The sequence below is a fragment of the Tiliqua scincoides genome, unplaced genomic scaffold (genome assembly GCF_035046505.1).
Source record: "Tiliqua scincoides isolate rTilSci1 unplaced genomic scaffold, rTilSci1.hap2 HAP2_SCAFFOLD_79, whole genome shotgun sequence".
NCBI lineage: Eukaryota > Metazoa > Chordata > Lepidosauria > Squamata > Scincidae > Tiliqua > Tiliqua scincoides.
In genome coordinates, this window is record NW_027101659.1 from 1 (window position 1) to 140,293 (window position 140,293).

Consider the following 140,293-nt stretch of genomic DNA (forward strand, 5'->3'; position numbering starts at 1 on the left):
ATGACCTCTGTTCCTCCTCTTTCCCTGCTTGCTGGATTGGGAAGGACAGAGGGAAAGAGACGGAATGTTTGGAGGAAGCACCATCCTCCTCTCCTCCATGGGGGCAGAGGAGGAGCAGTGAGAAAGGATGGCCCCTTGCCAATCTGCCGCTCAAGCTGGCCACCTCAGTCTCCCTCGTGGACAGGTCAGCCCTGGCCCCCTTTCACTCGGCCACCACGTTCATTTTATGGGCTGTGTGTGTGTTAATTTTGAGATGCAACTGAAACGGGTTTGCAGAGATCCCACCACTTAGCCTACAGTATATTCTGATCAAGCAGCTTCCCATAATCCTCATGTCTGTAATTTGAACATGTCTGTGTTGTTCACTAGTGACCCCTCTAAGAGGGTCTGTCTGTGCTCTCTACTCCATCGCCATGGGGAAGACGCTCTGGGACAATGTCCTTCTCCTTCCCCGTGCCTTCTCTGAACGGTTTGCAGCTCCTGCCTGACCGCAGCATCTCCTCTTTCTCCTGTCACAGCATGCCCCGATGCCCTCTTCAATGAACTGGTGAAATCCCGTGCGGCAAAAGTCATCAAGACCCTCACAGAGATCAACATCGCTTTTCTGCCCTACGAGTCGCAGGTGAGTCTCCAGGTGGGGGAGAAGGCCAAATTAGAGCTGGCAATTGGGGGGGGGGGTATGTTGCTGTAAATCTGTTTACATGAAGTGCTTGCTGCATTGGGGTCTGGAATCGAAGCCAAAGTCTGTCTCTCTCATATGCCCATTCATGGATTGGAGGGTGGATCCATGGATCTGGGGGGAACCCCCCCAGCGTACCTTACTTTTTATTTAGCAGTGTTGAAAATGCTGGTGTTCCTTCCAGCAACAAAGCAACATTCTTGCTGAACCAAAGAGTGACGTGTTAATGTTCAGTTGCAGCCCAATCCTATGGATGTCTACGCAGAAGTAAGTCCCATTAGAGTCAATGGTAGCTACTCCCATGAAAGTGTGGCTAGGGTTGGGCTGATAGTCCTGTAGTGTCCACACCACTGTTCAGTTCAGCAAGAACGTCCCTTTGTTTAAGGAAGACTTTCAACACTGCTAAACTAAAGCTAAGATAATGGGGTGTGTGTATGTAGGGGATTCTGTGTGAATAGGGTTCCCCTGTATCTACAGTTTCTGTATCTGTCTCTGTCTACTGTGTGTGTGAAAACTACAAATGTAACTCTGTTCTCAGTCCTGGCATGAGCTGTGAGTTGGTTTGCACCTGCCCTTTTTCCATATGCACTAATGCTTCATATACAGGTGGGCAGTGCCAACCTTGAGTGTGTGCTTGCGTGGGAGACGGTTGTGTGTGAGAGAAGGTCTAATAAGCATGGACAAGGAGCATTCGGAGAACTGGATTGTATCCAGCCTCGCACCTGACTTTGTCTATCTCTGCCTTAAGTGGCGTGGGTGGGTTAAACACAATAGGACAGCCAAGTTTCCCAGTAGAGAGAGAGAGAGCACTAAAGAGAACTCCTTCCTCCGTTTTCCTCTTTCAGGCATGAAATGAGGTGAAGGAAAGCTTCTGCTTTTGAGCTTCAGCTGAACCCCAGTTCTGGGTTTCGTGCAAGCTTGGGGTACTGTGGTTTGGCTGGGTAGTTTGTGGTTTAGCTCAAACCACAGTTAGGGAAAAGAAACCCTGGGTAGATCTTGGTTTATACGACTCAAACCATAGTTTTCAAGTTGAGATGTCAAATGGAACTGTAAAACCACCCTCTCCCCATCTCCCTTAGCCCATTGGAATAAACACCATTGACTTTCTCATCTCAGTAATGGTGAATGCGCCCCCCCCCATATTGCCCAGAAAGGGTGCGACCAAGTCAGGAATGCATTTTGGAAGGACTGGGGGAGCGCAGCTGCGCCTGCTCTGCACATACCATTTTCAAGCTCCCTGTGGCTGAAAGGAAGTGCTTCAGGGGGTCGTGCAGGCACTTGTGAGAAAATAGGAGATTTCATGACCTTCTCCTTTGGCGGGGAAGTTGCTTTTCTTCCTGACCTCTTGCTGACCGTCTTCTTTGATTACTTCTCAGTGCTTATCCTCTGGAGTGGACTTAACTCCCCCCTTAGTCCCACGCACAAGCTGCTCCCGCCCTCTTCTTCTTGCCGTTGGCTGTGCCTGTGGTCCGTCCCCAGAGGCGACCAGTGGGGGAGGACAGAAGCCTTGTCGCCATCTGCCGCACCTCCCGCTTTGGGGGCGAGGGGTGGGCTGGGGAAGCAGATGGCAGGCAGTGTTCCAGAGCCACAAATACCACAGCAACAGGTTGCTTTATGCCTCTGGCAAAATGAGCCTCCCTCCTTCTGAATACAGAGCATTGTTGCTCATTGTGAGCCAGTCTTTCTCTTGAAGCTGCTGAAATGAGTGGTGGCTTCTTTGCACACCCATTTTGGCCTGTGTCTGCCCGTGTGTTTACCGTCTTGTTCTTACGCCATTATTGTGTCCACAATTTCGGTAGCCTGTGCGGAGCTTTACAGAGAAAGTAATGCATTAATATGAGGGTAGGTCTCTGCCCCAAGGCACTTCCAGCCTTGCAGTAACTCAAGGGAGCAGTACATATTTAGCATGTATAAAGTCCACCAATTCCTTGGTGGCTGGCCATCGTGAGGATCTGGCTTCGGGTGCCAAAACAAAGCTGGAACCCGAATGGAGAAGGCTAAAACTGGTACAAGCCATTAGGGATGTAGTTGGATTTCAGGGTAGATGGCGAGGTGATGAACCAGAGTCAGCTGCTGTGACTTAGACCAGGGGTGCCCAAACCCTGGCCCTGGGGCCACATTCGGCCCTCAAGGCCTCTCAATGCAGCCCTCAGGGAGCCCCCAGTCTCTAATGAGTCTCTGGCCCTCCACAGATTTGTTGAAGCCCGCACTGGCCCAACACAACTGCTCTCAGTGTGTAGGCAACTGTTTGACCTCTTTTGTGAGCTGTGGGATGAGGGCTTCCTCCACTGCTTGCTGTTTCACGTCTGTGATGCAGTAGCGGCAGCAAAGGAAAGGCCAGCCTTGCTTTGTGCAAGGCCTTGAGCTATTGCAAGACCTTCACTCATTCATATAAGTTCATCTTTAATATATTCATTTATGTAAACTTATGCAAATTTTAAATGTAAATAAATTCTTTCTTTCTTTCCCCGGCCCCCGAAGCAGTGTCAGAGAGATGATGTGGCCCTCCTGCCAAAAACTTTGGACACCCCTGACTTAGACGGATGGGTCAACACAAGAGCCCGGGGATTAGTAGTGTCTGACGAGCTGTGATTAGATGGGCCAAGGCCACCTGATAGTAGCCAGAGCCAGGATGGTGCCTTTGCACAACACGTACAGAACAAACCTATTTCTTTCTAGTGCCGGTGCTGCAGATGCTCTTTCAGCCCAGGGTGTCACAAACGTACTATCCAAAGCACATCTTCCTATCCCTGGGAGTGCCACCATCACACTGGTACCAGACCCAAAGCAGTGCCCCACAGGGCAGTTGGGAGCTGTCCTGAGCAGCACAGGGGTGGGGTGGGGGCTGAATAAGGGCAAATCAGGGAGGGAGGTGCTGGCTTGCACTGCATGCTATTCCTTGAGCCTCTTCCTTGACACAGGGATTCTCGGACTTGTGCCAATGGATTTGCTGCGGAGATCCGAGTAGCTCCGCTGGTCAGTCCCGGGATCTGCACAGGGTAAGGGAACAAATACTCTCTTGGGGTGAGAGAGCATTTGTTCCCATAAGCCGTATAGAGCCTGCCCCTAACCAATGTTGGGCTGTGCGGGCCGTGCAGCTGTGCTGTACTGACGCTGGATAGGACTGGGCTGTTAGCCAGTCTTGCGAGGGGACAGTGCCAGCAAAGGAGTAGGCAGGATGCTGGTTGCCTGGCACCCTGATTTGAGGACGGCCCCCCCCCTTTCTGACACAAGCCCGTCTTGGCTAACTTTCTTCTCTGGTTCTCCCTGCCCTTCTGCCGTAGGTGTACTCCCTGGATTCTGGAGACTCCTTCCAGAGCTTCTACAGCCCTCACAAGGCCCAGCTGAAGAACCCAATCCTGGAGCGCCTTGCAGAGCAAATTGCCACTCTCTGTGCCACTCTGAAGGAATACCCGGCTGTCCGGTACCGAGGGTAAGTCAGGGACCAAGAAGCCACCTTGGGGAAGGGCCCTTGAGCCAGATTTGGTGCGTACCTATGGAATGTCTTCTTGGGATGAGGGTGTAACTGGGAACCAACCTGGGTTAACCATTGTGTTATGTGCAGAAGCCCTTTTGGGATTTGGAACTGGGTTTTCTTCTTCCAGTTATTCTGCTTTTTCTGTTCTTCTGTTGAATTGAAGCATATAAAGATTCAGTGGCATCTCCAGGGGATGTGGGGCTGCATCGGGGAGGGGGGGGTGACAGCACTACTTGCCAAAATTTTTAAAAACCTTGGCACTCTCAAACAATACCATTACGTTATGTATAAATTGATGCCTAATTTCATGCGGAATGCAATGAAATTGAACTGCTGTATCTCTGTTCTGTCAAAAGTTATAGCCCCCAAACCAGCAGGGCAGGGCGATGGTGTGTTTCCACACCCACTACCTGGGTCATTGCATCACCCACTGCATAGGTGGTGGTCCATCTTGGGGGTGACCCGCTGGCCTCCCGCACTAAGTGCGGCAAACCCTGGTGATGCCACAGTAAAGATTCCTAATAATAATAAATATATTGTACTGTGTATAAATTATATATAATGGACACCTTACAATAAATATGTAAAATACATTAAAATGTATTCTATATGAACATAATGAAATAGATCAAAATATGTTTTGTATAAAAATATAATTTTTTAACAAAATGAGTGGCTAGACTAGGCTTCAACGAATTCTCTAATGGGGAGCTCCTTAATTTGCCTTGATGTGCACTGAGTGCTTTATAGTAAATACATTTTTCTTGCCCCCCCCCAAATTTAAAAAGCTCTTATTGCCCACATCTTTGTGTGTGGCACACTTGGAAGTCTCCACAATTGTTTTCAGAATTGCAAAGTGTGTTTATGGCTTTTATGAGTAGCTTTGTCATTATTTTCATTGCATTTCATGTTGACATTGTGAGATCGCAGTGTGTTTTTTTTTCACAATTGTCTGGACACCGCCGTCCTTGGCATCAGTTGGTCTTAGACAGATGGCATCGCATGGCTGAAAGGACAATTGGCACCCCAGCTGATCTGCTGTCTCGGAGCGCCTTAGGCTCGCTCATGAATGAGTCAGCCTTGGGTGGGCCTGATTCCTTGTGGGGTTTATCACTGCGGTGTGATGAAAGACCTTTGTTGGGTGAAGAAGCCTCCCCTTCCCTTAAACCAACTTTCTGCCTCCTGCAGGGATTACAAAGATAACGCCATGCTGGCCCAGCTAATCCAGGACAAGCTTGATGCTTACAAGGCCGATGACCCAACCATGGGGGAGGTGAGTGGGGCTTCGGCATATACCAGATCCTCTGCACCGTGGCGCTGCAGGAGAGCGGAAAATGTGTGCACAATTGAGCATTGCATGTTCAAGTGAGCATTGAGCATTGAGAGTACTTACAGACAAATTTTCAACCAGAGTAGTTATTAGTATTATATATATGTGTATGTAATATATTATATTATTATATAAATAATAATAATAATAATAATAATAATAATAATAATAATAATAAAATAACTGGAAGGGATTGTCACTCCCGAATCGGCCTTTTCAGCCACACTAGATGCTGTGCCAGAACCACTATCCAGAGCGCAATACCATAGTGTTCCGAGACTGAAGGTTGCCAACAACAATTAAATAACTTTATTTTTACCCCGCCTTTCTCCCCGAAGGGACTCAAGGCGGCTTACAACAGGTTAAAAACAGATTAAACAACATAATTTAAAAACAGATAAAAGCATAATAACACATATCATAAAAACAGTAGTCAGATAACAAGTAGTAAAAAGCTAAAAAGAGCATAGAGCAGCAAGTCATAAAAGAATCAGGCCTGTAAAAAATTAAAAGATGTTGAAAAGATGTTAAAAAGGCCGAGAACTCAGAAGGCTTGTTTAAACAAAAGGGTCTTCAGGCCTCGCCGAAAAGTCTCAAGAGGGAGCCGTTCTTAAGTCAAGGGGAAGGGAATTCCATAGCGTTGGTGCCACTACTGAGAAGGCCCTATTTCTTGCCGCTGCCCCACGTACCTCCCTAGGCGGCGGCACTTGCAAAAAGGTCTTCTCTGATGACCTAAGAGGACGAGCCGGATTGTGCAGAGGTAGGCGATCTCTAAGATACCCTGGCCCAGAGCAGTATAGGGCTTTAAAGGGCTTTGGCAGTATAGGGCTTTAATATATTATAATTATAGTAATAAAAGCTGTTACAAAGCAACTCACAAAATAAAATGAATCCATCAGTGGTTTCCTGTCCCCAAAGGGCTCATAGTATTTAAAAAAAAATTCAGAAGAGACACCAGCAGAAGCTACTGGAAAAGGCACCCGGCTGGGGGGAGGGGAAGCACTGCTCTCCCCCTGCTAAATTTAAGAGGAGTTTTCAAATAGAGGGACTTGCAGGAGTGTGTGGCTGCTTCCACACAATACTCTTGGTGACCCCACTGGGACGCTGCTTGTCTGCGCATGTCTGGAAGCCCCACAATTAAATGGGTGCTTCCACTTTTCACTGTGGTGCAACGCTATATGATTCACTCATGCTATTTTCCCATGGTCAAGACCTCCCTGTAATGTGCGTTTGCAAGTAAGTCCCATGTGGGAAGGTCCCTGGTGACTTGAGAGATGTCTACTGCTTGTATTTGGGGAAGAGGGCTGAAAAATGTCGATCTTTGGGACTCCTTGCCACAGGATGCGGTGATGGCACCCAGCCCAGATGCCTTGAAAAGGGGACTAGACAGATTGCAGGGGGAAAAGTCCATCACAGGTTACAAGCCATGATATGGCTATCTTGTTGTCTTGAGTGCCCCCTGAGGCATCTGGGGGCCACCGTGTGATGCAGGAAGTTGGACTGGATGGGCTTTAGGCCTGACCCAGAGGGGCTCTTCTGATGTTCTCCAGAGTTCTGAAGGATATGGGCTTGAAGAAGGAATTTGGAGGAAGTTGGGAAGGAGCATCACATTAGTTTCAAGGGTGAAAGGGTGCAGTTGAGGAAGCTGGAGCCCTTCAGATGGTTGCTTCAGGAGTGTGGCAGTTAGAGAGAGACAAGACCGTGGAAGGGAAGAGCTTGGTTGGATTTAGGACTGGGCAGAAAATCAGAGCAAGGGTTTGGACTGACAGCAATGAGAGAGTTTCAATGGCATTGGCCTTGACTGTGTAGTATAGCCATTGCCTCTGAGAAGAGACACCCAATCTTTCAACCAGTGGGAAAACAAGTGTCACTAGTCCTCATTGAGGCAAAGAGGGACAGTCCGTTGAAGCTTCTCCTCCCCATTTCAGGGTCCAGACAAAGCTCGCTCTCAGCTCATCATCCTGGATCGCGGCTTCGATCCCAGCTCCCCCGTGTTGCACGAACTGACGTTCCAAGCCATGAGTTACGACCTGCTGCCCGTTGAAAATGATGTGTACAAGTAAGGGACTTTTGGCACAGCTTGTTCCAGCTGCAGTGTGTCTTCTTTATTTAAAATAATTTTTAATTCAATTTGATTTTGTTGTATGGGGAGGTTTTAAAAATTTTCCTGCTTTATCATGTTGCTTGTAGCCTTGACGTCATTTCTGGTGGGTGCCAACAGGTTGTCATCCTAAAAAGTGGGCTGCGGTGCTAAAATGTTTGAGAGTCACTGTGCTGCACCATCCTGGGGGTGAGGCCAGTGTGTGGAGGACTTATCGATGGTTGTTACTCACAGTAATGATGTGTAACTATCCATTGTGTCTCTGAGTACCAGATGCCAGGAGTAGACAGCAAGGGTGGGCTATTGCATTCTGGGCTTCCTGGAAGGATCTGGCCATTCACCAGGCTAGTTAACCCTTTGATACAGGATGATCCCTTGGGACTTGGTAAGGTTTTGATGTGTGAGGAGCTCCCCAGGCCAACTTGCTGGCATCTGTCTGCCCAGATGCGTGCAGGTTCTTGAAGACCCAGATGGAGAAGAGTGTTGTGTTTGCCTCCCTGAGCAAGACCACTGACTTCTTCTCTCTTTGTCCCCCTTCCCAGGTATGAGACCAGTGGCATTGGAGAGGCTCGTGTCAAAGAGGTTCTGCTGGATGAGGACGATGATCTCTGGGTGGCCTTGCGCCACAAGCACATCGCCGAGGTGTCCCAGTAAGAGCTCCTCTCCTCTCGTGTACCCTCCCTCCAGGGCACAGTGGCCACAGGATAGAACAAAGGGGAAGGGTCTTCTCCCGAGTCCCTTTAGCTCCAGATTGTCAGCAGCTCTGCAGAACTTCAAATGGGGGTCTTTCACAGGCCTGCATTAAACTGGAGGGCTTCTGCAAGTGAAGCTAGCGCTGTGCCACTGAGTTACAGCCCCTTTCCAAGCTGGAGATGACTCTGTGTGGGAGAAGGCCTAAAGCTCAGTGGAAGAGCACCTGCTGTGCACGACAAGTTCTGACCTTGGCACCATGTCCAGAATCCTCCACAGCATCTCCAGCTGGGCTGGGTGGGGAAAACCCCACCTGGAACTCTGCAAAACCACTGCTTGCCTCAGTGCCTGGGGCCCTGGAGAGCTTCTGCTGGTCATGCTCAACAGTGGATGAAGTTGGATCAGGCCTGACTTGGTACCAGCAGAGGCTTCCACTGTGTGCTTTGTCCCTGTTGGGCAAGATGGTGAAAGGCGCCTTGGGTTCGTTTCTAGGGGCTCTTCAGCTTCCTGTTAGTGAGAAACGGGGCAGGGGAGCCAAGGAAAAGAGGCCTTGTGAGTTGACACAGTGCCACAAACACAGCCCCACACGGGTGCCCTGCCTTGCCTTGCAAAGTCCCCCACTGCCCTTATGTTGCGGGGAAAGGTGCCGTCTAGGGGACAGCTCTACCCTTTAGGAAATGAGCATGAATTATATCAGCTGGGGAGGGAAAAATATCTAGGGGGAAGGGTTGTGGCTGTTTAGGCAGCCCTTAGGGTTAGGGTTAACCCATGTTGCTGAGTTAGGGTTAGGGTTGCTGGGTTAGGGTTAACCCATGTCTCCATGTTGCTGTACCTTTTGGCTCCCTTAGAATGGCGTCAGGTGCATTGGGGTGTGTCTGGAAAGGCTGTATTTTACATAAGCTACTGGGCACTTCCTTGTCTGAGGGGAAGGGGGGGGCAACAACAAAGTCCCAAATCAGGAACGACTGGCTGGACCCTTTGTCCATTCCAGGGAGGTCACTCGCTCTCTGAAGGACTTCTCCTCCAGCAAGAGGATGAACACTGGCGAGAAGGTAAGGCTTCTTGTGAAGTTTCTCACTAGAGCTGGTCAAAATCAGGGGGAGTGTGACGGCAGGAGAGAGCAGGCAGAGGGCTGGGATGTGGGGAAACCCCACTGAAGTTGGGGGAGGGAACTGACCAAAGGACTGCCTTGGCTGCTGTTTGAACAGCGCAGGCTGGAGTCGAAACCAAATGGGGGCAGCAGCAGCATAAACTCCTGAGTCAGTTTTTAAATCCATTCTCCAGGCTAGTAGACTATCCTCTGAGCTGGTCGACAGACTTCTGGGCACCTCAAAGATCCCGTCCCTATTTGGTGCCCTCCTATCCTTTCCTGTCACCGTGAATGGTGAGCTGGGTGCTTTCTGAAGCAAGCAGGAGAGCGAGGATCAGCCCCTGTCATTTGTCCCTTTCAGACGACCATGAGGGACCTCTCCCAGATGCTGAAGAAGATGCCCCAATATCAGAAGGAACTCAGCAAGGTGAGTTCTGGCGATAGGCTGTGACCCCACTTTGGGACCAGAATTTGACCAGAACCTGCGGGTGTTTATTTACCATCACGTAATTAATGCGTGGAACTCTTTGCTGTAGGATGCTGAAGGCTTAGATGCCTTGAAAAGGGGATTGGACAGAAAGTCCATCACAGGTGATAGTCCCGTGCCTTGTAACTACGGGTTTCAGAGGTTGCCTCTCTCCGAATGTGAGATACCAGGGAGTGGCACGAAGATACAGGGAACCTGTGGTCTTGTGTGCTCCCAGAGGCATGTGTTGGGCCACTGTGAGGTGCAGGGAGCGGCATTAGGTGGGCCCTGGGCCTGATCTGACAGGGCTGTTCAGCATGAATGCTTCATGGGGGGAGAGGTTTTAGGATTGCAAGACTGGATCTTCAAAAAGGTGCTTATCTGTTGGGGATTCTGGGTGGTGAGAAGGCATCAACAGTCCATGACAAAAGGTGGTCCTGCAGTCTCCCACCCAGCTACTGGCAGCCTTGCCCCTTCAGGAAAGTGATGGTAGCAGGAGGCCAAAGGCTGTGCCCCAGGGCTGTGTGTTGTCTGGACATTCTTTCCCCAGGGATGCCCCTCACAATCGGGGACCCTTGAGAGGTTTGTTTTGCCGTGCCGTCCACATGAATAGCTGTCAACCAGACTGGGCCTGAGAGCACTGTATTGAACTGGCACTGAAGGCAGCTGCGTGGAAGGGACCCACATTATCACCTAGTCCAGGGGTCTCCAAACCCTGGCCCGGGGGCCAGATTTAGCCCGTGGCAAGCCTCTATCCGGCCCATGGCCAGCCTCTTGTCCCCTGAAAGCCTCTGGTCCGCTTGGCCGAACATGACTGGAACTATGCTCCAGTTGCATAGTTGCATGGTTGCATCTGGAGAGTGTTCTAAGGGCCAGAGGGATTGAATGAATGAGCCCATTCGTTCATTTAGTCACTCATCTAAGTTCCGTCTCTAATTTATTTATATAAATTTTATATTTTAATTTTTTTTCTGTCAACCTTCAGTCTCGAAAGACTCTGGTATTGTGCTCTGAATGGTGGTTCTGGCACAGTGTCTAGTGTGGCTGAAAAGGCCGATTCAGGAGTGACAATCCCTTCCACACCGGGAGCAAGTGCAGTCTGTCCCTGGTCTGTCTCCCTGGCTATGGGCCTTCCTTCTTTGCCTCTTTGCCTCAGACTGTTGGCCAAGTGTCTCTTCAAACTGGGAGAGGCCATGCTGCACAGCCTGCCTCCAAGCGGGCCGCTCAGAGGCCAGGGTTTCCCACCTGTTGAGGTCCACTCCTAAGGCCTTCAGATCCCTCAACACCGTGCCAGATATTTGATGCAGCCCTCTGGCTGAAAAATTTGCAGACCCCTGATCTAGTCCAGCCCCGCCTGAAGCAGGGAATCCTTCTAGAGCATCTCCAGCAGCTACTTGACGATCACCAGTGTGGGAGAGTCCTCCACCCCCCTCTGCAATCTGTCCCACTGCCGAACCACCATCCAGAATTTTTCCCATGTCCTACAGGAATTTCCTCTCTTGCTGTTTGTACCCCTTGGATCTAGTTCTTGACTTTTTCATTTAGTTAATGCATGACCTGGATTCTTTTCTGCCCCCTACAGTATTCCACTCACCTTCACCTGGCTGAGGACTGCATGAAACACTACCAAGGCACCGTCGACAAGCTTTGCCGAGTCGAGCAGGTAAAGAGCACCCAGAAACCACATTTTTTTTCCTTTCAGATTGTAAATCATCTTAGAATTTGGCAGAGTCTATGAACAGCAGCTGGCCCCATTGCTGAGGCCTCTGTTTCTCCATCTCCCTGTAGCCACGCCGGGTCACCTTTCCTCCCCATATATATACATACATATTGGCAACCTTCAGTCTCAAAAGACTCTGGTATCGCGCTCTGGATGGCGGTTCTGGAACAGCGTCTAGTGTGGCTGAAAAGGCCGATTCGGGAGTGACAATCCCTTCCACACTGGGAGCAAGTGCAGTCTGTCCCTGGTCTGTCTTCCTGGCTATGGGCCTTCCTTCTTTGCCTCTTTGCCTATATTTCAGAGGGATTACAGTTTTCTCATCAGCCCCCAATGGGGACAGATACGTGCCAAAAGTTTCCATGTTATGGCAGAGGACAGTTGCCTGCTATCTCAGGACATCAGGACTTACCCTCATTGCTCTTAGAGTTTTCTTCCCCACTCCTTCCCCTAAAGTCAGAATGCCATGTGCAAAGGAGGGCAACAGGATGCAGGTCTCTTGTTATCTGGTGTGCTCCCTGGAGCATTTGGTGGGCCGCTGTGAGATACAGGAAGCTGGACTAGATGGGCCTGTGGCCTGATCCAGTGGGGCTCTTCTTATGTCCTTATGTTCAGCTGACAAGTTTGGGCACCAGGATACAGGTCTCTTGTTGTCTTGTGGGCTCCCTGGGGCATTTGGTGGGCCACTGTGAGATACAGGAAGCTGAACTAGATGGGCCTTTGGCCTGATCCAGTGGGGCTGTTCTTATGCTCTTAAAGTCTTCTCATGCTCCAGACATGGAGAGTGGTGCTCTTTTGTTTTGGAAACTTGAAACATTTGGAGCCCATTTTGTATGCATGCATGCGCGATATCCCCTCCCTAGAAAACAGGGTCTTCTCTCTGGTAGTTCCCCCTTGTAGAATTCTCTGCTGTCTTAAGGCTCCACCAGATCCATTACTTTTGTTCTTTAATGAGATTGATACAGACCTGCACCCCTTAGGCAAACGTTTAGCCTGTTCTTAAACTTGGGAGGTGCATTTGCTTGCTGACACCTTCTGTTTTTCTGTTGAAAATCTGCCTTTGTCCCTGCTGCTAGTTTGTTTTTTCCCCCTTTAATTTGTGTGAGCATGTGTGTGTTTTCAAAATTGTGGTCTTCTAGGGCTATACAGAGTTTGACAGCAAAATATTTTTGAGAAGAAGTGGGGTTGCTTTTTCATACTTGTTCTTTGTAGCTTCTTATCCAAATTTGATGTTGTGAAGGCATTTAAAACATGCACACCAGAACGCATTCTGTCCAGGGGCTTTTTCTTGATCTCAAGGAATCTGTGATCACATAGACCGGTGTTTCCCCAACTTTTTCAACTGGTAGCTCCCTTAACCTGTTGGGCCTTGACTGTGAGTCCCTGTCGTGGAGAAGGAAGAATTAGGGTTATTTCACTTTAAATATCAGATATTTTTTTCTCTCTTGATGATTGAGCCTATAATTAGGAACTTAAAAACATCTGTGAGGCTAAAGGGGATGGAAGACTTACTTATAAAGCCTCCCCTAGTTAGTAAGGAAGGATTGAGATTTCTTGGGTTCTGCTGAGCTCTTGTTAATTCCTACTTGGAGTGTTTATGCTGTAATGTTTGTATGGCTTGTTATTACTTTGTGGCTTTTTGATACCATGCACTTTGTTATATGGAAATAAATTACCCTTTTGCTATTAATGCGGGAGGACTTTTGGGTTCATTCAGATCTAGACTGGTTAGTATTTTAGTTAGTTAGTTAGCTGAAGACCCTTATAACCACATGGTTGCCTGTGTAGCAGAAGGGGGCAGGTGGCGTGTGTGATGCCCCCCCCATTAGGGCTACAATCCTATACATTGTATGGGGTGTGAGGTTTTTCTCAAGGGCAGCTCCCCTAGCTGGTTTCCACAGCTCTCTTGGGGAACCGCGGCTCACAGTTTGGGAACCACTGATCTAGACCAGGGGTGCTCACTTTTTTGGCTCGAGAGCTACTTTGAAACCCAGCAAGGCCTGGAGATCTACCGGGGGGAAGGAAGCGTCTGACAGACACCCCCTTTAATGTATGGGGCCCCTGCTGGAGTCTAGTCAGTTTCGTCAGTTTTGTTGCTGCCTGCCTGAAGAGCAGCTAAAGTGTCAGTTTCAGTGTCAGTTTAGTGTCAGCTAAATATGTCAGTTTTGTCTAGTCACTAGATGAAACTGACATATTAACAGTTTGGAGAGACAGGGCTCCGGGATCTACTCATTTTGCCTCGCGATCTACCGGTAGATCATGATCCACCTATTGAGCACCCCTGATCTAGACCATGTGAAGATGTTGTGTTCCCATGCAGTCAATTAGATTTGACTTCAAGACAGGATGACTAGATGTCATAACCCCAAAAAGATGACCAGGCAGCCCAAAATGTAGGACATTCAAGAAAAACGTAGGGCATGACAAAAGCTAAACACACTCGCATATTGATTTCATGTGGTTAAACACTATGGCTGCAATCCCAACCACACTTTCCTAAGAGTAAGCCCCACTGAACAAAATAGAACTTACTGCTGAGTAGACCTGGTTAGGCTTGTGCCCTGTATTACTTATTATTAAATTTGGCTGCTGTTTTTGTTTCGGAGAATGAAAACAAATGGAAAAGTGAACCATATAAAGAATATTTATTTGCTGCTTTTCAACAGAGTAGTTCACAAAGCGGTTTATTTAGAAACAAATCAATAAATGGTTCCCTGTCCTTAAAGGGCCCACACTCTTATAATAATAATAAAAAAAACAGATACAGAAGAGACACCAGCCACAGCCCCTGAAAAGATGCCACATTGGGGTGAAGAGGGACAGTTGCGCTCCCTCTGCCAAATATAACAGGAGCATCCCTTCAAAAGCTGTCTCTTTGCCCAGCTAACAAGGCAGAAATAAAATGAAGAAAAATATGGGATTTGGAAGCATGTGGTTGGCAACCTTCAGTCTTGAAAGACTATGGTCTAAGCCTACAGCGCCTGGTATTCCCAGGCAGTCTCCCATCCAAGTACTAACCAGGCCTGACCCTGCTTAGCTTGCGAGATCATGGTATAAGCTTACAGCACCCGGTATTCCCAGGCGGTCTCCCATCCAAGTACTAACCAGGCCTGACTCTGCTTAGCTTCCGAGATCAGACAAGTTCCGGCATGTGCAGGGTAATAGCTCCAAGCACAACTTGGCCCTAAAATTGGAGCAGTCTCCATTTTCAGTTCCTGAATATCCTTCTCTGAGCGTCCCTCTGTGGTGCAGGCTGGTGACATGTTGGTGGACGTTCTGATCCCTGTAGGACCTGGCCATGGGGACTGATGCAGAGGGGGAGAAGATAAAGGACCCCATGCGGGCCATTGTCCCAATCCTGCTCGATGCAAATGTCACCACCTATGACAAGATCCGGATCATCCTGCTGTATATCTTTCTCAAGAACGGTAGGAGCGGCAGCCTTCCGGGAAGGGGCGGGTGTGATGGCGAAGAGAAGATGCGTGGAATGAATGCGGGCAGAGCTCGCAGGATCAGGACTACGTAGACCCTGGTGTGTTTGTGTAAAAGAGCTGGCTAACTCCTTCCAGCGCACGTCACAGGCCAAATCCTCAGAATGCTTCTGAGCATTGATAAAGCAGTTTTGAAAGCCGCCTTGACATGACTGTAAGCAAAAGGGCCGTGTGGTGTCCGTCAGAGACACACACGTGCTCCCGCACTTTAAGACACCACACAGAGTAGTAGTTGGCAACCTTCAGTCTCGAAAGACTCTGGTATCGCGCTCTGAATGGTGGTTCTGGAACAGCGTCTAGTGTGGCTGAAAAGGCCAATCCGGGAGTGACAATCCCTTCCACACCGGGAGCAAGTGCAGTCTGTCCCTGGTCTGTCTCCCTGGCTATGGGCCTTCCTTCTTTGCCTCTTTGCCTCAGTCTGTTGGCCGAGTGTCTCTTCAAACTGGGAAAGGCCATGCTGCACAGCCTGCCTCCAAGCGGGCCGCTCAGAGGCCAGGGTTTCCCACTTGTTGAGGTCCACTCCTAAGGCCTTCAGATCCCTCTTGCAGATGTCTTTGTAAAGAATCTCAGAAGGACCCAAACCAAAGTTGCGTTTTTGGGTGATTTTTTAAATCAGCGCATATGAGTAATCTAGATGAGGGGAAAGGACACAGCTGAAAGGGGATTGGCAGTGGCGCATGTGCAGTGCATCCTGCAGTTGGGTAGCACTTTGGAGGCTTCTTCAAAGCAAGGGAATGTTTGTTCCCTTACGTTGGAGCTGCACTGCCCTTCTGTCAGTGCTGGAAAGTGGGTTAGGATTGTGCCCTAAGTTTTTCAGGAAGCCTCACTGTGGCGTGTAGCGGGCCCCTCGCCCTCCTCCCCTGTGGAGTCATTCCAGGCAGGGGAACAAAACTGAGGCGAATTCGTTTGTTTTGCTTCCTCAGGAATGGGGCCACTCGCATGCCGTGGCGAGGCTCCCTGCAAAACTTAGTGCTTTGCACCCCCTCTAGCCACACCGCTGACCAGAGGCAGTAACAAGGCGGCCTTTGTGACACTATACAAAACAGGAAATTTTAAGGAGGGACGTTGCAAACTCCAAACACATCCATTCATCTCAGGAACAGGATCGTGCACTTTGGGATTCTGAAATCCAGGGAGAAAATCAGATGGAGGCAGGTTTTGGGAGGGTTTGATTTGGGTCTGGAAAACACGGAATCTCTGGTGTTTGCAGGCATCACTGAGGAGAACCTGAACAAGCTGATTCAACATGCCCAGATTCCGCCCGAGGACAGCGAGATCATCACCAACATGGCGCACCTTGGAGTCCCCATCATCACAGACGTAAGTCCTGGCTGCGGGTTCACCACCTGGCCAAGCAAACCTTAGGGTGCCGAAGCGTGTTGGTGTGTGAGGCTCTCGGGTGTGGTGGAAAACCCACACTGAGTATTGTCTCCCCACAAATGCGTCTTGTGCCTCTGTGCGCAGTCCACCTTGCGCCGCAGGAGCAAGCCCGAGAGGAAGGAACGCATCAGCGAGCAGACCTACCAGCTGTCCCGATGGACCCCAGTGGTGAAGGACATCATGGAGGTGAGGCTGAAAACAAACTGGCTCAATGTTTTGCCCGTCACCCTTTTATTTTATTTAGTCGTTCACGTTTTATGGAACACCCTTCCTCCAAGGAGCTTGGGGTGATATATGTGGAGCCTTGCCTTCCTGGTTCATAGCAGCCTCATTCAATGGGCAGACCCAGGTCAAAGGGGTGGCAAGAGGATGCAGGGGTCTCATGTGCTTTTAAAGGCATCTCGTGGGCCGCTGTGAGATACGGCGAGCTGGACTGGACGGGCCCTTGGCCTGATCCCGCAGGGCTCTGTTATGCTTCTGTCCCAGGAGGAGGCAGAGGTACTGGGATTAGGCAGGCCACCAGGAGGATAGAACCCTGCAGGAAAGGGCTCTTGGCTGAAGGGCATTCTCTTCCTCTGTTTACTCTTCCACTCCCTTGCGGTCCAATCCCTCTGTTGGGAAATGAAACCCCCTGTGGCTACCTGCCTGGAATGGAAGCAGAGCAGGTCCCCATCGTGGGCAGCTGGGCTCAACAGGAAGTGGTGGTGGCCAAGAGCAGCCCGTGGGGAAGAGCATGTGGGGAAGAGTCAAGGTTCACTGCTCTGCTACCCTTGCCTGTTGGTGGACGGGTGACGGAAGCCTTTGTGTGTCTCTCCACGTCTCGGTGGCGTATAGGAAAACGTCCAGCAAGGAGACTGCAGTAGGCATCCCTTCTCAGCTTGAATTGTTCTCTTTCCAGGATGCCATTGAGGATAAACTGGACACCAAGCACTACCCTTACATCTCCACCCGATCCTCAGCCTCCTTCAGCACTACAGCGGTCAGGTAGGAAGAAGGTGGCTCCTCTCGACTCCAGGGCGGCGTGAACCTTAAGGCAGATTTTGGGCTTCTTCTGCTTGTTCCCCGTTTTAGTGCCCCCTTGTCCTGGGTTCCCTCTGCCAGGCTCAGAGGGTGAAAATTGCACGGAGGTGTTTGTCATTGGCCTGCAACCCAAATGTGTGGAGAGAAAGCAAAGCGAGCAGAATAGAATCCCTTATGAAACTATAGAGAGAAGAAGAGAGATGCCAGGCAGGAAGAAAAGTAATAGTAGTACAGTCAGACGTCTTGTGAACTTTGCACATGTTCAGAGGATGTACACTGAGCACAAAACAAGAGGAGGAGGAGATGGAGACAGCCTGAAACTATTGAGATGCCCGGACACAATCCATCAGGGTCCTCTCCGTTGTGTGCTCACCCATCTTTCTGGACTGGCACACAATTAGAACTGAGTTCAGGATCTTGTTGGCTGCCTGGGAGCCTGTCAGGCTTGTTAAAGTGAGGGTTCTCCTGCGAATGAATAATTAATAATAATAATAATAATAATACAGGTATTTATATACCACCTTTCTTGGTCTTTATTCAAGGCGGTTTACATAGGCAGGCAATGTTTAAATCCCCGTAGGGATTTTTACAATTGAAAGAAGGTTCTATCTCTCAAGAACCACAACATTCAGATGTTTCTTTCTGATCTGGTCGCACATTCTGGCCTCCATCCTCCCACGCTCTTAACTCGACTCAGCTTGTCAGCTGCTTCAAGGTCGCACGGTGCCGGTGGCCTCGAACCGGCAACCTGCGGATGTTATCTTCAGGCAAAAGGAGGCTCTACCGTCTAGACCAGACCTCCTGCCCATGTTCTTGGTATTGACTGTACCGTTTTTATTCATGGCTGCCCTTCTGTGCTGGTCTTGCTCAGACTGTTTGCAGGAACAGCTTTGACTGGACTGGCTGTATGGCAACCCTGAGAGTGTAGACTTGGAGATCAAGATGGGGGGGGGGGCTGGAAAGGATTTCCTGTTTTCTTCTTCATGCTCCCAGCTACCCCCGCCCCCACTGCTTTTGAAGCAGTTCTGCACTTAATCCCACAAAATGGTTTATAAAAAAAGAAGTTGAAGAAGGGTCATAAGAAATATATATGTGGTGCTTTAATTTCCAAAAAAAGAAGGCATGCAGCTTGTCTGAAGGATGGGGTGGCACAAGACAAATTGGGTGGGCCACTGTGAGATACAGGAAGCTGGACTAGATGGGCCTATGGCCTGATCCAGTGGGGCTGTTCTTATGTTCAGCTGACAAGGGGGGGGCACCAGGATGAGGTCTCTTGTTATCTGGTGTGCTCCCTGGGGCATTTGGTGGGCCACTGTGAGATACAGGAAGCTGGACTAGATGGGCCTATGGCCTGATCCAGTGGGGCTGTTCTTATGTTCAGCTGACAAGGGGGGGGCACCAGGATGAGGTCTCTTGTTATCTGGTGTGCTCCCTGGGGCATTTGGTGGGCCACTGTGAGATACAGGAAGCTGGACTAGATGGGCTATGGCCTGATCCAGTGGGGCTCTTCTTATGTTCAGCTGACAAGGGAGGGCACCAGGATGCAGGTCCTTTGCTGTCTTGTGTGCTCCCTTGGGCCTTTGGTGGGCCCGCTGTGAGATCCAGGAAGCTGGACTAGATGGGCCTATGGCCTGATCCAGCAGGGCTCTTCTTATGTTCTTAAGGCGAATGGCAGACTGAGCAGCAAACAGCTCAGGCATTCAGACTGCCAAACCAGGCACTGCTCAGCCTCTTTTTCTCCCAAATCTGCAGTTGGGGGCCGATCATGCCGGCCTACCTGCCCTGCCGGGGCTGTTGTAAGAACTGCCTCCAGAATTATGCTGAAGCGTCATACCACGGCGAGTGCGGAGCACGACTGGTGCTCTGTGCGTTGGGTGCTCTCATCGCAACTGGGTGTGCCTCAAAGTAAGTTGACCTCCTTCTCCTTCCTCTGTGTTTCCCCCGTCTTCAGCGCTCGCTACGGGCACTGGCACAAGAATAAGGCTCCTGGGGAGTACCGGAGTGGCCCCCGCCTCATCATTTTCATCCTGGGGGGTGTGGGCCTGAACGAGATGCGCTGTGCCTACGAGGTGACACAAGCCAGCGGGAAGTGGGAGGTGCTAATAGGTGAGTCCCTCGCGGCTGCTGTGGGCACAGTCTTGCTTTTGCCCCGCCTTGCTTTCACTGGTGCCGCCCCCACCTCTCTGACCTTGTGTCTCACCCAAGTCTGCTCCTAACCTGTGGGGAAAATCCAGTCTCCAGATGACTCTTCCAGAGCGTTCCCCATAAAACACCCTAACTCCGTGGTTCTCAAACTCTTAGCGTCGGGACCCACTTTTTAGAATGAGAATATGTCGGGGACCCGCCACAAGTGACATCATCAAGCAGGAAGGGTTTTAACAGTCCTAGGTTGCAATCCTTACCCAGGAGTAGGTCCCATTTACTGTTGTTAAAAGCATATACATAGTGGCCTGTTTAAAGTATTTCCCCAAATGCAGTCGCATACCATGATAGCATTGCGTCTAATCTATTAAAAATAAGATCTTTCAAAGAACGGGGACCAACCTGAAATTGGCTGAAGCTGGACTAGATGGGCCTGTGGCCTGATCCAGCGGGGCTGTTCTTATGTTCTTAACTACAATTCCCAGGAAGCCTTGCAGGTCTCTTGCTATCTTGTGTGCTCCCTGGGGCATTTGGTGGGCCGCTGTGAGATACAGGAAGCTGGACTAGATGGGCCTGTGGCCTGATCCAGTGGGGCTCTTCTTATGTTCAGCTGACAAGGGAGGGCACCAGGATTCTGCCCTAACTCTTCCTGCTGGCCAGTTCCCAGAAGCCCTTGTTGAGCATCCTTTTGTGAGATGGTCTACAGCAGTGCTTTTCAACCTTTTTCCTCTCTTGGCACTCCGAGAAGGCACTAAAATTATCAGCACACCATCCATTTTTGGACAATTGGCAAGGCCCACCGCACTGTTGGCAGAGGGGTCATGTCCCCCAGTGGTCCCTTCCCCAAACTCCTGTGCCATGCAGTGCCCGGCACAAAGTGCTTGGAAATTGCTGGTCTCCAGAGTGGCCGCAAAGTCCCTCTGAAGTCCTAAATGGCTTCAACCCCAAATCCACACCACCTCACGCTTAGGGAATTTGTGGCCACCCTGTAGTCCTCGTGTGTTCTTCATACTCTTCCTCATATTGTTCTTGCCCAGTGAGTGAAGTGGTGGTTGCCTTTTTCTTTTTTTCTTTTTTTGTGTGACAGCTGCTTTTAGAATCCACCCCAAGCTCCTTTTGGCTGTTCCGGGGATGAGCAAATATAGGCCTGTCAGTTCTGAGGTTATACCTACTTAAATTCTGCTAAAACATTTTAAGGAAGTGCCCGAGGCAGCAGGCAGTTAAAATAATCAGAGTCAAACCTGGCAACAAAATTGGGAAATCCCATCTTGGTGCATTGGGAGAATGAGAAGACGAGGCCATATTGGCCAGCGCAGTTCCGTGTCTAAGCCAAAGCACACAGACTAAGCTGCCATGCGTTGGGCAACTGGACTGCACCACTGCAGGGAGATTTACACGTGCGAATGCAACCTTAATCTTAGCAGGAAGACTTCCTGTGCATACAGCACTAGTATACTTGTGGGAGAAGGGCTTTAACTGAGCTCTCTCCTCCGGAATATATGTTTGTCGCCTGCTGTATGAAGTGGTACAGTCCAGACACGTTTCCCACCTCAGTGAGAACGAGGCACATCTTTCTTGTTTGGACTGCAACAAGAGGAGGTGGGCGCAACTTTGTGCCGAGTCCCGGTTCTGACTCACTCACGCAACTCCCCTTAATGCCTCAGTGGCCACCCTAGTACCTAACTAGCCCCCCATCTGCTCACTGGATTTTCTCCTGCTCTGAAATGACACCCCCTTTTAACTTCCTTTTCCATGTTGCGCCTCGTGTGTCCTGTCTGTCATTTCATACCACTATTCCGTGTGTGTCTTGAGAGTTGATTTGTGTGTCTCAGGTATGTTTTAAAACGTCGCTGCAAATGTTTTAACGATGTACTTCTTTGCTGTCTGACTGCGATAATTGCACATGGTGGTTTTCTCATTCATCATTGCCCCGTTTTCATGTTGGTTCACCTCTGGGTCTCCTCTTTGACTTACCTGCAGGCTGCCAGTGAGGGTGCCGTGACAAGCCCCTGGGTCTTAGAAGACTGTTCTCCAGCAGATCTCTGGGTGGAGCTCTCATCTCCCTGGGGGGAGGAGGGGGGTTGCTGCAAAAAGCTGGATAGACTCAATTTTCATACCTCTGAGTACAATCAAGTGGTGAAGCTCTTCTTGAGCCTGTACCACTTGGGGCTGCAGCAGTGCTGAATGCCTTCAAATGGAGGGGAAAAATCTCCCCACGCCAAGGAAAATAGAATGCCAGGCTAGAGCAGGGGTGCCCAAACCCCGGCCCTGGGGCCACTTGCGGCCCTTGAGGACTCTCAATGCGGCCCTCGGGGAGCCCCCAGTCTCCAATGAGCCTCTGGCCCTCCGGAGATTTGTTGGAGCCCCCACTGGCCCGACGCAGCTGCTCTTAGCGTGAGGGCAACTATTTGACCTCTCACATCAGCTGTGGGATGAGGGCTCCTGCCATTGCTTGCAGTTTCACGTCTGTGATGCAGTAGCGGCAGCAAAGGAAAGGCCAGCCTTGCTTTGTGCCAGGCCTTTTATAGGCCTTGAGCTATTGCAAGACCTTCATTCATTCATATAAGTTCATCTTTAATATATTCATTTATGTAAACTTATGTAAATTTATTCAAATTTGAAATGTAAATTAATTCTTGTTTTCCCCGGCCCCCGACACAGTGTCAGAGATAAGATGTGGCCCTCCTGCCAAAAACTTTGGACACCCCTGGGCTAGAGGTTTCCTCTGACATACTAGATTTCTGTATGTGGGGAGATCTTTTTAAAACATGGGCAGGCATTTAAATGTGGGGTTCCTTGCTTGTACTCCAGAGGGCTGCAGGAAAAAGCCATTGACTCTGTTTAATGCACTTATTGATTGGTTGGAGTCTGTCTCGGCTTCTCGGGCCACATCTTGAGAGAGGGGACTTCAGGGGCTTTCTATACGGTGTCCAGAGTGCCTCCTTACCTCTGTGCGCCACCCCCCGAACTCCCTTACAGCACAAGCTTATGCATGTCTATTCCAAAGTAAGCCCCACTGTGTTCAGTGGGCTTACTCCAAGGAGGGTGTGTATAGGATTGCACCCCGAGTCTTATTTTTGTCCGAGATTGAAGACTGGACTGTGTGTTGAGCACAGTGAGCAGACCTAACTTTGGAGGAAAAGTGTCAGGAGACTGATCCGCTTGGGCTGAGAAGTAACAAGGAGGGACAGGAGTGTTACAGCAGCCCAATGAGTGAAAGTACACATAAGTATAAATGTGTGTAGGACGGGATCTCCAAACTATGGCCTGTGTCCCCCAGCGTGGTGGTGGGGAAGCCTTCACATTCCAGCCTGCAGCGCCAGGTAACCGCAGAGCCTTGCCTGGGGGAGACCGCCCCAGAAGGCTATGAACCTGCAGGGATTCCCTTAAAGGTAGTCTTTGAGAGGTAGGCAGGTGAGGGAGGAAGAAGATGAAGGGATGGGAGGGACGGACAGAGCTTATATGGCCAAAAAATGATCCAACTGAGGGTAGATGACCTGACATGGTTAACTTTTTTTGTTAAGTGGAAAATAAAACAAAGTTCATTGGGTACCAAAATATCAGCAACCTGCTGGCGCATCTGCCCGGGAAGGGGGTGATATTTATGGGGTGGAAGAGCTGGTTTAAAGCTGGTGAGGTGGAAGAGCTGAGTGAAGTTGTATCCTACTTTGAATACATACAAGATTCAAGAATCGTTTATTTAAATTTTATTTATTTTATATAAAACTGATTTTTTTTTTTCTGGCCCCGATAAAACATGCGATGTGGTCCTCGTATGGAAAAGTCTGGAGACCCCTGCTCTTGGGTTTCCTGCTGCAAGCAGGGCACTGGACCGGATGACCTGGTGGGTCCCTTCCAACTCTGTGATTCTGTGACACCCATGTGCAAACAGGCACACTGAGTGTATTTGCAGAAGGGCGGAGCCAGCAGGAGGAGGCGGGGCCATAACTCGTTGGTTGTGTACAGAGAGGGATCTGGGGCAAGCGAGATCCCAGTAGAGCTGGGACAGGCTCCTGCCCCCTGTCCAGAGGCTTGTGCAGTGGTGTCAGTGCCGTGCCGTGGGCAGCCTGTGACACCCCAACAAGTGCCTCGCAATGCCCCAGGTAGTTGCGATGCACCAGCTGGGAGATGCTGCCCTCTGTCTTCCCTTGAGTGTCCAAGATCTTACTGCGTGGAAGGCAGCCTTCCCTGGGGTATTCGGTGGGCCTCTGTGAGATGCAGGAAGCTGGACTAGATGGGCCTCTGGCCTGATCCAGCGGGGCTGTTCTTATGTTCTAGCCTTTGTGCGTTCCACACTTCATGTTTTGGGCGGGAGCAACATGGAGAGCGCGAGAGTAGGGGACAGCAAGTAACTGTTGCCCAGGTAGCTAAGGGGTCAAGGAAGGGATTTGGATGCTGGAAAGGCTTGCATCAGAGCCCCACAGTGAAATCAAGCCATGGAGTCCCGAAGGTGAGCGTGTTTGCATTTCCCCGCATACCATGGTGTCCCCTTTCCACTGTCTTCATCCCGGCTACGCTCTGTCTGTGCGTCCATCTGGGTCTCACTGTGCTCATCCTCACCAACCTTTTGATGAGAGATGAACGATGAAAACCTTTGAAAACCTCTTTCTTGGCATGTTCCTTCTTCTTTTTGTAAGACTGACTTTCGTTTTCCGTCTGTGCCAGGAGTCAGCCCACCCTCTGTTCTCTCACAGGTTCAACTCACATTCTTACTCCCACCAAATTTCTCATGGATCTGAGGCACCCCGACTTCAGGGACTCCACTAGGGTATCTTTTGAGGAACAGGCTCCAACAATGGAATGAGAGCCAGAGAAAGCAAAAGTAAAGGCAGCTTATTCTAGAAAAGAAACTCTTTCCCCTTTGGAAGGGGCTTCTTTCATTTTTCCGTCACCCTCTTCTTTTCTCTCTTTCTCTTTGACTTTTTTGCTTGTTCTCTCTCCTCTCTCTCTCCTTCTCTCTCTCTCATATATATTTATATATATATTTCTGTGTTTGGTTCTTGGGTGAGAGAAATGCTTGCGGTTTATTTTTCAACTCCCAGTTTTGAAAATGTGTCCCAACGCCGCTTCCATCAAATCCCATACCATGAATTTCTCTTAGCCAGAAGGGTGTTGAATCTTCCTACTGACAATTTGCCTTCCCCCCCCCCCCCCCAAGGAAAAGGGCAGCTGTGGGTTTTTTGTGCTTTGAAAATCTGTTAGGGATTCAGGAGAAATAGGCGTTTGACCTGCCCAACTGGTGGTTTTTGTGTGTGGTTGCATAGGATGGTAAGTTCCTTGGGGCAGGGACCTGTCCCTGTATTTTGTAGAGTGTTGAGCACATCAGGTTGTCTGTGATCTTTGTGGTTGCTACGGATTTAAGCAGGTGCAAGACCAATTAAAGTGGCAGTGCTTTCCCTTCAAAAAGTCCTAGAGAACTGTAGGTTTGTATGGGTACTGATATGTGGGGGCGGGGTGGGTATTTATTTAGCTTATGTGCTACTTTAGTGTCTGGAATGGCCTCCCAGGACTGACCCTTAATGGGCTGACTTGTTCTAACTCTGCTCAGCTTCCAGGGCAGTGAGTCCAGATGCAGGGGAGGGCACCAGGACACAGGTTGAGGAAAATTTGTCCAAATTACAGGTTACAAGTCACGGTAGGTCTGTGCAAGCTCTTGGTTTTAGAGGCAGGCTGCCTCTGATAGCCAGATGCAGGGGAGGGCACTAGGATGCAGGTTGCATCTGTTGTCTTGTGTGCTCCCTGAAGCATTTGGTGGGCCACTGTGAGATGCAGGAAGCTGGACTGGATGGGCCTCTGGCCTGATCCAGCGGGGCTCTTCTTATGTCTAGATTTTGTTAACCCTGAGTGAGTTGCACAGGAGTTAAGAAAATCTTAGCCCCCCCCCCCCGGAGCAGTTCCTGTTTGGGGAGGGAGCCATATTTACTGCTCTTTTCCCTCTAGCACAACACCAGAACCAGGAGCATCAGGACAGACAAAAGGAAGAATGTCTTTGCCTCACATAATTAATCTGTAGAGCTCCTTGCCACAGGATGCAGTTTTGGCATCTGGCCTGGATGTCTTCAAAGGGGGAGTGGACAGATTGGAGGAAAATTCCCTTTCTGTAGGCTGCCTCTGAAACACAGGCGTTGCGTATCTGTGAATGGCAACTGGGTTCAGGGATCTTTTGCACTCCTGTCTGGTGGGCCATTGTGAGATGCAAGAAGCTTTTGATCCCCTCTTCAAGGCATAGCCACATCTTATGGCCTGGAGTTCCACACGTTAATTATGAACTGGATAAAGAAGTGTCAGGTGTGTGTTTCGCATGCTCAAGGTGCTCAACAAATGTTAAACTTGATTATTGGATGACTGCTCATTAAAGACAGCAGTGAGCGCGCAGTGAGCACATTTCATGCCCTTGAAGTGTCCAAGGTGATTCTTAGTGTGGCACGATAGCCACAGTAGAATTCATCTGTGCCACTTGCGAGGTGCCTTCTCTTGCCCCTGCAATGGGGCCTCTCTGGTTCGACTTTGGCTGTTCCTCTCCCTCGACAGTGTGTCTCCTCTGATCAGCCCACATGCCTGTCTAGCAGCTGTTGTTCCTGTTACTGTGGCAGGGGGAGAGGGGTGGCACCCACTGCCTCTGTTCTCCGATATGTCCTAGGACAGGGGGGCAGCTGAATCTGTGGGTGATCTGCAGTCGGTTGGTGGCAGAGTCTGATTCCCCGTCTAACAAGAGCAATAAAACATTTTGGGGCATGTTTTTTTATCGCTCTAAGCCAGCCATTTTCAACCACTGTGCCATGGCACATTAGTGTGCCACGAGTGGTCCACAGGTGTGCCACAAGAATTTGGGGGAGGGTCATTTATTAGTAGAGCCAGTGGGGGATGTGAGCCTCCCGCTGGCAGCATGGTGTGCCTTGTCAGTTGTCAAAAACCTGATGGTGTGCCTTGAAATTTGAGTGCCTTGTCAGTGTGCTGTGAGATGAAAAAGGTTGGAAATCTGCTCTAAGCTGTGGAAATGAAGGAAGCTGGAGGGGGCACCAGCGGTGGGTTTATGTTTGTTTGTGGTGCTCAGAAAAGATTCCTTGGCAGAGCAGCGTCTCAGAAGCCCCTGGTGCTCCATTTGGAGTGGTCTATCGCGCCAAGATGCTGCTGTTCCGGAGCCATGGGCAACTGAGTGAACCTCCAGGTTCGAGGGGAAAGCAAAGCAGATTCCACTCCTAGCCAAAGCCTGCCGGCTATGTAGGGAGGTCCCAGGATAGAACCCATTCTGTGGTTGCGTGTTCCACTCAGGTGTGTGCCTAAGTCCCCCCCCGTGCATTTGTGGACATTTCCTGGGCACTGCAGCCTCTGAACGATGTGGGTTTTTGGACAGGAGTCTCCAAGCCTGGCTTCTGGCCATTTTCCTCCCTCTCTCCCATCCTTTCTGCGCCTCTCCTCCGCATCTCAAAACGACACACATTTTCAAGTCCAGGCAGCACTTTTTTCTTATTTAATTTGGCTCTTCCCTCCCACCCCAGATGGGAGAGGAAGGGGGCGGTCCTTCCTCCAAAGACCGCCCATGGCCACTGCATGGGTGGGGCCTCATGATCCGCATGGCCACTTCTGCCTCTCTTGCGCAACCCGTGCAGGTGTCTTTTACTCCAGCCAGCCAGCGCACCCCTTGCGCCATTCCTTCACTGCACTTGGTTCTCAAAGAGGCCTCCACATAACTTTTTTTTTGTTTCCTTTTGGTTTTCAGTTTTAGTTTTCTGCACTAGGCCTGCTCTAGTTCCATGAGGCTTACATTTTTGCAAGCATTTCTTCCAATGTTTTAATGCACAGTGTGACCCGCCAAAGGTAAGGCTTTGAACATCTGAGGTGGGCGAGCGCACCACTTCCGCCCGCAGCGATGTCTCTCGCCCGCGTGGAAGGGAGGACAGCTGGGAGTCGCCCGTCGGGGCGGCTTGCAAATGTTCCCATGCCACGGAAGGGGCCGCAGCAGGGTTTGCGTGTGGAGACCCAGACCTTAAATGTTGGAGAGTGCACACGGTTGGTGACCGGTCAGTGCGCCAGCAGCACTGTGCATTCACTTGGCTAAAAGGACGGGGCGGCTCCCTCCCACCTCGCTACGTACCTGAGGTCGCCGAAGTGCACCTCCTTAAAACCCAACCGTCTCCCGCCTGCGTCTGATGCTCTTTTTTACGAGAAGCCTAACTACTGTTTCTCCTCCTCCTCTTCCCCTCTTCCTCCCCGCCTTGCAGGTTCCACTCACATTCTCACCCCACAGAAATTGCTCGACTCGTTGAAGAAGTTGACCAAAACGGACGAAGAAACCAGCAGTTAGGAAGACAAACCCCTTTTTCCTTCAAGAAACTACTAATCAGCGGGATCATCGCCAACGTATCGCCCCTCTCCAGCTCCACTGCCATTCCAGGTTGATTTGTTGCCATGGATCCATCCGCACCCTTCTTTCTGTTGCAGTTTGGCCTCCCTCCTCCCCTCCCCACATCTCCTCTGCTTTTCATCCTGAAGCAAAGGTAAATCGGACTGGAAAAGGGGAAAAAATATGCATTGTGTCTAAGGGGGAAAGAGTATATTCTTGAAAATAGATATTATCTCCATATGTATCCGGTGAAATAAACCGCCAAGCCGACCCATTTCTGAAGAACACATCGATTGTCATCCTTGGTGATTATATGACGACAACGATGATGATTATTTTTCCAATAGTGTATTTTTTATTTATGCCTGGATGGACGAATGCTCGTGACTTATTTATGGCTCTGTGATCTTGTACCTCAAACACAAACTGTGAATGCAATTTTGTCCGTGTGGTGCCATTGCTTGCATCTTGGTTTTCTTTTCCCAAAAGGGACCGGAACTATCCCCCCCCCCCGATTCATGCCCCTCCCCTTCTCTTGCTGGGATTGTGGTCTCAGTTTTGTATTTTCTTCACATCCTCGATCATGTAGATGGTTGGCTTTGGGGGTGTGTGTGTTATTTTCTGGGGCTTCTTTAGTTTGGTATGCTCTCTTTCTCTCCAGTGCTCGAGTTATGGAGGAAAAGGTAGGGGACCCTTAATGGAAGCTAAGGGGGATAGCAGGAAAGGGCCACCTCTCCCTGTCCATAATTTGAGCATTGGATTTTTTTTCCTGTCCATTGATTCTCTGTGACTGCAGTTGGTTTTGAATAAGGCCAAAAACTTAACAAGTTAGGCTGCAATCCTAACCACACTTTCCTGAGAGTAAGCCCCATTGAACAAAATAGGACTTGCTTATGAGTCTACCTGGTTAGGATTGTGCCCTAATCATTCTCAGTTCAGTGCAAAAAAAAGGGGGGGGAGGGCTGAAGGGGGAAGAAAAGTTGCTGGTAAATTCTGATTGATTGGTCAAACTTTTATCTCACCCTTGATCCAAGGCAATCTGGGGTGGGTTTGTGGTCCCCTTCGCTTTGCAAGAACCCTGTGGGTCAGGGGTTAAGCCAAAAGGTGCTTGACCCAAGGTCACCTGGTCCAGTGCGGATTTGAACCCAGGTCAGTCCTAGACCTGCTACGGGCTCCCTGAGTTCTGGGGAGTGGCAAGTGTGGGATTTGAGACCCCAGAATGCTCCTTTTGCTGTCAGTTGTTTTAAGAACTGGCCGTTCATGGCCTGCAATTCTGCAAAGGGAGTGGAAGTTGGGGATTTTTGAACTGTTACTCTCTGGGTTGACATGAAGGTAGAAAAATACTGAATACTTCCAAGCCCTCCCACATGTGAGGAGGAGGCGGCAAGTGGATGCGTAACTCATCTGTTAAAAAAACTTGGGCTTTCGAGAGTTTGCTGTTAACAACAGCAGAGGTGGAAGCTGTACCGTGCAATCCTAGGCATGCCTACTTGGAAGTAAGTGTGTCCAGTGGGGCTTTCTCTCAGGCAAGGGTGTGTAGGATGGCAACCTCAAGCATGTGCTTAACTCTCCTGGTAGGAAATGGATAGTTCTGAGATGGAGAGCACTGTTTGTCGCAGCTCTTGCGGGCAGTGGGATTGAAAGACTTAAGAGGGGCTGAAGTCTGTTCTGCCAGTTGTGAAATGTAAAACTCATGGATTGGGGCCAGACATGCTTGTGAACCTCCCGTCTTCCCCCAGCCACTAATTAATGCCTTGTCTCTGATGAGTTTGGGCATCGTACCCCCCCCAATTTTCTAGTGCAGTTTTGACTTGGACTCCCAGCCCCTTTCTCATAATTTAGACCCCCTTTTGGCTGCCTCCCTCCACGCCCCCCCACCCGGCTTCCCCGTCGCAGCCTGTGCGTGCAATGAATTTTAAATAATTGTGTCTTGTGATGTCATTACAAGCTTGGCGTGAAGTGGTTTCCTTGAGTCCTTTTCTACGTTTGTGTTACACTTTTTTGCGGGTTTGTTTTGAAACTTGCCCTCCCCAAGATGGCTGCGTGGAGGCTTCCTGTGACTTTACTTTTCCCAAAGGTAATATTACTTTTCTCTCACTCTTTGGTTGTCTCCCCTCCCTTTCTGCATCCGTGAACATTTTCTTCTCTTCCTAAAAGCCCCATTGCAGAGAAGAATAAGAAAACCTTATTGCTTGTTCCTGTTCTTCTGGTCAGTGAGCTCCAACCCCTTGTCCATAATCTAATATTTATATCTGTATATTTCTAGGGCCAAGGCTGTGTACATTTGCACTGGTAATGTTTCGTTGTCGATTCTTCCCCCCTGTCTTTTCCTGCACCGCCCCCCCTTCAAAAATTTAGCAATGCAACTGCTTCAGGGGTGTGTCACTTTTGTTTAGATCTGGTTTTCTTTGTTTCTGTTATTTATATAAATGATACCTTTATTGAAAGGGGGGGAAATGAAAAGTTAAAAAAAAACTTGTCATGGAACTTGTTTTACCTTGAAACGTAAATGTTTGGAAATGTCGAAACACCAACATGTGTCATCTCTGTATAGCTGTTTAACCTGTACTTTTCAAGCACTTGGAGTCAATAAAGAATTGCTGTCCTGTCTGCAGCATTGCTGAGGCTTGATTTGAGGTGTTGGTTGGTGGGGGGGAGACCCCTAGAAGCTGCGGGTCCTTCAGAGTGCATTCCAGCCTTTGAAAAGTGGGTCTCTGGACACTGAGATACAGATGCACGGAGGACATGAGGTTCATTAACCCACATGTGCTTTTTAAGCATACATTCTAATAGCTTTCCATTTTACCATAGAGATATAAAGATAGAGAGATGTTGTCATCAAACTATTGTTTCATGTAGGTCTTTACTTTCCTTCCATTGGTATTAGAGTAGTTGGTTTCCTCAGGTGTAAAGGATCCAGGTGAGAAAGGTTGGGCCCATTAGTACAGAGAATAAAACCCTGTGGAGAAGGGAACTAGGTTGCCTCCTTGGCTGGATGGAATCTGGAGAAGGATTAGCTGGGGACTGTGAGTGAAACTATTTCTGACTGGGTTAGGTTTTTAATCTTTTCTTGGCAGCTTTTCTTGGCAAGTTCATAAAAGGGTTTTTCCCTGGGGGGAGGGGGGGTTTAGGAGCCTCCTTTGTTTTGTAGTGCTTTAGTTAACTACATATTGAATTTATATTAAAGTTTTTTTTAAATTAAAGTTTTTAATTTTAGTTTTTAATTAAAGTTAAAGTTTTAGTTAAAGTTTTTTTTTTAATTAATTGGATCCTAATAAACCCTGTGTTCCATGTTCCCTTTTGTTTGGATCTTATTGAGAGCCCTGAGATGATTACTCCCTTCCTTTAGAGGAACCAGCGTGAACCCTGACAGATGTAAAGTCTAGCTCTAAGATTCTACAGCCCTTCGAAGGGACCCTGCACTGACTTCAGCTCCCAAGGTCAGCCCTCTAAAGTATGGCCTTCAGTTTTTCCCCCTATTCTGTTGGGTAGACTTGCATGGATGTCATTTGCTACAGCAAGGTTTGGCTGTGCAGCTTCATGTTGGGGGGAGGGAGAAAAGGAAAGTCCTGCCTCACTCCCCAGGCTGTCAGCTAGGTGTCCAAAGTTTTTGGCAGGAGGGCCACATCATCTCTCTGACACTGTGTCGGGGGCAGGAGGAAAAAAGAATTTACATTTAAAATTTGAATACGTTTACATAAATGAATATATTGGAGATGGAACTTATATGAATGAATGAAGCTTGCAATAGCTCAAAGTCTATAAAAGGCTTTGCACAAAGCATCAGAGGTGAAACAGCAAGAAGTGGAGGAAGCCCTCATCCCACAGCTCACACAAGAGGTCAAACAGTCGCCCTCACGCTGAGAGCAGTTGTGTCAGACCAGTGCGGGCTCCAACAAATCTATGGAGGGCCAGAGGCTCATTGGAGACTGGGGGCTCCCTGAGAGCCGCATTGAGAGGCCTCGAGGGCCGCATGCGGCCCCAGGGCCGGGGTTTGGGCGCCCCTGCTCTAGCTTCTCACCCAGCCTTGCAGAAGGGGTCAAGACTGTGCACGTCTGGTTAGGGATGTGCGTGTGTGTGGCTGGGCACACCTGACCCACACATGGCTTGAGTCCTTTTGGTTTTCCAATCCAGCTGTTACTGCACGACCCAAGACGTATGCAAAAAGTCCTTTTTATTGAGCAAAAACACACAGCCCTTAGGCCACAAATATGGCATCCTATTTAACACAAAGGAAGAAGACGACAAAATTTGGATTCACAGTTTTGGCCATAGAGGGCTTTTCACAAAAAACACCCCCCCTCTTTCCCCCCCTTCTACTCCAGCTAGAGAGGAACAAACAAGAGGCAGGCAACCTCCATTCCTGCCAAGAAGAGATATCTGAGCTATCAAGTACTTGAGCTGTCTTTTTTTGTGGGAGGAGACCAATTAACTGGCACGGCCAAGGAGGAAGGAGGAGGCTAAGAGTGCAGTCAGTAGGGAGAGGCTGGTGGGTTCAGGAGCCCCAAGACCGTTCTTGGCTTTCACTGGATCCTGTCAAAAATTAAATAACCTACTGGCCATTGTGGAGGAAAAACAGGCAAGGGCCGTGTTCATCCTGACAGTGCAATGAGAGAGGCTTCCTTTCTGAAGGGAGTCTTTGGGACCTCCTGCTACTGTGAGCTGACAAGAGGAGCTTAAGACTTAAGGCAGAAGATTGGGGAGAAGAGGAACAACCAGCAGCATTCAGAGAGGAAGGGACAGACCCAACCCTTTGGAGACAATCGGGGCTGGAAGCTGTGGGGCTGCTGGGGGGAGAGGCAAACGCACCAGCACTGTCCATCTTTTTCCCCCCTGCTTCTCCCAGTTCCACAGATATGCAGCGAGGTCACTTCCAGTCTCCTGTAGGACATATTTCCATTTCCGGTGCTTCCAAATGGTTCTTTGCCTCTTGGCTTGGAAAAAAATGTCTTTGGCACAAAGGTCGTGCCCTTCCCTGGGGTGTCTTCACCCCCTTTCCCTAGAGATCAAGGTCAGTCCCACGGTGAGGCACCACCTCTCTCGTTAGAAGAGGCAGGATCCCCGCAAACCCCTTGTTCTGTTCAGCTCCGAGGTCAGAGACCGGCTCATCCGCTTGGTGGTGAGCTTCAAGCCCTCCGCCGCCTCCAGGGCACGGCTCAAGGACCGGTTCAGGTCACACCAGCCATCGCGGTCGAGCTTCAGGGAGTGGCCGAGATGCTCTTGGGGTTGCCACAAAGAGGCCCACGTTCTCAGCTCTGTGGCTTGGTGCCCAGGGGAGATGTAAAGAGGAAGACCAGCTGGGGGAGAGGCTGAGGTAGGAGCTGGTGTGGAACAGAACCTGTGAGGGAAAGAGGAGGACTTGGTCAGCTTTGGCGATAACTCTGCATCCAAATTCCTGGTCCCTGCCTGCAGGACTCTGGAGGGCAGTGCACCCGACCTCTGACTGCCCTCTACGATCCATGCAAGGTGTGGTCCACACAAGGAACTCTGGGATGCTAGAGCGCCCCCCCTAAAGCCCAACGCCAGCTCTTTCAGACACAAAAAGCACAATCCTAACCAGCCCTATTTTGTTCAGTGGGGCTTACTCCCAGGAAAGTGTGGTTAGGATTGCAGCCAAAGTCTCTGAAAGCCTCCCTCTCCCACAATCCTCCTTGCCCAAATGCAGCTGAATCAACCTTACATTATAGGCGACGGGGGATAATGCGTCAAAGGCACTGCAGCGGCGTAGCGGACAGAGGAGGCCGGAGGAGGGGCTGCCAAGTACCAGAGGCCAAGTGGCTGAGGTTGCGGCTGGTGAACAGGCTTCCCTTGTGCTGAGGTGTCCTCCGTGCCGTGGTCTACTCGAATGGAACACAAAAACAGCATTTAGAAAATGCCCTGGACGGAAGTGCAAAGAACAGGTGTATGGAATAGAGACCCTCCCTAAAAAGTGCGGTCAGATGATTTAAAATACGACATCTGTCTTCGTGTCGACCCCATCTCACCAGGCACAACTTTCCTCCCGGGGCTTCTGCTCCTCTTGCTCACAAGGCATGGTGCCTTCCTCTGAGTGCTATGCTGGGAGGGTCCGCGTGACTTCCTTGGGGGCAGTGTGCCTGAAAGAGAAGGGCAGGGAGGTCAATTTGTCACGTCCTGCTTTTAAAACAGATTTCAGGAAATGAAGCTGTGCGGGGGATCGATCCCAAAGGCCAGGATGCTAGGCTGAGCATCCGCTTCCCATTGGAGACCACAAATTGTTGCAGGTGGTTTTAGCCAAGCCACTGGTTCTCACACCCAGTCCTCCAGTCTGAAGGATGGAGAGGTCACTACTGGCCACCACCCAGTACCTTACTGGGCGAGAAAAATGGCCAAAGTCCTGGGTGTGTGTGTGTGTGTGTGTGTGTGTGTGAGGCTCACAATGTTTGCTCTGAATCTGAAACTGCCTGCTTTGTCTCCCCAGTTACCTGTTTGGTGGCAACAGCAAGGCTCCCCTCTCCCCAGTGCCTTCAGTGATGGCAGCATCCCAGGAACCAGGGAGCCTGAGAACCATAGGGCATCCAACATCACTTGGAAAACCATTTCCCAGGCTCCCTAGTACTTGAGGTGCTGCCATAACCTCCTGATTTCTTGACACAAGCTGCAGTCAAGATGAGGGGGCCAGCTCCCCATCCTCCTCCCTCGCTTTTCTTACCATGCAGCCTGTTGAAGGGTTCTTGGAAAATCAAAATCTGGCTGCTCGGGATCTGTGAAGATCCCAGTCACATGCAACTTTTGAATTTTTTCCTTAGGGACCAACATGGCAGCTTTGGGGGTCATTTAAAATCAAATAAGAGGGAAAATCAGTTTAAAATTCTTAGCTTCTAAATAAGAGCCCAGAAATGAATTGGATACCCGCGCCTGGAGTGACAACACTGCAGTTCTGGACTCCAGCAGTTGTCACACTGAATGTTGGTCTCCTTATTCCAAAGCTCGTTTCTGTTCCGTGGGGTGCTCGGGAACAAATCTCAAGCACTGTTTAAAACACTGGTTAATGTTTAACTGAGTTCAAGGCTCCCAGTGGTTTTCCAGCCCTTCTGTTGTGCAATGGTTGCTAAGCACCGGGAGTCAGGGGGAAAGTTCCAGCACAGTTGCCATCAGTGGACCAGTCACATATTGGAGAGAACTGGTCTATGGGGCATCGGCTTTTGGGAGCACACGAATTTCCCGAGCTGGAGTTTGTTTTGCTCACGGAAGACGAGCTGCTTGTGCACGTCATAAATGTACATTGTTGAAAGCTTCTCAGGACAGGAGTCTGTTTGCCCTTTGTGTAATCAGTAGTTTAAAAGTGTTAAACGTGATTAACAAAGCGCAGCAATTGCTTCTTCACTGGTGGTCCAAGGAAGAGATGTCACTCACTCCTTGCCATCCATGGAGGAGTTACCAAGACATTATGAGCATTCCCACAACCAGGAATGGAGGAAAATACCTGCAGCTTTTTTGGCATCCTGTTCCAGCATCGATTCTTTCCCAGGCTGCAGCTCCTCATCTTGGCAAGGGGGGCAGGACCCTTTAGGGGTCTTTTGCTCTTGGGGTTCCAGGCTCAGACAGGAGTACTGTGTCCCTGTGCAAGCAAAGCAAGAGAGAATAGAGCTCTGCGGAAAGGGGCAGATTCCAGGGCAGGAGAAATACTAGAAGCCCCCCCCCCCGCACCTAAATCAGCTGGCCCCAGATTACAAAAGAAGTATGCAATGTGCCAAAGGGGGGCGGACCCACAGCAGTTTTAGCACCAGCTCCTGCCTGAGTTGGATCCCTCAACCAAAGGAGTTGGGCAGTTGGCACTGACTTTCAGCAGTCCTCCAGGTGTTTGGGCATGAATTTAGCTCTGCCCTCCTGGAGATGCCAGGACTGAATCCAGGACTGTCTCCAGGCAAAACAGAACCTGGACCACATACTGATGCCAATTTTCCAGTGCCAGTTTAGCCATGCCAATGGGGCATGTGCTCATCCTTTGGTGGGGAGGCCTCCTCAAGGAAAGGGAATGCTGGTTCCCATACCTCAGGGCTGTACTGCAGCTGCACCAGTGCTCCAAGTTGGAAAGGAATGGGCCCTTAGTTGGCATAGCTTCTTCCAAGGGGTGGTGGGAATTATATTCCAAAGCTGTTTTGCTCGCTAATTCTTTCCAAGAGTTTTGTAGATGCTCTCAGCAGGAGGCTACAGTTCTCTTTAAATTGGTCTCCAGTTAGGCCCACCAAAGAGATGAATGGTGCTTTTGCCTGCCTTTCTGCTCCCTTTCTGGATTGGGACCATCCTGGGGAATGCAGAGCAGACTAGAGGCCCAATCCTATCCAATTTTCCAGGGCTGGTGCAGCTGTGCTAATGCGGTGTGCCCTGAATCATGTGCTGGGGAGGCAGTCACAGAGGCTCAAGAGGAACATTTGGTTCCTTACTTTGGGGCTGCACCAGTGCTGGGAAGTGGAATAGGACTGGGCCCTATGGCTGCTGTTCTCACCTGTGTAAGGCCCTCGCAGGATGGGCTGCTTTGGGGGTTTTGTCTTGGAAGCGGAGACATTCTGATGCTTTGGTGCAGAACTATCCCAGTCTGAAGGGGCTGCCAGGAGAGAAAAGGGAGCACTTAGAGACAAGGTTCATGCACTATCAAAGCTGTTAGGTGACTGAAATGCCATGGAAGTCATTCAACAGGTCTAAGGATCTAATTCCCTGTGCAAAATTAGGCTCAGGAAAAAGAACAAGCACTGTTGCAAGTCATGGGCATAGCACTGATTGGTTAGTATTTATGACATTGCCAAAACTAGAGCCTTCTAGATCAGAGGTGGGAAAACCCTGGACATGGGCCATTTGTGGGCCTTGGATACCACCAATCTAGTCCCATGGGAGCTCCTGTCTTCAACAGGCACTCAGCCTGATGAAGACTTGCAGGAACCCTCACTGGCCCAACATGACTGCTCTTCGGTAAGCAAGGGGAAGGTTGGCCCTGCAGAGCTCAGCATTCTTACTTGAGGCTGCAATCTTAGCCACACTTTCCTGGGAGTAAGCTCCATTGACTATAATGGGACTTACTTCTGAGTAGACATGCATAGGATTGGGCTCTGAGAGTTCTACAAAAGCTCCACCCACCTGGGAAACCATTAAATATGGGGAGGTTGCAGCTGAGGCCAGCTGGATGGAGAGCAGGCTGCATTCTCAGGTACTGTGAGACTTGTTGCCAGGAGGAAGGTGCTGGGGGTTTTTTGGTGAGTACATTAACTCTGTTGGTCCTGAGAAATGTGATTCTGTGCCTATTGGTTAAGGGGCTGGGGGAGGATTTGTTGAGAACATGAATTCTGTTGCTCCTGAGAAACTTGGCTGTGTGCCTTTTGGTTAAGGTGCTGGGGGAGGATTTGGTGAAAACATGAATTCTGTTGGTCCTGAGAAATGTGGTTCTGTGCCTTTTGGTTAAGGGGCTGGGGGAGGATTTGTTGAGAACATGAATTCTGTTGCTCCTGAGAAACTTGGCTGTGTGCTTTTTGGTTAAGGTGCTGGGGGAGGATTTGGTGAAAACATGAATTCTGTTGGTCCTGAGAAATGTGGTTCTGTGCCTTTTGGTTAAGGGGCTGGGGGAGGATTTGTTGAGAACATGAATTCTGTTGCTCCTGAGAAACTTGGCTGTGTGCCTTTTGGTTAAGGTGCTGGGGGAGGATTTGGTGAAAACATGAATTCTGTTGGTCCTGAGAAATGTGGTTCTGTGCCTTTTGGTTAAGGGGCTGGGGGAGGTTTTGGTGAGAACATGAATTCTGTTGGTCCTGAGGAACTTTGCCTTTTGGTTAGAACATGAATTCTGTTGGTCCTGAGAAACTTTGCCTTTTGGTTAAAGTTCTGGGGGAGGTTTTGGTGAGAACATGAATTCTGTTGGTCCTGAGAAATGTGGTTCTGTGCCTTTTGGTTAAGGTGCTGGGGGAGGATTTGTTGAGAACATGAATTCTGTTGGTCCTGAGAAATGTGGTTCTGTGCCTTTTGGTTAAGGGGCTGGGGGAGGATTTGTTGAGAACATGAATTCTGTTGCTCCTGAGAAACTTGGCTGTGTGCTTTTTGGTTAAGGGGCTGGGGGAGGATTTGGTGAAAACATGAATTCTGTTGGTCCTGAGAAATGTGGTTCTGTGCCTTTTGGTTAAGGGGCTGGGGGAGGTTTTGGTGAGAACATGAATTCTGTTGGTCCTGAGGAACTTTGCCTTTTGGTTAGAACATGAATTCTGTTGGTCCTGAGAAACTTTGCCTTTTGGTTAAAGTTCTGGGGGAGGTTTTGGTGAGAACATGAATTCTGTTGGTCCTGAGAAATGTGGTTCTGTGCCTTTTGGTTAAGGGGCTGGGGGAGGATTTGGTGAAAACATGAATTCTGTTGGTCCTGAGAAATGTGGTTCTGTGCCTTTTGGTTAAGGGGCTGGGGGAGGATTTGTTGAGAACATGAATTCTGTTGCTCCTGAGAAACTTGGCTGTGTGCTTTTTGGTTAAGGGGCTGGGGGAGGATTTGGTGAAAACATGAATTCTGTTGGTCCTGAGAAATGTGGTTCTGTGCCTTTTGGTTAAGGGGCTGGGGGAGGTTTTGGTGAGAACATGAATTCTGTTGGTCCTGAGGAACTTTGCCTTTTGGTTAGAACATGAATTCTGTTGGTCCTGAGAAACTTTGCCTTTTGGTTAAAGTTCGGGGGGAGGTTTTGGTGAGAACATGAATTCTGTTGGTCCTGAGAAATGTGGTTCCGTGCCTTTTGGTTAAGGTGCTGGGGGAGGATTTGTTGAGAACATGAATTCTGTTGGTCCTGAGAAATGTGGTTCTGTGCCTTTTGGTTAAGGTGCTGGAGGAGCATTTGGTGAGAACATGAATTCTGTTGGTCTGGAGAAACTTGGCTTTGTGCCTTTTAGGTAAGAGCCTGTGGGAGGATTTGGTGAGTACATGAATTCTGTTGGTCCTGAGAAGCTTTGCCTTTTGGTTAAGGGGCTGGGGGAGCATTTGGTGAGAACATGAATTCTGTTGGTCCTGAGAAGCTTTGCCTTTTGGTTAAAGTGCTGGGGGAGGATTTGGTGAGAACATGAATTCTGTTGGTCCTGAGAAACTTTGCCTTTTCGTTAAAGTTCTGGGGGAGGTTTTGGTGAGTACATGAATTCTGTTGGTCTGGAGAAACTTTGCCTTTTGGTTAAGGTGCTGGGGGGAGGATTTGGTGAGAGCATGAATTCTGTTGGTCCTGAGAAGCTTTGCCTTTTGGTTAAGGGCCTGGGGGAGGTTTTAGTGAGAACATTAATTCTGTTGGTCTGGAGAAACTTGGCTCTGTGCCTTTTAGGTAAGAGGCTGTGGGAGGATTTGGTGAGAGCATGAATTCTGTTGGTCCTGAGAAGCTTTGCCTTTTGGTTAAGGGGCTGTGGGAGGATTTGGTGAGAACATGAATTCTGTTGGTCCTGAGAAGCTTTGCCTTTTGGTTAAGGGGCTGGGGGAGCATTTGGTGAGAACATGAATTCTGTTGGTCCTGAGAAATTTTGCCTTTTGGTTAAAGTGCTGGGGGAGGATTTGGTGAGAACATGAATTCTGTTGTTCCTGAGAAGCTTTGCCTTTTGGTTAAGGGGCTGGGGAAGCATTTGATGAGAACATGAATTCTGTTGTTCCCGAGAAGCTTTGCCTTTTGGTTAAGGGACTGGGGGAGCATTTGGTGAGAACATGAATTCTGTTGTTCCTGAGAAGCTTTGCCTTTTGGTTAAGGGGCTGGGGGAGCATTTGGTGAGAACATGAACTCTGTTGTTCCTGAGAAGCTTTGCCTTTTGGTTAAGGGGCTGGGGGAGCATTTGGTGAGAACATGAATTCTGTTGGTCCTGAGAAACTTGGCTGTGTGCTTTTTGGTTAAGGGGCTGGGGAAGGATTTGGTGAAAACATGAATTCTGTATGTTCCGAGAGAGTTGGTTCTGTGTGTTTTGTAAGGTGCTGTAAGGTGGGGGTGAAATATTTTTCCTCATTTGTGTCTTGCTATGGCAAGGGTGCTGGGGGGGGGGGTTTGAATGCCTGTACTCGGGTTCTGAGAAACTTGGTTCTGCTCATTTTTATAGGGTACTTGGAGGGGGTCTGTTGAATTCAAGGACTCTAGCTCTGAGAAATGTGATTCTGTGCCTTTTGGTATGGGGCTTGGCGGGGTTTGTGAGTATGTGACTACTAAACCGAACTTCTAAACCACTGAACTACTCCTCTACCTGGTTCTGAGAAACATGGCTCTGTATATTTTGGTGAGGTGCTTGGGGGGGTGTTGGCTTTGGTGACATTTCTTCCTCACATGTTTGTGCCTCACTTGCTTTGACATGTGTTTCTGCCTATACATATTTGTATTGTACATATTCTCAGTAAAATTCATTCGTTCATATAAGTTCCATCTCCAATGTATTCATTTATGTAAATTTATTCAACTATGAAATGCAAATTAATCCTCACCCCCCTCTGTCCCCAACCCAGTGTCAAAGAGATTATGTCACCCACCTGATAAAATGTTTGCCCAGCCCTGTTTTAGATCAATCCTGTCCTGGTTTTTCAGTTTTTTAAAAAAAGGGTTTTCTTTTAATTTTTAAAGGAAAGAGATGAAGGAACATTCAAGTGAATAAACCTTTGTGCTATGCTTAGAGTCACAACATGGGCTACACATTTTGTTGTCATAAAAATTAGACCTATTCTTAGATATTTTTGTGGTGCTGAATACAAAAACTGCCCGATTGTCTCTAGATTTTGGGGGTCGTGGCAATATAAGCCAATTCAAATAGGTTCCTCATGAGGAGGCCAAAGCCGTGGCTTCATCACAAGGAAGCCATTTGAATCAGCATATAAGGTGACTGTGCCATACCCCCAAAACTAGAGCCAACAGGGCAAAACTGATGCCTTTTTTGGATTCAGCGCCCCAAAAATATCCTACATTTGTTCAAACACCTTTGGCAACTTTTTTTTTGTAGGCCAGTGTGATTTTTTTTTTTTAAAGGTGGTGACAGGAGGAGAAGCTGACACTGAACATTCAAATTGCTATTTCTGTCTGTAGAATATGATGCGAAGACATGTGCAGGGCAGGAAGGGAGGAGTCAGGCTTGCTTCGCAGAGGAACCGTCCCATGGTAAAGCCTTTAAGGGTAGCTAAGTATGCACTTTGAATACAGGAGAGCTCCTTGCAGATGCCCTTGGCCTGCACTTTGAATACTGTAGCTAGCTGAGTTTTGAAATGGAGAAGTTGATGTTGTCTGAAGGATTCCACACCAAGACTCCAGCTGCTTCTCCTTCTGCTGAAGTGAAAACCCAGTTGACAAAGGGATGGGCGAGTGGGGGCGGGGGTAGAATGTTACATACTGAGATCCAGCCGGGTCCCATCATCCTGTGATAAAGATGGGCTCCTTGTCCCCTCTTCTGGCTTGACCTCTGGAGCCGGGTCCTCGGATTTGGCCACGTTTCCCCCCGGTGTTTTTCTACAGGTAGAAATGGGGAAAGCATCTCAGGTCAACTCACTGGAAATCAAGCCTAGAACTGAGAAAATTGGTTCTTTCCCAGATGAGGCGGGGCACGTTTGTGAGGATCCAGGGCTGGACCAGACACCCAGCCCATTGAGGGCACAGTCCTGACCAACTTTCCAGCACTGACTTAGCTGCAATGCAGCCCCCAAAGTAAGGTAACAAACATGCTCGAGGAGCTCCCTGGACTGCCTTCCCACTGCATACCACACTGGCACAGCTATGCCAGTGCTGGAAAGTTGGTTAGAATTGTGCCCTGAGTCCAGCTGCCTCTGGGAAGCTCCCAAAAAGCGATGAAGGCACAGACTCCCCCTGCCACTGCCCCCTGCAGCTGGCATGTAGGCAGGTTGCCTCTGAATCCAGGATGCAGCACGTCCCCACCAGGATTAGTTTCCCAACGATTCAGGGGAGGAAGTTTAGGGTAATCTGGCATCCATCACAAGACGTGCGCAGGGAGATGAAACCAGCGGAACACACAAAAACAGTCTCATTCTGGGCATCAGCTCACCACCTACCCTTCCGCACTGCTGCTTCTGGAGAAGCGGGCGCTGCCTTGGGAGGGCAGCCTGGCCCTAGAGGTATGCAGGAACAAGGCCCGCTTTGGAGAGCCCTGGGGTTGGTGGAGGGTCCCCTCCAGGCTTTGTCGCAGCTGGGAGACTTCGTTCTGCAAAGCCGCGATGGCCTGGCTGGGGTGGGGACAGAAAAAAATTGCAGAAGGTCAAGGTTGGGTTTTCTGCTACCGGCAGGGGGTTGGACTAGATGGCCTTGTGGATCGCTTCCAATTCTATGGTTTGCACTCTCCCCAAAAAGGTAGCCATTTCTAGGTCCCATGGAAAGGAATGGGACTCATGTTACAAGTCCTAGATAAGTTTAAGTGTCCCTGGGTGGGGAAAAGAGGGGTCGTGGCCACTCACTTGTCCACCCGCTTGCTCACACTAAGGATCAACCCCGTCTTGTGGGTTTGAGGGGAGTCCCATCTTTTGACAAGTTGATGCTCTTGACTGCACTAAACTAGTCCCCTGTCTGGAATGTTACAACCTGTAAAAAAATATCATATTCTTGCTACTCACAGACCTGGTGGAAAGATCTGGGAGGTCTAAGGCCAGGAAAGGCATTTTGGGGAGTTGCACATGTGTCCAGTCTCCCCAGAAACCTCAGCAAACCTTCTGGTTCGTTTCCAACCTCTGCAAAATACCTGTCCTCTTTCCCAAGGCCAGCCCTTGTTTCTAGGGGGTGTCTGAGGCAGCCTGTGCCTTAAGCAACAGAGTCCCTGGCAACACTCACTGCCCTTGGCCAAGGAGAGAAAGTCAGCTGGGCAGGGCAACTCCACCGAGGGCTCAAGAGAAGCAGGAGGGACAATATAGGGTGTGTTCAGGGTATAGAGCAAGACTGGGCAAACTTACTTAATGTAAGAGCCACACACTCCAAAGTTTGAGAGCTGCAGTATTTAGGAAGCATTTAAATTCTTAACTATACTTACTCACTGTGAACATTCAACTTATGTTTTAAGTCAGTGGCCTCTCTGTTTATATCTGGCAAATTATTATAAAGCCTGGAAATCTTAGTTACCTTTTATATCGGTGTTTCTCAAAATGTGGGTCAGGACCCACTAAGTTAGTCCTGAGCCCATTTCAGGTGGGTCCCCATTCATTACAGTATTTTATTTTTAATATATTAGACTTAGATGCTCCCCTGGTCTGTGACTGCATTTGGGGAAATGTGACAGGTCTGCACTTTTAACAGGCTACTATGTATATTCTTTTAACAATGATAGTCAATGGGACTTACTCCTGGATAAGTGTGGGTAGGATTGCAGCCTAGGTTAGTTAAAAAATTTTCCTGCCTGATGATGTCACTTCTGGTCATGACATCACTTCCGGTGGGTCCTGACAGATTCTCATTCTAAAAAGTGGGTCCCAGTGCTAAATGTGTGAGAACCACTGTTTTGTATTGTGATGCAAAAAGGACATCAGCCAACATACTTTCAAGAGCCACACATTCTGTGTCAAAGAGCTGCAATCTTATTCGGACCCAACTATTCGATATAGAGAAACAAGATTTGCAAGATGCAGCCCGTAAGTCTTGTTTGCCTCTATATATTGGTCTTTCATGGCCCTCTGATCTGGGTTCAAGCTATCTATCGTTCATGTGTTCACCTCAGATTTGTAGATCCTTTCCACTTGGTAGGTTTAATATCTTACCTACAAATGTACTAATAGCAATATTTAATAGACCATTGGAGAGTCCCCAGTCATGTTCTTGCGACCTGACCTCAAAAGAGTCCTTGACCCATGTACTTTTGTATTGTACCCACTTTATTGATTTACACCATCGATTTCTATATCCATTCCCGGAAAGCTTTCATGGTTCAGATACAGACTTGGTCTGGTACTTGTTGGATGGGAGAAATGAGTGCCACTCATCAAATGTAGCAAAATATTTATTTAAGGCGCTGTCGAGGCGTAAATTCCTTTGTATTTCTTTGCCTGATCAATGATTGGTGGCTACCTTGAATGCTTTAATTTTGTTTTCTTGTTGGATTGTTTATGCCAATAAAGGTGGAATGAATGAATGAATGAATGAATGAAAGAGCTGCAAGTGGCTATGTCTGGTCACCCCTCATATTGAGTATGGTTTAAGAGCTGTGGGGAGTGACTGGCTTCCGCCATTTTCAACGGAGCAAAGACGAAGGCAAGTCTATGCCTTGGCTCCCACCCCACAAGGCAAATGATGGCAAAGGGCGCCGTAGTCCCTTCCTCTCCGGAGCAAGCTGCAACAGAGGGCAGCAGACCTCAGCCTTATGTCTTGGGCTGGAACTGAACACACAACTTAATGATTTATTGGGAATCTTCCCCTGTTTGGGTCAATAAGTACCACTGGCAAGTGCCGCTGTCCCCCCGGTAAACGGCACACCTTCTGATGGACAAAGGACGCTTCTCCACTTGCCTAACCCAGACAGTTCACATCCCCTGTCTGAAGACCATCCAGAGGGACAGTGAGAGCTTCCCTCTGTCAGCTCAGCTGGAACCAGCTGCCACTGCGTCCTTATGGGGAAGGGGGCACTGACTGACCCATGGTAATGGTAAGACTCGGATGGCAGCATCGCAATCTGGGTATTTGAGACTCTCCACCACCTCTGTGTCTTTATTGACTGCCACCCCCCAAAGAGCACACTTACTCTCTTTCCAAGCGGGAACTGAGGAAGCTGTAGCAAGGGGTCCAGGCCGGGGACAGCGACCCGGAGGAGCTGGGAGAACACCTCACTTCACTGGGAGGGGACTTGCTGGCCTCAGGGCCGCCTCGGTCCTCGGAGTCAGAACGGGCTGGCAAAAGAAAAAGGAACATGTCATAATAGATGTTGGACCTGTGGAGCCAGTGGTCCTGTGACTGCACGAGCTGGTTCGTCCCTCCATGCGCATGGATACCATTATAAGCACAAGCTGGTGCAGGTTTTGGGATCATGTGTCCTGTCCTGTTTGTGCTGCTTGTTTTAACGCTTTTTATAATGTGCTTGATGGTTACAGCTTTTAATGTGTGACTTGTGCTTTAATTGTGATTTTATGCTCTTGTGTTTTTACATTGGAATTTGGAAGCTGCCTTGGACCCCCTTTGGGGAGAAAAGTGGGGTTAAATACATTCTTTGGTAGGGATAGGAAGCATTTGAACTTGATTTCCTCCCCCCCCCCTTTCATTTGCTCAAAGCAACAAGCAGCCTTTACTCACTGCTGTCCGTCTCCGGCTCACTGTTGATGCTGTCGGTCCACCTGGGAGGGGCGCCAAGGGAGAAGGACTTGCCGTTGGCCAGGCCTCGTCTCTGGACAGCACCCTCGCGCGTGGCGTCCGTCACCGGTGGTTCTGTCGCATCAAGTTTTCTCCTCGGATGTGCCCCCGGTTGGAGGGTAGTGGCGGCAGCCTGACTGTCCGGAAGCATGGACGCTGCCACCCTGCCGCGGGACTTGGGTCCGAGGCGGGCGTGTGGCACTGCTGAGCCAGTCTTGTGCCTTCTGCTTGGCTGCAGGTTCTCTTCCAGCCGTCCTCCGCTGGAGCTTAGCCTAGACCACCCAATACAAGAGAGAGAAGGGACGGTGACTGGTGGCAGAGCGCAGGATAAGACCGAAAAACGGCACAGCCAGCACAGACACAGCTGAGAGACGAACCGGCGTCCTGACTGTGGCACATAGAAGGCAGCAGCTCCCCTAAATGGCTGGACTGGTGTTAGGCAAACGGGTCCAAAGCCCACCTGACTTTGGCAAACGGGCAGACCAAGATTAACTGCAGCCACCCGCTTTCAGCAGTGTGTCTGGTACTCAGGGGTAGACCTCCCCTGCACAAGGAGGCTCGGTCTCTGGCTGTCAAAGGCGAAAAGCCACCCTCTTTATTAATACATCTGGTTCTTTAAAAGAATCAAGCCACTTGGGGCTGCCTGCCTAGGCACATTAACCTCCCCCCCCCCCCTGGGCAGAGCAGAAATGGCTTCTGAGGTGTTAAGGGGTACAAACAAAAATTATTTAGGAGACCCCCCAATTGTTTCCTCCAAGGTTAAAACAAATGAAACAGCTTAGTTTGCATTCATGTCTCTCCTTCCCACTTTGGTTCCTCCCCAAGTCCTCCCCCCACATATTAGGGTCTGTCTCTTGGTTTAACTAATTGCCTTTCCCCACAATATTTCCTTGTCTATCAGCAAGTATTAGAAGTGTTATCTGTAAAGTGCTGCATAGTTGTAGATTAAAGCAAACAGGTCTATTGCTGGCTGTCATTCATGATGGCTACTTCCAACTTCAGGATCTGTCTGAATTCCAGCTGCAGGGTAGCCGTGGCAGGAGAAGGAGATGCCTTCTGAAGGGGATGTGTAGTGTGTTGGCAACTGGTGGGAAACAGCAGACTGGTCTAAGGTGGGCCTTTGGCCTGATTCTCTTACTCTTAACACAACCCAGAGAAGACAGGTGTAAGGAAGAAAGAGAGGGGAGGTTCCACACCTAGTATGAGATGAATGGCATTTGGGTGGCTGCACCAGGGGAGACACTCTGCTGGTTTCCGACCCAATGAAACCACTGTCCGTCTCCGGGGACACGATCCGCACTTCCTGCAAGAGAGAGGCAAGAGGTTGATCTGGACTGGTGGAGCACCAGTTGTCACAGTGGTTGGCTAGAGACCCTCGACTGAGATTCATAAGGACATAACTGGATCAGGCCATAGGCCCATCTAGTCCAGCTTCCTGTATCTCACAGCGGCCCACCAAATGCCCCAGGGAGCACACCTGATAACAAGAGACCTCATTCTGGTGCCCTCTCTTGCATTGGCATTCTGACGTAGCCCATTTCTAAAATCAGGAGGTTGCGCATACACATCGTGGCTTGTACCCCATAATGGATTTTTCCTCCAGAAACTTGTCCAATCCCCTTTTAAAGGCGTCCAGGCCAGTCGCCGTCACCACATCCTGTGGCAAGGAGTTCCACAGACCGACCACACTCTGAGTAAAGAAATATTTTCTTTTGTCTGTCCTAACCCGCCCAACACTCAATTTTAGTGGATGTCCCCTGGTTCTGGTGTTACGTGAGAGTGTAAAGAGCATCTCTCTATCCACTCTGTCCACCCCCTGCATAATTTTGTATGTCTCAATCATGTCCCCCCTCAGGCATCTCATTTCTAGGCTGAAGAGGCCCAAACGCCTCTTCCCGCTCTGCCCTGTCATTCTCTCTCTTTCCGAGAGCCATAAGAGGACAACAGGGTTTTTGAAGGAGGACTTGAAGTAAGAAGCCCCCACGAATTCTGGGAGGCAGTTCAGTGCAGAAGGAGCAAGGCATTTGGGGGGATTAGGGGATCTTTAGTGGACAAAGGATGGTGGAGCTCCAGAAGTGTAGGTCGTGTGTGGGGACTGGATAGCAGAGAGTGTGCCAAGCCTATTGCTTGGCCAACCCAAGTGGCTCTAAGATCTTCAGGTTGAGAGGAAGGAGGTCAATGATGCCAGTGGCAGAGGAGCTATGAAGGGAGAGTGGAGGCCTTGCAAACTTGCTGACAGTATCAGTAGCAACAGGACGCGGGGATCATGTTTTGAGTGCTTCCTTTGGTGGGCCACTTCCAGTCTAGGAAGCTGGATTAGATGGGCCAATCCAGGCTGATGTCCTTGTCCCAATAGCCACTGACCTCAGGCAAGGCTGCGCTCGTCTGCCGGAAAGACTTCTGGGCCCCGTGTTCGGAAACGGCGCTCTCGGCGACACTGGCCATGCTGCTCTGTGGGGTGAGCTGCTCCTGCCTTCCCCGAGAGGCAGCCCTGGGAACTGTGGCAGGGGATCCACTGTTCTCAGACGCCCCCTCCGCCTGGCCAGCAGGCATGTGGCTGACCTGGCAGGGGGGCGGCTGGAGCTTTCTGGACAGCAGGGCATGAGGCTTCCTTTCTTGGGACGCCCTGTAAGCAACCCGGAAACAACCCAAACGTCAGCAGCTGCTAGATCACATCTCCTCTCCCTCTCCCAGTCGGGAGGCTTAGTGGCTTCCCACTGAAGTTACACTGAGTCAAGTATTTAAATCAAACATGCTCCTGGAGATTTCACGCTTCCGTTTCTTCCCCATCAAACCCCTTCCTTCGCTCTTCTCCTCCAGTACCGCCCACCTTCTGCCCCCAACCTCGCCAGCTGCACATCTGGCCTGCCAGCTCTCCATAGCAAGCGGGGGGGGAGTACCCAAAAATGCTCAAAGCCCCTTTTGTCTTTCTCTGGGAAAAAGAGCGTGGGCACATCAAGACATCTTTGTTTGCTGGGCTGAGTCAACAGAGCCCGAGAGAAACCCACTTGTCATTTCGGTCACATCCCGGGACACCCGCAGGATTAGTTTTGCCATTGAAGGCCTCCCAGAAGTATCACAAAGACAGTGGCTACAGGACTAGGACTATTCATGTCATGATGCTTAACAGAGAGTGAAAATACAGGTCTCTGCTCCGAGGGGCTTACAATCCTCAGGGATGTCGAATATAAGCCTGTAGCCCCTGCAAGCTCTTTAACTGACCCCTGTTACAATTGGGCTCTCCTAGAACTCCTTTTTTGGCACCACTGCTTCTACAGAGACTCGAGGAGGGAGAGATGGAAGGAGGTCACCAAAGGCAAGGACTGCTGCAGGGTAAAACAGGAGGGGTGAGATAGGGAGGTGCTAGGAGAGCCCAATTATCACGCAGGTTGCCCTTCCAGCCCCACCGTTTCTGCCAAGACCACCTCTCGGCCTCTGAGCTGCAAAGTGATGCTGAGGCCGGAGTCCAGAGGCTCCTTGGAGGAAGGGCTGCATAAAGATGTGGAAAAATAAATAAGTTTAGGGAGCAAGAGGCCTTTGGACGGTTGAGATGAGGAGATTTACATCCCAGTTCAGTCATAAAGCTTATGGGGGAGCATCTCTCCACTTAGACTACCTCACAAGGTTGCTGTGCTTAATTTAAAAAAAAAAGGGGGAAGAGCCATATATGCCACCCTGAGCTCCTTAGGGGGGAGGGACAGAAATGAATACATTATCCGTTACTGTGATATGGTATCTGTAAATTATTAAACAATTATTTAGCGTTTATTGTTAAAATAATCCTGAAGTGTGGACTCAACCATTCTTGGGCTTCACAAACACCTCTGCTGTTCCTGCATAGCAAGTGCAAGGGGGATCCCAAGGCTTCTGTTAAATGCTCCCCAGGACTCCCTATAAGGTGTGTTTAGCAGAAGGACAGGAGTTGGCCTGAGCTCACCCCTTGGTGGCTGGATGGGGAAGTGGAACCTCCGTCCCGCTCCAACAGAAAGTCCTGTGGGCCCTCTGACTGCAGCTAACATGCGCTTCTGCCATGCGACTTACTGCAAAGAGACGCTGCAAGTGGGGCCAGTAACTTCAGCCACCGAGTCATTCTGTGTCCCAGTATCCTTTGCAGTTGCACCATCCACCTCCTCCGGGCCCAAGCTGTGTCCTTCCAGGTCCAGCTGTTCCCAGCTCAGAGTTCCAGGTAAAGATTTGAAGCTGCTGTAGCTGTTAGGAGAAGGCAACAGGTACATGATTCTTGACCACGGCTGTTCCCTGAGTGACGGTCAACCTGTTTGAAGGGGACCCCCAACAGGAGTGTCAAACCAGGCAGGCTGGCAGAGACTGAGAGCCTAATTGATGATGACCAGTGACCACCTCTGGCTTTGAAGTCTTTGCAGAGCCTTGGTGGAGCTCCTGTCAGAACGGCTCCATCATTACCTCTACTCTCCCATCTATCTTACGTGGCAAGTCCTGCCATGAACCTTAAAGGGGGGGGGGTGCCACCCAGGCAGGAGGGTTCCCATGGGTGAGAGATTTCCAAGCCCCCCAAGCCTGAAAACTAATAGGCTACTGTGTATTTTCTTTTAACAATGACAGTAGATGGAACTTACTCCTGGGTAAGTGGGTAGGATTGCAACCCAGGACTGTTAAAAATGTTCATGCTTGATGATGTCACTTCTGGTGGGTCTGACAGATCCTCATTCTAAAAAGTGGGTCCTGGTGCTAAATGTGTGAGAACCGTTGATCTAGCATATTTTCATCAGCATGGACTAGCAACTTACCCGAGTTCAAGGAAGGGGGAAGGCAGGCACTGAACCTGGGACCTTCTGCATGCGAAGCTCTACCCTGAGCGGAGAGATGTAAAGCTTCTGTGCCCAGCCTCTTATAAACCTCAGTTTCATCCAAACTATGGTTTGTACAAACTGCTGGAGCCAAGATGTTGTCGTGGTTTGGGAGCGGGCTTTAGAGTTGGAAGATCCAGGTTCAAATCCCTGCTCAGCCATGAAACTTCCTGAGTGCCTTTGGGCCAGTCACTCTCTCTCCGCCTCACCTACCTCACAGGGTTGTTGCAAGGACAAAAGGGGGGGGGGAGAAACTATGTACACCACTCTGAGCTCCTTAGAGGAAGAGTTGCCCCAAAATAGGAATAAATAAGCACTTAGCTAACCAGCCAGGTTTCCAAATCAGGGCTAACCCTGTGACTTAAAAATATGAGCTTTGTGCAACTCTCTTTTGTATGTACTTGCCATGAGCCTCTAGTTTTTAATCAATAATATTTGAAAAGCAGTGATTTGGAATTGTAGGTTCAGCATGAGCTTGCATGTGCCATGAGACAGACACAATGCTGGATTAAAATTTGCACAACTGTAAAGTGTGTGTGTGTGTGTGTGTGTGTGTGTGTGTGTGTGTGTTGGCATCCTTCAGTCTCGGAAGATTATGGTGTCACGCTCTGAATGGTGGTTCTGGAACAGAGTGTCCTCTGCAGTGCGCGAAGCCTGGGTAAAGTAGGTATGGAGGATAGGCTGTTACCCATGCAGCAAATCCCCCTTCTCCACGTCGCTGAAATGGTCCAATGGAAAGGCAGAGGCCAATACGGTTGGTTCCAACGGCGTCGCAGGAGTTGCCAGAACGTGACTGTGTTCAGCCACGAACTGCCTCAGGGACTCCGGCTCCGGATTTTGCCTCGAGGTTGACTCCTGAAGCCTTTTCCATAACTGGATGTAGCCACAAGGCAGTGGAGGTTTGGGATCAGAGTTTTCCTTCTCTCAGATGAGCTGCCTTCCCAGGCTGATGAGCACACTTCCCAGGCTAGTGTGTGTGGGGACTATGTATGCAATTCACACTGAGCATGCAACAGCCCCCCCCCCCATCGATTTACCAGTCCAGCAGATTATCAAAGTCCTTCTCTGTTTGGAGCCGCTTGCGCCAGAGGGGCTCAGGGAGGCCCTCCTCACCGCCCTCCGTCTCATCACTGACTGAGCTCACTTCCACCTCCACCTGGGCTTGGGAGCGACTGTCCTTGGGGATGGGTGCCTGAGGAGTGGGGGGGGGGGAGAGATATAAGCAAGGACTGTACAGAAAGACAACCCTCCCCCAAAGGTGTTCCACTTTTCGTCCAGCAGCTCAGAACACAGCCCGTCTCAACATGTCTTGCTTTTCACTGCATTATGCTCATTTATGGCTCTGCTGCCATACAAGCTGCCCATTTCCTGCCCCCAAGGGGCACCCAGTGGACAGGGGCTCTCACCTCTCCCTCTGCAGTGGTCATATTGGGACATGGAAATATTCCAGACCTGCCATGATTGTTAAGAGGAGGGACTTTTCAAATCCCCCACCGCATGGCAAACCTGGGGAAAAAAATCACATCCAAGGAATAACAGGCCATTCTACCTCAGGGTATGGCGTGCGGACAGCCGGAATAGGGGCTTGGATGGACGGTGTCGGGGACCTCATCTGCGGCTCGAAAGCCCATGCTGGGAGGCTGCTGGGAGAAGCGGTCATCTCGGAGTCACTGCCTGCAGCCGGCTGGGTCCGAGAAGCCTGGTCAATCCTTTCCTTCAGCTCCTGCAGCCGCATCTCCAGACGAAAGAGCTCCCCTTCCACCACTCTGGAAGAGACAGTCAAGTGTCACCCAAGCAGAGGGCTTGCTGGAACGTCTCATGGGATAAGATAATTGGAAACTTGAAACTAGTGTCATGGGGGGCAGCGTAGACAGCAAGAGGGGCCCAGTACTGTCCCTCAGTACTCCGTTGAGTCAGTCAGTCCCTCAGTTGAGGTGTGACAAGTAGAGCATGCGAACTTCTGTTAGTACAGATAAGAACATAAGAACAGCCCCACTGGATCAGGCCATAGGCCCATCTAGTCCAGCTTCCTGTATCTCACAGCGGCCCACCAAGTGCCCCAGGGAGCACACCAGATAACAAGAGACCTGCAAGGCCTTCTGGGAATTGTAGTTTAAGAACATAAGAACAGCCCCACTGGATCAGGCCATAGGCCCATCTAGTCCAGCTTCCTGTATCTCACAGCGGCCCACCAAATGCCCCAGGGAGCACACCAGATAACAAGACACCTCATCCTGGTGCCCTCCGTTGCATCTGGCATTCTGACATAACCCATTTCTAAAATCAGGAGGTTGCACATACACATCATGGCTTGTACCCCATAATGGATTTTTCCTCCAGAAACTTGTCCAATCCCCTTTCAAAGGCATCCAGGCCAGACACCATCGCCACATCCTGTGGCATGGAGTTCCACAGACCAACCACACACTGAGTAAAGAAATATTTTCTTTTGTCTGTCCTAACCCGCCCAACACTCAATTTTAGTGGATGTCCCCTGGTTCTGGTGTTATGTGAGAGTGTAAAGAGCATCTCCCTATCCACTCTGTCCATCCCCTGCATAATTTTGTATGTCTCAATCATGTCCCCCCTCAAGCGTCTCTTTTCTAGGCTGAAGAGGCCCAAACGCCGTAGCCTTTCCTCATAAGGAAGGTGCCCCAGCCCCGTAATCATCTTAGTCGCTCTCTTTTGCACCTTTTCCATTTCCACTATGTCTTTTTTGAGATGCGGCGACCAGAACTGGACACAATACTCCAGGAGTGGCCTTACCATCGAGTTGTACAACAGCATTGTAATACTAGCCGTTTTGTTCTCAATATCCTTCCTAATGATCCCAAGCATAGAATTGGCCTTCTTCACTGCCGCCGCACATTGGGTCAACACTTTCATGGACCTGTCCACCACCACCCCAAGATCTCTCTCCTGATCTGTCACAGACAGCTCAGAACCCAGATCAGGCCAGATGTTCAGCAGAACTTCTCCCCTTAAGAGGATGGCCTGCAGACACCCAGTTTTGTTCCACCCCAGAAAAATAAACAGGTTGAGGCCCACCTACATGTTCTCAGGTAGACTATTGCTTTTCACTCTTTATTTGCCCATCTATCAAATTTTTCCCCCTTTCCCTTCATCTTGTCACCTGGGGGAATCTTTCCTAGCCAGAGTCACCCGTACAACACACATACCGATCTGGGTCAAAGTCCCCTGGTGCCCCTGTGGGTTCCTGCAGCCTCCAGTGTTCTTCCCGGGCCCGTAGATATGCCTGCTCCAGGGCACTTTGGGCTTCCTTGAGCCTTGTAAACCCCTAGAAGGAGGTTGGACAAGCAAAAACAACATCAAGCAACTGCTCTAAACAACCACAGGAGCTGCTTCTGATTCCATTGCTAAGCTGGGAGTTGGTGCTCCAGGGATGCGACAGTATATTATTCTATTCTAAGTTTTTCCATTGCCCTTCCTCCAAGGTTCAGGCTGATGTACCTGCTTGCTCCTCTCCCTTGTCCTCACAACGACCCTGTGAGGCAGGTGGAGCTGAGGAAGAAAGTGACTGGCCCAAGGTAGTCCAGAAAGCTGAGCAAGGATTTGAACCTGGATCTTCCAGGGCCAAGTCCGACTGCCAAACCGCTACACCAGGCTGGCTCTCAGTAGGATGAGAGGTGGGTGAAAACAGTGACACTGACATAAAAACACACAACACCACTTTCTGCACTTCTCTCTCTTTTTTTTTTTTTTTTGGAGGGGGGGACCCAAAATCTGTTAAAAAGAAACTGTTCTATTTGGTTTTCATTAATTATTTAATTTTTTTTTTTTTTGGGGGGGGGGGTGTAATGACTGTGGCTTTATCTGCTGACAATATACCACCCTATACTACAATTACTATATACTTGTTGGCAACCTTTAGTCTCGAAAGACTCTGGTATCGCGCTCTGGATGGTGGTTCTGAAACAGCGTCTAGTGTGGCTGAAAAGGCCAAATTGGGAGTGACAATCCCTTCCACGCTGGGAGCAAGTGCAGTCTGTCCCTGGTCTGTCTCCCTGGCTATGGGCCTTTCTTCTTTGTCTCTTTGCCTCAGACTGCTGGCCAAGTGTCTCTTCAAACTGGGAAAGGCCATGCTGCACAGCCTGTCTCCAAGCGGGCCGCTAAGAGGCCAGGGTTTCCCACCAGTTGAGGTCCACTCCTAAGGCTTTCAGATCCCTCTTGCAGATGTCCTTGTATCGCAGCTGTGGTCTACTTGAAGGGCGCTTTCCTTGCACGAGTTCTCCATAGAGGAGATCCTTTGGGATCCGGCCATCATCCATTCTCACGACATGACCGAGCCAACGCAGGCGTCTCTGTTTCAGCAGTGCATACATGCTAGGGGTTCCAGCTCGTTCCAGGACTGTGTTGTTTGGAACTATATACTATACTATATAATTATAGTATAAATTCTGAGTAAAAACATATAAGGCCACTTTGTGCATTTTTAACTTTGGAAAACACTGAAATCTGCAGAATAAAACTGTTTTCACCCACCTCTGCATATCACATATGTGATGCTCCAGGGATGGAGGGATGCTGTGGTAGAGGAGATCTTCTAGGACAGCAGTTCTCAAACTCGCTGGGAGTCCAAGAAGCGCTTGTAAGTGGTTGTGGGGGCAGGGACTTGTAGGGGGATATGCCCCAGTGGCACCGAGGGCACCCAGAGGTGCCCTTGCCAGCCTACCTCAGGGGGTCTGCAAGCCCTGGAGAGGGTCCAGGAGGCCCACAGCCCCCTCCGCGAGTCTCCCCAAGCATCGTTTTGCTCCGATCTGACTAACAGTAAACTGGAAATCGCTCCAACCTTCAGATAGGAACAAAACAAAGCTTGGGGGAGACCCGCAGAGGGGGCTACGGCATCACCACAGAACCCACTATTAGGGTTAGAACACTCCTTAAAGGGAAATGACCTGTTTTCTTGTTCCTATGGTGGGTCGCGACCCACCACTTTGACAACCACTGTTCTAGGATCTTTAATAAGGGGATGTATGCTTAATTAACGAGTAGGAGAAGGGCAAGAGCTCCCAGCACCATTAAATGCTCCCCACAAACTGCGATCATCTCAGAGGGGCAGTGATGTTCATTCAATGTAGGGTACCTTCAGCTGGTCCTGTGGTGTCAGCTGTCCCGCCTGAATCAACTCCTCCAACAATTCCACCTACATAAGAGCATGAGGAAGACTTTATCAACGTCCTGGTCCCAGAAATAGGAGTGTTGTAGGCCCGACTGTTCCTTCAGACTCACCACATTCCCCCCCCCCCACTGCTAAGTGGGCAAAGAAACACCTTCCAAAGTGGTATCCTCTTTGTGATATCAAAGTGGTATTTAGCAGGAGAGCAACCATTCCTCTTCACCCCAGTATAGTGTCTTTTCCAGTGGCCTTTGCTGGTGTCTCTTCTCTATTTTATTTTAAATTGTGAGCTCTTTGCAGACAGGGCACCATTGATTGATTTTTACTATGTAAACCACTTTGTGAACTACTCATTTTGAAAAGCCGTATACAGGTATTCTTAATAACTGTCTCTCAACTCTTTTTGCACCTTTTCTATTTTCACTGTCGTCGTCCCCACATATCCCAGTGCTAGCACAAGAAGTACCTTTCCCCCACCCCAAAAAATGTCTAGGCAGAAGGAATGTCTAGGCCAGATTTTCCTGGTGTAATCCTGAATTGGTACTAAGAGACTTTTCCGTGTCAGAAGAAAAAAAAAACACTTTTAAAAACGCACGAGGGCCCAATCCTGTCCAAATTTCCGATGCAGTCTCAATGCAGCCCCAAAGTAAGGGAACAAACTTTCCCTTAATTTCAGGAGGCCTCAGTGGCAGCCCCCCACTGCAGGATGCAGTGCACACCCCATTGACACGGCTGCATCACTGCAAGAAGGTTGGGCACGACTAGGCTGTTAGATCGAGCAGGGGTTGTCGAACAGGAACGCCAACTGTGTTCAGAGACTACACAGACCTGTGGCTCGTCCCACACATTTGTGCAACAGGGATTGTCCCACCGTGCCTGAACCACGATTGACCCACTCATTGGGATTCATGCCCAATCAGAGGGGAAACAGGTCAAGAAAAAGAGGCTCCATGAAGAAGCCTGCTTGGCTCCATATCCCTCAACTGCAATTCTCTGGCAGTGGATGATGCCCCAGGGGGCAAGCTGGGTTTGTGAGAGGGTCCAAACACCAAGAGGCTTCAGTTATAACCTGCAGTGTGGAATGGGCTGGAGCATCAAAGAGGAGCTCTAAAGTAGCATCATTGGCAACAAGAAAACGTTCTTTTTGCTTCCTGATGCTTCTTCAGAGCTTCTCTTCGATGCTCCGGCCCATTCCACACTGCAGTTTATAATTGAAGACATCACAAAATTGCTTAGGTGTAGAGGAATTTGGTGCCAAGATGTGGAGAAAGGAGAACAGCTGCACTCTCTGCCCCACAGCAACCCCAGCCCCTGAAATGGAAACATCACCCTGTGTGGGCACCCAAAATGCAGAGATCTCCAGAAGGTCGGAAAGCAAGGAGCCAGTGACTGGATCCGAGCCAGCCATTTACCTGTCTCTGAAATGTCCTTGCTTGGTTAGCCAAGACTCGAGTCGAGCAATCTTCTGAGACAGCTTTATCCGCAGACACGAGGCCATCTGTGCTGGGAATGCTGGAGACCGTGGAATTAAGGAGGGGGGAGAAGGTGGCCTGCTGTGCCCGAGATCCTGAAGTTGGAACAAAGCAGGTGGAAATTTTGTTGATGGTTTGGCAATTTCCACCCCCCCCCCACCAAAATAAGCTGGTAAAATCTACTCCAATTCCACCACTCAAACAAATAACAAAACAGATCTTTCCTCCCAATGGGATCTTGGTGCCAATTCTTCATTATCAGTCTCAGGAACAGGACTGGGGCCTTAACAAGTAGACAACTTCCCAAGCCATGCAAAATCCATGGAAGTCAGCGCTTTTCAAACCCTGGGTCATGACCCATCAGTGAGTTGCGAGCTGATTTGCGGTGGGTCATGAACCCACAAGATCGCTTAGCACAGGGGGGCTTCCAAATTTTTCAGCACAAGGGTCATATTGTAAATCTGACGTGGTGTCAAGGGCCAGGAAATAAATACATGGAGAACTGATGTGCTGAGATTGAATACAATACAATGAGCGGGTGGAGGTGAAAGGAGGCAGGGGAGCAGAGGGTGAAATTGATTTGCACAGGAAGAGGGGAAATGGATTTTGTAAAAGCATCAAGCAACCCACAACTCAAAACTTTTTATTGGTCTCGTTTTCTGCTCCATATAAGTTTAACACAGACATTATACTTATATTCCAGGTCTCTCAGCGTTAGTATATATCTCATTCGGCCACTAGAGGTGCTGAATGCAATTGAATGGAATAGTTTATTTCATATAAGCATAGAGTTGGAAGGGACATAACAGGTGATCGAGTCCAACCCCCCGGCACTCCAAATCCCAAGGCAGGAAACGTAATGTAGTTTCCATTACATTATGTTCAAATTCAGCATCTCTAGTGGCTGAATATGGTGTACATGCTGAGAAAGCCAGAACTGTGCCTCCCCCCCATATTTAGTCCCAAGGGGCTGGGGAGCCACGTGGGCCCGATAAAGTCTCCAAAGGGCTGGATTTGGCCTGCGGGCCAAGGTTTGGAGACCCCTCGTTCAGCAGGCTGCAGCTCCATTCAGGTCTGCCAAGCCCACTCCCGAACGAGCTCAAGTGGGCCAGGCCGTGGCTGCTGTGGAATAAGACACAAGGCTGGGGTTCTGCCAGGTTGGCAGGAGGCGGGCCATTCAAAGTGGCTGCAGCCCGTGGCACTGCCAGGCCCTCTCCCAAGTGAGCTCCCGTGGGCCAGGCACAAGGCTGACAACACAGAGCAGCTGTGACCCCTGGCAAGTAGTCAGCATGGGGATGGCACAGCCAGACGGCTGTCAAGTAGCTGGTCTTTCCTCTTGGCACGTCACAGGGGAGGTTGGAACACGGGCACACAGGAGCAGGGAGGTGGTGAGGGCAGGCAGAGCTCTTTTTGGACTGGAAGGGAAACTGGAAGTGGGTTGTGGACTGGACTGGGAGTGGGTCATGGTAATAAAATGTTTTTACAGGGACCAAAGATACACAGAACTCTTGTAGCTTGCAAGGTTTCCCTTTAGGGCCACAGTTCAGCTGCCCGAGGTTGGTTAGCCACGGCAAAGAGGGGGTGCAGCAGGACAAGCTCTCCTTGCTCTGTGTAGGATTCTGGTTCTGAAATGCATTTACTCATGAGTAAGTCACACTGTATTCCCTGGAAAAATGCGCTTTGCTTAAAATCTGGGAGGCAAAGCACAGCTGAACCCGTCTGGACCTGCCAGAAAAGACCGAGGGCCCAGTCCTATCCAATTTTCCAGTGCTGGTGCATCTGTGCCAATGGGTCAGGCACTGCATCCTGTGGTGGGGCAGCAGTCACAGGGGCCTCCTTAAAGTAGGGAACGTTTGTTCCCTTACCTTTAGGCTGCACTGCGGTTGCACCGGTGCTGGAAAATTGGATAGGACTGGGCTCTTAGCTGCTTATTTAGAGACCTTTTCCTCCAGTACCAAAAACAATGAACAATAAACAGTGACCTATTAAAATATGACTTTAAAAAGTTTTTCTAAACCAGGAAGTGTGGGGGAGGGGTGGAAGGCAACAAGGCGAACCAAAGTTGCCATTTGCAGCTGCCCCTGCTGTGACTCAGGCAGTAATCTTGTGTACACTTTCCTGGGGGAGAGCACAGAGGGGATTACTTACGAGCACGAACAGGCCTGCGCTCGTGCCGTTTGCCAGAGGGAAAGGAGGGCGGGCTGCGTGCAACTGATCAGGACCCACCTTCTCTGCAAGCCGCATCCGGCCCCGGAGCAGGGCTTCCTGAGACTTCGGCGACCCGGGCCTGGGGGATGTCGACGGTCATCACCTTGGAGCCCTGAGACACGGTCCCCATCTGCACCCCCTGGCTCGGCCTTGGCGGGTCGGCGTAGAGGCGCACCTGAGTAGCACACAGAACTCTGAGAGCAGCACCACACGATTCCTGAACAGTTCTTATCCCACAGCCATAATTACGTTGAATAAGGCACTATAGTTGTTGCCATGCTCCTGGGCATTATGGTCTGTTATACTGTTTTATATTATGATGCATGTTGTATAGAATGTGTGGGTGAGTGTGTAGAGAGTGATCGTTGGAATTGTAGTATATATCTATGCTTGTATCTCAAAGGTGCATAAATTTCGTTGTGCTGTAGCACAATGACAAAGTTAACATAAGAACAGCCCCACTGGATCAGGCCATAGGCCCATCTAGTCCAGCTTCTTGTATCTCACAGCGGCCCACCAAATGCCCCAGGGAGCACACCAGATAACAAGAGACCTCATCCTGGTGCCCTCCCTTGCATCTGGCATTCTAACATAGCCCATTTCTAAAATCAGGAGGTTGCGCATACACATCGTGGCTTGTACCCCGTAATGGATTTTTCCTCCAGAAACTTGTCCAATCCCCTTTTAAAGGTGTCTAAGCTAGACACCAGCACCACATCCTGTGGCAAGGAGTTCCACAGACCAACCACACGCTGAGTAAAGAAATATTTTCTTTTGTCTGTCCTAACCCGCCCAACACTCAATTTTAGTGGATGTCCCCTGGTTCTGGTGTTATGTGAGAGTGTAAAGAGCATCTCCCTATCCACTCTGTCCATCCCCTGCATAATTTTGTATGTCTCAATCATGTCCCCCCTCAGGCGTCTCTTTTCTAGGCTGAAGAGGCCCAAACGCCGTAGCCTTTCCTCATAAGGAAGGTGCCCCAGCCCCGTAATCATCTTAGTCGCTCTCTTTTCTCTAGGGTTAGTAGTAACCCTAAGTTACTACTACGATGTTCTCTGAGCAGGGTTTTCCACACAAAGGGCTCTGTGGTGGGCAGGCGGAGATTTTGTTGCAGGAAAACCCATCCCTTAGCAGTACCAAAGAGGCTCTCAACCATCTCAATTCTCATGCCCACCTATTTCATCAGAAGACCCAAGTTTGTAGATAAGGGGCTGTAGTGTTCAGTGGTCAAGCTCCTGCTTTGTGTGCAGAAGCTTCCGGGTTCTAATCCCCAGCAGTCATTTTGGGCATGGCTGGGAAAGACCCCCCCCCAAAAAAAAACACACCCTGGAGAGCTTCTGCCAGTCCGTGTGGATGATACTGGAGCCCGTAAGAGCTGCTGCTGGTCAGTGTTGAGTATCCTGTCTAAGATTGTATGGCTCAGGCTGCAATCCTAACCACACTTTCCTGAGAGTAAGCCCCATTGAATGAAATAGGACTTACTTCTGAGTAGTCCTGGTTAGGACTGTGCCCTCAGTAGAAAACAACTTCAGGTGTTTCTCAATTGTCCTAACCTGGCAGGGAGGGGGAAAAGCTTCTCCGTGTAATGGCAGACGAGGCCCCCATAGGACCTCATCCAACCTGACTGACTGACCCTTACAACCTGTGGCAGGAGGGGAGCAAGGGTGTGTTTTAGGAGTGAAGGTCAGGCTTTGGATATCACATACATCATTATGCTAAGCACTCTCTCCAGAATCTTCTGGAAAGCACAAGGTTCCCATAACACAAACCCACACAGGGAACTCCCTCCCAGCAGAGAGGGGTGGACAAGCAGAGTTCACAGCAGAGATGTGCACAAGGGCCATGAGGTCGCAGGCTACTCGAGAGAGAAAATCCACCATAAAATCACCACATTTCCCAGTTTTGAAAGGAAGCATTTCAAGAGAGGGAGTTGCTGCCTACGGGGCTGAATCTTGGTCCGTCTAGCCCAGTGTTGTCAACACCGCCAGGCAGCCTCTTTCCAAGGTTTCAGAAAAGGTTTCCCAGCTTTGCGTAAAGACGCTGCCAAGACCAGACCTTTTGCATTCAAAGCAGGGGCGAATGTGGTTCTATCATGAGCTGCAACCCTCCCTGAAACCATTGCCCAGGGAGACCACAGCAAGAGAGAAAGATGAAAGCCATGCTTTCACTTTTTTTTTCCTTAATAGCGTCATTCAGTGTTGGATAATGGCATTATATAATTTTGTAATGGTTTAAAAAAGAAACAAGGAAAGGCTCAAGGCACTCCTTTGGTAGGACATAAGAACAGTCCCAGTGGATCAGGCCATAGGCCCATCTAGTCCAGCTTCCTGTATCTCACAGCGGCCCACCAAATGCCCCAGGGAGCACACCAGATAACAAGAGACCTCATCCTGGTGCCCTCCCTTGCATTTGGCATTCTGACATAGCCCATTTCTAAAATCAGGAGGTTGCGCATACACATCATGGCTTGTAACTCGTAATGGATTTTTCCTCCAGAAACTTGTCCAATCCCCTTTTAAAGGTGTCCAGGCCAGGTGCCATCACCACATCTTGTGGCAAGGAGTTCCACAGACCAACCATACGCTGAGTAAAGAAATATTTTCTTTTGTCTGTTCTAACCCTCCCAACACTCAATAGGAAAGTGCCAGGACAAGAGTTCCCCCAAAGCTAGCTGGAAAATCATGAACATAATGCCCCCCCCATATTTTCCAGCCAGAGCAAGACTGCCAAGAGGGGTGGATACACAGCCATGGACACATGCACAGAGAAGTCATTCACAATCAGCTCTAGGGGCTGGAAGGTTTTCCTGTCCCCCAAGCCCACCCCCTGCCTTTTGCTCTTGCTCACTTATAGTCGGGTGACAGAAGCAAAGCTGGATTTCAATAATCCCGGCCATCTGTGCCTCGGGTTCCTTCTCCTTCCCAACCCAAGCCTCAGAATGGACTTTGACAGAATGAACTGTCTAACATCCCCCAATCAAAACCCAACATTTGCAAGTTGCCCCTTGTTCAAGCCGTCAGGAAAAAAATAAACATGCTGGTTCTCTGTCAGCATGAAAGCCAAGTAGAACCTCCATGTTCAGGAGAAGTGAATCTCTAAGTACTGCATGGTAGGGACAAACAAGGGGAAGTTTCATACCCTGCTTGGGCACTTCCAAGATGTATCTGGAGGGCCATTTCTGGAAACTGAATGTCAGACTACCTAGACATTTGATGCAAGAACATAAGAATGTAAGAAGAGCCCCGCTGGAGCTGGACAAAGGCCCATCTAGCCCAGCTTCCTGTATCTCACAGTGACTCACCAGATGCCTCTGGGGGAACATAAGAGACCTGCATCCTGGTGCCCTCCATTGCATCTGGCATTCTGGGGTGGCCTATTTCAAAAATCAGGAGGTTGCTCAGACCCATCATGGCTTGTAACATGTGATGGAGTTTTCCTCCAGGAATCTGTCCAATTCCCTCTTCACAGCATCTCGCCCAGATGCCATCACCACATCCTGTGGCAAGGAGTTCCACAGATTAATTACACACTGGATAAAGAAATATTTTCTTTGGTCCTAACCGTCCCGACACTCAGTTTTAGTGGATGTCCTCTAGTTCTGGTGTTGCGTGAGAGGGAAGAGGGCATCTCTCTATCCTCTCTATCCATGTTGGCAACCTTCAGTCTCGAAAGACTCTGGTATCACCCTCTGAAAGGTGGTTCTGGAACAGCGTCTAGTGTGGCTGAAAAGGCCGATTTGGGAGTGACAATCCCTTCCACACCGGGAGCAAGTGCAGTCTGTCCCTGGTCTGTCTCCCTGGCTATGGGCCTTCCTTCTTTGCCTCTTTGCCTCTTTGCCTCAGACTGTTGGGCAAGTGTCTCTTCAAACTGGGAAAGGCCATGCTGCACAGCCTGCCTCCAAGCGGGCCGTTCAGAGGCCAGGGTCCACTCTATCCATCCCCTGAATAATTCTGTATGTCTCAGTCATGTGCCCCCTCAGGCACCATTTTCTGGATTGAAGAACCCCAATTTTTTTGTGGGAAGACATGATAGAGCCTTCATACTGAGAGGCACTCTGTTCCCAAACATCAGGTTCTGGTGATAAAGCACGAGAGGAGGTCTGACCGGTTGGTACTTCAACCTTAGCCTGCAGGCGCGACTCATCTTGGCCTTTTAAATTCCTGCTTCTTCTTTCCTTCTGACTTATCGGAAGCCTCTGCACTGCGGTTTACAGGGTGCAGCCCAGAGGCTCGGAAGGGGAGAGAACCTGTTGCAACATCAAAAGCCATGCTAGTTTTGACAAGTTCTCACTTCCTCCTCGTTTCCTGCCCAAGCTGATAAACCGAGGCTGCCTGACTCACTGCAGCAAATGGGGGCCTGTAGCTAGAGTGAGCTTTTTGTGAAAATAGACTCCCCAAGCCTTAAACATTTCTGCTTCTCGGCTCTCCTCTCCCACTCTTGTGATGGGCTGCAGTCTAGGAGAAAATAAAACTCTGGTGATAAACTTATATATAGACCAACCTGCTGAATAAGAACATAAGAACAGCCCCACTGGATCATGCCATAGGCCCATCTAGTCCAGCTTCCTGTATCTCACACCAGCCCACCAAATGCCACAGCATCATTAAGCACTCTGAGTGCATACAAGTCACTTCCCCATGTAGTTCTGGTCTGACAGGAGCTCTCACAGTGAAGATAAAGAAGGACCCAAAAGCAAGTCCTGCAAAACAGGACTGGGTACAACTTCCTAGGCCTAGGAGGTTGCATCCCGTAATACAACCCCAAAAAAGTTTATTTTATTAGAACCAAGGAACCAAGAAAAAAGGATTAAAGAAAAAAAATCAGGAAAAAAGATCAAAAGCTTTATAAAAACTGAAACTTCCATATGTAGAGGTCCTTCATAATCTGGGCCCCAAGTTGTAGCTTCCTTACTTTATATATATAAACAGCCAAGGTTCTATCCCTGTGCTCTGATAGTCAAGATGGCATCCTGCCCAGAGACCATGTGAATGACCTGTCCGTAATGCCACACAGTCAACCTGCAATGTGTCACTGGCCAAGAGGAAGTAGCCTCTCTGGAAGGGTAAATCCTTCCTCACAAACCTTTCAGAATTCTTTGGAAAGGTCAACAGGCATATGGATGTGGGAAAACCCATGGACATTATATATCTGGACTTTCCGAAGGGGTTCGACACGGTCCCTCACCAAAGGCTACTGAGAACTCCACAGTCAGGGCAGGTCCTCTCCTGGATTAGGAACTGGTTGAGGACCAGGAAACAGAGTGGGTGTCAAGAGGCAATTTTCACAGTGGAAACTGGTGAAAAGCCTCAAGGACCAGTGCCTTTCAACTTGTTCCTAAATGACCTGGAGTTGGGATAAGTAGCGAGGTGGTCAGGCTTGCAGATGACACTAAACTTTTCCACGTGGTAAAGAGCAGAAGGGATTGCGAGGAGCTCTAGAAAGATCTCTCCAAACTGGAGGAATGATGCAGCAAAACGGCAGATGCGTTTCAATGTATATTGAACAGTGTATTCCAGGGGTGTCAAACATAAGGCCCGGGGGCCAGATGCGGCCCCCGGAAGCTTTTTATCCAGCCCTCAGGCTCTCAGCTGCTGAGCAGTGCTGAGGTGTTACTGTTGAAAGGGCAGCGCCCATGAAAATTGGGCTCTCCCATATCTTGAACTATAATCAAGATTTGCGTATTTTCTCTTCTTTCATTTGCAGGTAATGAGAACAAAGTGCTGATTTCAGGCCATCAGCTGCTTAATGATGTCACTTTCTGGTTAATGAAGTCACTTCTGGCCCTCAGCAGGCATCCTGAATGCTAACTTCGGCCCTCTGTATGAAACAGGTTTGACACCCCTGGTATATTCAGTGTATATTACTTCAGCGTAAGTAATTGTAAAGTTATGCACATTGGGGCAAAAACTCCAAACTCCACACATAGGCTAACGGGTCAACCCAGTGTGTGATAGCAGGAAAGAAGGCCAAATTTCATGCTAGGGTTCATTTTTAAAAAGGGATTGAGAATAAAACAGCCTATAATGCCGTTGTACAAATTGTGGTAAGGCCACACCTGGAGTATTGCGTCCAGTTCTGGTCGCCACATCTCAAAAAGGATATATTGGAAATGGAAAAGGTGCAGAAGAGAGTGACCAAAATGATGACTGGGCTGGGGCACCTCCCTTACAGGGCAAGGCTACAGCCTTTGGGGTTCTTCAGTCTAGAAGAGAGGCGTCTTCAGTCTTTATTTTCACTGGGACATGATTGAGATCTACAAAACTATGCAGGGGGTGGATGGAGGGATGTTCTCTTCCCTCTCACACAACACCAGAACCAGGGGACATCCAATAAAATTGCATGTTGGGAGAGTCAGGACAGACAAAAGAATACATTTCTTTACCCAGGCTTTAGTCGGTCTGTGGAACTCTTTGCCACAGGATGTGTTTATGGTACCTGGCCTAGATGCCTTTAAAAGTGGACTGGATAGATTTATGGAGGAAAACTCTACCACAGGTTACAAACCATGATGTGTATGTGCAACTTGTGAGTTCTAGCAGTGCGCTGTGCCTGAATGCCAGCTGCAAGGGAGTTGTAACAGGTCTCTGCTTGTCTTGTGTGCGCCCTGAGGCTCCCTGACGGACCACTGTGAGATGCAGGAAGCTGGACTAGGCGGGGTTTTGGCCTGATACAGCAGGGCTCTTATGTTCTCACCCTAGTGAAGAGGGCAGGCAGACGCCTCCTACCTTGGTGCCCAACCGCAGCCGGTCAATGGTGTTTTCTGCCTCCGCATACTTCGTCAGCAGTTTGCGATAGTCCTCCTGAGACAGAAAGAAGGTGCATCAGTCCCATGTTCAGTTATTCATGCGCAGATCAATCTAGACAGAGCTCAGCCAATTGGTACATCAGAAACAGCCCCTTACATCAGGTCAAGCTCGACATCATTTAGAATCCCATTTCTCTCAATGCTCCACCAGAGGCTTCCGGAAGTCTCCACGATGGCAACAGTCACCTTGTCACGATCCACTAAGATCTGGTGTGCAGAGGTATCGTGCCACTGACACTGGAGGTTCAGCAGCAGGAGACTGAAGTCTCCGTTCCAGCCCTACACTAACACAGTGGCCTTGTTAAGTCTCCTTTCAGCCCTTGTGGGAACCGACACGCTGCGGCTTGTTCCACGTGCCACAGTCTGGCTGAGCCCCCACTGTGGTTATTTGATTTACCAAAAGCCAAACAAAACGCACATGGCATTTAGTTAACATTACTTAGAGGCATACAGGCCACACCCCCACCCTGCAACATTTCAGGTGTCGTACAGAAGGGAGTAAAACTAAATTTCAATGCACTCAGATGTTTCCTAGAACCTTGAAGTCGGGTTTGAATTTTACAACTTCTGTTGTCTTGTGTGCTCCCTGGGGCATCTGGTGGGCCACTGGGAGATACAGGAAGCTGGACTAGATGGGCCTGTGGCCTGATCCAGCAGGGATGTTCAGCTGACAAGGGAGGGCAGCAGGATACAGGTCTCTTGTTGTCTTGTGTGCTCCCTGGGGCATTTTGTGGGCCACTGTGAGATACGGGAAGCTGGACTAGATGGGCCTATGGCCTGATCCAGCGGGGCTGTTCTTATGTTATGTTCAGCTGACAAGGGACGGCACCAGGATGCAGGTCTCTTGTTATCTGGGGTGCTCCCTGGGGCATTTGGTGGGCCACTGTGAGATACAGCAAGCTGGACTAGATCGGCCTTTGGTCTGATCCAGCTCCTGGGGCTGTTCTTATGTTCTTAAGTGTTGGCATGAACTGGGCTTTGGTGTAGTGAAAACGGTACCTGAAGCTGCTGCACCAGCTCCGTCGCTTGCCTGGGGGACTTGAGCTCCTCGGGAATCACGGAGACAGTGGGGGTCGGGCGTTTCTGGGGGGGACCCTCCCCGCTGCTCAGCAGCACCTCACGGACAATCTCCGCGGGAGACTTGAAGACCACCGGCTTCCCCAACTCGCTGGGCCGCGCAGGGCGGGTCTTTCCCCGTGGCGGGTGGTAACGTTGGGGGTCCCTGGGGAAGCGGACACGAGGCTCGACTTTGGACAGGTCCGGCAGCGGGTAGTTGAGCTGGCCTTGGCCGTACCGAGGGGCATCACTTGTGACCGGGGTGGAGCGGTTTTTCCGGTCAGCCTCCCCCGAGCGCGGGCGGTCCAACGTTTTCCGGGTGGTTCTCCCTCGAGGGCTGAGGGACCGCGACTGCCTGGTGAACTTGGACGGCAGCCCATGAGGCACATCTGCTTTTAGCTTCCGTGCTCTTTCCGGCTGCCAGCTGCCCTGCAGCCTCAGGGGTGTCGCTACCTCCACCCCCCCAAGAGTATCCAAACGCCTCTCTTTTGGCTTTGCTGCGACGGAAGGAGAGTGCTGGGCCGCATCAGCCATCTTGACAACAGTTCCTAGAGGTTGGCTTGGGTTCTTTGGGCAGGAGGATTCTGGGAAAGTCTCAGCATCAATGCCAGGAACATTCTGAAGGTCCTCTGCCGACAGCTGGCCCAAGCGTCTCCAGTGGGCGGAACGCACGGGTGAGCTCTCTGGGCTTCTCCCAGATGGAGAAGAGAACTCTGTTTCCTGGGAAGACTCCAAGCCCAGGCTCTGGGTCTCATAGACCTCTATTTGCAAGCGGCCACGCTCCAGGGGAGGCCTGGAGGGAGACGGGCTGAGGCTGGAGTGCTCCAAGAAGTCCTCTCCGCCGTCGGAGGTAAAGCTGCAGGATTGGCCTGGTCTATACAAAGCCAGGGGGTCCCTCAGAGCTTCGGGACTGGCGCTGTATTCCGACCCGTACTGGACCTCATAGGAAAGTTCAGGGTGGAGCTTCTCCTCGCTGCCAGCGTTCCAAACCTTTCTCTGCCTCTCCAGTTCCTCTGAGCTGGCCCCATCCCGGCCCTCTTCCGTCACGGCCAGCTTCCCTCCCCAGTAGGAGGCGGGAGCAACATCCTCTGGACTCCCATCTTCACCATGCTCTGGAACAAGAAAAAGACAGATTTGCACAGCAGTGGCTCAATTAAATGTCACAGACCGATCCAGCTAATTGTAGGTCATTTGGGGGCTGCCAGGTCCCACTCTCTTCCTGCTAAGATATGCCTCCATGTTCCCATCTGTCAAAGGTTGGTACCCCTCCAGATTCACCAGGCCCCACCTCAGGGCTTCTGATGTATCCTATAGCCTTCCTTTTCTCCTAGAGCAGCATTTCTCAACATTTGCCCCCCACTGGTTCCTCTTGTTCACCTACTGGAAGCACCACTGGAAGTAACTGATTGATGTCATCACCAACAACTCCTGGACTGGGAGAGGAAACGCAATGCAGATCAGAGGCAACAAACACCAGTAAGAGGCTCAGGGCAAACAGGAGGGCCTTTCTGAGCATGCATAAAGTGCATGCTGAAGCTCGGCCCACTGAGCCAAGCCTCTTACTGCTACTGGTGACATTCCTGGTCTCGCCGCCAGGTGGCAAAGGTCTGAGGGCCCTGCGGGCACCACCGGACGCCACCTCAAGTGCCAAAAGTGATGCAACACTTTTTTCTCCTACAGGAGTCGCTTATTTCCCCTCCCCCCCCCACTTTGTTCGTGGTCTTGCCCGGCTCCCACGGAGGCTCACGCAGTGTCCACGGAATCGGAACTCGGCTTTTCTGTTTTACTCACCAGACGGGGAGCTCCTGGGCTCAGTGTCATCTGCACAGTCCAAATCTTGAACTCCAATGAGGTCAAAGTTCTGCTCCGCTTCATCTGAAAGATGCAGGTAGTCCCGAAGCTCTTCTGGAAGCTCAGCGTCCTCCAGGATCTCTGGGGAAGAAGAGAGACGCCAGCGACCCATGCTTTCCAGCAGGGCTGCATTCTTGTCCGCACAGCCCTCCAGCTCGTCGTCCTCTTCCACTTCCTCGTCCTTCTCCTGTTGGGAACGATGCCGCTGCTGCCTCCATCCAAACCTGTCCCCTGACGCACAGGCCATGTCTGCGAGCCGACTGATGCAGGGTGGCGTGGTGGAAGAAACGTTCCCGCGGCCCCCAGCCAAGAGTGGCTCACTTGTGTCGCTTCATGACAGCTGGGGGGCCGGGGGCAGGTGCCTCGGGAAAGCAGGTTGCATCGCGGCTTCATTCAACACATCAATGCGTCTTGCCTGAGGCCGAGAAGGGAAAGACAAGCAAGAGATTTCATGGCAGCCTGGAAAGAGCAGAGAGAAGCCCACTCCCTCTAAGACCATTTGGCATTTCTTGGAGCTAATAGGAAAATATCTAAAAGCAAGAAGGGTCAAAGCAAAGCATCCACAGAGGTCTTGACTCTGCGCCGGGATAGAATTTTCCTCACCGCTATAGCCCATGTTAGCTACACCAACCGCCAACAGTGCTCTGAGGATCTTCCCCTGCCCTGCGTGGACAAGCCAGAACTTGAACCCAGGACTGTCTGCACAGAAGGCAGGTGCTCTACCACTGAATACAGCCCCTCCTTGCCAACGAGGCTCAGATGGCGCCCTCTTGAATGAAGGTTTTACAAACATTGGTCTTATTTCACTGCAGGTTTAGCCACCCTCCACTCCCAGCAGGTTTGCTGTGGGAGGGATGTGCTCCGCTTCAAGAAGGGCAGTGTTTGGAAGTGGGCACAAAATATGCTGGAAGCCTTGTTTGAGTTGAAGGCCCAGCCCTTTAATTCCAAAGTGCCAATGGCAGTAAACTGGAATTGCACTCTGCACAGGTTCAGAGGCACTTGTTTCCTCTTCACAGCACCCACCCCGTGGCCTTGAAGCCAATCGCAGTACCGAGCCCCCACCAACCTCTTGGCTCTTGGAGAGAATTAGGGTCAAAGCCAATTACAGGCCCGTGGTTATCCCGCAAGGATCTGAACCCAGATCTCCCTGGTATTTAACCACAGCACCATCCTGGCTCTATTTCTGCGATCATTTCACTCCTTGGCGGTTTTCCTAGGAGGAGGAGAGGACGCCCCTCTGCAGTGCCCGAGAAAACAGAGGAACAGGCAGCCGGCAAGCTTAGGACATTGGCAAGCACAGACCAGCTTCTCCAACAGCTGAGGCAGGTTTGCCCCACTTCTGCTGCCCCCCCACCTCCTCCGTGCAGCTGGAGATGCACACACAAGCCCGTCTCAGGGCGTACCATTTACTGTGAACGGAGTCAGTGACCGGAACGTGGGCCCATCACAAGAAATGGTGCTTTAAGAAATGAGGCCATTCATTCCGGCAGAGACAACACCATTTGCCCCCAAGCAAGCAAGCAAAGAAAGACCTCCTCTCATGCGGAGGACTGGAAAAGCTCAGCATTGGGGGGGGACGTTCACCCAATCCCTTTCAGTCACCCCCTGCTGAGAGAGCCTGGGCACAGTCGGTGGGTATGACCAGAGGGCAGGCCTGGCCCATCCATGAGGCCAACTGGGGCAGGTGCCTCAGGCAGCAGACTGGTGGGGGTGCCTGCCTCCGTCTGCCTCCTCACCTCTGCTGTCCCCCCCTCTGTTTCCTGCCTCTGCACAGGTCTGCCATGCTGGGCCTGAGGTGGCTCAAGCCTTTGCACTCAGGCTCATGAATGGCCCATGACCATTTGCATTCAATCGGAGGTTATGGAATGGAACAGCCATGACATGGGGGGGAGGAGGGGGGAGGACCCATTTCAGCCTTGTATAGTTGAGAGAGGTCCATTAGCGCTCACCCTCTTTTGTTCACCACTGTTTCCTACATGCAAGAGGAGCACTCAGTCCCCGTCCCCCCAGGAGCTTTCCAAGAAAGGCGGCTTGTTCATTCTCTCCCCTCTAGGGATCTGCATCGCCTCCCTCTCCTTCCCCCTCCCCACCCTGCCAGTTCTGGCTACCCTCCCCCCCTTTGCCGGCCCAAAGCCAGCTGTGCTTCTCCTCCAAAAATAGGACAAAAACACTTGAGAACAACAACAACATCTTCGCATGGCACTTGGGCAGAATGAACTCAAGATTTTTGCAGCGCAAACAGGAGGCCCAGAATTCTCCACTGGAAAAGGCAGATGAATCGTGCCGGCAGCCATCAGAGGTGGAATCGAAGGCGGCCAGAAGGCCTTGCAAGGATGCCCTCTGCCACTTTTTGTCCTGCTTTTGCCTTGGCAACGCCTGGGAAGAGACCCAGATTTTCCAAAACCTGGAATTGGCACCTGGATCAGGCGTTTCCTGGTTTCTGGCAGAAAACCAGAGCCGGCACTCAGCCCTGTCCTTAACCAGCTGCTTTGCAAACTTTTCAATGCGATGCAAAGGTGGGAAAGAACTGAACCCTTTGGATGTCTGCCTGCTGTGCAGATCCATGGATGCGCATGAATGTCATTCCTCTGCAGCAATCCCACTGGGTTCCAGGTGCCCCTGTGACAGGCTGAACCTGGACAGCTTTCAAACCCCACTTTTGCTGATTTGCCAAAGAGAGCAAACCTCAGAATCTCAGACCCACTGAGATTCTGGGAATTTCCATCCTAGGCAGACAAATCCAGGTGGGAGACAAATAACAGTGGGAGAGTTAGAGAAGTTTTTAACCCTAATGGGTTAAAAATAAGTCTTGCTTGTGGGCTCCCACCCCCATCTCAAGACCACTTCCTCCCATCTGGCAGCCACCTGAAAAAGCCCCCCCCCCATCAAGACATGAACTTCTTCTGGTCTCACTGAAAACAGAATGGACATCCTCTTGCACTCGTGGGGCATCACAGAACCCAGTGGTCTTACCCACCTCTCCAAATCCCACTGTCTATTGGCCCCCAACATGTAAAACTACTCAAGATTTCTCTTTCCAACCCAAGACAAGTCAGTCAGTTCCCCCCCCCCCCAATTAACTGAAAGGAGAAGTGAAACTCAAGGGCTGACGTTCAGAAACAAAGATGGATTTCGACAGGGCGATGCAGGTTTCGAAAGCCAAGAATTGGACAGTGGAAACCTACAGTTGCACTCAACAGTAAACCCCACTCTGTTCAATGGAGCTTACTCCCAGGGAGGTGAGCACAAGATCGCAACGTGATCCATGTGGTTTTGGAAGCAACACCCAAAAGCAGGTCATCTGAAGACAGGCCTCAGGCCATTAAAGCCCTTGCTTCTTAAATCGGTGATTGTGCTGGGTATATCATGCCACAATACATGTTCATTTCTGAGGTTGGTCTCTCCTTTTAAGGTTTTTTTTTGGGGGGGGGTGGGTTGTTTCCTCCCTTTTCTTCCACAGAGGCCTTCCTCAATGCACCTGGATAACCCCCCCCAACTAAAGGAAGGTGGAACTGGAGATCTACACAGCATATAAACTGCAAACAGTCCATGTTTCCAAGCTCTGTTGCCAAGACAGGGCTCATGCACAGGACTGCCAAGTCAAGTGCACCCCCAGACTTGAGATTGCTAAGAGATTTGCCCCAGACTTGAGATTGCTGCCAGCCCTTGAAAAATGGGGAGAGGGGATACTGAGGCAGAGCGCGGGGGTGGAGTTTGCCAGCAAGGGGACTGAGGCGATTAGCCTTTCTGAGCCATCTGCTGGGTCACTTTTGGCAAAACCAGCTATCCAACTCCTGTGCTTGCAAGAGCCAGAGAGCAGGCAGAAATTCAACAGATGATGTTGAATGTCTTTCCCCTCCAGCACAAATCATGCAAGAATCTCATCTGTAATGCTAAACAAGACCTTAAAAAAACCACCTCTGGCTTCCTTCCTAAATTATTAGCGGAGGAGGGGTGAGCACAGAGGACAGGCAAGTTGCCAGCATCTTAAAGGATCCCTTTGGGATAACGAGGCAGGATCAACAAGTGCAGGCAAAGGAAAGCCTCCCCCCCCATCCTCACTGCAACCTGGAAATTGTTACCTGGAGCAGACCTGATCCCTCTTCACCTCCCCGGCAGCCTCCGGCATGGTCCTCCTATCACCTTGGCAACCTCAAGCCAAACCACACGCCCTTCTACGGCTGCTAAGGGAGGCCACTGGGTGTTTCAACAAGGAAGCAGCCAGTCCAGGAGGGGGGATGAAAAGTGCCAGGTGGCCTCCTTGCAAGGCTTTTCCTTGAGGAGGACAGGCTTGAGGTCTGCTTCACTGGCAGACCGAGGGCCCAATCCTCTCCAACTTTCCAGCGCCAGTGCAGCCGCAGTGTCAGGGGACAAAGATTCCTTTACCTTGAGGATGCCTCCCCACCACAGGATGCAGCGCACACCCCAATGGCACAGCACTGGCTAGGATTGGGCCCTAAGTGTCCCCAGCAATTGGCCAACAGGGCTTGCCGCAAGCAGCGTCTCTGGGATTCAGGAAGCTCCTCTGAGCAAGGTGAACAGGCAGGAGTGTTTTAAGACCTAATTTCTAGTTTATAATGCCCAGTCGCTTTTGGCTCTCAGGTCTCAAGTGCAACCACTGCAGGTCCATTGAGAATTGCTGGCACTTCCCCCCTTCCTATCTTTTCCTACGAACAAGATGTCATTACATTTTAAAACATGCTTTTAATTGACAGTTTTTAACTTGGCATGAGCAAGATTGAAACTCGTAAATGAAAACTTTTCTCAGAATGTGGTAACTTCCTTACTTTGAGTAGTCCTACAGCCTTCCTCTCCTTCCACCTCTGCAAAGCCCTCCTCATTTGTTTGTTTTGCCTTCCTCTAATCATGCAGGCGCATAGAAGGACTGGCTGGCACTCACACCCTCATTGCTAGGTGACGATTTCGAAACAAGGCCCAGGTGAAAGAAACTGGCCTGGCCTTCCTTGCTCCAGACTTATATTCTGATTCCTTGCTGTCAATTTCACCTTAAAACACAAGTAGACTTGATCCAAGGCATGTGTTCTAGGCACACACAAGTAATTATAAGAAGGCGTGGAACTGACTATTGGGACCTGGGAATTTTGTGATCAGAACTGGGTGACCCACTGCTGGGGGACTGGTAGTTCTGGTCTGAAGGGAGAAGGTTCATGTTCCCCTATTTGAACTGCACTAATACTTGTTGGCACTTATTATGGAGAAGACCTGGGTTGTGTTTTCACTATAGCAGTGTTTATCAAACTGTGGGTCGGGACCCACTATGTGGGTCGTGAGCCCATTTCAGGTGGGCCGCCGTTCATTTCAGTGTTTTATTTTTAATATATTAGACTTGATGTGGTATGTTACAATGGTAAGTGACTGCATTTGGGGAAATGTTACAGACCCGTACTTTTAACAAGCCACTATGTATATTCTTTTAACAATGATAGTTAATGGGACTTACTCCTGGGTAAGTGTGGGTAGGATTGCAGCCTAGGATTGTTCAAAATTTGCCTGCTTGATTATGTCACTTCCAGTCATGACATCACCTCTGGTGGGTCCTGGCAGATTCTCGTTCTGAAAAGTGGGTCCCTGTGCTAAATGTGTGAGAACCACTGCACTACAGCGTTAATCCACTTCTGTTCCCCCAATGCATCCTGGGGGGGGGGGCTGTGGTTTGTTAAAGGAATTAGAAAGCTCTTAGAGCGACCCTGATCGGTCCTGATCTGCAGCCCACTTTCTCAGCCACGATGCTGCACCAGCGCGATGCTCTCGTCTTTGTTTTTGCGCACCTTTCCACCTGGGAGCAAACAACCTTCCAAGACAGTCAGTGGGGAACCAAACCAGAGACGGTAATGGCCGCACTTGGGAGTCAGGTGCACTGTGGGCCGTAGCAAAACGCTCGCTTAGTGCTCACCTGGGGGACGCTTCTCTGAAATACAAGCAGTGTTGGGTCTAGTGTTTCTAAATGGCCAGGAAGAGCACAGATGGACTCGCTCCTCTGAAATCAGCAGGTAAACCTCTGCATGCTATTGGAGGGGGGGCCCATCATGCTTTACATGCAGGTCTCATCCCAGCAGGATCTCCAGGTAGGGCTGGGAAAGACTCTTGCCCCACACCTGGGAAGACTGCTGCCAGCCTTTGGCACTGCTGATCGATATAGACTCGGCAGGAGACAGAGGCGGCTTGAAAACAGCTGTAGAAAGAGCACCTGGTTCAGCCTCTGGTGGCATCTCCAGGAGGGGTGAGAGAGACCCCTCTCCAAAGATGACAGAGGCTGTCAATCAGAGCTGGGTGGCCTGAGACTTGTGCAATTGTATCCCATCCATCCTCAAAGAAGCTCAGGCTGCTACACAGTTCACACTCTTTAATCTGTACAACAACCTTGCAAGGTGGGCACCTTCCATACAGGCGCCAGGACAGACTGTGGCTGTCCATCAAAAGGTCTGCGGCAGAAGACGCCAGGGATGGAAGCCCTGCGTGTGAACGAGGGGCTCCACCAGCCTCTGCCTAAGAACACTCTCCAACAACGTACACACACTTGCATCGTAAGACACATTTCTGTAAGACACACTTACAAGCATTGTTTTAGTGTTGCATTTTTCATGCCACCCACCTGGTCTCCTCCAGACGGGAAGTTCAAAACCAAAGGGGGTAAAACATCACAGTTCACAGGAGAATTTCAGTCTGAAGAGACTGTCCGACTGCGACATCCTCCCGTCCAGCCCAAGACAATTGCAAGACTATTGCACCACCTCCTGTCCTCAGCAAGGCCCTTCCTCCCGCTTCTCGTTCTGGGCCAACCTCCTCGCTCCAGACACATCTCAGCCAAACCTCAAGAATTTCACAGCTTCCCAGCAAGGGCTTCCGACATCCAAATGTGCCCTACTCCAGCCATGCGCGCACACAATTAAAACAGCGGGGAGGGGAGGGAGTGGAAGTCTATACTTACCCACTGGCTGGTGACTGGGCTGCTTCTTACCCAGCCTCACCCTTCCATGTGCGCAGCCTGGACAAGTTGTGGGACTCGGAGAGGTCAGCAAACTCTGGAAAAGGCGCACACTGCGATTGCTTTTTGCCCCCTCTCCATCTCACAGACTCCCTGGAAGTCATCCAGGTTGTGCTGTCAGAATCTAAGGAGGCGGCAGGCGGCCCCCTCCCAAGTCTCCGCCCCCCAGAGCACATCTTAAAAGCAGGAAGCACAAAGAGGTCTGCCAGGCTCCCTCCCTTGCACGCCTGTGTGTGTGGGTGTGTGTAGTTTTTGCACATGTGCATCTTTTGCACATGTGTGTAGCTTTTGTAATGTGCACACAGGCCACGGTATTCCAAATCATTCCTCCCAGCAAGTTCTTCTAAAGCACCACCTAGAGTGAAAATCCCTAACCGCGTATATAAAAATAAAGGCGCTTTTAATATGAGCTGCCGTTTCCGGTGATCAGGCTGTCATCTCCGGGGACTTTTCCACTCTGAGATAACTTTTTTTTGTCAACATGTCAAAAATGTTCTGGGGGGGGCAGCTGCTAAAGGAGGAGGAAGGCTGGCTAGTTAGCAAGCCAGGGTTGCCAACTGACCAGACAAAATCAGCCGGGCTGCTGTTGTGGCTTAACCCAGGTCAAGCTGAAGCTCATATAATCGCCTGTTACATATTGATTTTGCTGAGTAAACCGCTTTGTGAATGACTCCATCTGAAAGCAGCATCTACTCTTAAGGTCTGATGCAGATCAAACTTCCATTCAGGGAGCCAAACTTGAACTCACACCCTCCGCCCCCCCCCCCGAAACTGAACAGAAACCACAATCTTGACTTTGAACCTAGAGATGAAAAGGGACGCCCAGTTGAACCTACAGGATTCACATGTTCTCATCCTGCTTTATATACAGATAATAGGATCTGATTTGAAGTTTAAAAAGTACAACTCCTTTCAAAAAGGATGCATCCTTTCTCCTCGAGGGCACAATCCTAACCAGGTCTACTCAGAAGTAAGTCCTATTGTGTTCAATGCGACTTACCCCCAGGAAAATGAGGTTAGGATTGCAGCCTGAGTCAAATAGTTACAACTGCATTCATTTTTGCAGGGAGGACGTCACAAGGAGTACAAGTCCCACAGGATACAGGGAAACTTACTTCTGAGTAGACATGCTTTGGCTAGCCTGGCTGCAGCACCGGCTGGCAAGGCTTCTCCAGGGGTCCTGAAGCTCTCCAGGGCTTCAGGCAAGGGTTTGGCTAGCACTGCCCCAAAGAGGCAGCTGACCCTCTGTTGACAACGTGCCTGTTTGCTTCCAGTCCGGCCCACAAGGCAGCATGTGATGGAGCAGATATTAGGGGATGGACACCCCCCCCCCCAGCCAACAGAGATGAAGATCTCTGTAGATCAGCCCCAGGAAATGAGGCTTTGAAAGCAGCCAGTCAGCTGTTCTCAGGCACAAGCGGCCAACTCTGTTTACACGGCAGTCTCAGGCATGTACCATGGCCCAGTGGTTGAAAATGGCTGCTCTAGCCCAACACTCTCCTCCCTTGGATTGGAAAAGGGGGAAGAGGCTGGCAGATCACCAGGTTAAAGGGGGCAGCATTTGACGCACTGCTTCACATTTTCAAGGTCTGGGGTCAGCGCTGTCAGCCAGCACCAAGAGGAAGCCAGGCAGCCTTCCAAAATCAGGAACACTTGACCCCGTCACGTCCCCCAAAGGCCACGTTGTCTACCAATACAGCCAGCGAGAATGACACCGAGGGCTGCACTGTCAAGTCAGGGGGCCGAAGCGGAAAACAGCGGATGGGATCCATTTAGCCACCATTACACAATCCATTTACGTCACTCGAGATCGACCCGTTGCTAATGTGCTGCGCACCGCAGGGCAAGTTCCTCAACAGGCAGAGGGCAAGGGAAGCATTTGCCTCCATTAAGCGCCCAAGGCACTGCTCACCTTCTTTGTCACATGTTTCAGCTGACCCTTTTCCTCCCTCTTGGACTTTGGGTTTCCCTGGACTTGTTGAGAGCTGGGCTGGAACAAGCAACATCCTGAACAGAGTCACCAATTTCTGGCCATTCCAAACAGGTGTGTTTTGGGTGGTTGTTCACAAGGCGTTCACGCAGGTTCTCTTCCCGTCTTCCAGCTCCTCCTCCTGTACTCTCTGGATTTGGAAAGCAGGGAATGGAGCAGAGAGGAAGCAGGGCAGAGAAGTGTGGTGGGCTAGAGTGTCTCCTAGGAGTCTGTCTAGGTCACCACACGACTCCCTTCCTGAGAGATCCAAGATGCCAACATGGCTGCACTCACCAAACTGAAACGGCAGTAGGACTGCCGGGTCTGATTGAAGCTATTGCTGCAGATTTCTCACTCCCACACATGATGCAATGTTGGGAGCCCTGTTAAGATCTCCAGGATTGCATTCCTGTCATTGACTGGAGCCTGAGACTGATTCTAGGAGACCCCAGGGCAACCCCGGAGGGCTGGCTGCCCTATCCAGCAGTGGAACGTGGCAGACTCCACGCCAAATTGCACACACTCTTGGCCTTCAAAAGAAACAAAATGCCCCTTGTTCCCACAGGCAGTTCTGGGAAAAGTGGAAGAAGGACTGCAGTAGCAGCCAAGGAAACTGGACCAAACCAGGCTGGTTATAAACTGCATGTGGCCCAGAAGAGGAAAGGACTAATCACCCCTCTTGCAAACAGCGGTGTGGCTGTCGCTGCGCGTGAAGGCGACTGGGTCCTCTTGGTGCATGCGACATCCAGGACCGCTGCACAAGCCAGTTGTTGTGCAATTAGCAACACCACAAGCAGGGCACTTGCCAGCTTTCTGCAACTCTTCCAAGCTTGAGCTTGTGCATGGCCTGCTGCAAGGGTCGCAAGAGGACCAGCTGCTCCTAGAAGGACAGCCAGGGATCCTGTTGGTGAGCAGGCAGCTGCATATGGCATAAGACGCCACCTACCGAGACAGACCTTGTCCCACCGAGTCCTTCCTGGCTATACCTGGACATGCTGCCGGGGGCTGAGCCTGGGACCTGCAGCATGCAAGGCAGTTGCTTTGCTACGGGGCTACCAGCCCTCTGCTCCCCTACAGAAATGACCAGGTGAATTACCTTGACAATTTCAGCGCCTTGACAGTGGACCATGAGATGACAAGGGATGAAAATGACTGCCTTAGATCTTATTGCAATACTTTTAGATTCAGTGCTTCAAGCAGGGGGTGCATTGGGGGAACTGGGCGGCCTTGTCGGCCCCTTCCAAATCTATAGTTCTATAAAGGGGAGCCACTAAAAATTCTATAGGCTCTAGTGAGGGATCCAGGTGACATGCAACACATGTCCGAACCAACCCCTGATCTGGCAGGCTCCATGCCCTGCAACACAGGCAATGTCAGAGGTCAACTACATCAGACACTGGCCACAGACCTGAGCCCGTTGTAGGAGCCAGTGGGCCAGGTTGAACCATCTGGACCATGGCAATGCACAATGAGCTGGCGGGGGTCTGGAGCAGGGCCTTTCCCAGCACCCCAACGCTGGTACTACCCCGCATATCAGCACCTAATCTCCAGGAGTCCTGGGAAATGAGGCAGAAGCCAGCGAAGGGGAGGCAGCATTGCAACAAAGACAGTTCACGTGAACGTGAGATGGAAGAGATAAGACCAACAAGACCATCCGGAGCAAAGCCGTCACTCGTTTCATACAGTGGGCCAAACACCATTCAGGTGGCCAGCTATGGGACGGAAGTGATGTCATCAAGCACGAAGCGATGTCATTAAGCAGGAGATAACTAGAAATAAGCACGTTTACTCACTTATAAACTCATTTGCTGCAAATGACGGGGGAAAAAATATGCAGATCTTGATCTTATTTTCAGGATATGGGAGAGCCCAATTCCCGCGCCAGCCACTCTTTCAGCAGCGACACCACAGAACACGTCAGCAGCTGATGAGAGCCCAAATATCACATGGGCTGGATAAAGAGCTTCTGCAGGCTGCATTCAGCCTGCAGTCCTGATGTCTGACACCCCAGTCTGGAGAAAAGAGCAGCAATTTGTTAAGCAAGAGATAAATAAAACCCAAACAAAAACAGGAACCAAAACTACCCACGACTGCAGCAGAGAAAGTGGGTGGGAAAGAGGAAGGAAGCCAAGACGAGCAAGTAGCAAGAAAACCTTTTTTCCCCTTAGAAGCCAACTATCGCAATGGTCACTTTTTGCAGGCCTCGAGTGTAAGGGGTTAAAACCAACCAGGTCAATTTTACTCCTGCCTTCTACGGAGTCAGACCCCAGCTCCGTGCACTTTGGCGTGACCTGCAGCAGGATGAAGAGCTCTGCAGGGCCCCAAAGATTTGGCATTACCTTTTCCAGTGGGAGGGGCAGGAACAAAGCTGCGTTTGTGACAGCGACACCAGGAATCTTGTAGGCTCCTCCCTGCAAAAAATAAATTTAAAAAAATCACCATTTAAGTCAGCAGAAGCTTGGTGGTTCCCAGGCCAGTTCATCAGATGCAGCAAGGGGTTCCTACAAGACCCCCCTGTTTCTGGCTGGTTCTAGATTCAAGCAGATGGATGGTCCAAGGCGAGATCGGGATGGTTGGAAACCTCCAGGAACCTTCCTAGGAGATTTTGGAGCCTCATCTCTCCCTCTCCTAACATGCACTGCAAAGGCTGCCAGAGGATGCTTATATCCTTTCAACCCCCTCCGTTGCCACAGGTCAGGGAGGTCAGGTCTGTTCTGTTAATCCGATTATCCATCCTGACCTGCCCCAGACTCGGCTTCCCACAGGCACCGAGGAACAGCTCATCCAGCCGGGGGCCTTGCCCTCCTCCTTCCCTTCCCGTCTACCCAGAGGCACGGAGTGGGAAAGGTGTGGAGGAGGAGGCCCAGCTGATGCTCTCCCTCCCATCTGGTGCCCCTCGCCTCCAGATGTTTCCATTTCTTAGTGGGAACAAAAGACAGAGAACCTGACCCTGGAAAAGCTGGAGAAGATCCAAGCAAGGCAAGGAGGTGGGCTGGCCAGAGGATCTGAAGTCAGCCCCCCCCCCCCCACAGGGAGGAGGGCTGACATTTTATGGATGAAAACAGGACATTCCATTGATGAAAACATTTATTCCCATCAATAAGGGGGGCACTTTCAGCTTAATGAGGGCAGTGGGGAAAAGCAAAGTCAGTACAGATGGGCTCTATGCAGTGGTGTGGCCCCTTTTTGCACGGGGAAGGGGGAAGGTTTAATCCCTAGCAGCCTGTTCAGGTAGGGCAAGGAAAGGCCCTCGACTGAAGCTGCTGCTGGTCAGTGCTCACAATCCTGGGTGAGAGCGGTCCATGGTCTGACTCAGTCAGCAGCAGCTTCCTAGGACCAAACAGAGAGCCAAGGTGGCCCAACCAGTGGCTGTATCTAGAGCAGGGCTTTCCAAACCCTGGCCTGGGAGCCAGGGAAGGATCCACAGGGCCTCAACCGCCAAAGGCAGCATGCGGGGAGATCGGTGGTGCAGCGGTTCCGGAGCTGAGCGTAGACCGGGAAGATCCAGGTTCTAGTCCCTGCTCAGCCAGAAAGCTCCCTGGGGGACCTTGGGCAAGTCAGCCTCACTGGGTCATTGCAAGGACAAGAAGGGGGAAGGATCACCGCAGATAATCGAGTATAAGTTGATCTCACAGATAAGTCGAGGGCAGGTTTTGAGCCAAAAACCATGGAATTTTCTATGACCCTCAGATAAATCGGGGGGACAGACGGACGGGGGACTTAGAGCGTCTGACTATAATTTTGTCTGATTTTACCCAAGGCCCATATCCTGAAAAATAACCTGCCAATAATTGTTACCTAAGAACTGTGCAAACTCTAGTTTATTTAAAATATAGTAAAAGATCATAAGATACATTTTTATTCATTAACTTTTTAAATTCTGGTCTTCACAACCTTCTCGTAGACACGATCAGAGGAAGTGCACTGTGCACAGCGTACCAATAGAACCATTAATCAAATCCTTCCTTAAGGTGTCCGGTGTGTTAAGCCAGAGGCTCTGTGTATAGCATACAACTTACAGCACATAACTGGGAGTGTGCAATTCAATTCACAGCAGAGAGTCAAGCAGCAAGGAGTTAGTGTGAGCAAGAGAAGCTACCCATAGTTGCAGCCTGATTTACTCAGAAGTAGACCCACTGCTGGGGCTGGGGATAAGAATAGACCCTCAGTTTGGCTGTACTTGTCGTAAGAGGCGACTAAACAGCCACCGGGTAGATGGGACTCGCCAGCCTGGGAAGGCAGCTCATCTGAGAGAAGGAAAGCTCTGATCCCAAACCTCCACTGCCTTGTGGCTACATCCAGTTATGGAAAAGGCTTCAGGAGCCAACCTCCAGGCAAAATCCGGAGCTGGAGTCCCTGAGGCAGTTCATGACTGAACACAGTCACGTTCTGGCAACTCCTGCGACGCCGCTGGAACCAACCGTATTGGCCTCTGCCTTTCCATTGGACCATTTCAGCGACGTGGAGAGGGGGGATTTGCTGCATGGGAAACAGTCTATCCTCCATACCTACTTTACCCAGGCTTCGCGCACTGGAGAGGACACTCTGTTCCAGAACCACCATTCAGAGCGTGACACCATCGTCTTCCGAGACTGAAGGATGCTAACAACAGACCCACTGCTTTCCATGGGTGGCGCTCTTAAGTAATGGTGCTCTGAACTGTCGCGTCGGGCTTTGTTTCGGATGGAGAGGAGGGTGACATCCTGGTGTTTTAAGAAGCAGACTTTGCAAAATGGAGAGGGGGTTGGGTGTGATCCTGTCAGAGAGAATGGGGCTTGCCATTTAAGTGGGAGTGCTGAGCTCCGGCTTACAGGAGGAATGAAAAGGTTAATGTCGGCCGCAGCAAATTGTTTCTCTGCTCTGCAACGTGCCTCCCCCAAGGAGCTTTCCAAACTGAATCAGAGCCAAAGAGACCCCCCCCCCCGTTTCCTTTCGGCCCTCAGACACCTCCTGCAACACTCTGAAAGCTCTTTGAAACTGCCCTGTCAGCATCTCTTGGGGATCGTGGCCTCAAGAGCCTCTTCCCAAGCCGTCAGTCTCCGACCGCATCCCCTCTGCCTGAGCTCGTGTTCCCAGCCATTTAGCCCCGTGTCAGCGTTTCCATCCCAAAGCCATACTTTGTGTGTTACAAGAGACTTCACCGTGCCCCAAGAACAGACACACAGCCAGCTCCATCTTAACTGCGCTGACTTGGAAGCTCGTCCCGCTGATTTCAGGCTGGCCAACTTCCAGGTAAACGTGCCGAAGATCACTGCACATGGCTGCAACCTCTTGGCCAGCGTACAGTTCAGACACAGACGATCTCCAGACTCTTAAACCAAAATTATGACAGACCACCAAAGGCTGGATCCCAAGTGACCATTTCCCCATGAAAGCTGACTGCAGGAGGCTGCGCTCTATCCAGAGCAAAAGAGAGCTGCTCGCCCTGAACAAGGAACGTGGACGGGCTAAAAAGGCCACCTGAGGCACGCCGACTCCAGAGTGCATCTTGCTGATTTAATGGGGCTGAAACCCAGGTCAGTGTGGGCAGCGCGACCAGAAACAGTACCAGCTTCTTGCTCCTTTCTCCAGCAGGTGGGCATCAAGGTGGCTCTCTGGCCATTTGGGCTCTGCCCACTTCACTCCCTGGGCCCCACCACAGCACCAGGCTTAAAACCAGTTTTTCAAGGTTCTGCAGCCTCACAACATCGTCAGGTCCTGCCTTCAAAGTCTCTGGATTTGGAAGGCATCTTGTCTGGCCGCACAAGACAACACTGCTTCCTGCTACTCGCTCAGCCCATCCTCAAGGACAACTGAGGCTGATGCCAAAGGCATCCAGTTGGAAGGGGGAGCTGATGCCTGTGTGCCTGCACTCCTCCTCTTTCCATTCCCTGAAATGCAGGAGAAGAGACTGGTAGGCTATCACTCTGGCTACCCCGGCCCACAAGTCTCTTCCACTCTGTCCCCCTCCGGTCCAGGGAGCCGCAGGTGCACGGAGGCTGGTGCATCAGCAGGCAAGGGGGCCAGCATTCAACATGCCAGCCCAGCTCAGAAGTAAATCTCATTTTATCCAGTGGGGCCAGTTTCTAAGAAGTCTGCGCAGGATTGTGGCCTTGATTTGATGGTGGGTCAGCTAGCAGGCAATCTCTCTAACTGTCTCGCTAGCTGAATGGCCAGCTAGCTAGATGGATAGATCTGCTTCAGTATTCAAAGAGAGACTAAACCAAAAGTTTCAGAACAGCCTCCCAGGTGACCCAGCAAGGAAATATTGAAAATCTGGGTGTTTTTCCCCCCTGGCCCCCAGTATAGGGGCACCTGGCCAGATCAGAGAGTGACCTCTTATTGGCAAAGTTGCCATCACAACCTTTGGGCTGGGGGGGCAGGAAAGGGGTGTCACTCTGGTTTTGGTGGCTAGAGAAGACCAAGAGGTAGGCACAGAATCTGTCTCCGGGGGTCTGATGCAGCCGTTTGTTGAAAGGGGCCCTTTCAAAACGAGTAATAAGTGCTTAAGACTGAAGTGACACGAAGCGTCTTGGCTGCTGCAGGCGAGACGGAGAGCGGAAGCCTCAAGCCACCCATTCTGCAAAACTTAGGCAGAGTCCACACCTCACGCCGGAGCAGCAAAGCTGACACACAACCACAATTCCTGTGTTCTCAGAATTGCTAAAAACCGACCAAAGGTGAATGTCGCTCTTCCTCTTGAATGCAAATGGTGAGAACAGGAAGCAAGTGCCGAGTTGAAACTTCTGCCTGCAAAGCCCGTGCCATGATCCACCTGGGCCAGCACTCCCCCAAGGTCCCAGGGGCTGTTCCCAGGCCTAGCTGGACATGCTGCCAGGGTCTGAACCCCAGACGCCCTCGAATAGACTGGCAGTCTACCACTGAGCTACAGATGCCCCCTTTGACCAAGGCACCCCACTGCTTCATACTGCTCAGGGTCATCGCAGATTGGCAAGGTTTGGAGTCTGAGAAGGGGGGTCTTTCTCCAACCCTTCCTGCACTCAGCAGCCTCCTGTGTGCAGCAAGCACACCCCACCCCGCTCTAGGAGCACTCCCTAAAGACTGGCAAGAGGGCTTAGCTCTTAGAGGGCTTAGCTCTTAGAGGGCAAGAGGGATTAGTTCGCCTCCATCACTACTTTCCGCTCTGAGGCCCAGGGATCTCTAAGCCCCCTTACTCCAGCCACATCACTGCACAGGACTCCACGCTGGATGATGCAACACGTGGATTCTACACAGCGCAACAATCCCATTGTCCCAGGCTGGCAGCACTTCCTTCATCATCCCCAGCACAGGGGTTTTGTTTTCTCTTCCCCCTCCAGCCTCGCTGGGAAGAGCTTTGCAAAGGAAGGAACATTTTGGACAGACCCGTGTCCTGAACTGTCACTGCTTTTTCCCCACTGACCGGCACCATCCCAGGATAGTCTTCTGTGACCAGCTGTTCCTGGGCGCCCCAAAGCGCTTTGGAGGACACATGAGTGCACACAGTTCTCTCTGTTCCTCACCACTGCTCTAGGGAGAGAAGGTTTCATGAGGCCTCTGCCCTCAATTCTAATTCTGGAATGTATCAAGAGCATTCGTGGGTACCATCTGGGTACCTTTGGGGCAGACTTGAGGGCTGCCTTCACTTGAACAAAGATACATACACACACACACAATTCCAAGAACTTGAAACACGACATCAATCATCTAAACGCCAGACCATTTGCAAGATACTCTCTTGCCCCAAAAGATCTGGACAAAAGCACAGGAAGTTTAAGCCTTAATTTTTGCAAGGCCTGGAGTATGGAGGCCAGTTCAACTGAAAACAGGTAAACAGTTAGGGGAGTGTTTCTCACACTGTGGGTTGGGACGCACTAGATGAGTCCCCGTTCATTTCAATGTGCACTTTATTTTAAATATATTAGACTTGATGCTACCACGCTATGCGACTGCACTTGGAAAAATGTTACAGAGCTGAACTTTTAACAGGTTTATACTATGTATAAAGCCTACACATAATATATGTAAAGTGAGAGTCAATGGGGTTTCCTCCTGGGTTAAGTGTGGCTAGGACTGCAGCCTATGGGATGTTTGGGGAAATTTTTTAAACAGATTGGCAACTGCTTTGGATGGTTAGGAGGGTTCTTTGCTTAATTAATCGATTCGATTTTGTTGCATGGAAGTGCTAAAAATTTAAAACTGTTTATTTATTCAATTTATATTCCGCCTTTCTCCCTGAAGGGCACCCAAGGCGGCTAACAATTTCAGATTAAAATACAAGACAACAGATAAACATTAAAAATACAGAACACTTAAAACAAGATAAAATACATAGCAGCAGATTGAAAGCAGGCAGTAAAAGAGAAATTTATAAAACAGCCCTTATGGTGTCTCGAAGGCTTTCCTGAATAAAAAAGTCTTCAGGCCCTGCCGGAACGCTAATAATGAGGAAGCTGCTCTCAATTCAAAGGGGAGGGAATTCCATAGTGCAGGTGCCACCACCACTGAAATGAACAGGGACTCATCTAGTGCGTCCGAATCCACAGTGTGAGAAACACTCACCTAACTGTTTTTTTGTGTGCAGCTGGGGTCTTGCAGCCACTTAATTCCCAGCTGTCCAACCAAATGCCTTCGAGAGATGACCCAGTCTATGTTTACCAAAATAAGGCACCTGCAAAATAGTAGAGGGTGTTAAGAATATAGGATGATGTGGAGTCCAATTTTGTTTTCCATTCTTTGAAAGATGTAAGTGTGTCCCGATTTAGGGGTCAGGTTGGTTATCTGTTGGGGTGATTGATGGGCACTTTTTCCTATAAGTTTATCCTTAATGGCATTAACACTTAGTATTTCAATACTGCTACAGGAGACTAGCATACTCACCCGTAAATGTCTGTTTCAATTTGGTTTGTTAAAAGCATCACCAAATATAATCAGGGTGGAAGATAAAAATATTCTGTGTCGTATGTTTTCAGCTTTAGGCATCTTCTCTAGGAACATAGGAAGCTGCCATCCACCCAGCCTACAGCCTGTGAGTTGGATTTGGCCCACACGGAGCTCATCAGAAGTCTAGCTGGTCGCCTTAGGGGGCTAGGTAGGAATTTTTTGGCTTTTCCCCTGTTTGGCCATGGGGTGAAGCTTTTTTCGCCTACCCCTGACTATCCCCTTGGGTTTCTTGTGGGTATTTTAGCCAGGTTGGCCGTGTCTGGCAGGGTAGTGCGGGAACGGAAGGAGAAATAGGGAACCGGTGTCTACCTTCGGGCAAGCAACAGGCCGGGTTAAGGACAGTGCTGAGCCCTGAGGCTACCCGGATCGGGGGCGGCCTGGCTTGACCCCGGAATGGAATTGGGATGCTCACCTTCGTGGTTCCCCGGCTCAGGGTGGGCAGAACAATTGGCTTGGGAAGCAAAGCCTCCCCTCAGTTTGCCATATGTCAGGCAGGGAGCGGCAGAGTTGCCTGCTGAAATTAGGTGGGAGGCTTCACCTCCCAAGCTGAGCTTCCCTGGAAGTTCGGCAGTGATGTGATTCATTTGTCACCGAGTGTCCAACCCCTTTCCCCCAAAATCCTGCTCTACAAAGTGCCGCCAAAACCGGTGTGGCTTCCTGCAATGTCCCATCTCTCTCTGAGATTTGGGATCCTTGTGATGTCCTCTTTCCCCCCACCTCCCACCAGCTGCAGGGATTGCTGTGTGTCATAAACAGGAACCGTTTAGGTGTAAGTCTGAACCAAACTAAAGAGTTGCTGACAGTTTTCACTGCTGTGGGAAAGAGCAATTAGCTGAGGAGAAAGGAATGTGTTCTCCCCTTTGATGGCCAGGAAGGGCAGATTTCTGTAATAGCCAATTAGGGTGCAGGGCAGAAGTACTTTCATCAGAAGTGATCAAGCTCAGCTGTGGATCTCCAGATGGGAGGGGTAAGAATTAGGGGGCCTTCTTCAAGAAGTTTCAAGGAGCCTGATTGGTTAGTATAATAATTATGCAGTCACCTCAGTGATGATTACCGTAGAGGTATAATAGTGGACCCCAAGGGGTGTAGTGTGTCCCGCTCAGACTGAGTCTTGGGTGCTACACCAGCTGCTGCTCCTGGTCCAACATGGACACCTGGCCTCACTGGTAGTCCTGGAGCCAAGTGATCTTCAGTGGGTGACTAACCCAGGTGAGAGAGAGGCATTAAGTTAGCCTTATTATTCTAGACTGTGTTTCATAGATGTTTTGTGCCTCTTGCAATTGCTGCTTAACTTTGCTTGTGTAACCTTACGTGCTTTAGGCTGCAATCCTAACCACACTTTCCTGAGAGTAAGCCCCATTGAACAAAATAGGACTTACTTCTGAGTAGACCTGGTTAGGATTGTGCCCATAATAAACTAAAATATCTTTTATACGCTTGTGTTATTGACGACTGGGAACTACAGTTCAGAATCCTGCCTAGCCCTTTAGTCAAGCTGCCAAGTACTCAAGGACTAGAGCAGGGGTCTCCAAACTTTGTGGCCAGAGGGCCACATCAAATGTCCAGCACGGTTTTGAGGGTCGAAAAAAAATTTAAATATAAAATTTATATAAATAAATTAGAGATGGAACTTAGATGAGTGACTGAGTGAATGAATGAATGAATGAATGAATGGGCTCCTTCATTCAACCTCTCTGGCCCTTAGAACACCCTCCAGATGCAACCAGAGCACAGTTTGGCAAAGTGGGCCAGGGGTTTTCAGGGAACAAGAGGCTGGCCGCAGGCCGGATAGAGGCTCGCCGCAGGCCACATCTGGCCCCTGGGCTGGGGTTGGGAGACCCCTGGTCTACAGCCTTGAGGGCTGAGTCCTAATTGGGTACAGTAGTTCAGAGCCTGGAAGGGCTAGCAACAAGCCTGGAGGGGTCCAGTTTCCCTGGACTGGGTCACTGGCTAGTACTGGGTGGTGACAGTACTACCGAGTAAAACGTAAGAGGAATTGGAGCTCAAGCGGACCTAAGCCCCTCGCCTTTGACACCGTGCCCTGTGCTAGAAGAATCCTCTGAACCTGTTTTCCTTTCTAGGGTCCAGCAAATTCTGAACCTCAGTCTGCTGCTTTTCAGGGACTGGAAAATACGTAAGTAGCTGTTTCCAAGAAGCTTTGCTTATTTACGTTTGGTGTTTCAGGGCTGACTTCGATGTCCCTGCCTTCCTTGCACACCTGAGGGAGCTGCCCCTCTCCTTTGAGTTGGGGGGGGGGCTCTCCATGCTAGACTTAGCCCAGGTAAAAGTAGTGCTCTCTCTGTGGCAGTACCCACTTCATAGAGCCCAGCTGCAGAAGAGATTGGCCTGGCCGTTATTCTAGTTCCTTTTATTTTTATCTTGCCCGTTTCTCAGATAGCAGCATATGCTGTGTGTGTCCATGTCCCTTTCTATCCTCACAACAACCCTGCACAGGAGGTTAGCCTGAGAAAGGAGGAGTGGTTCAAGATATCCCAACGCCTCTTGTGGCTCAGAGATTTGAACCCAGGGTCATTTATACATATGTAGCAAATGTGGTGATATAGCAGACTGTACTGTTTCAGACTGCAGGTGGGGGGTGCTATTCTGGAATGCTCCCTTATACAGAAGACTGGTGATACTGGGAATGGGCTGGGCTCAAATCTCGCTGCCTGTGGCGCTAATGTTAAAATAGTTCTCAAAAGATTCTCCCAGCATCCTGAGTGGGTGGAGACGAGCTACTTATTGCTGTTTTACTCACTGACTAGTTGTTGGTATTCAGATGTGTTGGCTGTGATTGGAGACACTGTGTTGCTTTGCGTGCCCCAGGCAGAGGCGGCAGCAAAACAGGGCTACATTTTTCTCCCCAGGGATCAGCCTCCATATGTGACCACCATTTCAAGATCAGAGGTCTTGCAGACCCCTTCCTCTGCTCTGTCTGTGGGCAGAAGTCCATGTATGACAAGAGCCTTGTGGACTGTGATGGCTCTGAGCTGTGCTTTGAAGAAGTAAGAGCCATATTCAAAGAAGGTGGAATGTCTGAGAAGGCACAAGGAATGGGGTAATTATGATGCATGCTGTATTATTCCCTTGACCCCTGCCTGCTCTTACCTGCTTTTTAATTGGGTGGTTAGATATCCTTTTTACTAGTTTTGATTATAACTCGGGGGGGGGGAGGGTAAGAGGGAGAGACTTTCCAGGGATATTTACTTCGACCCTTTGCTTTTTGCAAAATGACTTTTGACACATTCAGAGGATGAAGACAGAGAATTTTCTACAAAGAAAAAGGAGGATCTCTTTGAGCTGCAGCTGTAGGTTGGCAACCTTCAGTCTCGAAAGACTCTGGTATCGCGTTCTGAAAGGTGGTTCTGGAACAGCGTCCAGTGTGGCTGAAGAGGCCGATTGAACTGCAGCAATTACAGCAGAAATGGAATTAGCTGTCCCAAATTGCATCTTCGTCATCCAGGGACTCTCCACTAGGGGCACTTACTCAACACTCACTGCTCAGCACCACAATGGTCTGCTTGCTTTTTGTTTGGGGGGGGGGAACTTAAGTTCTTCACCTTTGTAGGAGGAGACAGCTTATATTAACAGATAAGGCAACTGAATAAACAAAAATACTAGAATCAAAATTCAAAGAGCCGCAAAGCAAGCATAGAAGCACTGTTTTATATATAAAGCAGGTTAAAAGAGCCGTAAAACCTCTGGAGAGGGTGATCCAAAGTTCTGGGGGACAGAAGTGTGTAGAAATTTCTCCAACCAGGTGTCACCAAAGAGAAAGTCCTATCACAGGTCAAGGAGCCCTGCAGCTGCGTTCTGTGCTAGTTGCTGGGCAGTTTTCGTCTAATCTAGATATTATCAATGCACAGGCAACTTTAGCTGGATCCATCCAATCCCCAGCTGGGATCGGGCCCTTCCTGCTCCGAAACATCAAGTGTCCTATGAACTGGAGAGGGTGGAGGATAAGTGATCGCAGCCCAAAGCAAAATTTAAAAAGAGTCAAAAACCTATTGTTTAAGTGCTTTACTTGTTGATTTACTTGCATTGTTGTTAAGGCCGGGTGGCTATTCCAGGGTAGCTCTGAAAAATGTTATCAGTTTTGTTGGTCTAAATGTCCTGTCCTCCCCTCAGTTTGGTGCAGCTGAACCACCAGAATGGATCGTGTCCATTCAGAATGGACAGCGTCTTCCCAAGCTGGACATCTACAGAACCCTGTGACCTTGGGGACGCTATCAGAGCTCAGCCTGTTGACAATCCGTGGCATCAATCAACGTGGTTTTCTCTGTCAACCACAAAGGGCAATGAAACTGATCCTGAAGGAATAGTCTGGAAAGACTTCAGGTCTGCTGCGAAGACCCTGTCCAGCCTCTTCAGAAACAAGCAGCCATTTCCCAGAGTTACCACCATGGCAAACAGTGAGTGAGAACCAGGCTTCTCCTCCTGTCGTTTTTCTACAGCTTGACCGAGTCACTATATTCCCCATGCCTTTTTACTCAAGCCTTGATCACAGAAGATTCTGGGGTATGAACTACCTGTAAGGGGTAATAAGGTCATGTCCACCCCAATCCCAGGACACATAGGGCGCCAGTGTGTGGGATTGGTTTGGCTCATACTCTTACCGTCTGGCCAGACCTCTGGGGATAAAAGATGTGCAGGCGCTGGCCCCTCCTCTCACTTCTAGGGAAATTTGGGACACTTTCTTGTTCCCATTGGGTGGTTTATCCCATCTGCTCCTCTATGCAGGCTGATGTTTCCCCAGATGCAAGGGAAGAGGCCGAGATGCACATACCCCATGAGCAAGCATATCTTTTCCAAGCTGGGCATTGAAAGTGTTATCCAAGCCAGCCCAGGTTCATTGTGCAGCTTTAAGGAATCCCCCATCCCCGCTGGATGGGTCGAATTCCATTCCTCCACACTGCTGGAAGGCTTGTGTGAGTAGACAGAGCGATGTCTCTTAAACAGCATGTAACATGTCATACCACTGCACTGAACCTTACAGTGTTGGTCAGTTTCCTGTATCCTCTTGTAAGAACTGGCTTGCCTTCAGTTGGAACCCATGCTGGAGAACTCACCTGTTGGTTTATCTGTGCAGGAATTTGCAGCATCCCAGTCACAAACCACAGCACTCCACAGAAATGAGAGCTGGTGATGAGCTCCTTCTATCTTCCTAATACCCTGTGGGCCTTGTAATATGGCAGGCTATTGATGTAAATCAGGATGGCTGACTTCCGTACTGGGGCTGTTCCAGATTCTTAGCTCTGTTAGGGTCCAGTCCTATCCAGTTTCCCAGTGCCGGTGCAGCTGTGCCAATGGGGCATGCACTGCATCCTGTGGTGGGGAGACATGGAAACATTTGTTCCCTGACCTCCGGGCTGCATTGCAGCTGCACTGGTGCTGGAAAGTAGGGTAGGATTGGGCCCTCAGTGGGGTTAGGCACTATGGAGGAAAAATCCATTATGGGTTATAAGCCATGATATGTATGTGCAACCTCCTGATTTTAGAAATGGGCTATGTCAGAAGGCCAGATGCAAGGGAGGGCACCAGGATGCAGGTCTCTTGCTATCTGGTGTGCTCCCTGGGGCATTGGGTGGGCCGCTGTGAGATGCAGGAAGCTGGAGTAGATGGGCCTATGGCCTGATCCAGTGGGGCTGTTCTTATGTTCAGCTCTCAAGGGAGGGAACCAGAATGAGGTCTCTTGTCTTGTGTGCTCCCTGGGCATTTGGTGGGCCACTGTGAGATACAGGAAGCTGGACTAGATGGGCCTATGGCCTGATCCAGTGGGGCTGTTCTTATGTTATGTTAACCTTTAGTAAGATTCCACAGTCATGACCGATGGAGGTGGTCTCATTTCTTTTCTTTAACATCCTAACTGGATCTACCTGAAGCTAGAGACTGTGGGTACAATCCTAACCAGGTCTACTCAGTCCTATTTTGCCATTATTTTGGGGCTTACTCTCAGGAAATTGTGGTTAGGATTGCAGCCTGAATTAGGAAACCAGAATGATCAGTTAGTTGCTGTTGCTGGGGGACGGTCCTTCTGCCCAGGAGGCCAGACGTTTAGGTGTTAGACTGCCAAGCTTTTGTGTGTGTGTGTGTGTGTGTGTGTGTGTGTGGTGTTTGTCCATCTTGTGTCTCAAGTTGTTAACATCTCTGGGTGAGTCTGATCTTTCAGGGGGAAGCAGCAATGCCCAGAAGACATTACCAGCTTCGTGGATGCTTCCCCCTTGCAAACTATTTTCACTTGATTATTCTAGAAATATGCAATTGTGTGGGTTTCTCATAAATCACCGGCTGTTAGTCCCTCCATTGCCAAGATTCTTCCTAGCAAGACATTGGTCTGGAGATTTTTGAGTAGGATTTATACAGTCTATTCTAACATACATGCGGCTGGAAAATACAATTTAAATATTTAATCTGCTATTCTTAGGAATGTCAAATGGATGCACATCTCAGTCTGAACTTGTTGCCCCTTTTTTCAGTGTTACGGTTAATTTCTGTAGCAAAAATAAGAGCATGCATGTAACATTATTAAGGAAATAATGTATATACCAGTTTTCAACCAAAGGTAGTTCACAAAGTCATTAGCAAATTCCATAATTCGAAGACGTGCATTTTATTGTTGGTCTCTGTGGCTTTTCTTTCCCGGTGGTCGAAAAACTTGTTATCCTTGATCATCGTCTGACTCTCCCAAACGGCTCAAGAGGGGTGCTCACAACTCCACTGGAGCCATCTCCTACTGTCCACACAAAACAGGCTTTGGGTGATACCATCAAAAAGAGGTGTGCTTCCAGTCTCTGTCTAATAAAGCCCAGAGCATGCTGCGGGTTGGGACCTAAGCTGACCTTAAGCAAGACGTCTGTTCCGTTTGAGCGAGTAGCTTCCTCACAACATGCTGTATGGAGGGACCTAGACAGGGAAAGCTCGTAACTTGGGGTGCGTATTTGTGGGTTGTAACTCTCGCCTGCCCCTCCAGGATCAACAAGGGTGCTTGTCCCTTTCCTGATAGGAAACAAGTCCAGGGTTTTATTCTCTTACTGTGCACACAGGCAGAAGCAATGGGTTTGAGTAACCCATGCTGGCTTCCAGAACCCAAAGAGGCTCAAAGAAAGGCAGTGGAGAGTTTGACTCTGTGGAGCAACTCTGTTGGTTCATTTATGTCACAGAACAACCATTGAGGTGCTGATATTTAAGAAGCTGATGTTTACTAAGAAAAACCACATCTGACCGGATGACTTTTAAAACATTAATATAGCTGTTCACAGAAGGGAAAGAGTTCCAGACACAAGATAGTTACCTGTCCTGTAGAGCAGTTGGGGGGGGGGAGTCCTGTGAAGAGGACCCTCTGACACAACACAAATGCGTTGGTCCTTGGAGAGAGAGAGCCAGAGAGAGAGCATGTGAGAGGAAGCCCTCACTTAAAAGGGGTTCTGACCGTGCTGAGCTGGATGGTAGCTTGCTTACTACCACATAGCAGGGTGCTTTGCGTGTGTAAAACATTGAAAGGATCAGGAGGTCAGTTATCAGCAAAATTCAATGGGGTCTATGGCTGGCTTCCTAGATGGGAGAACTTAAACAATACAATGAATTGGCAACACAAGAAGGCAGTTCAAATTTGCATACAGTACTTAAACAGTGATTGGGTTAAAACAATACAATGAATACAATAATGTAGGAGACACTTAAGCAATGATTTAAGATGCCAGACTTCCTCCCATAATGTGTGACCATAGGGAGGTGGTGGTTGTGTCCTAGATGGGGGAGCTTACACAATCAGCAACACAAGAAGGTAGTTCAAGTTTGCATAAACAGTGATTGGGTTAAAACAATAGCATGAATACAGTAATGCAGGAGACACTTAAACAATGATTTAAGATGCCAGACCTCCTCCCATAATGTGTGACCATAGGGAGGTGGTGGTTGTGTAACCATGAGCCTGCAACTTGACCAGAATTTTGGAAACGTGGCCTGTGAGAAGTCTAGCCTGCATGATATTTTAGTCCATAGTAACATAACCAAATATAGAGAAAACCACAACTAAAAGGAAAAAGGGGATTTTCACGTAACAGAAGTGGGCTTCTGAATAGCAGGTGCTGGTAAGCAATTGTGGGAGGACACTGAACCCACATGCCCTGCTCGTAGAGTGCCCTGGGGCATTTGGTTGTCTGGATTAGGTAGACCTTTGGCCTGATCCATCAGGGCTGCTCTTACATCCTTATGACTTAATAGGTTTGGAAGGAGCCCTCCAATTGTCATTGCAGTATTCATCTTAGATTCACGGTTTCAGTCTGTGCGTGCGTGCGTGTGTGTGTGTGAGTTCGGTGCGTAAAATGTTCTAAAGCAGACTGCATGAGTGATATCCACAGTATAGCCATGGTTATGTTCAGGGGTCTGGGGTTACCATCCCCCTCCATTGTTCCACATTCTTCTGTCTCTGGAGATGGGAGACTCAGTTTGTGGGGTGAACCTTGCTCAGCCTGCCTCCCAGGAGGTTGTGTGGATGCGGTGGGGACTGTGTCTCAGTGGAGGAAGGACAGGAGAAAATAATTCTCATTGATCTTGATTCTTTGGGGGAAATGGCTTAACTGGCTTCTGTGCAGCAAAGGAAAGGGAGATCTTAGTATGTCTTAGTATGTAAGAGTAGGAAGCTCCACCATGCCTGGTGCTGTTTCCCCTAACTAGCTGTGATTTTCCAAGGCCTCTGACAGAACTTTCCTGGCTACCTGATATTCTTCTGCAACCAGGATTGGGGCCTGGAGCCTTCTGCCTGCAAAGCGTGTTCACCACGCCCTTCACGATCACGGATGCCAGTTCTGTTGTCTCTTGTGAACAGTTCACCTTTACCTGGTCAGCTTTCATCATGGATCTGCTCCAAGCCCCACTTCCATTCAAGGTGACCTTCCCTTCTTCTTCGTCGGAAGAAGAAGGGAAGGATGAATTTGCGGTAGAGATCGAGGTAGGCATGACTCGCCACGGACGCCAAGGCTTAGAAATCGTACCGTAAGTCTGGTGCCTTAATTTCCATACCACGTACACAAAGAAAGTGTTCTGCAGTCTTGCATGTGCTCTTTGCTGGCAACTTGCCCTCCATCCACCCCTGCTTTCCCTCGGTCTTTCAGTCCCACTCCTGCCACCTCCAAATGGCTGCCTACCCTGACAGCCACCCTGGAAAAATGATGCCTGTGCTGCTCTTGGGTTTCCGAACACTCGATAAACACTGGTGTGTGTCCTTCAGCACTTACTGTTGCGAAACTATTGGGGAACCAGACTAATTCCCAGCAGAACTGGGAGACTCAATCCCAATTTACTCAGAATAAAATCCTGGGAGACAAGCCATGCCCCCGGAATGGAAAGGATCCTGATTATATACTGACTAGGGCTCCACTGCTGCCTTTTTAGACGGACTATTCTGGAGTTACTGCCACGGTGTACTATATGCTATATGTGCGTTGTAAACCAGCATATGTATCCATCATTATCTTTCCTAGCTTGGTTTGGGGGGGGGGGTGCAGCCAGCCAGTGCTTTGCCGGTGGCACTGGCCAGCATCATTTCCTTCATTCTGTAGCCCGAGGGCACCTGGGTGGTAGGAGGGGAAAGCATGTGGCAGCTTCTCCTCTACCCTAAGCCCAGGACTGGACTTGCGTTTGCCGTGGTGCTCCTCCAGAGAGGGTGACCACACGGTTTCTCAGTGGCCTTGTTCCAGTCTCAGGTGCAGAGGCCGGAATGTGCCGCTGCAGTTGTGGCATAACCGGCTGGGCGCTTCCACCACTGCTGCCTTTTCACGTTTACCTGCTGAGCAAACTGTTCTGTTGCGGCTCCCACTCTGCTCGTCAGCGGCCAGGCTGACCCAGAACACCTGCGCATTGCCTCGGATGCTCAGCGGCAGCAGACAAGCTCCCCTTCAAGGGACGCTGTTCGCACCCGATGCCCTCACAGAGCAACCTCTAAGTTTCCTGGGGTCCCCTCTGAACACCACTGGCTAGAGCAAGGCTAGTGACAGGCACACCCTGCAGTGGGGCTCCCTTCGCTGCTGCGTTTGCTTAGCCATGGGTGCCTTTTGCCCCAGAGCCGTCTGTGATCTAGCGCAACCACTGTGCTGTGGCCGAACAGTCTGCAGGTGTGCCAGGGGCGTTTGGAGGAGGGTCATTTATTAGTAGGGGCATTGGGGGATGTGGGAGATATGAGCCCCCCCCCCACAGCATGCTGTGCCTTGTTAATGGTCCAAAAGCCGATGCTGTGCCTTGACCATCGTAGTACCTTGTCAGTGTGCCAAGAGACGTGAAAGGTTGAAGGTCACTGTTTCCAGTGCCTCAACTGTGGTCTGTCGACCCTCTTCTCCCAGAGGGAAGAAGCAGCGATTCAGATGCAAAGACTCGTTAGGATGGCAGGCAGCACAGCCAGCTTGTGTAACTGGACACCAGTGACTTACCAGCAGAAACAAGCAGCAACCAGTTGCAAGATCTTTCCCCTGAACGTGGCCATGGGCAGGTGATTGGTGAAGTGCTGATTTGCTCAGGGGCAAGACCAACGTCTGCCTCTTACACTAGAGGAGCACACAGCAGGTTTCCACTGCTGCAGCTCAGCTGACTTGCTTGTGCTTCTTCCCCAGGACCCCCAATGCAGGAAGCTGGGCCGGCTTGTTCAATGCCATGTTGAACACTCAAGACTGCAGCCACCTGCCGCCTTTGGGAGCCTTCAGGGCACAGCTGAAGAACGTGGAGTGCAGTAGAAGCCGCTGTGAAAGGCCTGCTGTGATGCAACTCAGTGACACTTGCCAGGGCCGAAGCACCGTTTTTAAAGAAGTTTTAATAAAGTTTGTTTGTCTGCGAGGTGGGCTGTCCTGTCCGGGGGGCCCTCGACCCTCCCCCAGAGCACCAGTGGGCTTTGTGGTCCCCTCCCCTTCCATCCTCATAGCGGCCCTGCGAGGTGGGCCAGCCTACCTGGGAGATGGTAGCTGCCATCTTGGGCACCAGAGGCTGGGATTCCCTGCTCCTTCCCCCTCTGCTAGTCTTCCTCCTCCACCCCCTCCTGCCACCGCAGCCCCTGGAGAGGCTTCCTGCCTTGGCTGGCTCTGCAGGGGGAGCAGCATCTTCTGCAGTCATGGGGGCGGCTGTCTCCCCTTGTTCTGCCTGTGCAACCAGGCCTGCTGGGGAGGGCGAGGGCAGCTGCTGGGAACAGGAATTCAGCCCGGGTGCTTCCATAAGAACAGCCCCACTGGATCAGGCCATAGGCCCATCTAGTCCAGCTTCCTGTATCTCACAGCGGCCCACCAAATGCCCCAGGGAGCACACCAGATAACAAGAGACCTGCAAGGCTTCCTGGGAATTGTAGTTAAGAACATAAGAACAGCCCCACTGGATCAGGCCATAGGCCCATCTAGTCCAGCTTCCTGTATCTCACAGAGGCCCACCAAATGCCCCAGGGAGCACACCAGATAACAAGAGACCTGCAAAGCTTCCTGGGAATTGTAGTTTAAGAACATAAGAACAGCCCCACTGGATCAGGCCATAGGCTCATCTAGTCCAGCTTCCTGTATCTCACAGCGGCCCACCAAATGCCCCAGGGAGCACACCAGATAACAAGAGACCTCATCCTGGTGCCCTCCCTTGCATCTGGCATTCTGACATAACCCATTTCTAAAATCAGGAGGTTGCGCATACACATCATGGCTTGTACCCCGTAATGGATTTTTCCTCCAGAAACTTGTCCAATCCCCTTTTAAAGGTGTCTAAGCTAGACGCCATCACCACATCCTGTGGCAAGGAGTTCCACAGACCAACCACACGCTGAGTAAAGAAATATTTTCTCTTGTCTGTTCTAACTCTCCCAACACTCAATTTTAGTGGATGTCCCCTGGTTCTGGTGTTACGTGAGAGTGTAAAGAGCATCTCCCTATCCACTCTGTCCATTCCCTGCATAATTTTGTGTGTCTCAATCATGTCCCCCCTCAGGCGTGATATCAATATGCCCAGCTCACAATATGGAAATATCCCAAGATGCCCAGTTCACCCATAAGGCTCTTCTCTGACCAAAAAGCTATCCCTCTCAGAGAACCAGTTAACTGTGATATGAGCCTCCAAGGGTGAACAGAAAAGTCATAGATAAGGGCAATCAACAAATGAGGATAAAAAGGTTAGGGTAAAAGGGATGAGTCAGAGTACCAGACCTCCTCTAACGGATATCTCTGTAAACAAACTGCCGATGTGTATTGAATTGTCATTCTCAGGTCAACATCCTGTACTGATAACATGCCAAATGTTGGTTGTGTGTCTGCCTGTATGTTATTTTTCCCTATAAAACCTGCATCATTGTAATCCTTCTGGGTCCTCCAAGTGTGTGGAGGTCCCGTTTGCAAACGAGTAAACGTTAAGAAGTTCTTTGAATTCTCCTGTCGCCTGTTTGATTGCCTCTCCAAAATCCAAAGAACCGTGTGTGTGTTCGTTCGGGGTCAGGCGTCTCTTCTCTAGGCTGAAGAGGCCCAAACGCCATAGCCTTTCCTCGTAAGGAAGGTGCCCCAGCTTCCCTGTAGGGCTTCTCCCAGGGCAGGAGCGGCTGGGAGCCCGGAGTGAGCGCAGTGGCTGGTGGCCTCTCCCGTCCTGGTCTGGTTCTGGTCTCCAGGCCTCACCATCATGGAGGTGGAGGGCTGTGTGTGTTGTGTGTGTGTCGGTGTGGGTGGTGAGCCTCGTGGAGCTGGGGGGCTGCGCGTGGAGTAGACCTGCCTGGGCAGGTCCTGCCTGCAGACTGGGACGGGTGGCCGTGCAGGGCGCAGGCCTTCTGCCCGGGAGGAGGCGGTCCACGCAGGGGCAGCTGCCCCACCAGCCCCAGCGTGCTTGGAGTGAGCTGTGGAGGCCCAGCCCAGGACTGCTGGTCGTGTGTCCCCTGCAGGGGCAGGTCCTCGGAGGTCGCTCCGGCCGCCTCTTCTCCAGCAGCCGCTCGCTGCTGAAGGCCCCGGGGGGGGGGGGTCTGACGGGCACTGCCTGCCTGGGGCCTTTGCCAGCAGCGCAGCGCTGGGGGGAACCCACCCCCTGGAGAGGCAGCAGAGCCAGGCCGGGCGCAGCTCCCTCAAGGAGTCGCTTGCAGCCGCAGTGAGCGCCCCGGCCACAGGGGGGCGAGTGAGAGCCGCTCCGTCGCCTTCAGCTATAGGAGAGAGACCCACGCAAGGGGCTCAGGTGAGCATGCGCAGCTGGCACAGGCAAGGAGCAGAGAGAACTGACAGTGCTAGAGCGGCACACACTGCCTGGTTGGAGCCGTTTCCATGGAGAGGGTGCGGCCTGGAGCCTCCCATTGGGCCCTGTGGCTGCAGTCTCCATGGTAAGGGGGGGCGGGCTGAGCCTCCCATTGGGCCCGGCGGCTGCAGTCTCCATGGTAAGGGGGGCGGGCTAAGCCTCCCATTGGGCCCGGCGGCTGCCGTATCCATAGAGAAGGGGGCGGGCTGAGCCTCCCATTGGGTCCGGCGGCTGCAGTCTCCATGGTAAGGGGGGCGGGCTAAGCCTCCCATTGGGCCCGGCGGCTGCCGTATCCATAGAGAAGGGGGCGGGCTGAGCCTCCCATTGGGTCCGGCGGCTGCAGTCTCCATGGTAAGGGGGGCGGGCTAAGCCTTCCATTGGGTCCAGCGGCTGCCGTATCCATAGAGAAGGGGGCGGGCTGAGCTTCCTATTGGGCCCGGCGACTGCAGTCTCCATGGTAAGGGGGGCGGGCTAAGCCTTCCATTGGGCCCGGAGGCTGTAGTCTCCATGGAGAAAGGGGCGGGTTGAGCCTGCCATTGGGCCCGATGGGGGACGGGCTGAGCATGCCATTGGGCCCTGTGGCTGCAGTCTCCATGGTAAGGGGGGGCGGGCTGAGCCTCCCATTGGGCCCGGCGGCTGCAGTCTCCATGGCGAGGGAGGGCGGGCTGAGCCTCCCATTGGGCCCGGAGGCTGTAGTCTCCATGGAGAAAGGGGCGGGTTGAGCCTGCCATTGGGCCCGACGGGGGACGGGCTGAGCATACCATTGGGCCCGGCGGCTGCAGTCTCCATAGAGAGGGGGGCGGGCTGAGCCTCCCATTGGGCCCAGCGGCTGCCGTATCCATAGAGAAGGGGGCGGGCTGAGCTTCCTATTGGGCCCGGCGGCTGCAGTCTCCATGATAAGGGGGGCGGGCTAAGCCTTCCATTGGGCCCGGAGGCTGTAGTCTCCATGGAGAAAGGGGCGGGTTGAGCCTGCCATTGGGCCCGACGGGGGACGGGCTGAGCATGCCATTGGGCCCTGTGGCTGCAGTCTCCATGGTAAGGGGGGGCGGGCTGAGCCTCCCATTGGGCCCGGCGGCTGCAGTCTCCATGGTAAGGGGGGCGGGCTAAGCCTCCCATTGGGCCCGGCGGCTGCCGTATCCATAGAGAAGGGGGCGGGCTGAGCCTCCCATTGGGCCCGGCGGCTGCAGTCTCCATGGTAAGGGGGGCGGGCTAAGCCTTCCATTGGGCCCAGCGGCTGCCGTATCCATAGAGAAGGGGGCGGGCTGAGCTTCCCATTGGGCTCGGCGGCTGCAGTCTCCATGGCGAGGGAGGGCGGGCTGAGCCTCCCATTGGGCCCGGAGGCTGTAGTCTCCATGGAGAAAGGGGCGGGCTGAGCCTGCCATTGGGCCCGACGGGGGACGGGCTGAGCATGCCATTGGGCCCGGCGGCTGCAGTCTCCATGGTAAGGGGAGGGCGGGCGAACCTCCCATTGGGCCCGACGGCTGTGTTTCCAAGGCGACGAGCACGGCGCCTGGCCGGGCACTCCGCGGGACGGGGGCGGAGCTCCCCGGGAGCGGCTTTACACGGCCCTCCGAGCGCCTGTCGTTCCGTCGCTGTTCCTGCCTCGTCCGGAAGCGGCGCCCGCAGCTTTCGTTCCGCTTCCCTGTAGCCGGCTGTGAGCAACTGGGCGGGCCGCGCAGTGGCGGGGAGGAGCCTCCGCAGAGAGAAGGCGGCGCTCTCGCGACAGGTGCAGTGCCACGTCCAGCCACTAGATGGGGCCCACCGGCAGCTCTGGCAAGAGCTCCACGGGCGCAGCTGGCGGCTGCAGCAGACCGGGAGCTTCGGCAGGTGCGGGGAGGGCGGGGCTGAGCGGGAGGGTTTGGCGCCTGCGGGACTCCCTGCTGCTGGGGAGGAGGCTGCTCTGGGAGGGGGGGCTGGCGGGAGGAGGCGGCCCCCTGCCTCCCCCCCTCCCTGCCTGCCTTCTGCTGCTGTCATCTCCCCGCACGTGCTGCTCACCTGGGCAGAGCTTGTTGCTGGAGCGGGTCCCTGGGGGAGGAGCCAGTGCTCGGAGGGAGGGGCCTGCTGTGGGCAGCTCTCACAAGCCCTGCAGACCCAGAGCTGCGAGCCCTGCAGCAGGAGAGACCGGGGAGGCCCACGTGGATGCGCAGGAGGAAGGGTAAGTGTGAAGGAAGTTGATCTTTGGGGGGCTGCTGCTGCTGCTGCTGCTGCTGCTGGTGTGGGAATGTGGGGCAGACTGTCTGCTTGGGGGGGCTGGAAGGGGGAGACTGAGTTGTCATTGACCCCCCCCTTTCTAGTGTCTCTCTGGACCTGCTTGTGCTGCTCACCTGGGGGAGCTGTTGCTGAAGAGGGCCTTGGTCAGGTTTGGGGCTGGTTCTGGGCCGTCTCTCGGAGACACTCCCGTGGCTGAAGCTGGCAGTGGGATGAACAGCTGGGTGACCCCCGCCTGTCCCTGAAGAGGCAGCCTTCTCCCCTCTGGCTTTGTCTCTAGGAGGGGTCGTGTTCTCGGGGACTGGGGGGGCGCCCCCCATCTGGGGGAGAGGGTTGTCCCTGGCGTTGCTGTGCGCCTGTCAGCCTGGCCTTGGCGATGAGCCTGAGGACCCCTGCCTGGCGTGATCCAATCCCGGTTGGTGACTTTGAGCAGGGATACCCAGCGTGGAGCACTCACTCCCTTCCCACCCCCTGTTCAGGCCACTGGGAGTTTGTAATTCTGACTCCAGTAGAAAAAGGACTGGCCTGAGGGGACTGTGTAGTCTTTCCCGGGGACAGCTGAAGGTCTGTGTTCCCTGATGGGAAGGGTGCAGTAGACCATGTCTGGCCAGGGGGGCCCCCCAATTCAGGGTTTCATGGAATCCAGTGCTGGCTTCCCTGTGTCTCCAGGGACTGCTGAGGGCTGAGTGAAGTCCCTGAGGGGATTCTTAGAGCAAACCCCTCCCTGCTTTGCCAGGGGCTGCTTCAGTTCTTTGTGCCCTGGTGAGACTTGTTCTCCTTTTCAGAGTGCAAAGTGCTAAGTTCCTCAGCCAGTGGAGCCTCATCTGCCTGAGTGCTGAGTGTCTCGGTCAAGTGCAGCCTGTGAATCTGTCTGAGTGCTGAGTGCTCTGTGCTGAGTGTCTCGGTCAAGTGGGCATGTAAAACTGAGCGAGTGCTGAGTGCTCAGTGCTGAGCGTCTCAGACCAGTGCAGTGCGGAGCTTGACTGTCTGAGTGCTGAGTGTCTCCTGCCAGTGTTGCCTGTAAATCTTGCTGAGTGCTGAGCGCTGAGTACTGAGCGCCGAGTACTGAGTGCTGAGCATCTCAGTCAAGTGGGGTTTTGTGAATCTGTGTGAGTGCCGAGTGCTGGGCACAAAGTGTCTCAGACCAGTGGAGCTCTGTCAAGCGGAGCTGGCTGTCTGAGTGCCGTGCTGAGGCTCTGAGCCTTGGGTGCTGAGTGCTGAGCGTCTCAGGTCAGTGGAGTTTTGTAAATCTGGCTGGAAGCCAGTAGAGCTTCAGTGTCTGAGTGCTGAGTGGTGAGTATCTCAACACCAGTGGAGCTTTGTAAATCTTGCTCAGGGAAATGCTGAGTGTCTCAGACCAGGTGAACTTGCAAATCTGGCCAAGTGCTGAGTGTCTCAGAACAGTGGAGGTTCCAATCTGGCTCAGGTACTGGGTGCTGAGCACTGCATGAAATGAGATGCTAAGGCCAGAGAAGCTGGTAAATCTGGCTCCAGTAGAAACCAGTCCTGGCCTGAGGGGATTCTTAGTTCAAACCACTCCATACCTCACCATGGGCTGCTTAAGTTCTTTGTGCCCTGGTGGGATGTTGGAAAATGTGGAGCTCAGGCCACTGGCAGCTGGTAAATGTGTCTCCAGTCAGATGTAGTCCTGCTCTGAGAAAGATAGTTAACGAAGCCCCTTCCGAATTGCCCGGGCACAGCTTAATTTCTTTCTGCCCTGAGTGGAAGGAGCAAATGGGATTGTTGGGATGTCCCCTCCCTAAATTCAGCTCTGAAGTTGGGAAGAAAGAAGAACAGTCCTGCCCAGCCACTGGCCCCTGTACTATGCAGCATGGACGGCCAGACCCAGGAAGTCCAGCTCCCTGCCCGCCTTTCAAGGGACACCTGAAACTGTGTGGACCCTGAAGGAAAGAGGGAACACCTGGTGCAAGAACCAGATAGAGCTCTTACCTGCAGCTCCTACTTAAAGCAGGTTGCATGAGAATTCCATGAGGTTATCTCCGGCGCCAAACATGACCTGGATTCCATGAAGTTCTCTCCTCTGCGTCACTTGGAGAGCATGTTCCATTCCTTTGCCTCCTTTTCTGCTGCCTTGAGTCCCTTTGGGGAGAAAGGCAGGGTAAAAATAAAGTTATTATTATTATTATTACTGCTGCCCTGAGTCACTTGGAGACTCTTCTCCACCTGACTCTTTTTCTGCAGTTCTGAGTCACGAGGAGACCCTTTTCCCCTCTGCCTCCTTCTTCCCATGAATCTCATGGAGACCCTTTTCCACTCCCCCTCCTTCCTTGCTTGTTTCTCTGCTGTTGTGAATCTCGTTCTGCCTCTTTTCCACTGTCCCTCTTCCTCGCCTTTTCCTCTCCCTTTCTGGACCTGTTGCTGACTCTTGTCTTTGTTTTCTCCCTGTTGAGAACATCCTGGATGACAGACCGCTGCGGGGGGATCCCAAGAAGACCTGGACCAACCTCGGTGAAGACATATTGAGGACCAAGGTTTGTGTCTGGCTTTGGAAGACTCTGCACCGCACAGGAGCGAACTGTAAGTGATTTCCACCAAAAATGCAGAGACGGAACCACCTGGGGAAAGTTCAGGACTCGCGCTCCGGAAGGTGAAGTAAAACATTTGACTCTCTCTTTGGGAAAGGGCTTCATTCCCACTTCTCTGACCTGTTCCTCCTCTGCCTCTTCCCTCCGCTTGTGTAACTGGTTTGGATGGCTCCCCCCACCTTCTCGTCCCCTTCTCTCTGTCTCTGGAACTGGGCCAGATGCTGTGCCTCTTTCGCCCTCACCCGTCCCTTGGTCCTTTTTGATGATCCTTCGTTACGCTTTGGAGGGTGTCTTCCTCCTGCCCATAATCTCGCTTACTATAAACGGGTCTGTGCTGGTTTGCATGATTGCTTCCTCCTCACCCTGGTCTCAGTTTCTAGCCAGAGGGCCGGAGTTTGAGGTCGGACCAGAGGAAAAGGGTCATCCCATGGACCTCACCAGTGCAGCTGGGACCTCTCCTACGTCAGAGCCCTCAGGAGGATGGGGATAGATGACTCGGAAGGTCCCATCCATGTCTAGCATTTAAGAGTGAAGGTCCGGGATTCAACTGGGCAGGCAGTGTGTAGGAGCGCAGCTGCTGGAGGCTTCCAATGGTGCAGGGCGAGAAACCTGTCGCTGTGCAAGAGGTCAGCTGACTGGGAAGAGCTCTAGGATGAGGCGATGTGCACCCTCTGTCTGCTTGCACGCCTCGGATTGACGTTTGTCACACTCCCCTTTGGAGTCGCATCGCTGAGGAATCCCTCAGCTCTTCCCACTTGGCCGACCTTGTCCTCGGCCACAGATTTCTCTCCCCGCCAGAGTGGAAGCCTCTGGAAGCTGCACCCCCACGCAGCGCCTGCCCGTTCTAACCCTGGAACTTCACTCTTCGCTTCTGGACATTGATGGGATCTTCCGACTCATCCACCCCGTCCTCCTGTTAATTCCAGCGTGTGCTCCACGAACTCTGGCAAATAACTACTCCCAACCGCACCGACTCGGCCTGTGCCCGTGAGACTCGGGCACTGATGCTTTTCCTCCTGTCCCATACCAATCCCCTGCCCTCTGGCTGCGACACATGGGTTCCGCTCCTCTGCACTGGTTTCTGCTCACAGCAGGCTCTCCCTGTTGGTGTGTTCACCCTTGGCAAGCTCACGAATGGCTCTTGAACCTCCTTTTTCCCTCCTCCAGGCTAAGCACACCACCCTCGCTGCTGCTCCCTGTCCTCTCGCAGTTCTCCTTGCTTTCTGGACCCCGCCATCCTCGCTGTCCTCCCTCAGCTCCCAACGCTCCATAGATTGAAAATGGTTTGCACTGGTTTGCAAGCTCGTTGCCTCCATTCCCCCGCATCTGGTGGTCTGGAGCTGCTTCTTTCCCTCCGGGGTTTAAATGGTTCTGGTCTAGATGTCACGGGGTCTTTTGGCTCGAGCTGTTCCCTTCTGTTCTGAATCACGTGGAGAGATTCTTTTCCACTCTGCCTCCTTCCTCACTTTCTTCTCTCCCTTTCTGGATCCGTTGCTGACTCTTTTCTTTGTCTTCTCCCTGTTGACAACACCCTGGATGCCAGACCACAGCAGGGGGCTTCCGAGAAGACCCGGACCAACCTCGGTGCAGGCATATCGAGGACCAAGGTTTGCCGCTGGAAGACTCTGAACTACACAGCAGTGAACTGTAAGTTATTTCCACCAAAAATACAGAAGCATAACCACCTGGGGACAGTTCAGGACTCGCCCTCCGGAAGGTGAAGTGAAACATTTTGTCTGTCTTTGTGAAAGGCCTTCAGTCCCACTTCTCTGACCTTTTCCTCCTCTGCTTCCTCCCTCAGATTGCGAAAAGGGTATGGACGGGTCCCCCCATCTTCTCGTCCTCTTGTCTCTGGAACTGGGCGGGCCAGATGCGGTGCCTCATTCGCTCTCACCCGTCCCTCGGTCCTTTGTTCCGCTTTGGAGGGTCTCTTGCTCTTACCCATCATCTCGCTTACTTTAAACTGGTCTGTGTTGGTTTGCATGATTGCTTCCTCCTCACCCTGGTCTCAGTTTCTAGCCAGAGGGCCGGAGTTTGAGGTCGGACAAGAGAAAAAGGGTCATCCCATGGACCTCACCAGTGCAGCTGGGACCTCTCCTACGTCAGAGCCCCCAGGAGGATGGGGGTAGATGACTCATAAGGTCCCATCAGTGTCAAGCATTTAAGAGCGAAGGTCCGGGATTCGACTGGGCGGATGCCGCATTGGAGCGCAGCTGCCGGAGGCTTCAAACGGTGCACGGCGAGAACCCTGTCGCTGTGCAAGCGGTCAGCTGACTGGGAAGAGCTCTAGGATGAGGTGATGTGCACCTTCTGTCTGCTTGCACGCCTCGGATTGACCTTTGTCACACTCCCCTTTGGAGTCGCATCGCTGAGGAATCCTTCAGCTCTTCCCACTTGGCTGACCTCGTCCTCGGCCACAGATTTCTCTTCCCCACCCATGTCGCAGCCTCCGGGAGCTGCACCCCCATGCGACGCGCGCCCGTTCTAACCCCGGATCTTCACTCCTTGCTTTTAGACACTGACGGGACCATCTGACTCATCCACCCAATCCTCCTATTAATTCCAGCAAGTGCTCCACAAGTTCTGGCGAAGGAGACCTCCCGACTGCACCGACTTGGCCTGCGCCCGTGAGACCCGGGCACTGATGCTTTTCCTCCTGTCCCACGCCAATCCCCCGCCCTCTGGCTGCGACACACGGGTTCTGCTCCTCCGCACCGGTTTCCGCTCACAGCGGGCTCTCCCTGTTGGTGTGATCCCCCTTGGCACACTCACGGGTGGCGCTCGTTCTCCTCCTCCTGTCCAGGCTAAACACAGCACCCTCTCTGCTGCTCCCTGTCCTCTCGCAGGTCTCCTTGGTTTCCGCGCCCCACCATCCTCGCTGACCTCCCACCGCTCCGTAAAATGAACATGGTTTGCACTGGTTTGCAAGCTCTTTGCCTCCATTCCCCCACCTCTGGTTTTCTGGAGGTGCTTCTTTGTGTTTTGCACGATTGTTTCCTCCTCTCCCTCTTCCCTCCGTTCTCTCCCCTTCACCTCTTCTCCCCCATCTCTGTTCTTTGGGGGATCAGTGGTTGGTTTGGGAGCTGAGTGGACACGGCCGGTGAGCTGGATGGGGACTCACTGCCGTCTCTGCCCTTCTGCTTGTCCCGCAGGTACCTCCGCAACGCCAGGCAAGCACCGAAGGGCTCTGTGCCCGTGGCAGGTTCGCAATGGTCTTTCTCCCTGTTGACAACACCCAGATGCCAGACTGCTGCGGGGACCCGTGAGAAGACCCGGACTGCCCGTGTCGCAGGATATTCGGAGACAATAGCATGCGGCTGTCCTGAGTCGTTTGAAGATTCTGCACCTCACGAGAGACAATTGTAAGTCGTTTCAACGGACGTGATGGAGAAAAGACGGAGAATGACACCGCTCTGGAAAGTGAGGAGGGCTTTGTCCCGCTGTTTTTGTGAAAGGGCCTCGGCCTACTTTCAAAGATCTTTTCCTCCTCTTCCTCTTCCTCTTCCCAGTGTTTTGGAGAGTACTTTTGATGGGATCCCACAATCCCTTCCTTCCCCCTGTATCTGAAAGAGGATTTCAGTGGTTTCCACCATCGTGTCTTCCACCGGCCCTTCCCTCCGACTGTCAAAGTGGTCCTGACTGGTTTCCACGGTCTGTTCCTCAACCCGATCCTCCCCCTCTTTTGGAAAGGGGTTTGCACGAGTCTCCACGTTGCTTCGCTCCTTTCACTCTTCCCTCACTCATTGAAACTGGCGCTGAACTGGTCTGTAGGGTCTTTTCCCCCATGCCGAGGCTTTGGGTGGGGCCGGGTGAGCAACCAGTCTCTGTGGAAGAGGTCAGCGGTGTGGGAAGGGCTCTTGGAGTTACCAGTGATGCGGCTGCAGAGCGGAGTGTGACAAAAGCCAGCCTGAGGCGTGCAAGCAGACAGAAGGTGCACACTCCCCTTTGGGGCCACATCGCCGATTATTCCCAGAGCTCTTCCCGCACCGCTGACCTCTTCCACAGCGACAGAGTTTCCTCAGGCCACCCCATTTCAAACCTTCGTCAGCTGCACACCCGTTTGCTGATCTTCCCATCACCGACTTTCCTTGACGACTTTTCCGAATCTGGTGGCCACTCTTTTCCTCGTTCTTTCCTTCCTCGCTTATTTCTCGGTTGTTCGGACCCTCCTGCTGCCTCTTGTCCGCTGTCCTGCGTCATGTGGAGACACTTTTCCTCTCCCTCTCCTCTTCCTCTGCTGTCCTGAACCTCGGGGTGTCTCTTTTCAGCCTTCCCTCCTTCCTCACCACAAGCCTATTGGCTCGAGCTGTTCCCTCCGGGGTGGAAATGGTTCTGGCCGAGATGTCACGGGGTCTTTAGGCTCGAGCCATTCCATTCAGTTCTGAATCTTTTCCGCTTTGCCTCCTTCCTCGCTTTCTTCTCTCCCTTTCTGGATCTGTTGCTGACTCTTTTCTTTGTCTTCTCCCTGTTGAGAACACCCTGGATGCCAGACCGCCACGGGGGGCTCCCGAGAAGACCTGGACCAACCTTGGTGCAGGCATATCGAAGACCAAGGTTTGCTGCTGGCTTTGGAAGACTCTGCACCTCATGAGAGCAAACTGTAAGTGATTTCCACCAAAAACGGAGAGACGGAACCTCCTGGGGACAGTTCAGGACTCATGCTCCGGAAGCTGAAGTGAAACATTTTGCTCTGTCTTTGGGAAAGGGCTTTGGTCGCACTACTCAGACCTTTTCCTCCTCTGCCTCTTCCCTCCGCTTGTGAATCTGGTTTGGACGGGTCCCCCATCTTCTCGTCCTCTTCTCTCTGTCTCTGGAAGTGGGCAGGATGGTTTTTCCAGATACGGTGCCTCTTTCACTCTCACCCATCCCTCTGTCCTTTTTGACGATCCTTTGTTCCGCTTTGGAGGGTCTTTCCTCCTGCCCTTCCCTCTGGTTGTCAAAGTGATCCTGACTGGTTTCCATGATCTGTTCCCCAACTCGCTCCTCCCCCTCTTTTGGAAATGGGTTTGCACAAGTCTCCACGAGATGCTTCACTCTTCCTCACTTTTTTAAACTGCCGCTGACTGGTTTCTAAGGTCTCTTCCCCCACGCCGAGGTTTCGGGTGGGGCCAGGATTGATATCTGTCGCTGTGGAAGAGGTCAGCGGTGCGGGCAGAGCTCTTAGATTCGCCAGTGATGCGGCTGCAGAGGGGAGTGTGACAAAAGACAATCCGAGGCGTGCAAGCAGACAGAAGGTGCACGCTCCCCTTCGGAGCCACATCACCAGTTAATCCCAGAGCTCTCCCCACACCACTGGCCTCTTGCACAGCGACAGGTTTCTCACCCTGCCCCATTGGAACCCTTCGGCAGCTGCACACCCGCTTCCCAGTGTTTGCTTCCCCACCTGTCCTGTCTTTGCCAGGTGGGTGGATGCTTTTGCACAATCTTTTCCTCCTCTTCCTCCCCTCCTTTGATGATTGTGTTTCCTCCTGTCCCTGTCGGTGTCGCTTCTGTTTTGAAAGGTGTTCAGGAGCTTTTTCTCCCCTCTCTCTTCCCTCTGTGTTTCTGAATGTGGTTCGGACTCATTTGCTAGATCTTAGTCTCCATTTCTCCATCTCTGATGTTCTGAACGTGTTTTTGCAGGAGCATTTCCTCCTCTTCCTCTTCCCTCTGTTCTCTGACCCTCACCCTCTTCTCCTGCATCTCAGTTTGGGGGGGGGAGCTGTTCGTTTGGGAGCTGAGTGGACTCAGCTGGAGGGGGACTCACTGCTAGTTCTGCCCCTCTGACTGTTTCTGCAGGTGCCTTCACAAAGTCAGGAAAACCAGGTTAGTTTGTAATTCTGACTCCAGTATAAAAAGGACTGGCCTGAGGGGATTGTGTAGTCTTTCCCGGGGACAGCTGAAGGTCTGTGTTCCCTGATGGGAAGGGCCCAGTAGACCACATCTGGCCAGGGGACCCTCCAATTCTGGGTTTCATGGAATCCCATGCTGGTTTCCGTGTGTCTCCAGGGACTGCTGAAGCACGGTGTGCACGGAGGCCAGGGGGAGCATAATGAGGGCTGATCATAGTCCCTGAGGGAATTCCAAGAGCAAACCCCCCACTGCTTTGCCAGGGGCTGCTTCAGTTCTTTGTGCCCTGGTGAGACTTGTTCTTGTTTTCTAGTGCTGAGTGCCTCAGCCAGTGGAGCCTCATCTGCCTGAGTGTCTCGGTCAAGTGGGCCTGTAAATCTGAGTGAGTGCTGAGTGCTCAGTGCTGAGCGTCTCAGACCAGTGGAGCTGGAGCGCGGAGCTTGACTGAGTGCTGAGTGGTGAGTACTGAGTGCTGAGCGTCACAGACCAGTGGAGTGCGGAGCTTGACTGTCTGAATGCTGAGTGTCTCCTGCCAGTGTTGCCTGTAAATCTTGCTGAGCGCTGAGCGTTGTGCGCTGAGTGTCTCAGTCAAGTGGGGTTTTGTGAATCTGTGTGAGTGTCGAGTGCTGGGCACAAAGTGACTCAGACCAGTGGAGCTCTGTCAAGCAGAGCTGGCTGTCTGAGTGCCGTGCTTAGGTTCTGAGCCTTGGGTGGTGAGTGCTGAGCGTCTCAGGTCAGTGGAGTCTTGTAAATCTGACTGGAAGCCAGTATAAGCTTCAATGTCTTGAGTGCTGAGTGGTGAGTATCTCAACACCAGTGGAGCTTTGTAAATCTTGCTCAGTGTGGAGTGCTGAGTGTCTCAGACCAGGTGAACTTGCGAATCTGGCCGAGTGCTGAGTGTCTCAGAACAGTGGAAGCTCTAAATCTGGCTCAGGTGCTGAATGCTGCATGAAATGAGAAGCTAAGGCCAGAGAAGCTGGTAAATCAGGCTCCAGTAGAAACCAGTTCTGGCCTGAGGGGATTCTTAGTTCAAACCCCTCCATACCTCACCATGGGCTGCTTAAGTTCTTTGTGCCAGGGCAGGGGGGGGGAGTGAAAAAGGAGATGCTCAGGTCACTGGCAGCTGGTAAATGTGTCTCCAGTCAGATGTAGTCCTGCTCTGGGAAAGACAGTTAACAAAGCCCCTTCTGAATTGCCTGGGCACAGCTTAATTTCTTTCTGCCCTGAGCGGAAGGAGCAAATGGGATTGTTGGGGATGTCCTCTCCATAAATTCAGCTCAGAAGATAGGAAGAAAGAAGAACAGCAATGCCCAGCCACTGGCTCCTGTACTGTGCAGCATGGATGGCCAGACTCAGGAAGTTCAGCCCCCTGCCCACCTATGCGGGCCCGGGAAAAAAAGGAACATCTGGTGCAGGAACCAGATAGAGCTCTTCCCAGCAGTTCCAACTTAACCTCGTGGAATGCTCATGGAATCTGCTTTATCTGCCTCGCGCCATTCCCTCCGGCACCGAACGTGACCTTGACTGAATTCCATGAGGTTCTCTGCGTCACCTGGAGACCCTGTTCCATTCCTTTGCCTCTTTTTCTGCTGCCCTGAGTCACTTGGAGACTCTTCTCCACCTGACTCTTTTTCTGCAGTTCTGAGTCACGAGGAGACCCTTTTTCCCTCTGCCTGCTTCCTCCCATGAATCTCATGGAGAGCCTTTTCCACTCCCCCTCCTTCCTCGCTTGTTTCTCTGCTGTTGTGAATCTCGTTCTGCCTCTTTTCCACTGTCCCTCTTCCTCGCCTTTTCCTCTCCCTTTCTGGATTCGTTGCTGACTCTTTTTTTCTCTTCTCCCTGTTGACAACACCCGGGGAGCCAGACCACCGCAGGATGCTCCCAAGAAGACCTGGACCACCCCTGGTGCAGGCATATCAAAGACTAAGGTTTGAAGGTTTGTGGCTGGCTTTGGAAGACTCTGCACCACACAGGAGCGAACTGTAAGTTTATCCCACCAAAAATGCAGAAGCATAACCATCTGGGGACAGTTCAGGACTCGTGCTCCAGAAAGTGAAGTGAAACATTTTGTTCTGTCTTTGTGAAAGGGCTTCAGTCCCACTTCTCTGACCAGTTCCTCCTCTGCCTCTTCCCTCCACTTGTGAAACTGGTTTGGACGGGTCCCCCCATCTTCTCGTCTGCTTCTCTCTGTCTCTGGAACTGGGCAAGACGGTTTTGCCAGATGCGGTGCCTCTTTCGCTCTCACTCGTCCCTCAGTCCTTTGTTCCGCTTTGGAGGGTCTCTTCCTCCTGCCCATCATCTCGCTTAGTTTAAGCTGGTCCGCACTGGTTTGCATGTTTGCTTCCTCCTCAACCTGGTCTCTGTTTCTAGCCAGAGGGTGGAGGTTTGAGGTTGGAAGAGAGGAAAACGGTCATCCCGTGGATCTCACCGGTGCAACTGGAACCTCTCCTTCACTGGAGCCCCCAGAAGGATGGGGGTAGATGACGCGGAAGGTCCCATCCGTGTCTAGCATTTAAGAGCAAAGGTCCGAGATTTGACTGGGCGAGCAGTGCATGGCAGTGCAGCTGCTGGAGGCTTTCAACAGTGCAGGGTGAGAAACCTGTTACTGTGCAAGAGGTCAGCTGACTGGGAAGAGCTCTAGGATGAGGCGATGTGCACCCTCTGTCTGCTTGCACGCCTCGGATTGACGTTTGTCACACTCCCCTTTGGAGTCGCATTGCTGAGGAATCCTTCAGCTCTTCCCACTCGGCCGACCTCGTCCTCGGCCACACGTTTCTCTCCCTGTCGGAGTCAAAACCTCCAGGAGCTGTACCCCCATGCGGCGCTCGCCCGTTCTAACTCTGGACCTTCACTCTTCACTTCTAGACACTGACGGGATCTTCCGACTCATCCACCCCCGTCCTCCTGTTAATTCCAGCGTGTGCTCCACGAGCTCCGGCGAAGGAGACCTCCTGACCGCACCGACTCGGCCTGTGCCCAAGAGACCCGGATACTGATGCTTTTCCTCTTGTCCCGCGCCAATCCCTTGCCCTCTGGCAGCAACACATGGGTTCCGCTCCTCCACACTGTTTTCCGCTCGCAGTGGGCTCTCCCTGTTGGTGTGATCACCCTTCAAGAGCTCAGGGGTGGCTCTTGAACCTCCTTTTTCCCTCCTCCAGCTAAGCACACCACCCTCGCTGCTGCTCCCTGTCCTCTCGCAGTTCTCCTTGCTTTCTGGACCCCGCCATCCTCGCTGTCCTCCCTCAGCTCCCAACGCTCCATAGATTGAAAATGGTTTGCACTGGTTTGCAAGCTCGTTGCCTCCATTCCCCCGCATCTGGTGGTCTGGAGCTGCTTCTTTCCCTCCGGGGTTTAAATGGTTCTGGTCTAGATGTCACGGGGTCTTTTGGCTCGAGCTGTTCCCTTCTGTTCTGAATCACGTGGAGAGATTCTTTTCCACTCTGCCTCCTTCCTCACTTTCTTCTCTCCCTTTCTGGATCCGTTGCTGACTCTTTTCTTTGTCTTCTCCCTGTTGACAACACCCTGGATGCCAGACCACAGCAGGGGGCTTCCGAGAAGACCCGGACCAACCTCGGTGCAGGCATATCGAGGACCAAGGTTTGCCGCTGGAAGACTCTGAACTACACAGCAGTGAACTGTAAGTTATTTCCACCAAAAATACAGAAGCATAACCACCTGGGGACAGTTCAGGACTCGCCCTCCGGAAGGTGAAGTGAAACATTTTGTCTGTCTTTGTGAAAGGGCTTCAGTCCCACTTCTCTGACCTTTTCCTCCTCTGCTTCCTCCCTCAGATTGCAAAAAGGGTATGGACGGGTCCCCCCATCTTCTCGTCCTCTTGTCTCTGGAACTGGGCGGGCCAGATGCGGTGCCTCATTCGCTCTCACCCGTCCCTCGGTCCTTTGTTCCGCTTTGGAGGGTCTCTTGCTCTTACCCATCATCTCGCTTACTTTAAACTGGTCTGTGTTGGTTTGCATGAAATTTTCCTCCTCACCCTCCTCACTTCAAGCTCTTTGCCTGCATTCCCCCACCTCTGGTTTTCTGGAGGTGCTTCGTTCTGTTTTGCATGATTGTTTCCTCTTGTACCTCCTCCCTCCGTTCTCTCCCCTTCGCCCTCTTCTCCCCCATCTCTGTTTTTTGGGGGGCGCAGTGGTTGGTTTGGGAGCTGAGTGGACTTGGCTGGTGAGCTGGAGGGGGACTCACTGCCGTCTCGGCCTGTCTGCTTGTCCTGCAGGTACCTCCGCAACGCCTGGCTTGCCCAGAGTCAATCGCCGAAGGGCTCTGTGCCAGTGGTATCCTCGGAACGGTCTCTGTTGACAACAGCCAGATGTCAGACTGCTGCGGGGACCCGTGAGAAGACCCGGACTGCCCGTGATGCAGGATATTCAGAGACAATAGCATGCGGCTGTCCTGAGTCGTTTGAAGACTCTACACCACAATTGTGAGTCGTTTCAACGGACGTGATGGAGAAAAGATGGAGAACGACACGCGCTCCGGAAAGTGAGGAGGGCTTTGTCCCTCTGTTTTTGTGAAAGGGCCTCGGCCTACTTTCAAAGATCTTTTCCTCCTCTTCCTCTTCCCAGTGTTTTGGGGAGTACTTTTGATGGGATCCCACAATCCCTTCCTTCCCCCTGTATCTGAAAGAGGATTTCAGTGGTTTCCACCATCGTGTCTTCCACCGGCCCTTCCCTCCGACTGTCAAAGTGGTCCTGACTGGTTTCCACGGTCTGTTCCTCAACTCGATCCTCCCCCTCTTTTGGAAAGGGGTTTGCACGAGTCTCCACATTGCTTCGCTCCTTTCACTCTTCTCTCACTCTTTGAAACTGGCGCTGAACTGGTCTGTAGGGTCTTTTCCCCCATGCCGAGGCTTTGGGTGGGGCCGGTTGAGCAACCAGTCTCTGTGGAAGAGGTCAGCGGTGTGGGAAGGGCTCTTGGAGTTACCAGTGATGCGGCTGCAGAGGGGAGTGTGACAAAAGCCAGTTTGAGGCGTGCAAGCAGACAGAAGGTGCACACTCCCCTTTGGGGCCACATCGTCGATTATTCCCAGAGCTCTTCCCGCACCGCTGACCTCTTCCACAGCGACAGAGTTTCCTCACGCCACCCCATTTCAAACCTTCGTCAGCTGCACACCCGTTTGCTGATCTTCCCATCACCGACTTTCCTTGACAACTTTCCAAATCTGGTGGCGACTTTTCCTCGGTCTTTCCTTCCTTGCTTATTTCTCTGTTGTTCTCACCCTCCTGCTGCCTCTTGTCCGCTGTCCTGTGTCATGTGGAGACACTTTTCCTCTCCCTCTCCTCTTCCTCTGCTGTCCTGAACCTCGTGGTGTCTCTTTTCAGCCTTCCCTCCTTCCTCACCACAAGCCTATTTTCTCGAGCCGTTCCCTCCGGGGTTTAAAAGGTTCTGGCCGAGATGTCACGGGGTCTTTAGGCTCGAGCCATTCCATTCAGTTCTGAATCTTTTCTGCTCTGCCTCCTTCCTCGCTTTCTTCTCTCCCTTTCCAGATCTGTTGCTGACTCTTTTCTTTGTCTTCTCCCTGTTGAGAACACCCTGGATGCCAGAGCGCCACGGGGGGCTCCCGAGAAGACCTGGACCAACCTTGGTGCAGGCATATCGAAGACCAAGGTTTGCTGCTGGCTTTGGAAGACTCTGCACCTCACGGGAGCAAACTGTAAGTGATTTCCACCAAAAACGGAGAGACGGAACGTCCTGGGGACAGTTCAGGACTCGTGCTCCGGAAGGTGAAGTGAAACATTTTGCTCTGTCTTTGGGAAAGGGCTTCGGTCCCACTTCTCACAACAATTCCTCCTCTGCTTCCTCCCTCCGCTTGTGAAACTGGTTTGGACGGGTCCCCCCATCTTCTCGTCCTCTTCTCTCTGTCTCTGTCACTGGGCGGGCCAGGTGCGGTGCCTTTTTCGCTCTCACTCGTCCCTTGGTCCTTTGTTCCGCTTTGGAGGGTCTCTTGCTCCTACCCATCTTCTTGCTTACTTTAAACTGGTCTGTGCTGGTTTGCATGATTGTTTCCTTCTCACCCTGTTCTCTGTTTCTAGCCATAGGGCAGATGTTTGAGATCAGATGAGAGGAAAAGGATCCCCTCTCCTTCGCCTGACCCCCAGGAGTATGAGGTAGATGACTCAGAAGGTCCCATCCGTGTCAAGCGTTTAAGAGCGACAGTCCGAGATTCGACCGGGCGGGCAGTCCATGGCAGTGCAGCTGCCGGAGGCTTCAAACGGTGCAGGGTGAGAACCCTGTCGCTGTGCAAGACGTCAGCTGACTGGGAGGAGCTCTAGGATGAGGCGATGTGCACCCTCTGTCTGCTTGCACGCCTCAGACTGTCATTTGTGTCACGACCCTTTGGAGTCACATCGCTGAGGAATCCTTCAGCTCTTCCCACTCAGCTGACCTCGCACTCGGCCACAGATTTCTCTCCCCCACCCATGTCGAAGTCTCCGGGAGCTGAATCCCCACACGGTGCCTGCCCGTTCTAACCCCGGACCCTCACTCTTTGCTTCTAGACACAGATGGGAACCTTCCGACTCATCCACCCCCATCTTCCTCTTAATTCCAGCGTGTGGTCCACGAGCTCCGGCGAAGGAGACCTCCCAACCGCACCGACTCGGCCTGTGCCCGTGAGACCCGGGCACTGTTGCTTTTCCTCCTGTACCCCGCCCTCTGGCTTCAACACACGGTTTCCGCTCCTCTGCACTGGTTTCTGCTTGCAGCAGGCTCTCCCTGTTGGTGTGATCCCCCTTGGCACGCTCACGGGTGGCGCTTGGACTCCTCCTCCTGTCCAGGATAACCACGCCACCCTCTCTGCTGCTCCCTGTCCTCTCGCAGGTCTCCTTGGTTTCCGCGCCCCACCATCCTCGCTGACCTCCCACCGCTCCGTAGATTGAAAATGGTTTGCTCTGGTTTGCAAGCTCTTTGCCTCCATTCCCCCACCTCTGGTTTTGTGGAGGTGCTTCTTTGTTTTCCACAATCGTTTCCTCCTCTCCCTCTTCCCTCCGTTCTCTCCCCTTCGCCCTCTTTTCCTCCATCTCCGTTTTTTGTGGGTGCAGTGGTTTCTTTGGGAGCTGAGTAGACTCGGCCGGTGAGCTAGATGGGGACTCACTGCCGTCTCTGCCCGTCTGCTTGTCCCGCAGGTACCTCCGCAACGCCAGGCTTGCCCAGAGTCCGTCACCAAAAGGATCTGTGCCCGTGGCAGCCTTGGAACGGTCTTTCTCCCTGTTGACAACACCCAGATGCCAGACTGCTGCGGGGACCCGTGAGAAGACCCGGACTCCCTCTCCTCTTCCTCTGCTGTCCTGAACCTCGTGGTGCCTCTTTTCAGCCTTCCTCGCCACAAGCCTATTGGCTAGAGCCGTTCCCTCCTGGGTTTAAATGGTTCTGACCGAGATGTCACGGGGTCTTTTGGCTCGAGCTGTTTCTTTCTGTTCTGAATCATGTGGAGATTCTTTTCCCCTCTGCCTCCTTCTTGCTTTCTTCTCTCCCTTTCTGGATCCATTGCTGACACTTTTCTTTGTCTTCAACCTGTTGACAAAGCGCTGGATGCTAGACCACCATGGGGGGCTCCCGAGAAGACCCGGACCACCCTTGGTGCAGGCATATCGAAGACCAAGGTTTGCGGCTGGCTGTGGAAGACTCTGCACCACACAGGAGTGAACTGTAAGTGATTTCCACCAAAAATGCAGAGATGGAGCCTCCTGGGGACAGTTCAGGACTCGTGCTCCGGAAGGTGAAGTGAAACATTTTGCTCTGTCTTTGTGAAAGGGCTTCAGTCCCACTTCTGAGAGCTGTTCTTCCTCTGCTTCTTCCCTCAGATTGCAAAAAGGGTTTGAACGGGTACCTCCATCTTTTCGTCCTCTTATCTCTGGCTCTGGAAGTGGGCGGGACGGTTTTGCCAGATGCGATGCCTCTTTCGCTCTCACCCATCCCTCGGTCCTTTGGTCCGCTTTGGGGGGTCTCTTCTTCCTGCCCATCATCTCGCTTACTTTAAGCTGGTCTGTGCTGGTTTGCATGATTGTTTCCTCTTCACCATGGTCTCTGTTTCTAGCCAGAGGGTGGAAGTTTGAGGTCGGACGAGAGATAAAAGGTCACCTCTTCATCGCTGGAGCCCCCAGGAGGATGGGGTAGATGACTCATAAGGTCCCTTCTGTGTCAAGCATTTAAGAGCGAAGGTCCAGGATTCGACAGGCGAGCAGCGTGTTGGAGCGCAGCTGCCGGAGGCTTCAAATGGTGCAGAGCGAGAAACCTGTCTCTGTGCAAGAGGTCAGCTGACTGGGAAGAGCTCTAGGACGAGGCAACGATATCGCTCCACAGGGAAGTGTGCACCCTCTGTCTGCTTGCACGCCTTGGATTGACGTTTGTCATACTCCCCTTTGGAGTTGCATCGCTGAGGAATCCTTCAGCTCTTCCCACTCGGCTGACCTCGTTCTCAGCCACAGATTTCTCTCCCTGCCAGAGTCGAAGCCTCCGGGAGCTGCACCCCCAGGTGGCGCCCACCCGTTCTAACCCCGGACCGTCACTCTTTGCTTCTGGACACCGACGGGACCTTCCGACTCATCCACCCCCATCGTCCTGTTAATTCCAGCGTGTGGTCCACGAGCTCCGGCGAAGGAGACCTCCCAACCGCACCGACTCGGCCTGTGCCCGTGAGACCCGGGCACTGTTGCTTTTCCTCCTGTACCCCGCCCTCTGGCTTCAACACACGGTTTCCGCTCCTCTGCACTGGTTTCTGCTTGCAGCAGGCTCTCCCTGTTGGTGTGATCCCCCTTGGCATGCACACGGGTCGCGCTTGGACTCCTCCTCCTGTCCAGGATAACCACGCCACCCTCTCTGCTGCTCCCTGTCCTCTCGCAGGTCTCCTTGGTTTCCGCGCCCCACCATCCTCGCTGACCTCCCACCGCTCCGTAGATTGAAAATGTTTTGCACTGGTTTGCAAGCTCTTTGCCTCCATTCCCCCGCCTCTGGTTTTCTGGAGGTGCTTCTTTCTGTTTTGCACGATCGCTTCCTCCTCTCCCTCTTCCCTCCGTTCTCTCCCCTTCACCCTCTTCTCCCCCATCTCTGTTCTTTGGGGGTGCAGTGGTTGGTTTGGGAGATGAGTGGACACGGCCGGTGAGCTAGAGGGGGACTCATTGCCGTCTCTGCCCGTCTGCTTGTCCCGCAGGTACCTCCGCAACGCCTGGCTTGCCCAGAGTCAATTGCCGATGGGCTCTGTGCCAGTGGTAGCCTCGGAACGGTCTCCGTTGACAACACCCGGATGCCAGACTGCTGCGGGGACCCGTGAGAGGAACCAGACTGCCCGTGACGCAGGATATTCAGAGACAATAGCATGTGGCTGTCCTGAGTCGTTTGAAGATTCTGCACCTCACGACAGACAATTGTAAGTAGTTTCAGCGGACGTGATGGAGAAAAGACGGAGAATGATATGCGCTCTGGAAGGTGAGGAGAGATTTCTCCCTCCGTTTTTGTGAAGGGGCCTCGGTCCCCGTTCAAAGATCTTTTCCTCCTCTTCCTCTTCCCAGTGTTTGGGAGAGTACTTTTGAAGGGATCCCACAATCCCTTCCTTCCCCCTGTATCTGAAAGAGGATTTCAGTGGTTTCCACCATCGTGTCTTCCACCGGCCCTTCCCTCCGACTGTCAAAGTGGTCCTGACTGGTTTCCACGGTCTGTTCCTCAACTCGATCCTCTCCCTCTTTTGGAAAGGGGTGTGCACGAGTCTCCACGTTGCTTCGCTCCTTTCACTCTTGCCTCACTCCTTGAAACTGGCGCTGAACTGGTCTGTAGGTTCTTTTCCCCCACGCCGAGGCTTTGGGTGGGGCCGGTTGAGCAACCAGTCTCTGTGGAAGAGGTCAGCGGTGTGGGAAGGGCTCTTGGAGTTACCAGTGATGCGGCTGCAGAGGGGAGTGTGACAAAAGCCAGCCTGAGGCGTGCAAGCAGACAGAAGGTGCACACTCCCCTTTGGGGCCACATTGCCGATTATTCCCAGAGCTCTTCCCGCACCGCTGACCTCTTCCACAGCGACAGAGTTTCCTCACGCCACCCCATTTCAAACCTTCGTCAGCTGCACACCCGTTTGCTGATCTTCCCATCACCGACTTTCCTTGACAACTTTTCCGAATCTGGTGGCCGCTCTTTTCCTCGTTCTTTCCTTCCTCGCTTATTTCTCGGTTGTTCGGACCCTCCTGCTGCCTCTTTTCCACCCCCTCCCTCCTGGCTTCTCTTCCTGCGTCATGTGGAGACACTTTTCCTCTCCCTCTCCTCTTCCTCTGCTGTCCTGAACCTCCTGGTGCCTCTTTTCAGCCTTCCCTCTTTCCTCGCCTCAAGCCTATTGGCTCCAGCCGTTCCCTCCGGGGTTGAAACGGTTCTGGCCGAGATGTCACGGGGTCTTTTGGCTTGAGCCGTTCCCTTCTGTTCTGAATCACGTGGAGAGGTTCTTTTCCGCTCAGCTTGTGAAGCTGGTTTGGACGGGTCCCCTCATCTTCTCGTCTGCTTCTCTCTGTCTCTGGAAGTAGGCCAGACGATTTTTCCCGATGTGGTGCCTCTTTTGCTCTCTCCCATCCCTCTGTCCTTTTTGACGATCCTTTGTTCCGCTTTGGAGGGTCTTTCCTCCTGCCCTTCCCTCTGGTTGTCAAAGTGATCCTGACTGGTTTCCACGATCTGTTCTCTGACCCGCTCCTCCCCCTCTTTTGGAAATGGGTTTGCACAAGTCTCCACGATGCTTCACTCCGTTCACTCTTCATCACTCTTTGAAACTGGCTCTGACTGGTTTGTAAGGTCCTTTCCCCCACGCCTAGGTTTCGAGTGGGGCCGGGATTGACATCTGTCGCTGTGGAAGAGGTCAGCGGTGCGGGCAGAGCTCTTAGATTTGCCAGTGATGCGGCTGCAGAGGGGAGTGTGACAAAAGACAATCCGAGGCGTGCAAGCAGACAGAAGGTGCACACTCCCCTTTGGAGCCACATTGCCAGTTAATCCCAGAGCTCTCCCCACACCGCTGACCTCTTGCACAGCAACAGGTTTCTCACCCTGCCCCATTGGAAGCCTTTGGCAGCTGCACACCCGCTTCCCAGTGTTTGCTTCCCCACCTTCTCTGTCCGTCTTTGCCAGGTGGGTGGATGCTTTTGCACAATCTTTTCCTCCTCTTCCTCCCCTCCTTTGATGATTGTGTTTCCTCCTGTCCCTTTTGGTGTCGCTTCTGTTTTGAAAGTGGTTTTGAATGGTGTTCAGGAGCTTTTTCTCTCCTCCCCCTTCCCTCTGTGTTTCTGAATGTGGTTTGGACTCATTTCCCAGATCTTCATCTCCATCTCTGATTTTCTGAACGTGCTTTTGCAGGAGCATTTCCTCCTCTCCCTCTCTGTTCTCTGACCCTCATCCTCTTCTCCTGCATCTCAATTTGGGGGGGGGGAGCTTTTTCTTTGGGAGCTGAGTGGACTCAGCTGGTGAGCTGGAGGGGGACTCACTGCTAGTTCTGCCCCTCTGACTGTTTCTGCAGGTGCCTTCACAAAGTCAGGAAAACCAGGTTAGTTTGTAATTCTGACTCCAGTATAAAAAGGACTGGCCTGAGGGCATTGTGTAGTCTTTCCCAGGGACAGCTGAAGGTCTGTGTTCCCTGATGGGAAGGGCCCAGTAGACCACATCTAGCCAGGGGGACCCTACAATTCTGGGTTTCATGGAATCCAGTGCTGGCTTCCGTGTGTCTCCAGGGACTGCTGAAGCACTGTGTGCACAGAGGCCAGGGGGAGCGCAATGAGGGCTGAGCAAAGTCCCTGAGGGGATTCTTAGAGCAACCCCTCCCCCACTGCTTTGCCAGGGGCCTCTTCAGTTCTTTGTGCCCTGGTGGGACTTGTTCTTGTTTTCCAGTGCAGAGTGCCTCAGCCAGTGGAGCCTCATCTGCCTGAGTGCTGAGTGTCTCAGTCAAGTGCAGCCTGTGAGTCTGGCTGAGTGCTGTGTGCTGAGTGTCTCGGTCAAGTGCGCCTGTAAATCTGAGCGAGTGCTCAGTGCTGAGCGTCTGAGACCAGTGGAGTGCAGAGCTTGACTGCCTGAGTGCTGAGAGTCTCCTGCCAGTGTTGCCTGTAAATTTAGTTGAGCGCTGAGTACTGAAAGCCAAGTACTGAGTGCTGAGCGTCTCAGTCAAGTGGGGTTTTGTGAATCTGTGTGAGTGCTGAGTGCTGGGCACAAAGCGTCTCAGACCAGTGGAGCTCTGTTAATCGGAGCTGGCTGTCTGAGTGCCGTGCTGAGGCTCTGAGCCTTGGGTGCTGAGTGCTGAGCGTCTCAGGTCAGTGGAGTTTTGTAAATCTGGCTGGGAGCCAGTATAAGCTTCAGTGTCTGAGTGCTGAGTGGTGAGTATCTCAACACCAGTAGAGCTGTGTAAATCTTGCTCAGTGTGGAGTGCTGAGTGTCTCAGACCAGGTGAACTTGCGAATCTGGCCGAGTGCTGAGTGTCTCAGAACAGTAGAGGCTCTAAATCTGGCTCAGGTACTGAGTGCTGAGCGCTGCAAGAAATGAGAAGCTAAGGCCAGAGAAGCTGGTAAATCTGGCTCCAGCAGAACAAAAGGACTAGGCTGAGGGGATTCTTAGTGCGAACCACTCTATACCTCACCATGGGCTGCTCAAGTTCTTTGTGCCGTGGTTGGAAAATGTGGAGCTCAGGCCATAGGCAGCTGGTAAATGTGTCTCCAGTCAAATGTAGTCCTACTCTGAGAAAGATAGTTAACAAAGCCCCTTCCGAATTGCCCGGGCACAGCTTAATTTCTTTCTGCCCTGAGCGGAAGGAGCAAATGGGATTGTTGGGATGTCCCTCCCTAAATTCAGCTCTGAAGTTGGGAAGAAAGAAGAACAGCAGTGCCCAGCCACTGGTTCCTGTATGGTGCAGCATGGACAGTAAGTGCAGCCCCCTGCCCGCCTTTCAAGGGACACCTGAAACTGTGTGGGCCCGGAAGGAAAAGGAACATCTGGTGCAGGAACTAAATGGAGCTCTTAGCAGCAGCTCCTACTTAACCTCATGGAATTCTCATGGAACCTGCTTTGTCTGCCTCGCGCCATTCCCTCCGGCACCGAACGTGACCTGGACTGAATTCCATGAGGTTCTGTGCATCACCTGGAGACCCTGTTCCAGTCCTTTGCTTCTTTTTCTGCTGCCCTGAGTTGTTACGTGAAAATCCCCTTTTCCCTTCCGAGTTGTGTTTTAATATCTAGTTATGTATTTTGGACTATACAGACCAAGCAAGCAGGCCACTCCTCCCCCAGCACATGTTTCTAAGGGCCATGGCCAAGCTACAAACACATGAATTACACAAACCCCCAATTCCTTGCAGGTCAATGTATAACCTAATCACTGTGTCTCCTGATTATGCAAAACAAGCCTGCACCTGAGGATTATGCAAAACAAGCCTGCACCAGAGGAAAAGGTCTATTGTTCTGTTGTTGTACTCTTAAGCACCTTATGCAGATTGCATCCCTCCCCCCAGAAGGTCAGCCTGGCTGGTAAGCTGCCTTCTTTCCGGTTCATCACATACTCCACGTGTACCATTGTGTGTTACTGAGCATGCCCACAGCTCTGGGATACTTCCGGTCAGTTTAGATTGACTTCCAGGTCAGACAACTCTTATAAGAGAGAACGCAGAGCTCAGGTCTCTCTCTCTGACTGCCCACCTGCTAGAGGGGCCATACACAGGACTGTCTTCATCCAACTGCTCCCCCCCCCACAGGTAAATATATCGTGCGTCTAAACTTCCCCCCTTCTTCCCTACCTATTCCTCCCTTCTCCCCCCATCTTTAGTCAGCAACTGGGTTTAGCAGATTAAGGAACCCCTAAAATACCTTCCTACACCCTAACCATTTCTGTTTCCTTTTTGGATGCACACAAATACATAGCACGTGCATCCACCAAGAGTTAGGTACACCAGACTAGAAATCTATACTTATCGATTCTCCATGTGTATTATGTTACCTTTGTGTGTTTTTGCAATAAAAATATAATCCTTTGATTGAAAGTTACCTTTCTCCCAGTCTCCTCATTAAGCTAATCAAGGGATTTCTTTGCTCTACGCTGTCTTGTATCCAGCCTATGGTCCCAAAAGTTTCCAGAAGGCTAATATAAATAATTCCCCTAAACAAAACAGCCTTTTTGGTAACATTATTATTGGTGGAGAATGCGGGCAGGCATGTGTTGGTGATGCCAGTGTGACAGAGCTAACACAGGATCAGACAGTAGTTCTGCAAAGATCCTTTTGGAGATGCTAGGAAAAACCTTGCTGAATGTTAAAGGAAGAAAAAGCATAGGGAGTAGGAACATAGACTTGAGAAACGCTAGACTCACAGATTTGTGATTTTTGGAGTTGGGTGGACTACCTGAATGCAGACCAGGAAAATTTTACACCCTTGGCTCTGGTTAACAGTCTGCAAGAAGCAGACCCTCCAGTACTCACTTTTTGCTCTTGATCCTGCTAAAAGGAGTCAGCTGTTTGCTCCTTATGAGTAAGCAAGCCTCAATAAAAATTCCTTCCCAGTCACTTGGAGACTCTTCTCCACCTGACTCTTTGTCTGCGGTTCTGAGTCACGAGGAGACACTTTCCCCCTCTGCCTGCTTCCTCCCGTGAATCTTATGGAGACCCTTTTCCACTCCACTTCCGTCTTCGCTTGTTTCTCTGCTGTTGTGAATCTCGTTCTGCCTCTTTTCCACTGTCCCTCTTCCTCGCCTTCTCCTCTCCCTTCCTGGATCCATTGCTGACTTTTTTTTTGTCTTCTCCCTGTTGACAACACCCGGGGAGCCAGACCACCGCAGGATGCTCCTAAGAAGACTCGGACCACCCCTGGTGCAGGCATATCGAAGACCAAGGTTTGTGGCTGCCATTCGAAGACTCTGCAACACACAGGAGCAAACTGTAAGTTTTCCCACCAAAAATGCAGAAGTGTAACCAACTGGGGACAGTTCAGGACTCGCGCTCCAGAAGGTGAAGTGAAACATTTCACTCTGTCTTTGTGAAAGGGCTTCAGTCCCACTTCTCAGACCTTTTCCTCCTCTGCTTCTTCTCTCTGCTTGTGAAACTGGTTTGGACTGGTCTCCCCATCTTCTTGTCCTCTTCTCTCTGCCTCTGGAACTGGGTGGGTCAGATGCTGTGCCTCTTTCGCTCTCACCCGCCACTCGCTCCTTTTTGACGATCCTTTGTTCCGTTTGGAGGATCTTTCCTCCTGCCCATCCTCTTGCTTACTTTAAACTGGTCTGTGATGGTTTGCATGATGGTTTCCTTCTCAACCTGGTCTCTGTTTCTAGCCAGAGGGTGGAAGTTTGAGGTTGGACCAGAGGAAAAGGGTCATCCTGTGGACCTCATCGGTGCAGCTGGGACCTCTCCTTCGCCAGAGCTCCCAGGAGGATGGGGGTAGATGACTCGGAAGGTCCCATCCATGTCTAGCATTTAAGAGCGAAGGTCCAGGATTTGACCGGGCGAGTGCCATGTGGGAGCGCAGCTGCCGGAGGCTTCAAACGGTGCACGGCGAGAACCCTGTCGCTGTGCAAGAGGTCAGCTGACTGGGAAGAGCTCTAGGATGAGGCGATGTGCACCCTCTGTCTGCTTGCACGCCTCGGATTGACGTTTGTCACACTCCCCTTTGGAGTCGCATCGCTGAGGAATCCTTCAGCTCTTCCCACTCCGCTGACCTTGTGCTCGGCCACACGTTTCTCTCCCTGTCGAAGTCGAAACCTCCGGGAGCTGTACCCCCATGCGGCGCCTGCCCATTCTAACTCTGGACCTTCACTCTTTGCTTCCAGACACTGACGGGATCTTCCGACTCATCCACCCCCATCCTCCTGTTAATTCCAGCATCTGCTCCATGAGTTCCAGCGAAGGAGACCTCCTGACTGCACCGACTCAGCCTGTGCCCGTGAGACTCGAGCACTGATGCTTTTCCTCCTGTCCTGCACCAACCCCCCGCCCTCTGGCTGCGACACACGGGTTCCGCTCCTCCGCACTGGTTTCCGCTCACAGCGGGCTCTCCCTGTTGGTGTGATCCCCCTTGGCACACTCACGGGTGGCGCTTGGACTTCTGCTCCTGTTCAGGATAACCACACCACCTTCTCTGCTGCTCCCTGTTCTCTTGCAGGACTCCTTGGTTTCTGCACCCCACCATCCTTGCTGACCTCCCACCGCTCTGTAGATTGAAAATGGTTTGCACTGGTTTGCAAGCTCTTTTCCTCCATTCCACCACCTCTTGTTTTCTGGAGGTTCTGTTTTGCACGATCGTTTCCTCCTCTCCCTCCTCCCTCCATTCTCTCCTCTTGACCCTCTTCTCCCCCAACTCTGTTCTTTGGGGGATGCAGTGGTTGGTTGGGAGCTGAGTGGACTCGGCCGGTGAGCTACAGGATGACACACTGCCATCTCTGCCCATCTGCTTGTCCCGCAGGTACCTCCGCAATGCCTAGCTTGCCCAAGGTCAGTTGCCGAAGGGCTCTGTGCCGGTGTTAGCCTCAGGAACGGTCTCTGTTGACAACACCCAGATGCCAGACTGCTGCGGGGACCAGTGAGAAGACCGGAATGCCTGTGACGCAGGATATTCAGAGACAATAGCATGCGGCTGACCTGAGTCGTTTGAAGACTCTGCACCACACAAGAGACAATTGTAAGTCATTTCAATGGACGTGATAGCGATAAGACAGAACGACACGTGCTCCGGAAGGTGAGGAGAGATTTGTCCCTCTGTTTTTGTGAAAAGGCCTCGGCCCCCTTTTCCTCCTCTTCCTCTTCCTGGTGTTTGGGAGAGTGCTTTTGATGGGATCCAACAATCCCTTCCTTCCCCCTGTATCTGAAAGAGGATTTCAGTGGTTTCCACCATCGTGTCTTCCACCGGCCCTTCCCTCCGACTGTCAAAGTGGTCCTGACTGGTTTCCACGGTCTGTTCCTCAACTTGATCCTCCCCCTCTTTTGGAAAGGGGTTTGCACGAGTCTCCACATTGCTTCGCTCATTTCACTCTTGCCTCACTCCTTGAAACTGGCGCTGAACTGGTCTGTAGGGTCTTTTCCCCCACGCCGAGGCTTTGGGTGGGGCCGGGTGAGCAACCAGTCTCTGTGGAAGAGGTCAGCGGTGTGGGAAGGGCTCTTGGAGTTACCAGTGATGCGGCTGCAGAGGGGAGTGTGACAAAAGCCAGTCTGAGGCGTGCAAGCAGACAGAAGGTGCACACTCCCCTTTGGGGCCACATCGCCGATTATTCCCAGAGCTCTTCCTGCACTGCTGACCTCTTCCACAGCGACAGTTTCCTCACGCCACCCCATTTCAAACCTTCCTCAGCTGCACACCTGTTTGCTGATCTTCCCATCACCGACTTTCCTTGACAACTTTCCAAATCTGGTGGCGACTTTTCCTTGTTCTTTCCTTCCTCGCTTATTTCTCTGTTGTTCTCGCCCTCCTGCTGCCTCTTGTCCACTGTCCTGCATCATGTGGAGACACTTTTCCTCTCCCTCTCCTCTTCCTCTGCTGTCCTGAACCTCGTGGTGTCTCTTTTCAGCCTTCCCTCCTTTCTCGCCACAAGCCTATTGGCTCGAGCCGTTCCCTCCGGGGTTGAAATGGTTCTGGCCGAGATGTCACGGGGTCTTTAGGCTCGAGCCATTCCATTCAGTTCTGAATCTTTTCAGCTTTGCCTCCTTCCTCGCTTTCTTCTCTCCTTTTCCAGATCTGTTGCTGACTCTTTTCTTTGTCTTCTCCCTGTTGAGAACACCCTGGATGCCAGACCGCCACGGGGGGCTCCCGAGAAGACCTGGACCAACATTGGTGCAGGCATATTGAAGACCAAGGTTTGCTGCTGCCTTTGGAAGACTCTGCACCACACTGAAGCAAACTGTAAGTGATTTCCACCAAAAACGGAGAGACGCAACCTCCTGGGGACAGTTCAGGACTCATGCTCCGGAAGGTGAAGTGAAACATTTTGCTCTGTCTTTTTGAAAGGGCTTTGGTCGCACTTCTCAGACTTTTTCCTCCTCTGCTTCTTCCCTCCGCTTGTGAATCTGGTTTGGACAGGTCCCCCCATCTTCTCGTCCTCTTCTCTCTGTCTCTGGAACTGGGCGGGCCAGATGCCGTGCCTCTTTGCTCTCACTCATCCCTCGGTCCTTTGTACCACTTTGGAGGGTCTCTTCCTCCTACCCATCCTCTCGCTTACTTTAAGCTGGTCTGTGCTGGTTAGCATGGTTGTTTTCTTCTCACCCTGCTCTCTGTTTCTAGCCAGAGGGCGGATGTTTGAGGTCAGTCGAGAGGAAAAGGATCCCCTCTCCTCCGCCTGACCCCCAGGAGGATGAGGTGGATGACACGGAAGGTTCCATCCATGTCAAGCATTTAAGAGCGACGGTCCGGGATTCGACCGGGCGGGCAGCGCCTGGCAGCGCAGATGCTGAAGGCTTCCAACTTTGCAGGGTGAGAAACCTGTTGCTGTGCAAGCAGTCAGCTGACTGGGAGGAGCTCTAGGATGAGGCGATGTGCACCCTCTGTCTGCTTGCACGTCTCGGATTGACATTTGTGCAGGGGATGGACAGGGTGGATAGGGAGATGCTCTTTACACTCTCACATAATACCAGAACCAGGGGACATCCACTAAAATTGAGTGTTGGGCGGGTTAGGACAGACAAAAGAAAATATTTCTTTACTCAGCGCGTGGTCGGTCTGTGGAACTCCTTGCCACGGGATGTGGTGCTGGCGTCTAGCCTAGACGCCTTTAAAAGGGGATTGGACGAGTTTCTGGAGAAAAAATCCATTATGGGGTACAAGCCATGATGTGTATGCGCAACCTCCTGATTTTAGGAATGGGTTAAGTCAGAATGCCAGATGTAGGGGAGAGCACCAGGATGAGGTCTCTTTTGATCTGGTGTGCTCCCTGGGGCATTTGGTGGGCCGCTGTGAGATACAGGAAGCTGGACTAGATGGGCCTGTGGCCTGATCCAGGGGGGCTGTTCTTATGTTCTTATGTTTGTGTCACTCCCCTTTGGAGTCGCATCGCTGAGGAATCCTTCAGCTCTTCCCACTCGGCTGACCTTGTCCTCGGCCACAAGTTTCTCTCCCCCACCCATGTCGAAGCCTCCGGAAGCTGTGCCCCCACACGGTGCCCACCCGTTCTAACCCGGACCCTCACTCTTTGCTTCTAGACACTGATGGGACCTTCCGACTCATCCACCCCCATCCTCCGGTTAATTCCAGTGTGTGGTCCGTGAGCTCTGGCGAAGGAGACCTCTCGACCGCACCGACTTGGCCTGTGCCCGTGAGACCCAGGCAGTGATGCTTTTCCTCCTGTCCCGCGCCAATCCCCCGCCCACTAGCTGCGACACATGGGTTCCGCTCCTCTGCACTGGTTTCCGCTCACAGCGGGCTCTCCCTGTTGCTGTGTTCACCCTTGGCATGCTCACGAATGGCTCTCGAACCTCCTTTCTCCCTCCTCCAGGCTAAGCGCACCACCCTCTCTGCTGCTCCCTGTCCTCTCGCAGGTCTCCTTGGTTTCCGCGCCCCACCATCCTCGCTGACCTCCAACTGCTCTGTAGATTCAAAATGGTTTGCACTGATTTGCAAGCTCTTTGCCTCCATTCCCCCACATCTGGTTTTCTGGAGGTGCTTCTTTCTGTTTTGCACGATCGTTTCCTCCTCTCCCTCTTCCCTCTGTTCTCTCCCCTTCACCCTCTTCTCCCACATCTCTGTTACTTGGGGGGCGCAGTGGTTGGTTTGGGAGCTGAGTAGACTTGGCTGGTGAGCTGGAGGGGGACTCACTGCCATCTCTGTCTGTCTGCTTGTCCCGCAGGTACCTCCGCAACGCCAGGCTTGCCCAGAGAAGGTTGCTGAAAGGCTCTGTGCCCATGGCAGCCTCGGAACGGTCTTCCTTCCTGTTGACAACACCCAGATGCCAGACTGCTGCGGGGACCCGTGAGAAGACCCAGACTCCCTCTCCTCTTCCTCTGCTGTCCTGAACCTCGTGGTGCCTCTTTTCAGCCTTCCCTCCTTCCTCGCCTCAAGCCTATTGGCTCGAGCCATTCCCTCCGGGGTTTAAATGGTTCTGACCGAGATGTCACGGGGTCTTTTGGCTCGAGCCGTTTCCTTCTGTTCTGAATCACGTGGAGATTCTTTCCCCCTCTGCCTCCTTCCTTGCTTTCTTCTCTCCCTTTCTGGATCCATTGCTGACACTTTTTGTCTTCAACCTGTCTTCAACCTGGATGCCAGCCCACCATGGGGGGCTCCCAAGAAGACCTGGACCAACATTGGTGCAGGCATATCGAGGACTAAGGTTTGCGGCTGGCTGTGGAAGACTCTGCACCACACAGGAGTGAACTGTAAGTGATTTCCACCAAAAATGCTGAGATGGAGCCTCCTGGGGACAGTTCAGGACTCGTGCTCCGGAAGGTGAAGTGAAACATTTCACTCTGTCTTTGTGAAAGGGCTTCAGTCCCACTTCTGAGAACTGTTCCTCCTCTGCTTCTTCCCTCAGATTGCAAAAAGGGTTTGGACGGGTCCCGCCATCTTCTCGTCCTCTTCTCTCTGTCTCTGGAAGTGGGCAGGACGGTTCTGCCAGATGCGGTGCCTCTTTCGCTCTCACCCTCCACTCGGTCCTTTTTGATGATTCTTTGTTCCGCTTTGGGGGGTCTCTTCCTCCTGCCCATCATCTCGCTTACTTTAAGCTGGTCTGTGCTGGTTTGCGTGGCTGTTTCCTCCTCACCCTGGTCTCTGTTTCTAGCCAGAGGGCGGAAGTTTGAGGTCGGACGAGAGATAAAAGGTCACCTCTCCATCGCCGGAGCCCCCAGGATGATGGGGGTAGATGACTCATAAGGTCCCATCCGTGTCAAGCATTTAAGAGCGAATGTCTGGGATTCGACAGGCGAGCAGCATGTTGGAGCGCAGCTGCCGGAGGCTTCAAATGGTGCAGGGTGAAAAACCTGTCTCTGTGCAGGAGGTCAGCTGACTGGGAAGAGCTCTAGGATGAGGCAGCGATATCGCTCCACAGGGAAGTGTGCACCCTCTGTCTGCTTGCACACCTTGGATTGACATTTGTCACACTCCCCTTTGGAGTTGCATCGCTGAGGAATCCTTCAGCTCTTCCCACTCGGCTGACCTCGTCGTCGGCCACAGATTTCTCTCCCTGCCAGAGTCGAAGCCTCTGGGAGCTGCACCCCCAGGTGGCGCCCACCCGTTCTAACCCCAGACCATCACTCTTTGCTTCTAGACACCAACGGGACCTTCTGACTCATCCACCCCCATCCTCCTGTTAATTCCAGCGTGTGCTCCACAAGCTCCGGCGAAGGAGACCACCCGACCGCACCGACTTGGCCTGCGCCCGTGAGACCCGGGCACTGATGCTTTTCCTCCTGTCCCGCACCAATCCCCCGCCCTCTGGCTGCGACACACGGGTTCTGCTCCTCCGCACTGTTTCCGCTCGCAGCGGGTTCTCCCGGTTGGTGTGATTCCCCCTTGGCACGCTCACGGGTGGGTCTCTGACCTCACCTCCTGTTCAGGCTAAGCACACCACCCTCTCTGCTGCTCCCTGTCCTCTCGCAGGTCTCCTTGGTTTCTGCGCCCCACCATCGTCGCTGACCTCCCACCGCTCCATAGATTGAAAATGTTTTGCACTGGTTTGCAAGCTCTTTGCCTCCATTCCCCCACCTCTGGTTTTCTGGAGGTGCTTCTTTCTGTTTTGCACGATTGTTTCCTCCTCTCCCTCTTCACTCCATTCTCTCCCCTTCACCCTCTCCTCCCCCATCTCTGTTCTTTGGGGGGCGCAGTGGTTGGTTTGGGAGCTGAGTGGACATGGCCGGTGAGCTAGAGGGGGACTCACTGCCGTCTCTGCCCGTCTGCTTGTCCTGCAGGTACCTCCGCAACGCCTGGCTTGCCCAGAGTCAATTGCCGATGGGCTCTGTGCCAGTGGTAGCCTTGGAACGATCTCTGTTGACAACACCCAGATGCCAGACTGCTGCGGGGACCCGTGAGAGGAACCAGACTGCCCGTGACGCAGGATATTCAGAGACAATAGCATGTGGCTGTCCTGAGTCGTTTGAAGATTCTGCACCTCACGAGAGACAATTGTAAGTCATTTCTTCGGACGTGATGGAGAAAAGACGGAGAATGACATGCGCTCTGGAAGGTGAGGAGAGATTTCTCCCTCCGTTTTTGTGAAGGGGCCTTGGTCCCAGTTCAAAGATCTTTTCCACCTCTTCCTCTTCCCAGTGTTTTGGAGAGTACTTTTGATGGGATTGCACAATCCCTTCCTTCCCCCTGTGTCTGAAAGAGTGTTTCAGTGGTTTCCACCATCGTGTCTTCCACCGGCCCTTCCCTCCAACTGTCAAAGTGGTCCTGACTGGTTTCCACGGTCTGTTCCTCAACTCGATCCTCCCCCTCTTTTGGAAAGGGGTTTGCACGAGTCTCCATGTTGCTTCGCTCCTTTCACTCTTGCCTCACTCCTTGAAACTGGCGCTGAACTGGTCTGTAGGGTCTTTTCCCCCACGCCGAGGCTTGGTGAGCAACCTGTCGCTGTGGAAGAAGTCAGCGGTGAGGGAAGGGCTCTTGGAGTTACCAGTGATGCGGCTGCAGAGGGGAGTGTGACAAAAGCCAGCCTGAGGCGTGCAAGCAGACAGAAGGTGCACACTCCCCTTTGGGGCCACTTCGCCGATTATTCCCAGAGCTCTTCCCGCACCGCTGACCTCTTCCACAGCGACAGAGTTTCCTCAGGCCACCCCATTTCAAACCTTCGTCAGCTGCACACCCGTTTGCTGATCTTCCCATCACCGACTTTCCTTGACAACGTTTCCAAATCTGGTGGCCACTCTTTTCCTCGTTCTTTCCTTCCTCACTTATTTCTCGGTTGTTCGGACCCTCCTGCTGCCTCTTTTCCACCCTCCTGGCCTCGTTTCCCCTGTCATGCATCACGTGGAGACACTTTTCCACTCCCTCTCTTCCTCTGCTGTCCTGAACCTCGTGGTGCCTCTTTTCAGCCTTCCCTCCTTCCTCGCCACAAGCCTATTGGCTTCAGCTGTTCCCTCTGGGGTTGAAACGGTTCTGGCCGAGATGTCACGGGGTCTTTTGGCTTGAGCCGTTCCCTCCTTTTCTGAATCACGTGGAGAGATTCTTTTCCGCTCAGCTTGTGAAGCTGGTTTGGACGGGTCCCCCCATCTTCTCGTCTGCTTCTCTCTGTCTCTGGAAGTAGGCCAGACGATTTTTCCTGATGTGGTGCCTCTTTTGCTCTCACCCATCCCTCTGTTGTTTCTGACGATCCTTTGTTCCGCTTTGGAGGGTCTTTCCTGCTGCCCTTCCCTCTGGTTGTCAAAGTGATTCTGACTGGTTTCCACGATCTGTTCTCTGACCTGCTCCTCCCCCTCTTTTGGAAATGGGTTTGCACAAGTCTCCACGATGCTTCACTCCGTTCACTCTTCATCACTCTTTGAAACTGGCGCTGACTGGTTTGTAAGGTCCTTTCTCCCACGCCTAGGTTTCGAGTGGGGCCGGGATTGACATCTGTCGCTGTGGAAGAGGTCAGCGGTGCGGGCAGAGCTCTTTGATTCGCCAGTGATGCGGCTGCAGAGGGGAGTGTGACAAAAGACAATCCGAGGCGTGCAAGCAGACAGAAGGTGCACACTCCCCTTCGGAGCCACATTGCCAGTTAATCCCAGAGCTCTCCCCACACTGCTGACCTCTTGCACAGCAACAGGTTTCTCACCCTGCCCCATTGGAAGCCTTTGGCAGCTGCACACCTGCTTCCCAGTGTTTGCTTCCCCACCTTCTCTGTCCGTCTTTGCCAGGTGGGTGGATGCTTTTGCACAATCTTTTCCTCCTCTTCCTCCCCTCCTTTGATGATTGTGTTTCCTCCTGTCCCTGTCGGGGTCGCTTCTGTTTTGAAAGGTGTTCAGGAGCTTTTTCTCCCCTCCCCCTTCCCTCTGGGTTTCTGAATGTGGTTCGGACTCATTTGCCAGATCTTTGTCTCCGTTTCTCCATCTCTGATGTTCTGAACGTGCTTTTGCAGGAGCATTTCCTCCTCTCCCTCTTCCCTCTGTTCTCTGACCCTCACCCTCTTCTCCTGCATCTCAATTTGGGGGGGGGGAGCTGTTTGTTTGGGAGCTGAGTGGACTCAGCTGGTGAGTTCTGCCCCCTGACTGTTTCTGCAGGTGCCTTCACAAAGCCAGGCAAACCAGGTTAGTTTGTAATTCTGACTCCAGTATAAAAAGGACTGGCCTGAGGGGATTGTGTAGTCTTTCCCGGGGACAGCTGAAGGTCTGTGTTCCCTGATGGAAAGGGCGCAGTAGACCATGTCTGGCCAGGTCGACCCTCCAATTCTGGGTTTCGTGGAATCCAGTGCTGGCTTCCCTGTGTCTCCAGGGACTGCTGAAGCACTGTGTGCACGGAGGCCAGGAGGAGTGCAATGAGGGCTGATCATAGTCCCTGAGGGAATGCCAGGAGCAAACCCCCGCCCCCGCTTTGCCAGGGGCTGCTTCAGTTCCTTGTGCCCTGGTGAGACTTGTTCTCGTTTTTTAGTGCAGGGTGCTGAGTGCCTCAGCCGGTGGAGCCTCATCTGCCTGAGTGCTGAGCGCTGAGTGTCTTGGTCAAGTGCAGCCTGTGAGTCTGGCTGAGTGCCGGCTGTCTTGGTCCAGTGGGCCTGTAAATCCGAGCGAGTGCTGAGTGCTCAGTGCTGAGCATCTCAGACCAGTGGAGCTGGAGCGCAGAGCTTGACTGAGTGCTGAGCAGTGAGTACTGAGTGCTAAGAGCTGAGCGTCACAGACCAGTGGAGTGCGGAGCTTGACTGTCTGAGTGCTGAGTGTCTCCTGCCAGTGTTGCCTGTAAATCTTGCTGAGCGCTGAGTACTGAAAGCCAAGTACTGAATGCTGAGCGTCTCAGTCAAGTGGGGTTTTGTGAATCTGTGAGTGTCGAGTGCTGGGCACAAAGCATCTAAGACCAGTGGAGCTCTGTTAAGCGGAGCTGGCTGTCTGAGTGCCGTGCTTAGGTTCTGAGCCTTGGGTGCTGAGTGCTGAGCGTCTCAGGTCAGTGGAGTCTTGTAAATCTGGCTGGAAGCCAGTATAACTTCAATGTCTGAGTGCTGAGTGGTGAGTATCTCAACACCAGTGGAGCTTTGTAAATCTTGCTCAGTGTGGAGTGCTGAGTGTCTCAGACCAGGTGAATTTGCGAATCTGGCGGAGTGCTGAGCATCTCAGAACAGTGGAGGTTCCAAGTTGGCTCAGGTACTGAGTGCTGAGCGCTGCATGAAATGAGAAGCTAAGGCCAGAGAAGCTGGTAAATCAGGCTCCAGTAGAAACCAGTCCTGGCCTGAGGGGATTCTTAGTTCAAACCATTCCATACCTCATCATGGGCTGCTTAAGTTCTTTGTGCCCTGGTGGGACGTTGGAAAATGTGGAGCTCAGGCCACGCGGCATTCCCTCGGCGCCGAACGTGACCTTGACTGAATTCCATGAGATTCTCGGTGTCACCTGGAGACCCTGTTCCATTCCTTGCCTCTTTTTCTGCTGCCCCGAGTCACTTGGAGACTCTTCTCCACCTGACTCTTTTTCTGCAGTTCTGAGTTACGAGGAGACCCTTTCCCCCTCTGCCTCCTTCCTCCTGTGAATCTCATGGAGACCCTTTTCCACTCCCCCTCCTTCCTCGCTTGTTTCTCTGCTGTTGTGAATCTCGTTCTGCCTCTTTTCCACTGTCCCTCGCCTTTTCCTCTCCCTTTCTAGATCCGTTGCTGACTCTTGTCTTTGTCTTCTCCCTGTTGAGAACATCCTGGATGACAGACCGCCGCGGGTGGATCCCAAGAAGACCCGGACCAACCTCGGGGCAGGCATATCGAGGACCAAGGTTTGCAGCTGGCTTTGGAAGACTCTGCAACACACGGGAGCGAACTGTAAGTTTTCCCCACCAAAAATGCAGACGCGTAACCACCTGGGGACAGTTCAGGACTCGCGCTCCGGAAGGTGAAGTGAAACATTTTGTCTGTCTTTGTGAAAGGGCTTCAGTCGCACTTCTCAGACCTTTTCCTCCTCTGCTTCTTCCCTCTGCTTGTGAAACTGGTTTGGACGGGTCCCCCCATCTTCTTGTCCCCTTCTCTCTGACTCTGGAACTGGGCGGGCCAGATGCAGTGCCTCTTTCGCTCTCACTTGTCCCTCGGACCTTTGTTCTGCTTTGGAGGGTCTCTTCCTCGTGCCCATCATCTTGCTTACTTTAAACTGGTCTGTGCTGGTTTGCATGATTGTTTCCTCCTCACCCTGGTCTCTGTTTCGAGCCAGAGGGTGGGAGTTTGAGGTTGGAAGAGAGGAAAAGGGTCATCCCGTGGATCTCACTGGTGCAGCTGGGACCTCTCCTTTGTCGGAGCCCCCAGGAGGATGGGGATAGATGACTCAAAGTCCCATCCATGTCTAGCATTTAAGGGCGAAGGTCTGGGATTTGACCGGGCGGATGCTGCATTGGAGCGCAGCTGCCGGAGGCTTCAAACGGTGCACGGCGAGAACCCTGTCGCTGTGTAAGCGGTCAGCTGACTGGGAAGAGCTCTAGGATGAGGCGATGTGCACCCTCTGTCTGCTTGCACGCCTCGGATTGACATTTGTCACACTCCCATTTGGAGTCGCATTGCTGAGGAATCCTTCAGCTCTTCCCACTCGGCTGACCTCGTCCTCGGCCACAGATTTCTCTTCCCCACCCATGTCAAAACCTCTGGGAGCTGTACCCCCATGCGGCGCCCACCCGTTCTAACTCTGGACCTTCACTCTTCGCTTCTAGACACTGACGGGATCTTCAGACTCATCCACCCCCGTCCTCCTGTTAATTCCAGCACATGCTCCACGAGCTCCGGCGAAGGAGACCTCCTGACCGCACAGACTTGGCCTGCACCCATGAGACCAGGGCACTGTTGCTTCTCCTCCTGTCTTGCACCAACCCCCCACCCTCTGGCTGCGACACACGGGTTCCGCTCCTCCGCACTGGTTTCCGCTCACAGCGGGCTCTCCCTGTTGGTGTGATCCCCCTTGGCACGCTCACGGGTGGCTCTTGAACCTACTTTTTCTCTCCTCCTGTCCAGGCTAAGCACACCACCCTCTCTGCTGCTCCCTGTCCTCTTGCAGTTCTCCTTGGTTTATGTGCCCCACCATCCTCACTGACCTTCCTCATCTCCCACCTCTGTAGATTGAAAATGGTTTGCACTGGTTTGCAAGCTCTTTCCCTCCATTCCCCCACCTCTGGTTTTCTGGAGGTGCTTCTTTGTGTTTTGCACGATTGTTTCCTCCTCTCCCTCTTCACTCCGTTCTCTCCCCTTCACCTCTTCTCCACCATCTCTGTTCTTTGGGGGACACAGTGGTTGGTTTGAGGGGGACTCACTGCCGTCTCTGCCCGTGTGCTCATCCCGCAGGTACCTCCGCAATGCCTGGCTTGCCCAGAGTCAATTGCTGATGGGCTCTGTGCCAGTGGTAGCCTTGGAACGGTCTCCGTTGACAACACCCAGATGCCAGACTGCTGCGGGGACCCGTGAGAGGAACCAGACTGCCCGTGACGCAGGATATTCAGAGACAATAGCATGTGGCTGTCCTGAGTCGTTTGAAGACTCTGCACCACACGAGAGACAATTGTAAGTCGTTTCAACGGACATGTTGGAGAAAAGACGGAGAATGACATGCGCTCTGGAAGGTGAGGAGAGATTTCTCCCTCCATTTTTGTGAAGGGGCCTTGGTCCCCGTTCAAAGATCTTTTCCTCCTCTTCCTCTTCCCAGTGTTTTGGAGAGTACTTTTGATGGGATCCCACAATCCCTTCCTTCCCCCTGTATCTGAAAGAGGATTTCAGTGGTTTCCACCATTGTGTCTTCCACCGGCCCTTCCCTCTGACTGTCAAAGTGGTCCTGACTGGTTTCCACGGTCTGTTCCTCAACTCGATCCTCCCCCTCTTTTGGAAAGGGGTTTGCACGAGTCTCCACGTTGCTTCGCTCCTTTCACTCTTGCCTCACTCCTTGAAACTGGCGCTGAACTGGTCTGTAGGGTCTTTTCCCCCACGCCGAGGCTTTGGGTGGGGCCGGGTGAGCAACCAGTCTCTGTGGAAGAGGTCAGCGGTGTGGGAAGGGCTCTTGGAGTTACCAGTGATGCGGCTGCAGAGGGGAGTGTGACAAAAGCCAGTCTGAGGTGTGCAAGCAGACAGAAGGTGCACACTCCCCTTTGGGGCCACATCGCCGATTATTCCCAGAGCTCTTCCTGCACCGCTGACCTCTTCCACAGCGACAGAGTTTCCTCACGCCACCCCATTTCAAACCTTCGTCAGCTGCACACCCGTTTGCTGATCTTCCCATCACCGACTTTCCTTGACAACGTTTCCAAATCTGGTGGCCACTCTTTTCCTCATTCTTTCCTTCCTCACTTATTTCTCGGTTGTTCGGACCCTCCTGCTGCCTCTTTTCCACCCTCCTGGCCTCGTTTCCCCTGTCATGCATCATGTGGAGACACTTTTCCTCTCCCTCTCCTCTTCCTCTGCTGTCCTGAACCTCCTGGTGCCTCTTTTCAGCCTTCCCTCCTTCCTTGCCTCAAGCCTATTGGCTCCAGCCGTTCCCTCCGGGGTTGAAATGGTTCTGGCTGAGATGTCACGGGGTCTTTTGGCTCGAGCCGTTCCCTTCTGTTCTGAATCACTCTTTTCCCCTCTGCCTCCTTCCTCGCTTTCTTCTCTCCCTTTCTGGATCTGTTGCTGACTCTTTTCTTTGTCTTCTCCCTGTTGACAACACCCTGGATGCTATACCACCGTGGGGTGGCTCCTGAGAAGACCCGGACCACTCCTCGTGCAGGCATATCGAAGGCCAAGGTTTGCGGCTGGCTTTGGAAGACTCTGCACCACTCAGGAGTGAACTGTAAGTGATTTCCAGCAAAGATGCAGAGACGGAACTTCCTGGGGACAGTTCAGGACTCGCGCTCCGGAAGGTGAAGTGAAACATTTTGCTCTGTGTTTGTGAAAGGGCTTCGGTCCCACTTCTCAGAGCTGTTCCTCCTCTGCCTCTTCCCTCTGCTTTTGTAACTGGTTTGGACGGGTCCCCCATCTTCTCATCCTCTTCTTTCTTTCTCTGTAACTGGGCAGGCCAGATGCCGTGCCTCTTTTGCTCTCACTCGTCCCTCGGTCCTTTTTGACGATCCTTTGTTCCGCTCTGGAGGTTCTTTTGTCCTTTCCTCTGGTTGTCAAAGTGGCCCTGACTGGTTTCCACGATCTGTTCTCCGACCCGCTCCTCCCCCTCTTTTGGAAATGGGTTTGCACCAGTCTCCACGAGATGCTTCACTCCTTTCACTCTTCCTCACTGTTTTAAACTGCTGCTGACCGGTTTGTAAGGTCTCTTCCCCCACGCCTAGGTTTCGAGTGGGGCCAGGATTGATATCTGTCGCTGTGGAAGAGGTCAGCGGTGCGGGCAGAGCTCTTAGATTTGCCAGTGATGCGGCTGCAGAGGGGAGTGTGACAAAAGACAATCCGAGGCGTGCAAGCAGACAGAAGGTGCACACTCCCCTTTGGAGCCACATCGCCAGTTAATCCCAGAGCTCTCCCCACACCACTGACCTCTTGCACAGCGATAGGTTTCTCACCCTGCCCCATTGGAACCCTTCGGCAGCTGCACACCCGCTTCCCAGTGTTTGCTTCCCCACCTTCTCTGTCCGTCTTTGCCAGGTGGGTGGATGCTTTTGCACAATCTTTTCCTCCTCTTCCTCCACTCCTTTGATGATAGTGTTTCCTCCTGTCCCTTTTGGTGTCGCTTCTGTTTTGAAAGTGGTTTTGAATGGTGTTCAGGAGCTTTTTCTCTCCTCCCCCTTCCCTCTGTGTTTCTGAATGTGGTTTGGACTCATTTCTCAGATCTTCATCTCCATTTCTCCATCTCTGATTTTCTGAACGTGCTTTTGCAGGAGCATTTCCTCCTCTCCCTCTGTTCTCTGACCCTCACCCTCTTCTCCTTCATCTCAATTTGGGGGGGGGGAGCTTTTTGTTTGGGAGCTGAGTGGACTCAGCTGGTGAGCTGGAGGGGGACTCACTGCTAGTTCTGCCCCTCTAACTGTTTCTGCAGGTACCTTCACAAAGCCAGGAAAACCAGGTTAGTTTGTGAATCTGGCTCCAGTCGAAAAAAGGACTGGCCTGTGTAGTCTTTCCCA

The 140,293-nt window shown here is 51.6% G+C and overlaps 2 protein-coding genes and 1 pseudogene across 2 annotated transcripts; 1 reads left to right on the forward strand and 2 right to left on the reverse strand.

Moving 5' to 3' along the window:
* Window positions 1–64: 64 nt before the first annotated feature.
* Window positions 65–30,531, forward strand: LOC136636070 (syntaxin-binding protein 1). The gene is made up of 15 exons (XM_066611091.1): window positions 65–117; window positions 478–622; window positions 3,964–4,112; window positions 5,346–5,430; window positions 7,416–7,546; window positions 8,131–8,238; window positions 9,270–9,330; window positions 9,730–9,795; window positions 11,417–11,497; window positions 14,841–14,979; window positions 16,253–16,362; window positions 16,507–16,608; window positions 17,321–17,406; window positions 19,394–19,548; window positions 27,807–30,531. Exons 1-15 carry the CDS (start codon window positions 65–67, stop codon window positions 27,887–27,889), a joined length of 1,554 nt encoding a protein of 517 aa, XP_066467188.1. The 3' UTR covers window positions 27,890–30,531.
* LOC136636071 (5S ribosomal RNA) lies at window positions 14,608–14,724 on the reverse strand (annotated as a pseudogene).
* A 1,713-nt stretch (window positions 30,532–32,244) lies between the features above and the next one.
* On the reverse strand, window positions 32,245–68,644 carry AKNA (AT-hook transcription factor). The gene is made up of 21 exons (XM_066611090.1): window positions 68,473–68,644; window positions 66,625–67,793; window positions 65,546–65,620; window positions 58,839–58,995; window positions 56,553–56,707; window positions 55,108–55,167; window positions 53,183–53,301; window positions 51,553–51,769; window positions 51,041–51,195; window positions 49,219–49,386; window positions 47,542–47,803; window positions 46,374–46,480; window positions 45,121–45,449; window positions 44,576–44,720; window positions 41,913–42,083; window positions 41,240–41,355; window positions 36,396–36,494; window positions 35,373–35,507; window positions 33,913–34,023; window positions 33,609–33,765; window positions 32,245–33,266 (listed from the first exon to the last, which is right to left on the reverse strand). The coding sequence occupies exons 1-21, from the start codon at window positions 68,642–68,644 to the stop codon at window positions 32,972–32,974; spliced, it is 4,374 nt and encodes a 1,457-aa protein (XP_066467187.1). The 3' UTR covers window positions 32,245–32,971.
* Between the last annotated feature and the right edge of the window lie 71,649 nt (window positions 68,645–140,293).

Excerpts from the sequence above, each read along its gene's own strand:
- LOC136636070 (XM_066611091.1), top strand. The coding sequence starts at position 65 with ATGTTTGGAGGAAGCACCATCCTCCTCTCCTCCATGGGGGCAGAGGAG. Across the intron at positions 9,796-11,416 it reads ATCAGAAGGAACTCAGCAAG|TATTCCACTCACCTTCACCT; the intron begins GTGAGTTCTGGC and ends TGCCCCCTACAG. Across the intron at positions 17,407-19,393 it reads TTCAGCACTACAGCGGTCAG|CGCTCGCTACGGGCACTGGC; the intron begins GTAGGAAGAAGG and ends CCCCGTCTTCAG.
- AKNA (XM_066611090.1), bottom strand. The coding sequence starts at position 68,644 with ATGGGTCGCTGGCGTCTCTCTTCTTCCCCAGAGATCCTGGAGGACGCT. Across the intron at positions 65,621-66,624 it reads AGCTGGTGCAGCAGCTTCAG|GAGGACTATCGCAAACTGCT; the intron begins GTACCGTTTTCA and ends TTTCTGTCTCAG. Across the intron at positions 55,168-56,552 it reads CAAGGACATTTCAGAGACAG|GTGGAATTGTTGGAGGAGTT; the intron begins GTAAATGGCTGG and ends GCTCTTATGTAG.